General features: G+C 42.8%; 1 protein-coding gene across 1 annotated transcript; it reads left to right on the top strand.

The window, feature by feature from the left end:
- The first annotated feature begins 7339 nt into the window (after nucleotides 1-7339).
- On the top strand, nucleotides 7340-101472 carry LOC141107689 (cytochrome P450 2B4-like). The gene is made up of 7 exons (XM_073598592.1): nucleotides 7340-7570; nucleotides 63271-63433; nucleotides 73575-73727; nucleotides 78569-78729; nucleotides 97646-97822; nucleotides 100881-101022; nucleotides 101291-101472. The coding sequence occupies exons 1-7, from the start codon at nucleotides 7391-7393 to the stop codon at nucleotides 101332-101334; spliced, it is 1020 nt and encodes a 339-aa protein (XP_073454693.1). The 5' UTR covers nucleotides 7340-7390; the 3' UTR covers nucleotides 101335-101472.
- The last annotated feature ends 23850 nt before the right edge of the window (nucleotides 101473-125322 follow it).

The following is a 125322-nucleotide window of genomic DNA, read 5'->3' as shown; positions in this document are numbered from 1 at the left end:
GTGGCACCGATTGATGGCACAGATGGGCACTGATGAGGCGGCACAGATGGGCACTGATCGCACAGATGGGCACTGATGAGGCGGCACAGATGGTCACTGAGGCAGCACAGATGGGCACTGAGGAAGCAGCACAGATGTGCACAGATTTACACTAATGAGGCGGCACAGGTGGGCACAGATATGCACTGATGTGGCACAGGTGAGGTGGCACAGATAGGCACTGATAAGGCAGCACAGATGGGCACTGATAAGGCGGCACAGATGTGCACTGAAGCGACAGATGGGCACTGATTGGTACAGATGGGCACTGATGAGGTGGCACAGATGGGCACTGATGAGATGGCACAGATGGGCACTGATGAGTTGGCACAGATGCGCACTGATTTCACAGATGCGCACTGATTGCACAGACAGGCACTGATGGGCACTGATGGGCACAGATGGGCACTGGTGATGCACTGATGGCACAAGTGGGCACTGATGTGCACAGGTGGGCACAGATGGCACTATATTGGTGTCACTGTGGGCACTGTTGGGCTCTTTTTGGGCACACTTTGCTGTTACTGATAACTACTCACAGAAGCTCTCTCTCCTCACACGCTGTCTCTGTGTGAGGAGAGAGAGCCGGCAATGAGAGATGATCTCAATTGTTTACCTTTTAGATCATCTCTCATTGGAGGCGGCGATCGCGCTGTAAATGGCCGCTGTGATTGGCCGTTTACAGCGATCTGTGATTGGCTGTGTCCAAGGGACACGGCCAACACAGATTTTCCCTGAGGCGCGCTCATGAGAGCGCGCTGGGAACGAGGAAAGGGGACAACGTCACTAGACGTAGTCCCGGTATTTCAGATCTGTGCTGTTGCCATCATTTGGCAATGGCCCGGATCTGAAGCGGTTAAATGAGTTAGCGATAAAGAGATCGTGGAGGGAGGTGAGTTTATTACAGACAGAGCAAGCATTCCTAAGGGCGCAAGAGAAAGGGAGTCTGGTCTTGGGAGGGAGAGATATGGGAACTAGATTGTGTGCATTGCGGCTGCAGCCAGAGGGTGTATGATAATGGGTGTGTTGAGTACAGTTAGATGAAGGAGGCCCAGCGTTTGGGGAAACATCACCAGAAGATAGGAGAAGCAGAAGGGTGAGGGAGGTAATGTGGGAGTGTGATTTATATGAGGGGACATACCCCAGTGGTTTGGAGTATTGGGCGTGTGGATTTAGAATTAGCCAGAGTTGGTGAGTGCAGTAGTATGGAGAGGACAGAAGTGAGGGTGATATATATAAGGTGTGGGGTAGAGAGGAGGGGTGCAGGAGAGATAGTTTAAGGATAGAAGACACAGCTGTCAGAAGGAGTGTTAGACATTGCATTTTGGAAGGGGGGAGAGCTGAAAGTGTAAACAAGGTCACCTGTACTCTATGTTTCAAGGTGTTTTCTTGTGTTTCTTCACTTTGTGCATTCACTGAAGTGTCAGAAGTGCTTCCACTTAGAGAAATACCCCCTCTTTGAGAAAGAACCCCATCTGCAAATGTGCCACCCCTTGGCAAACGTGCCTTTCCCAAGAGATGCTTAGTTATATACTGCTAGCAATAGGGGTAAGGTGCTTCTGATTGCTAATCAGGGAGTTAATAAAACAAAGCTGGCTATGCAGGGAAAAATTCTCACTTCAGAAACAGACTTATAGGTGCATAGCTAATAAAGATAAGGAGGCCATAATTTAAGGAAAGGCATAGGGGGGAAACAAAAACAATAGCAATGTGGACAATCAACAGATGTTTAAGCAAAAGAGCATACCAAAGTTAAGAGACATAGGGGACAGTTTTCAGTAATTCGATTCTAGCTGGTATAGTCAATATATTGCACATAAAAGGTTAAAAAGTATTGCCAGGTTGCCAAATTGGAACAAAGCAATCATATACCCTCATGAAGCAGAGTCAGGGGTGTATCCAGGCTTGGCCTCATGATATGGGAACTAATCCAGGATGTCACCTCTGTGACTGCTAAGGAGCAGAGAGAATACCAGTGTCTGCCAGGGCTCGGACCGCAGATAACCGTGAACCCGGAGGTGACACAGGTGGTGACCCGGATATGAAGTCACAGGCTGGCGGAAACAATCCAAGGGAAAACCGCTGGGAGTGCAAATTGCTGGAGGGTTTGGCAGCAATCAATCACAAGTAGATAGAATGATAAGAAAAGACAGTTGTATTGACTACAAGTTTCGGGGAACGCCCCTTTGTCAGGTCATGCCAGGTGTGACCTTAGAACCTGAGAACCTGTGTAATTACTATGTGTTTGGGTTTAAAGGGATGAGGTGGCAACCCTACATCAGATAGGTCCTCCTTTCCTCCCTTGTCCACAAGACTTCCTGATCAGGTTCCTGGCTAATTAAAAAGGGCTGTGAAGCCTCAGAAGAAGAGACTGTGCTATGAAAACTCTGTGGATGATGAACTGAAAGACTGTATGCTGTGTGAGAAGCACCTTGAGGGTTCACCCATCAGTTGTTGAGGCTGAGCAAAGGCCTACTGCATGGACTCTGAGGTACTTGCAAAATTAAGCAGGAGTTTGCTTTCCTTTTACTGCTAAAGTGAAGTTGTACTTTCTGTTAACTGGTTACATGAAAATAACCATGGGACCAGTAATCCCTCATACTGACTGTATTATATGGTGCCGTTCTCAGACTACAGAGGTCATGCATTAACCTGTGCAGTGCCATTCTGCATGCCTCATGTTTGAACACAAACAGAAACTTCTGACACTGGAATGTGAAGATTTATTCTATTCTGCTATAGATAGTGCATACAGGGCAACAAATGGTAACACGAAGCTTCAGGGCCAATGCACATGCTTCTCTGACCTGATAATGTAACAAGAAAGCTTTGTATTTTCAGGACGCCCTTTGAACCCTTCAGCAATGTTTATGGACGCTTTTTCCAATATCCTCTGTTCCATCTTGTTTGGAGATCGTTATGACTACACAGACAGGAGATTCAAAAAACTTCTTTTTATTGCAGAAGAAATATTCCGACTTACCAGCTCTCCCTGGGGTCAGGTAAATAGTCATTAAATAGTCATTAAAGTGGACCTTTTAGTAAAATAAAACACTTATCTTTTTATCAATAATAGGCAGATATTATTCTCCAGCAAGTGCCTAGGTGTAGACAATGTCACATGTCATGTAACATTACAACTTTGTACAGTATTATACAAAGGAAAAGCTGCACAACAATGATGTCATGCAAAACTTTAATCAGCCAGCACACTTCAGTGCATGCATTGTCCTGTCCCCAGGACCACTCCCCTGACTTGTTTAGTACAATGGGCTTAATCATGATCCTCTATCTTCAGGCCTATGTGTGAAGGAGTGCCTGACTTTAAGCACCTGACTCCAGCATATTGGGGGAATACCTGGAGAGTTAGAGCAGTGCATTGTTGTTTGACACTACAAATTATAAGTTTGTGGCCAGTCCCAAGGTATGAGGCAACAGCAGGGGGTTGATCTATGTGAGACAGTTGTTAACAGAAATGAGAACTGCAAATACCTCAGGAACTATATGATTGTGTCCTACCTGAAAGTTTTTGATTTTTTTTTAAATCTTTTGTAGAGGAGTTTTTGCACACATTTCAGGCTTGAGTGTTTTTTTTTTTGCCAATGGATAGCTAGGTACTAGCCAAGGAAGCGCAAGAAAAATGTGCATTATGCAGTTTTAAGGTGCTCCTATTGAAATCTATTGGGGCTAAAATGCAGAACTCAAACAACATTGTGTATTTTTTAAGCAACTGGCATTAAGCTTCAAGTGACATTATGTTCAGATGTGATTGGACACCATCGAAAATAATGGAAATCCAAGTGTTGAGAATTGAAATTCTTTAAATCACACTTTAAATTGCTCAGATATAAATGGAGCACTGGAACTTATCTGGGTGGTGGAAAACACTAAACTTATGAACTGTATATATTTGATTCTGAAAAGAAACTATAATGCTCAAAAGAAATACAATTCACTATAAGAACTCATGCAACCAGTAACTCTGATGGGGACTGGGTTTAGGCCCCCTGCAATAAACGACCATTGAGCTCCCCACAAATGCACTGTGCACTACTACCAGTTAGCTGCATGAAGTGGGTTGTGGTCCATTAATACATATTTTATGCTCATGCAGGTCCAGACCATTCTCCCAACACTAATGAGCTATATTCCGGGACCTCACCACAAGGCAGTCTCATTTTCAGAAGAAATGGTTGAATTTGTTGCCGAAATCGTGAAATCCTGCCAGCAGACCTTGGATCTCAGCAAGCCAAAACATTTTGTAGACTGCTTCCTGATCAAGATGGAAAAGGTATCAAATATCTACAATGGTCAAATAATCAGGATGTTAAAGATGTTAAAAGAAACCGTGAATCTTGGTATAAAGTGCAGCAAACTACACTCATCCTTGTAGAGAAGTGGTCTCCAAACTGTGGCCCGGGGGATGGATGTGGCCCTTTTCTTGCCTTTATCTGGCCCTCGAGGCACTATTTCACCAATTGACACCAATTAGGGGCACCATTTTTTTCTACTGCACCATCAATGGGGAACTATTTCTCCTTTTAGATCCAATGATGGGACACTGATGCCAGGGCATTTTCTCCACCCACTAGCAACCGTCTGCCCCCCCTAAAGCCCAAAGGACAGTAAATTGACCATTTGCATACAAATTTTGAAACACCTGCTGTAGAGTATTCATGACTTATGTACTCTAAATCTCATACTCCACTAGAATAGCTTGACCTCCACTTTTGAAACATAGCATTCAAGGCACAGTGGCAGTGTCTCCTGATAGCCCCACCAAAAATAAATACTTACTAAATCACCATCCCTCACTTCCTATATAAGCCCTTATTCTGTTGGTTTAATGGAAGAGTGCTTCCAAGTATTGATCTCCCCAGTGGCAAATCCCTACATCTAAACAATGTCACATAGGGGTAGCTGTGACATCCAACTGGGTAAGCTCTGATGTCATCCGACATGGATGCTTTTCCAGGGTAGACTGCTGTAGTGGGGAGGCAATGATGGGGCATGGATGGGTATGTACACCTTGTGAGATGGTGGACTATTAGGAGATACTGTCACTTTGCCCTGAATGGGCAGGTGACAGGGTCTCGTAAAGTTATTTTGCTATCTTCTGGCCTAAAGGGCTCTAAGGGCTGACACGAAAGAGGGTGGTAGCTGTTTGAGAAACTAAAGTCAATTTTAGGAAACTTCTAGTGCTTTTACTGAACTTATACAGAACAGTATTCAAACACTTTTTGCCAAAGGATAGATAATCCCCAGAGTCTATGGTATATAAAACTGTCACTTTTTTAGCCTTTTCATTTGTTGTCAATGGAATAATTCATGGTACCTCAAAATTCTGTTGACTCCTATCTATGTTAGATGGATTAAGCTTTGACCGGTAAATTATTCTCCAATGGTAAAGTGTCACTTTTGTATCCATAGGAGAAGGATGACCCCAATACAGAGTTTACTATGAAAAATCTCCTGTATACAATTCACAACCTATTTCTTGCAGCAACTGAGACTCTGAGCATCAGTCTGCGGCATGCACTGCTTAGCCTCTTAGTGTATCCTGAAATAGAAGGTAAGTAAGTGAAGGAATATAAAAGTTGCAAACACTTCAGACAGCTGTTAAAGGGTCAATCCACTCCAAATTGATATCTCAGCTTTTCACAGATGCTGGACCAGTAAACTGTCTGACCATTTCGTACATCTCTTTTGGGGAGATCGCTGTGCTGAGTTCAAAGGTCTGCAAACCTGCAGACAATGGCTTCATTTTTTTGAAAATGTATGTTATTGAAAACGCAACAGGAGTAGCTGGAACACCTAGACACATGCAGAAATATTCAAAAATTAGATGTGGAGAGATATGGAATTAGGAAAATATTGAACAGGATCTAGAAACAGCACAGCATTGTCATATTTACAGACCATCTAACCTAGAGTTGCCTGAAACTCTAAATGACCCCGTGCTTTGCCCAGCCTGGGAAAAGTAAACTAAACTCAAGAACAAACATTTAATATATTTCAGCTTACCAGTCCTTAGATTTGGTGGATGCCTTGGTTTTATATTTTCAGGCTGAGCACAATTTCTACATATCCTGAGAAAGATCTTGTATCCTTGTCAGGGCTTTTTTCTATCAGAGAATAGGTGCAGGAATTCAACCCCCCCAACAACCTTAGGACATGCTATGCACAGAGTACAGAGTTCTGTAGTTTGCTATGTACAGAGTGTAAGGTTCAAAAACCTGTGTAGACCCGGCGCATCACAGATCTCAGTAAATGACGGAGCAATCATGTCATGACCCCGGTTCCTCCCTCCCCTCTCTGTACCGATCTGTACAGTGCGAGGGGAGAGGGGGAGAGATCGTTTGACGCAGCTCTGTGGGCTTGATCTGTAGTGCCCACATCGCTGCTCAGTGCCCATACTCTGCAATACTCTGCAGTACTCTGCCCATACTCTGCAGTACTCTGCCCAAACTCTGCAGTACTCTGCCAATACTCTGCAGTACTCTGCCAATACTCTGCCAATACTCTGCCAATACTCGCCAATACTCACCAATAATCTGCAGTACTCTGCCAATACTCGCCAATACTCTGCCAATATTCTGCCAATATTCTGCAATAAATTTTAACAGAAACAAAGATTTTTTTTTTTTTTTTACAGAATTTACAGTCTTTTTTCTTTTATAGCACAAAAATAAAAAATCCAGCAGTGATTAAATACCACCAAAAGAAAGCTCTATTTTTGTGAAAAAAAGGACAAACATTTCATATGGGTACAGTGTTTCATGACTGAGTAATTGTCATTCAAAGTGTGAGAACACCGAAAGCTGAAAATTGGTCTGGTTAGGAAAGGGGTTTAAGTGCCCAGTGGTTAAGCACATTGGGGTTGATTTTCTAAAACTGGAGAGTGCAAAATTAGGAGCACCTGTGCATGGTAACAATCAGCTTCTTCCAGTTTGTTCAATTAAGTGGAAGCTGATTGGTTTCTATCCAGAACTACACCAGATTTTGCACTCTCTTGTTTTAGTAAATCAGACCCAAAGTGTTTAAGTCATTTTATTGCAAATTACTGAAGATAACCAGTTAATACTTTCTCTTTCCACTGTACTGTATGTGTTGAAACACACCCTCAGTGTAATAGTGAATGTATGCGTAATTACTTTTTATATACTAAGTTTCTCTTTCATACAGTATAAGAATTAGTTCAACAGAGTTTTTTGTCATCTTGCATTCCAGCACTGTGGGAAGATGTCCAAAATGTTTGCTCCACCTATATTATGAAACCTGCATAAATAGACAAAGCTTACCAAACATTCACAGTATTTTGCACATATAATCAGACACGGACACAGCGGACATGGATTTACCAGCTGATATGACTCTGCTTTTGGCTTTCCTGCTCTCCATTCTCATCTTGCATTTAGGTGTGAGGACATTTTGGAGACGTGGGCACCTTCCACCTGGACCAATACCTCTTCCACTACTGGGGAGTGTTTTAGAGCTCAGAGGAAGTAATATTGTGAACTCTCTGTTGAAAGTAAGTTTCTTCTACACTCTTTTAACAATGGATACAATTGACCTGTACTAAGTAATGTTATTAATGGCATAGGGCATGACTGGTCCACTGTTTGCTTCTCCATAAGATTAATCTAAAATAATCACTTGGACAAAAAAATTATTTTTTGATTGGGTTGATACTTTTATTACTTAGGTATTGGCCACAGCTTGCCAATTGTAAATTAACCATCAAACCAGTAAACATTTATAGCCAACACCAGATCCCCTTTTAAGTGCTGAGTGGCGAATCTCAACTTTCCTTACTTATTAGGAGCCAATTCAGCCCCCAGCCATCCAGGTTAGGCTCAGGGGGCTTACTAAGGGCTTCCTGCTCACCATTCAATGGACTCCATCAGCCACTTGCCACCACAGCCCGCAAAAGGGATAACTGCCAGCTGTGACAATAAAATTGGTTTGCAGCAAACAGAAATTACATAAACCAATAGTAAACATTGCAGCCAGGATTTAACTAAAAGAGTATAGAACATTAACACAACAGACACAATACATAGCCCAAGTCGATTTTTTTATTTTATTTTTTTTCATTATTGATTTTATTTAGTACCCTTTTTTTTTTTTTTTTTTTAAACATAACAACAAAGTACAACAAAAAATGGAGGGAGGGTGGGGACTTGTTCCCTCCTCAGAATTGTACAGACTGAGGGATCATTAATTCACGTGATGCAGAAGTCTCTTCCTTTTTTACTTTTTCCCATCAATAACCTGCCATCAAATTTTTACCACCTCACCAACCACCCCTTAGCCATTGCTTAACCCTTTTTACACTAATGTTCTGTTCCGAAGGAACTGTCTCCAGTCATGTTGTCTACTGTGTTTATAACACAGGCCATTGCTGGGGTTTCCAAACTTTCTAAACAAAGGGCCAGTTTACTTTTAATTAGACTTTTGGGGGGGGGGGGGTACTGTGGCCATCGGGGGTAGAAATTGCCTTGGCATCAGCAGGAATAAACAGTGCATTATGGCATTAGGGGAAGGAATAGTGTCCCATCGTTGATGTCAGTAACAGGAATTATGCTCCATTGTTAGTGTCTTGAATCAGTGGGAGGAAAACTGCCCCAAGAGACAGGTAAGGGCAAGCAAAGGGCCGCAGTTTGGAGACTACAGGTATAGGGCCTTAGTTATTACAGTGTCTGAAAGTGGATCTGTCTCTGTTGCCCCTCAGCAACCAGATTCAAGTAGGCCATTGCATAGTATGAAGTGTTGTTTGTACCTAAGGTCTCTACAATCAATGCCACACAAGATAAGGAGGGAATGAGAATTCCACACTTACATGTTTGTTTTTAGATGCGGTTATCCTTTGAAAGGAAACATTTGCCTAAGACCCCATACACACAGGCCCGGATTTACTCCCTTTGCCGCCCCAAGGCCGGGTCCTTCAATGTCGCCCCCCCCCCCCCCCCCCCATGAGAACACTGAAAATAACTGGCTTTAATTGTACAGATTGAAAATACTCTGTAATGCAGAAAATGCCTTTTAAAGATTAGTAGCAGTAAACTCCCTACAACTTTTTTAGTTCTAACTTTTCTTTTGGCAAACTCATCGATAATATCCTTGTAGGACAAAGTATTTAAAAGTTCTGACTCAATGCAAGTAAAGCTAAACTGTTCGGTCTTTCTTGACCCAATTATGATCGTAAATAGTTCTTTATGCAAATACATTTCATTAATTTTTATGCACCACAGCTCAGTTGCAGTGTATAGAAACAGTATGCATTTTGCACCACACTGCTCAACACACATAGAAAACATTTTTTTTTCTATTGCCCTTGCAGAGACCTGTGTTTTGCTAGTGCAGAAATCACAGACCCCCTTTTACATCAATGTCTTCAGTCCCCCCCCTTCACATCACATCACAGACTTCCTTTTACATCAGTGTCCTCAGTCCCCCCCTTCACATCACAGACCCCCTTTTACATCAGTGTCCTCAGTCCCCCCCCCTTCACATCACATCACAGACCCCCTTTTACATCAGTGTCTTCAGTCCCCTCTTTACATCACATCACAGACCCCCTTTTACATCAGTGTCTTCAGTCCCCCCCTTCACATCACATCACAGACCCCCTTTTACATTAGTGTCTTCAGTCCCCCCTTCACATTACATCACAGACCCCCTTTTACACCAGTGTCCTCAGTCCCCCCCTTCACATCACAGACCCCCTTTTACATCAGTGTCCTCAGTCCCCCCCTTCACATCACAGACCCCCTTTTACATCAGTGTCCTCAGTCCCCTCTTTACATCACATACCCCCTACAGTATGTGTAGCTGCTGACTTTGAATTTTTTAAGGGGCGGGCGCAACTCCGCTTTAAGTTCGCCTCTCTCTGGGTTTAACAATATGCTCAAACGTTCTGAAAGGTGTGCTCAACTTAGGTGCAGAAATTCACTTTGTACTCCACTTTATTTCCATAACTCTCTTTATGTATCAGATGTGGAAACAATAAGGTGAGAGCACATCTAATACCAAAAGAGAGTAATGGAAATAAGGTGGAGTACGAAGTGAACCGCGCCATTACCTGGAGGGACTGGCAATAAGGAAGTTAAAACAGGCAGGGAGGAAATGTGATATCAACTCCTCTCTGCCTGTCGACTGCCCCTGAAAAGTGACCTGAGCATTGATCACTTTTCAGTGGAGTGGCAGTGCCTGCTGTAAGTGGGTACAAGCCTTTTGGGCTCACACTGGTGCGCTGAGGTTTGGCTGCAGTGCTGGTGTACTGGTGGTTTTCCTTAGCTTCAGTCCCATAGACTTCTAATAGGTTGTGCGTTTTGCTGTGTTTTCTGAAAATGCACCAAAGATGTAGCACTTTTTGTGCACTTTCAAAGAATGTGTCTAAAACATGCAACCTAATATAAGTCCATGGGACTGGGGGTAACCTGCAGGAAGACTGTGAATACACCAACACTGCAGCCAAACCAGTGTGAGCCCACTACATAGCACACAGGACCAGGTACTGTACAGGCTGCTATAAGAAAACTTTAGTTGCAGAAGAACGAGGAGGAAGGGGGAGAGAGAGCAGGAAGGGTAAGAAGTAGGAGGGGGGAGAGGCTGGTCTCAGCTCGCTTACTTGGATATCCCAGAAGGTTCAGTCATGGGCTTCATTTTTAGGATGTGGCTTCTGACTGCTCTGTTTTACCTTTCCCACCCACATATCCTCTTCCTAGTTGCAGCACACGGGCTGCCTGGAGTGTGGGCGGGCACAGGGCGAGAACGGCAGGAGGAGGCATTCGTGTGGAGGAGGGAAGGGGCTGTACTGGCTGGGCTCTGTATGCAACGCCGACTGTGAGCCCTATGATAGGTGCAGCCAACATCCATCAGCTGTCACAGAACACTTTGCCGACCCGCAGCATAGAATCCAGCTATGCCTGCCACTCGAGCAGTAGTACCCGGCCAGCTCCCGAAGTTCTGAGCCAGAAGCACAGCGGCCTTTGTGCAGGACATCGGAGCAGCCCGGGGGAAAATTTCCACTCTGTGCCCCGGCCCAGCCCTCCCTGCCGCCCCTACACCACTGCCGCACTGAGGCCTGGCCTCGTACACCACTGCCGCCTGGCCTCGGTGGCATTGTGGGAAATGCGGCCCTGCATACACACTATACAACTTTTGTTGTCACATTTCCTTTAGATTTACCAAAACCATGTAGTGCAAGGGCCTGCCTGAATGCATACAAATTGAAACTCTTAAGGTTTTACCTCATATTATATGGTTTTGGTAAATTTAAAGGAAAAAATCTACAGAAAATTGGATAGTGTGTATCCAGCTTAAAGTGATTGTAAGGGTATTTTTTTTTTTTTAAATAACAAACATATCATACTTACCTCCACTGTGCAGCTCGTTTTGCACAGAGTGGCCCCGAACCTCGTCTTCTGGGGTCCCCCTGCGGCTCCTCCCCACATCAGATAACCCCCTGGGAGAAGCGCTCTCCCAGGGGATTACCTTGTGGTGCACTCCCAAGTCCAGCGTTTGGCGTCCATAGAGACCAAATGCAGGACTTGGCCCCGCTCCCCGCGTCATTGGATTTGATTGACGGCAGCTGCTGCTATCAAAATATCCAATCAAGAGCCGGGTGCCCGTGGAGAGAGAGACAGTGCGTCCCCGCCGACTGAATGAAGGGGTTCAGGTAAGTAAAATGGGGGGGCTAGGAGGCCAGTGACCGTCCAGAACACAGCAGCCAGACTGGTAACTGGAGAAACCCTGGGAATCACCCTGGCCCTGAGGACCCTCCATTGGCTAGCCGTGAAGGACTGGGTTACATTTAAGACCCTCTGCCTCACTCACAAATGTACAGAAGGAAAAGCCCCATAATACCTCTGCGACAAAATAAAGCACTACACCCCAGGTCACCCACTCCAGTCAACTAACCAGAACCTCCTCCACATCCCCAAGACCCGTTATAAATTAAAAGGCAAAAGAAGGTTTCCAGTCCAAGTACCACGGCTATGGAACGCTCTACCCGCGGACATCCGCTCGGAAGAAAACCATCTGGCCTTCAGGAAGAAGCTCAAGACCCATCTCTTCTGAAAACCCAGGCAGACACTGGCGGCAAAAGCGCCTTGAGGCGATTTAGTTTGCATATGTAGCGCTATAAAAATTATTCATTCATTCAATGATTCATTCACCTTAATGCATAGGATGCATGGGGAGGGGGGTGAGTCATACATTCGTCGGCTATGAACGGTGAATGCTGGACTCGGGAGCGCACCCGCAAGTAGTGCTTCTCCTAGGGGGTTAACTGATGTAGGGAGGAGCCGCGAGAGCCGCCGAGGGACCCCAGAAGACAAAGATTGGGGCCACTCAAAATGGGGCCACTCGAAACATGCAAAACGAGTTGCACAGTGGAGGTAAGTATGATATGTTTGTTATTTAAAAAAAAAAAAAACAAACCCTTACAATCACTTTAAATATACTACATCAGCAGTGGCCCCCGCAGGTGATGGACGGGAAGCCGGCAGGCTCACCTTATTAGAGGACGAGGGGTAGGGCTGCTGCTGCTTGCTCCAGCCGAGGGAAGAGGTGAGGCTTCTCCTCCTGACCAAACAGGAAGTGGGTCCTAAGACTCATGGAGCTCCCCAAATGGCACTTTCATTGGATGGGTCGATATGATGTCACTCCCACACATGCGTATGGTATTGCCGAATTTCTACAGTGAGCTGCTATTATCCTGCATATTAAAATAATTAGTTATTTAAAGCTTCTCTAAACCTAAAAACAAACTATTAACATATTTCAGCTTACCATTTCTTAAAGTGTTTGTAAACCTCAGACGTGAAATATGAACAAAGCATATACATCTATAGTGTGTAATTGTTTCAATCCAGAGCACTAAGTGTAATTTCTGTCTGCTGCATTCTTCCTCTGCATGAGTCACTTCTGACAAGTTTTTCTGACACCAAGAGAAAAAAAGGTGACGGGGAGGGAGCTCCAGCACACAACCTGTGTTTGACAGCCTCAGCTCTGTTCCGGTGTGTTGTGTGAAGGGGGGTGTGTCCCTTCCCTCCAATCAGATCCCACTAAGCTCTGCACGGTGTAGCTTCAACTCCCCGCCACTGCTTCTCAGAGTTGAGAGACTCTGTGTAAATTCTGCACTTTGAACAAATGTAGAGGACAGATGGGTGCAGATAAATAGGTATAATTTATGTAGGAGTATTTGTTTCATCTTTGTGTATCATCTAAGTATAGTCACTTCATTGGGTATATGTAAAGATTTACAACCACTTCAAACACTTACGAACGGCACACCGTGTATATACGTTGCTACTTTGATGTTAAATACCGTTGTTATGGGAGCAGATAGTCCCATATTCTGTAGTTCTTATCTTTCACTTACATGTCATAGTAAACCTCAGATTACATGTGTTAATGTTCATAGCTTTAATTCATTGATTAAGTAGGTTGATCGATTCATTCCAGACAATCAAAATGTCGTCTATAGGGATGAGCCGAACACCCCCCTGTTCGGTTCGCACCAGAACATGCGAACAGGAAAAAAGTTCGTTCGAACATGCGAACACCGTTAAAGTCTATGGGACACGAACATGAATAATCAAAAGTGCCAATTTTCAAGGCTTATATGCAAGTTATTGTCATAAAAAGTGTTTGGGGACCTGGGTCCTGCCCCAGGGGACATGGATCAATGCAAAAAAAAGTTTTAAAAACGGCCGTTTTTTCAGGAGCAGTGATTTTAATAATGCTTAAAGTCAAACAATAAAAGTGTAATATCCCTTTAAATTTCGTACCTGGGGGGTGTCTATAGTGTGCCTGTAAAGGGGCGCATGTTTCCTGTGTTTAGAACAGTCTGACAGCAAAATGACATTTTGAAGGAAAAAACTCATTTAAAACTACTCGCGGCTATTGCATTGCCGACAATACACATAGAAGTTCATTGATAAAAACGGCATGGGAATTCCCCAAAGGGGAACCCCGAACCAAAATTAAAAAAAAAAAATGACGTGGGGGTCCCCCTAAATTCCATACCAGGCCCTTCAGGTCTGGTATGGATATTAAGGGGAACCCCGGCCAAAATTTAAAAAAAAAAATGACGTGGGGTTCCCCCTAAATTCCATACCAGACCCTTCAGGTCTGGTATGGATTTTAAGGGGAACCCCGCGCCAAAAAAAAAAAAAAAAAAACGGCGTGGGGTCCCCCCAAAAATCCATAACAGACCCTTATCCGAGCACGCAACCTGGCAGACCGCAGGAAAAGAGGGGGGGACGAGAGTGCGGCCCCCCCTCCCTCCTGAACCATACCAGGCCACATGCCCTCAACATTGGGAGGGTGCTTTGGGGTAGCCCCCCAAAACACCTTGTCCCCATGTTGATGAGGACAAGGGCCTCATCCCCACAACCCTGGCCGGTGGTTGTGGGGGTCTGCGGGCGGGGGGCTTATCGGAATCTGGAAGCCCCCTTTAACAAGGTGGCCCCCCCCCTGTGTGAAATGGTAAGGGGGTACATAAGTACCCCTACCATTTCACGAAAAAAGTGTCAAAAATGTTAAAAATGACAAGAGACAGTTTTTGAAGAGAAGAAAAGAAGAAAAGAAGAAAAGAAGAAGAGAAGAAGAGAAGAGCGGGAGCCTCCCCCCCATGCCATGGGTGCGGAGCGGCCCGAGGAGAAGAAGACAGAAGACGCCGCGGAGGAGATGCTGGACGAGAACGCCGGAGGAAGAACCAGAAGAGCCAGAAGAACCAGAAGAACCAGAAGATGAAGCAAGATAGAAGAAAGAAGAAGCATTTAAATAAAGGAATTGTCAAAAACTGTCTCTTGTCATTTTTAACATTTTTGACACTTTTTTCGTGAAATGGTAGGGGTACTTATGTACCCCCTTACCATTTCACACAGGGGGGGGGGGCCAGGATCTGGGGGTCACCTTGTTAAAGGGGGCTTCCAGATTCCGATAAGCCCCCCGCCCGCAGACCCCCACAACCACCGGCCAGGGTTGTGGGGATGAGGCCCTTGTCCTCATCAACATGGGGACAAGGTGTTTTGGGGGGCTACCCCAAAGCACCCTCCCAATGTTGAGGGCATGTGGCCTGGTACGGTTCAGGAGGGAGGGGGGGCCGCACTCTTGTCCCCCCCTCTTTTCCTGCGGCCTGCCAGGTTGCGTGCTCGGATAAGGGTCTGGTATGGATTTTTGGGGGGACCCCACGCCGTTTTTTTTTTTTTTTTTTTGGCGCGGGGTTCCCCTTAAAATCCATACCAGACCTGAAGGGTCTGGTATGGAATTTAGGGGGAACCCCACGTCATTTTTTTTTTAAATTTTGGCCGGGGTTCCCCTTAATATCCATACCAGACCTGAAGGGCCTGGTATGGAATTTAGGGGGACCCCCACGTCATTTTTTTTTTTTAATTTTGGTTCGGGGTTCCCCTTTGGGGAATTCCCATGCCGTTTTTATCAATGAACTTCTATGTGTATTGTCGGCAATGCAATAGCCGCGGGTAGTTTTAAATGAGTTTTTTCCTTCAAAATGTCATTTTGCTGTCAGACTGTTCTAAACACAGGAAACATGCGCCCCTTTACAGGCACACTATAGACACCCCCCAGGTACGAAATTTAAAGGGATATTACACTTTTATTGATTGACTTTAAGTATTATTAAAATCACTGCTCCTGAAAAAACGGCCGTTTTTAAAACTTTTTTTTGCATTGATCCATGTCCCCTGGGGCAGGACCCAGGTCCCCAAACACTTTTTATGACAATAACTTGCATATTAGCCTTTAAAATTAGCACTTTTGATTTCTCCCATAGACTTTTAAAGGGTGTTCCGCGGCATTCGAATTTGCCACGAACACCCCAAATTGTTCGCTGTTCGGTGAACTTGCGAACAGCCAATGTTCGAGTCGAACATGAGTTTGACTCGAACTCGAAGCTCATCCCTAGTCGTCTATATAGTGATACCATGTCAAAATCTTGTCTGTGAATTGTGTAAGATTATCATCCGACAAGAAGGACTGCACCCACTCCCCCAGGTACAAGTTAGCATAAGATGGGCCGCAGCATGTCCCCATTGCCATACCTTGCATCTGGAGGAAGTGGGTGCCATAAAATGAAAACACATTATGCGTAAGTATATATTCTAGGGAAAGGAGAACAAACTCATTGAAAGCCTGATTATCCCTGTGTGATTGGGATATGGCATGTCCAATAGCCAAGATGCCCAACTGGTGGGGGATGGAGCTATAAAGAGCTTCAACATCTACAGCCACCAGTAGGGCATCTGGCGGCACCACCAGTTCCTCAAGGTTTTGAAGAAGGTGCATAGTGTCTCTAATTTACAAAGGTAAATTAGTAACATATGATCTAATTTGTTCGTCAATGAATTTGCTTAGATTTTCTGTTATCCCACCTTGGTCTTCCTGGGGGATTTGTTTTCATCCCTATGAATTTTGGGTAAACTGTAAAAAGTCGGTATTTTGGGATATGGGGTTCGTATTAAATCTCAGTTTGTTGATAATATTGTTCAAATATGCATTATCAGCCAAGAGGTAAAATTCTTTATTGTATCTCTCAATTGATAATCTAGAGCTAGGTCTGTACCATTCTTTATTGTTAAAGGATTTTTAGACACATAGCTTTATAGTGAAAGTTGGACATGTTAACACTATTCCCTCCCTTGTCTGCTGGCTTTATCATTAACTGATGTTGATTGCTCAGAGTTTGTATAGCCAATCTGTATTGGGCAGACATATTGGGGGTTATTTACAAAAGGCAAATCCACTTTGCACTACAAGTGCAAACTACAAGTACTCTTGAAATTGCACTGAAAGTGCACTTCGAAGTGCAGTTGCTGTAGATCCGAGGGGGACATGCAGAGAAAATAAAAAAACAGCATTTTAGCTTGCACATGATTGGATGATAAAATCAGCAGAGCTTTCCCTTTTAGAAATGGTACCATTTAGAAATGGTACCTTGACTTTCAGTGTGAGTGGTGATATGTGTATTGAGGAGCCGATCGATATCTACTCGATCAATCAGGTCAGTCTCATTCCGTTCGTTGAGTAGACTGATAATATCGTCCAAGGCTTTATCGTTTTTAGTCTTTGTTTCTGTGGATGTCATATCTTTGCTATACGTACTTTTAAGCATGAGTTTTCTAGCAAAGAGTTGTAAATCTTTTATCACTTCGAATTTATCTACATCTGATTCTGGACAAAAGCTTAAACCTTTTAATAAGACTGTTGTTTCCTCACAAAGCACATATGAAGTATACATGCCATATATAATATACAGTTATTGAAGGTGAGGATATGCATATCACCACACTATATATTTTTCTGAATTCCTTAGGCCACATTACTTTGGTGTCTCACCACTGGGACCCCTGTTCTCAGGTTTACCCGCCGCCTTGGGGGACGGCCGAATTTGCATCTCTCCTGTCTGGTACCCTATCTGCTATGGGACCCTGTCTAGGTCCTCTGTTTGTTTCTTGTTTTTATTCATGCTTGAAGTCACAAGATACCAGTGGTATGTGATTTTCATTGATGTTTACTATATTATGGGCTTGAAGTACGGTCTATTGTGATGTTTGATATAATATTACTGTTATTTTCCTTGATAGATATATTGTACGTTTACTGCTCTCTCTGTATAAACCCCCGAAGAAAGGCATTCAAGCCAGAAACATTGGGTACACCAGAGATATCTTAAAGTGGTTGTAAACCCTTACAGACCACTTTTGACTACAGGTAAGCCTATACTAAGGCCTACCTGTAGCTACCATGGATATCCCCTGTATCTGCATGTGCCGACGTCATTGGCACATGCGCACTGAAGCAATGGCACGTACGTGCCGTTTGCTTCAGTGAGTGTGCCGCTGCCGGCGGCCCCGCGCGCGCGTGCCAATGACAGTGCCGGAGCCGCCATACCTGGAAGTAACTCCGGGAAGAAATGTCGCCGGCCAAGGCTGTGTATGGGCACCGCTGCGGGGGCTTCGATCTCATGAGAGTATTACATAATAAGCTAGTATGCTATGCATACCAGCTCATTATGCCTTTGTCTTGCAGGTCTTTTTTTTTCATGTGGGTTTACAACCACTTTGTAAAGTATTGTTACATGTTTCCAGCAATTCATGCAATTTCTCAGATAGAAATAGTTTTTTTTAATATATTGTATTTTGTATTGTAATAAAACTTTATATTTTTGTAGATGGTGGAATTCCTTTTTTCTATTACAAGGGATGTTTACATTCCTTGTAATGAGAATAAAAGTGATCCAATATTTTTTTTTAAAGGGATAGTTTAAAAATAAAAAAATAAAAAAGTAAAATAAATAATAATAAAAAAAAAATGTAAAGTGTCCCTCCGAGCTCGCGCGCAGAAGTGAACGCATACGCAAGTCACGCCCACATATGTAAATGGTGTTCAAACCACTCATGTGAGGTATTGTCGTTAGGGTGAGAGCAATAATTCTAGCACAAGACCTCATCTGTAACTGAAAACTGGTAATCTGTAGACATTTTTAAACGCTGTCAATGGAGATTTTTAAGTGCCAAAGTTTGTCGCCATTCCACGAGTGGGCACAATTTTGAAGCATGACGCTTGTAAGACCGGTGCGCAAATATGGTGTGACAAAGTATTGCAACAATCTTCATTTTATTCTCTAGGGTGTCTGCTAAGAAATATTTTATATATATATATATATATATATATATATATATATATATATATAAAATGTTGGGGGTTCTAAGTAATTTTCTAGTAGCAAAAATAAAAATAAAGATTTTAACGTGTAAACAACAAGTGTCAGAAAAAAGCTTGTTCCTTAACCACTTGCCGACCGCCGCACGACTATATACGTCGGCAGAATGGCACGGGCAGGCAAAAGGACTTACAGGTACGTCCTTGCCTGCCCGCGGGTGGGGGGTCCAATCGGACCCCCCCCCGGTGCCAGCGGCGGTCGGATCGAGGTCAGGGTCGATCGAAGGTGAGGGGGAGGCCACTCATTCGTGGCTCCCCCCTCGCGATCGCTCCTGGCCAATGACGAGCTTCCTCGGCTTCTGTGAATGTAAACAGAAGCGGGGGAAGTGATGTCATCTCTCCTCGAGCCGGTCTTTTTGATCTGGCGCCGAGGAGAGAAGACATCCAAGTAAGTGCACCAACACTACACTAACAGTAGAACACGCAGGCACACTTGTCACCCCCCTGTCACCCCCCAGTCACCCCCTGATCACCCCCCTGTACCCCCACACATACTGACACCAATAGCAGTTTTTTTTTTTTCTGATTATTGCATTGGTGTCAGTTTGTGTCAGTTACAAGTGTTAGGGCAGTTAGGTTAGCCCCCTTTAGGTCTAAGGTAACCCCCCTTAGGTCCAGGGTACCCCCCTAACCCCCCCTAATAAAGTTTTAACCCCGTGATCACCCCCCGTCGCCAGTGTCACTAAGCGATCGTTTTTCTGATCGCTGTATTAGTGACACAGGTGACGCTAGTTAGGGAGGTAAGTATATAGGTTCGCCGTCAGTGTTTTTTATAGCGACAGGGACCCCCATATACTACCTTCTAAAGGTTTTAACCTCTTGATTGCCCCCTAGTTAACCCTTTCACCAGTGATCACCATATAATTGTTACGGGTGACGCTGGTTAGTTGGTTTGTTTTTTGTAGTTTTTTATAGTTTATTATAGTTTATTATAGTTTTAGGGCACCCGCCGTTTATTACCTTATAAAGGTTTAACCCTCTAATTGCCCGGCGGTGATATAAGTTAAGTTTTTAGGGTCAGAAAAGGTCTGCGTCGCCCCAGGCAGCGTCAGGTTAGCGCCAGTACCGCTAACACCCACGCACGCAGCATACACCTCCCTTAGTGCTATAGTATCTGAACGGATCGATATCTGATCCGATCAGATCTATACTCCCCAGAAGTTTAGGGTCCCCCAAAAAAACGCAGTGTTAGCGGGATCAGCCCAGATACCTGCTAGCACCTGCGTTTTGCTCCTCGGCCCAGCCCAGCCCACCCAAGTGCAGTATCGATCGATAACAGTCACAAAACACTAAGCACACATAACTGCAGCGTTCGCAGAGTCAGGCCTGATCCCTGCGATCGCTAATAGTTTTTTGGTAGCGTTTTGAATCAGTCGCTGACAGTCAGGAGCTTTTTTGCCTGTGAGTCTCACTAGTGTACCCCTAAATTTAGAGCCCAAAATGGCAAATCGAAGGTACACTAGTGAAGAGGCCTACACGTTTCTGAGCATGACAGATAGTAAAGAGGAAGTAACTCATCTGTCAAGTTCAGGCTCAGAATACGATCCTGTAGAGGACAGCGGCTCCATGACAGATAGCTCTGACGACGGAGTTGTGGTCCCTGCTAGGGTCAGGCGTACCAGACCCCGAACTTCTTCTTCTGTCCTTGAAGTGCAAGAACCGCAGGTCCCTCGTATGGAGCAGAGCAGTACTAGTGCCGCTATTCCTTCTGGTGAACTGGCAAGCACCAGCGGCCTAGTACACCCTGGTCGTACAACCAGCACTGCAGTATCACGTGGTGACGTGGCCAGTCCCATAAGTGCAGTTCAAGCTGGTGAGGTGGCAAGCACTAGTAGGGTCCCGCTGCCACCAAGAAGACGAACACAGGCCCGTCGTGCCCATAGTGCCCTTCCTGCTGCATTCGCCAATCCGAATTGGGTACCCACCACTTCTGCAGCACCCGTATTGCCCCCATTCACTGGCCAACCCGAAATTCAGGTGGAAACAGTTGATTTTACGCCACTGGATTTTTATTCACTGTTTTTCACCGAAGATCTCTATAGATCTATTGTGGACCAAAGCAATTTATACGCTGGTCAACACATCGCCACTATTCCCCAGTCCTCCCTTGCCAGAGATTGGAGACCAATTACGGTCTCCGAATTTAAGATCTTTCTGGGCCTTTCCCTCAACATGGGCATAACCAAAAAGAGTGAGTTGCGGTCATATTGGTCCACTGACCCAATTCACCATATGCCCGTGTTCTCTGCCTCCATGACCAGGGCACGATATGAGCAGATTTTGCGGTTCATGCACTTCAACGACAATGAACTCTGTCGTCCTCGTGGAGACCCTGAATACGATCGGCTCTACAAAATTCGGCCCCTCGTAAACCACTTCAACCAACGTTTTGCAGACTTGTTTACTCCCCATCAAGTTGTCTGCGTTGATGAGTCCCTGATTAAATTTTCTGGCCGCTTGTCATTCAAACAGTACCTTCCCAGCAAGCGTGCCAGATACGGGGTCAAGATGTATAAGCTCTGTGACAGGGCCACAGGCTATACATGTAGATTTATGGTTTACGAGGGCAAAGATAGTCACGTAGAGCCGACAAACTGCCCTGACTACATAGGAAGCGCTGGCAAGATAGTGTGGGACTTGGTGTCACCCTTATTCGGAAAGGGGTACCACTTGTACGTGGACAATTATTACACGAGCGTGCCACTTTTTAGTCACCTTTTTGATCATCAAATTGGAGCATGTGGCACTGTGCGACCTAATCGCTGGGGCTTTCCTCAGCGGCTTGTAGATTCCCGTCTTAGGCTGGGGGAGAGAGCCTGCTTGCAGTGTAATAACTTGCTCGCTATGAAGTGGAGGGACAATAAGAATGTTTTCGTTCTTACCTCCCTTCATGCAGACACGACGACCCAAATTACTACGGCGACTGGTGTTGTGGAGAAACCCCTCTGTGTCCACGAATATAACCAAAATATGGGAGGGGTGGACCTCAATGACCAGTTGTTGGCGCCGCACCTAATTGCCCGTAAGGCCAGAAGCTGGTACAAAAAAGTGTCTGTATACTTATTTCAATTGGCTTTGCTGAACGCTCATGTGCTATACAGAGCTTCAGGACGGACTGGATCCTTCCTTAAATTCCAGGAAGAGATCGTCAGAGCCCTTCTGTTTCCAGACGGTGCTCCACCTCACCTTCCCCAACCAAATGCAGTAGGCCGGCTGCATGAGAGGCATTTTCCTTATGCCATCCCGAGTACCCCTACCCAACGAGCCCCCCAAAGAAAATGTCGTGTCTGCAGCAAGCGCGGATTTAGGCGTGACACCCGGTATTATTGTCCCTCCTGTCCTGGCAATCCTGGTCTTTGCATTGGTGAATGTTTTGAACGCTACCATACACTAGCTGAGTTTTAGCGTAGGGTACAGCACTGCACAGACTAGGACACACTTTCACAGGGTCTCCCAAGATGCCATCGCATTTTGAGAGACCCAAACCTGGAACCGTTACAGTTTTAAAAGTTACAGTTATAAAAAAAAAAAGTAAAAAAAAAAAAAAAATACACAAAAAAAATATAAAATAAAAAAACCAAAAATAGTTGTCGTTTTATTGTTCTCTCTCTCTCTCTATTTTCTCTCTATTGTTCTGCTCTTTTTTACTGTATTCTATTCTGCAATGTTTTATTGTTATGTTTTATCATGTTTGCTTTTCAGGTATGTAATTTTTTTTATAGTTTAATGTGTTTTAACCATTTTTTTGTTTTCAGGTACGCCATTCAGCTGCAGCGCGGATTTATTTATCTTGACAGCAACAGCGTTTGCTCCCACGATACATAAAGCCGTGACTCCAGCGCTGTCGGAGGTGATTTCACCACCACAGTTACATACTTCAGCATATATGCCGAAGCGTGGGGGCAGCAGTGGGTGGAGGAGCGATTTGCTCCTGCCTTTTGTGGGAGGATGCCCCCATGCTTCGGCATATATATATTTTAGGTAGGCACAGGTTGCGTTAAATGTTTTATTTTTTACTATGTTTTTTTTTTTGTATTTGCTTTGCAGGTATGGTAAGTATTACTGTTATATTGTAATGTTACTTTGTTTTTTGTTAACCATCATTTGCTTAGCAGGTACGCCATTCAGTTGCAGCGCGGATTTATTTATCTTGACAGCAACAGCGTTTGCTCCCACGATACATAAAGCCGTGACTCCAGCGCTGTCGGAGGTGATTTCACCACCACAGTTACATACTTCAGCATATATACCGAAGCGTGGGGGCAGCAGTGGGTGGAGGAGTGATTTGCTCCTGCCTTTTGTGGGAGGATGCCCCCATGCTTCGGCATATATATATTTTAGGTAGGCACAGGTTGCGTTAAATGTTTTATTTTTTACTATGTTTTTTTTTTTGTATTTGCTTTGCAGGTATGGTAAGTATTACTGTTATACTGTAATGTTACTTTGTTTACCATCATTTGCTTAGCAGGTACGCCATTCAGTTGCAGCGCGGATTTATTTATCTTGACAGCAACAGCGTTTGCTCCCACGATACATAAAGCCGTGACTCCAGCGCTGTCGGAGGTGATTTCACCACCACAGTTACATACTTCAGCATATATGCCGAAGCGTGGGGGCAGCAGTGGGTGGAGGAGCGATTTGCTCCTGCCTTTTGTGGGAGGATGCCTCCATGCTTCGGCATATATAAAACGGTGCATGTATGCCCATCATTAGAAGTGGGTGGATGAAGGGAGGTATTCTAATGGTGGGCATACCCACCGATCAAGATCTTTTTTTCGTTCAGCCCACAGGCTGCATGAAAAAAAAGTTTACAATGTATGCCCAACAAGGACCAGCAATGTACTGGTATGTTGCTGGACTTTGAGTGGTTATACCAGAATGATGCCTGCAGGTTTAGGTATCATCTTGGTATCATTCTTTTCAGCCAGCGGTCGGCTTTCATGTAAAAGCAATCCTAGCGGCTAATTAGCCTCTAGACTGCTTTTACAAGCAGTGGGAGGGAATGCCCCCCCCACCGTCTTCCATGTTTTTCTCTGGCTCTCCTGTCCCAACAGGGAACCTGAGAATGCAGCCGGTGATTCAGCCAGCTGACCATAGAGCTGATCAGAGACCAGAATGGCTCCAAACATCTCTCTGACCTAAGAAACCGGAAGCTACGAGCATTTCATGACTTAGATTTCGCCGGATGTAAACAGCGCCATTGGGAAATTGGGAAAGCATTTTATCACACCGATCTTGGTGTGGTCAGATGCTTTGAGGGCAGAGGAGAGATCTAGGGTCTAATAGACCCCAATTTTTTCAAAAAAGAGTACCTGTCACTACCTATTTCTATCATAGGGGATATTTACATTCCCTGAGATAACAATAAAAATGATTAAAAAAAAAAAAAATGAAAGGAACAGTTTAAAAATAAGATAAAAAAGCAAAAAAATAATAAGGAAAAAAAAAAAAAAAAAAAAAAAGCACCCCCTGCCCCCCCCCCCCCCTGCTCTCGCACAAAGGCGAACGTAAGTGTCGGTCTGGCGTCAAATGTAAACAGCAATTGCACCATGAATGTGAGGTATCACCACGAAGGTCAGATCGAGGGCAGTAATTTTAGCAGTAGACCTCCTCTGTAAATCTAAAGTGGTAACCTGTAAAGGCTTTTAAAGACTTTTAAAAATGTATTTATTTTGTCGCCACTGCACATTTGTGCACAATTTTAAAGCATGTCATGTTTGGTATCCATGTACTCGGCCTAAGATCATCTTTTTTATTTCATCAAACATTTGGGCAATATAGTGTGTTTTAGTGCATTAAAATGTTAAAAAGTGTGTTTTTTCCCCAAAAAAAATCGTTTCAAAAATCGCTGCGCAAATACTGTGTGAAAAAAAAAAATGAAACACCCACCATTTTAATCTGTAGGGCATTTGCTTTAAAAAAATATATAATGTTTGGGGGTTCAAAGTAATTTTCTTGCAAAAAAAATAATTTTTTCATGTAAACAAAAAGTGTCAGAAAGGGCTTTGTCTTCAAGTGGTTAGAAGAGTGGGTGATGTGTGACATAAGCTTCTAAATGTTGTTCATAAAATGCCAGGACAGTTCAAACCCCCCCCAAATGACCCCATTTTGGAAAGTAGACACCCCAAGCTATTTGCTGAGAGGCATGTCGAGTCCATGGAATATTTTATATTGTGACACAAGTTGCGGGAAAAAGACAAATTTTGTTTTTTTTTTTTTGCACAAAGTTGTCACTAAATGATATATTGCTCAAACATGCCATGGGAATATGTGAAATTACACCCCAAAATACATTCTATTGCTTCTCCTGAATACGGGGATACCCCATGTGTGAGACTTTTTGGGAGCCTAGCCGCGTACTGGACCCCGAAAACCAAGCACCGCCTTCAGGCTTTCTAAGGGCGTAAATTTTTGATTTCACTCTTCACTGCCTATCACAGTTTCGGAGGCCATGGAATGCCCAGATGGCACAACCCCCCCCCAAATGACCCCATTTTGGAAAATAGACACCCAAAGCTATTTGCTGAGAGGTATAGTGAGTATTTTGCAGACCTCACTTTTTGTCACAAACTTTTGAAAATTGAAAAAAGAAAAAAAAAATATGTTTTTCTTGTCTTTCTTCATTTTCAAAAACAAATGAGAGCTGCAAAATACTCGCCATGCCTCTCAGCAAATAGCTTGGGGTGTCTACTTTCCAAAATGGGGTCATTTTGGGGGGTTTTGTGCTATCTTGGCATTTTATGGCCTTCGAAACTGTGATGGGTAGTGAGAAGTGAAATCAAAAATTAACGCCCTTAGAAATCCTGAAGGCGGTGATTGGATTTCGGGGCCCCGTATGAAGCTAGGCTCCCAAAAAGTGCCACTCATGTGGTATCCCCATACTCAGGAGAAGCAGCAGAATGTATTTTGGGGTGTAATTCCACATATGCCCATGGCCTGTGTGAGCAATATATCATTTAGTGAAAATTGTCACTTTCCCGCAACTTTTGTCAAAATATAAAATATTCCATGGACTCAACATGCCTCTCAGCAAATAGCTTGAGGTGTCTACTTTCCAAAATGGGGTCATTTGGGGGGGTTTTGTGCCATCTTGGCATTTTATGGCCTTCAAAACTGTGATAGGTAGTGAGGAGTGAAATCAAAAATTTATGCCCTTAGAAATCCTGAAGGCGGTGCTTGGTTTTCGGGGGCCCGTACGCGGCTAGGCTCCCAAAAAGTCCCACACGTGTGGTATCCCCGTACTCGGGAGAAGCAGCAGAATATATTTTGGGGTGTAATTCCACATATGCCCATGGCATGTTTGAGCAATATATCATTTAGTGACAACTTTGTGCAAAAAACAAAAAAAAATTGTCACTTTCCCGCAACTTGTGTCAAAATATAAAATATTCCATGGACTCAACATGCCTCTCAGCAAATAGCTTGGGGTGTCTACTTTCCAAAATGGGGTCATTTGGGGGGGTTTTGTGCCATCTTGGCATTTTATGGCCTTCAAAACTGTGATAGGTACTGAGGAGTGAAATCAAAAATTTATGCCCTTGGAAATCCTGAAGGCGGTGCTTGGTTTTCGGGGCCCCATACGCGGCTAGGCTCCCAAAAAGTCCCACACATGTGGTATCCCCGTACTCAGGAGTAGCAGTAGAATGTATTTTGGGGTGTAATTCCACATATGCCCATGGCATGTTTGAGCAATATATCATTTAGTGACAACTTTGTGCAAAAAAAAAAAAAATTGTCACTTTCCCGCAACTTGTGTCAAAAAATAAAATATTCCATGGACTCAACATGCCTCTCAGCAAATAGCTTGGGGTGTCTACTTTCCAAAATGGGGTCATTTGGGGGGGTTTTGTGCCATCTTGGCATTTTATGGCCTTCAAAACTGTGATAGGTAGTGAGGAGTGAAATCAAAAATTTATGCCCTTAGAAATCCTGAAGGCGGTGCTTGGTTTTCGGGGCCCCGTACGCGGCTAGGCTCCCAAAAAGTCCCACACATGTGGTATCCCCATACTCAGGAGAAGCAGCTAAATGTATTTTGGGGTGCAATTCCATATATGCCCATGGCCTGTGTGAGCAATATATCATTTAGTGACAACTTTGTGCAAAAAAAAAAAAAAATTGTCACATTCCCGCAACTTGTGTCAAAAAATAAACTATTCCATGGACTCAACATGCCTCTCAGCAAATAGCTTGGGGTGTCTACTTTCCAAAATGGGGTCATTTGGGGGGGTTTTGTGCCATCTTGGCATTTTATGGCCTTCAAAACTGTGATAGGTAGTGAGGAGTGAAATCAAAAATTTATGCCTTTTGAAATCCTGAAGGCGGTGCTTGGTTTTCGGGGCCCCGTACGCGGCTAGGCTCCCAAAAAGTCCCACACATGTGGTATCCCCATACTCAGGAGAAGCAGCTGAATGTATTTTGGGATGCAATTCCACATATGCCCATGGCTTGTGTGAGCAATATATCATTTAGTGACAACTTTTTGTAATTTTTTTTTTTTTTATTTATTTTTTATTTTTTTGTCATTATTCAATCACTTGGGACAAAAAAAATAAATATTCAATGAGTTCAACATGCCTCTCAGCAATTTCCTTGGGGTGTCTACTTTCCAAAATGGGGTCATTTGGGGGGGTTTTGTACTGCCCTGCCATTTTAGCACCTCATGAAATGACATAGGCAGTCATAAACTAAAAGCTGTGTAAATTCCAGAAAATGTACCCTAGTTTGTAGACGCTATAACTTTTGCGCAAACCAATAAATATACGCTTATTGACATTTTTTTTACCAAAGACATGTGGCCGAATACATTTTGGCCTAAATGTATGACTAAAATTGAGTTTATTGGATTTTTTTTATAACAAAAAGTAGAAAATATCATTTTTTTTCAAAATTTTCGGTCTTTTTCTGTTTATAGCGCAAAAAATAAAAACAGCAGAGGTGATCAAATACCATCAAAAGAAAGCTCTATTTGTAGGAAGAAAAGGATGCAAATTTCGTTTGGTTACAGCATTGCATGACCGCGCAATTAGCAGTTAAAGCGACGCAGTGCCAAATTGTAAAAAGTGCTCTGGTCAGGAAGGGGGTAAATCCTTCCGGGGCTGAAGTGGTTAAAATAGGATGACCAGATGTCCCAGTTTCCGGGGACAGTCCTTGGACTGAGGACACTGTCCCTGGACCAAGTCTGTCCCCAGATTGGATCTGAACAGGGGCCCGGGAAATTTCAAAGACAGTCAGTGCAGAATTTAAAAAAATTCTGAATTACAAACCCACCCTCTGCCACTCCTACTAGCTTAGGGGGCGTATTTTTTCCATTATCTGTACCCCTTTCTGATGATCATGTGCTGGTCCACTCAACTCCACTCCCCACCGAGTAGTAGCTGGGGCTCGTGGATTGAGACTTGAGAGGCTGTGAGGCGGGTGGAGGCGGCATCAGGCAGAAAGAGGCAGCTGATCTCCGCTGACAGTGTCCAGCAGCAGGAACAGTGAGGAAGCGGATCCAATCGTGGGGCTGTCAGTGCCTTCAAGGCTTCAACACAGGTGTGCTTTTGGCGTGTCTGTGAATAGACTACATTGCACTGTGTCTGTCCCTCTGGCATAATGCATGGTATTATAACTCACAGGCAGCAAGCACTCTAGCATGGCTCTGGCTGGCAGTGCACTGTCACAGTGTGTCACATAACTGGCTGCTGGGTGCTGATTTTGTTAACTTATTGGTCATAAGTATCAGAACCCAACAACCATGTTATGTGACACACTGTGACAGAGCCAGCCAGAGCCATGATAGAGTGCCTAATGCCTGTGTGTTATCATAATTGTTGTGTTACACTATGATTCATTATTGCTCTATGTCTTTAAGCTCTGTTCCCTCTGTCTATCTGAACTCTCTCCCCCACCATAGTTCTGTATATTCCCCTCCTCTTCCTGTTTCTGATTCATTTGCTCAGTATACAACCATGTTGTAACATCTTTCCATGTGTCTTACAACACCAACGATATATCCATCATATATATCATATACATATATATATATCATTAAACGGAACATTCTAAAGGATTAATCGTCTGTCTCTCCATACAGTGAGTTTATTCATTGAGTTAAGCTGTCTGAATTAATGCAAGGGATAAATAGAACACCAGGTTGTGTAAGCCCTATATGAAGTTGGAGATAAAGTTTATGACCTTGTAGTTGAGTCAGAACAGTAGAAAAACAGAGTTTCACAGCCTAATTACAAGATTACTGCATGACAGTACTGCTACAGACAAGATTTACTGCCCTCATTGCAAGAAAGAACAAGAGAGCAGCAGTGCCAGCCTGATAACCTGAATCCAGGCTGCATGGTATCATATTACAGCACACAGATCCTGCCTGTTTATCACACACCTTTTATCTGCCTGTGTCAGCATGAGTTACCCTGACTCTGAATGTGAACACACAGGTACCCTAGCACAAGATCCTGAGCCAACTGAGTTACCTAAACGCTCAGTCAAACCAACTTGGAAAGTAATGGAGAATTATGAAGCTTTAAGAACTGAATTGTCAAATAGCTTGAAATTAGTATGGGAGAAGATTGTTTCTGAATCTAATACAGTGTCTGTTGAACGTGAACTACTAACACTAGAGGGCACCATTAAACAACAAAAGGCGGAAAGAAATGGGACTTTGTATGAGGCAAGTCACTGAATGGATACCTTATTCAAATCATTTATAAAATTATTTATTAATAACAAATCACGTTATAGAGAGTGTCAATCTGTAATACAGGACACAATATAATACATTTGTATGAATATGTAATTTGTAATATGTAATATGTAGTTATACAGAGTAGGATAAAACATAATGAGCATTATTGAGCATTTTCAGAGATTGTTCTCCAATTAAAGGATATCCTATACTTATAGATATCACTGATTTAATTTCAAAGCATTTTACTCTTGATGATTGGCATGAGCCATGAAACATGCATCGAGTTACATCAAACTGATGCTTAGACAATTTTGGCTCACCATTAGGGATGAGCTTCGAGTTCGAGTCGAACTCATGTTCGACTCGAACATTGGCTGTTCGCAAGTTCACCGAACAGCGAACAATTTGGGGTGTTCGCGGCAAATTCGAATGCCGCAGAACACCCTTTAAAAGTCTATGGGAGAAATCAAAAGGGCTAATTTTAAAGGCTAATATGCAAGTTATTGTCATAAAAAGTGTTTGGGGACCTGGGTCCTGCCCCAGGGGACATGGATCAATGCAAAAAAAAGTTTTAAAAACGGCCGTTTTTTCAGGAGCAGTGATTTTAATAATGCTTAAAGTCAATCAATAAAAGTATAATATCCCTTTAAATTTGGTACCTGGGGGGTGTCTATAGTGTGCCTGTAAAGGGGCGCATGTTTCCTGTGTTTAGAACAGTCTGACAGCAAAATGACATTTTGAAGGAAAAAACTCATTTAAAACTACTCGCGGCTATTGCATTGCCGACAATACACATAGAAGTTCATTGATAAAAACGGCATGGGAATTCCCCAAAGGGGAACCCCGAACCAAAATTTAAAAAAAAAATGACGTGGGGGTCCCCCTAAATTCCATACCAGGCCCTTCAGGTCTGGTATGGATATTAAGGGGAACCCCGGCCAAAATTTTAAAAAAAAAATGACGTGGGGTTCCCCCTAAATTCCATACCAGACCCTTCAGGTCTGGTATGGATTTTAAGGGGAACCCCGCGCCAAAAAAAAAAAAAAAAAAAACAGCGTGGGGTCCCCCCAAAAATCCATACCAGACCCTTATCCGAGCACGCAACCTGGCAGGCCGCAGGAAAAGAGGGGGGGACGAGAGTGCGGCCCCCCTCCCTCCTGAACCGTACCAGGCCACATGCCCTCAACATTGGGAGGGTGCTTTGGGGTAGCCCCCCAAAACACCTTGTCCCCATGTTGATGAGGACAAGGGCCTCATCCCCACAACCCTGGCCGGTGGTTGTGGGGGTCTGCGGGCGGAGGGCTTATCGGAATCTGGAAGCCCCCTTTAACAAGGTGACCCCCAGATCCCGGCCCCCCCCCTGTGTGAAATGGTAAGGGGGTACATAAGTACCCCTACCATTTCACGAAAAAAGTGTCAAAAATGTTAAAAATGACAAGAGACAGTTTTTGACAATTCCTTTATTTAAATGCTTCTTCTTTCTTCTATCTTCCTTCATCTTCCTTCATCTTCTGGTTCTTCTGGCTCTTCTGGTTCTTCCTCCGGCGTTCTCGTCCAGCATCTCCTCCGCGGCGTCTTCTATCTTCTTCTCTTTGGGCCGCTCCGCACCCATGGCATGGGGGGGAGGCTCCCGCTCTTCTCTTCTTCTTTTCTTCTCTTCTTCTCTTCTTCTTTTCTTCTTTTCTTCTCCGGGCCGCTCCGCAATCCATGCTGGCATGGAGGGAGGCTCCCGCTGTGTGACGGCGCTCCTCGTCTGACAGTTCTTAAATAACGGGGGGGGCGGGGCCACCCGGTGACCCCGCCCCCCTCTGACGCACGGTGACTTGACGGGACTTCCCTGTGACGTCACGGGGAATGCCACAGGGAAGTCCCGTCAAGTCACCGTTATTTAAGAACTGTCAGACGAGGAGCGCCGTCACACAGCGGGAGCCTCCCTCCATGCCAGCATGGATTGCGGAGCGGCCCGGAGAAGAAAATGAAGAAGAGAAGAAGAGAAGAAAAGAAGAAGAGAAGAGCGGGAGCCTCCCCCCCATGCCATGGGTGCGGAGCGGCCCAAGGAGAAGAAGACAGAAGACGCCGCGGAGGAGATGCTGGACGAGAACGCCGGAGGAAGAACCAGAAGAGCCAGAAGAACCAGAAGAACCAGAAGATGAAGGAAGATAGAAGAAAGAAGAAGCATTTAAATAAAGGAATTGTCAAAAACTGTCTCTTGTCATTTTTAACATTTTTGACACTTTCTTCGTGAAATGGTAGGGGTACTTATGTACCCCCTTACCATTTCACACAGGGGGGGGGCCGGGATCTGGGGGTCACCTTGTTAAAGGGGGCTTCCAGATTCCGATAAGCCCCCCGCCCGCAGACCCCCACAACCACCGGCCAGGGTTGTGGGGATGAGGCCCTTGTCCTCATCAACATGGGGACAAGGTGTTTTGGGGGGCTACCCCAAAGCACCCTCCCAATGTTGAGGGCATGTGGCCTGGTACGGTTCAGGAGGGAGGGGGGGCCGCACTCTCGTCCCCCCCTCTTTTCCTGCGGCCTGCCAGGTTGCGTGCTCGGATAAGGGTCTGGTATGGATTTTTGGGGGGACCCCACGCCGTTTTTTTTTTTTTTTTGGCGCGGGGTTCCCCTTAAAATCCATACCAGACCTGAAGGGTCTGGTATGGAATTTAGGGGGAACCCCACGTCATTTTTTTTTTTTAATTTTGGCCGGGGTTCCCCTTAATATCCATACCAGACCTGAAGGGCCTGGTATGGAATTTAGGAGGACTCCCACGTCATTTTTTTTTTAAAATTTTGGTTGGGGGTTCCCCTTTGGGGAATTCCCATGCCGTTTTTATCAATGAACTTCTATGTGTATTGTCGGCAATGCAATAGCCGCGAGTAGTTTTAAATGAGTTTTTTCCTTCAAAATGTCATTTTGCTGTCAGACTGTTCTAAACACAGGAAACATGCGCCCCTTTACAGGCATACTATAGACACCCCCCAGGTACGAAATTTAAAGGGATATTACACTTTTATTGTTTGACTTTAAGCATTATTAAAATCACTGCTCCTGAAAAAACGGCCGTTTTTAAAACTTTTTTTTGCATTGATCCATGTCCCCTGGGGCAGGACCCAGGTCCCCAAACACTTTTTATGACAATAACTTTCATATAAGCCTTTAAAATTAGCACTTTTGATTATTCATGTTCGCGTCCCATAGACTTTAACGGTGTTCGCATGTTCGAACGAACTTTTTTCCTGTTCGCATGTTCTGGTGCGAACCGAACAGGGGGGTGTTCGGCTCATCCCTACTCACCATGAACAATCGATTATGTTCATTGAACTTTTATGAATGGATGAGTGTCCTTTTGTAACTATAATGCCTATTATGTTTTATCCTACTCTGTATAACTATTACATATTCATGCAAATGTATTATATTATATTGTGTCCTGTATTACAGATTGACACTCTCTATAACGTGATTTGTTGTTAATAAATTATTTTATAAATAATTTGAATTAGGTATCCATTCAGTGATTTGCCTCATACAAAGTCCCATTTCTTTCCGCCTTTTGTTGTATACATATCAGGGATGGAGGCTTGTCACTGTTACAACTAGGTTGTGTTAGGTCACATTCATTTTATAGCACCATTAAACAACTTTCTGCCTCATATGAGCTCTATCAGTTTACCAGTGACAAGTTCATCAACTGCTTCAGATCTGCGCTATAGCCGAATGATGGCTACAGTGCGAATCTACATTGCCGGGTGCACGTCTATTGACGTCCTCCCCTTTCCTCACTCCCTCCGTGCTCTCGTGAGCGCGCATCGGGGACAATCTGTGTTGCCCGTGTCCCTTGGACACAGCCAATCACAGATCGCTGTTAATTGGCAATTACAGTGACCATTTACTGCGCGATCAGCATGGCCAGTGAGAGATGATCTCAAATGTAAACATATGAGATCATCTCTCATTGCCGGCTCTCCATCCTCACACAGAGACCATGTGTGAGGAGGGAGAGCTTCTGTGCTGAATCGTGAGTGATTCCTGATCATTTTACAGTAACAAAACAGTAAAGAAAAAAAAAACATACAGTGCCCAATCAGTACCAAAGTGCCAATAATCATCAGTGCCATCTATAACTAGTGCCCATCTGTGACCATCAGTGCCCATCTGTGCCATCAGTGCCGTCTGTGCCGCCTCATCAGTGGACATCTGTGCAATCAGTGCACATCTGTGCCACCTCATCAGTGGCCACCTGTGCCACCTCATCAGTGCCCATCTGTACCAATCAGTGCCCATCTGTGCCACCTCATCAGCGCCCATCTGTGCCAATCAGTGCCCACCTGTGCTGCCTCATCAGTGCACATCTGTGCAATCAGTGCCCATCTGTGCCACCTCAACGGTGCCCATCTGTGCCACCTCATCAGTGCATATCTGTGCCCATCTGTGCCGCCTCATTAGTGCACATCTGTGCAATCAATCAGTGCCCATCTGTCCCGCCTCATTGGTTCCCATCTGTGCCAACTCATCAGTGCCCATCTGTGCCAACTCATCAGTGCATATGTGTGCCACTTCATCAGTGCCCATCTATGCCGCCTCATTAGTGCACATCTGTTCAATCAATCAGTGCCCATCTGTGCTGCCTCATCAATGCCCATTGGTGTTGCCTCATTAGTGCACATCTGTGCAATCAGTGCACATCTGTGCTGCTTCATCAGTGCCCATCTGTGCCGCCTCATCAGTGCCCATGTGTGCCAACTCATCAGTGCATATCTGTGCCCATCTGTGCCACCTCATTAGTGCACATCTGTGCAATCAATCAGTGCACATCTGTGCTGCCTCATCAGTGCACATCTGTGCCACCTCATCAGTGCACATCTGTTCGATCAGTGCCCATCTGTGCCGCCTCATCAGTGCACATCTGTGCTCTTCAGTGCTGCCTCATCAGTGCCCATCAGTGCAGGCTTAGCACACATCTGTGCCACCTCATCAGTGCGGGCTTATTAGCACACATCTGTGCAGGCACATCAGTGTCACCTCATCAGTGCCCATCAGTGTAGGCTTAGCACACACCTGTGCAGTCTCATCACCACCAGCAACCATGTCCAAAAGATGCTTTTCCTCCGAGGAGTCATACCAAATGCTTTCCATGGCCGACGAGAGCAACGAGGAGCTCTCTTTTTCGGATTCCCTTTCAAATTTGGATTCTGAGTGTGACGTAAATTATGAGCCAGTCCTCAGTAGTGGAACACTGACAGACTCAGAGGAGGAAGATATTCTGCCCGCCAAACAAAGGCATTCTGGTGAGGAGGCAGTGGCATCCACCAGCACTGCAGTGGCATCCACCAGCACCGCAGTGCCATCCACCAGCACTGCAGTACCTCGGCAAGAAAGGCCAAGTACCAGTGGGGTGTCACCTCAGCCCTAAAGGGTTAGGACCCATGCCAGCCTTCCCTATGTCCTTCAGTACCCCTTGTGGCTTCCTCCTAATTCAGGAGAAGCTAACGTTCCCCCTTTCACTGCCCAGCCAGGAGTCCAGGTGGACACAGAGAATTTTTCCCCAATCAATTTTTAAAATTTAATTTTTACGGAGGACATGTTAGCGTCAATTGTGGCCCAGTGCAACCTGTATGCACAACAATTTATTTTGAATAATCCAACATCCTATTATGCCTGTCCCTTTGAGTGGAGAGACCTAACAGTGGAGGAGTTAAAGTTTTTTTGGGCCTCACATTTTGTATGAGACTCACCAAAAAAAATGAATTGCGTTCCTATTGGTCAACCCACCCCATCCACCACATGCCGAACTTCTTTGCGGTAATGCCCAGAACCAGATATCTCATGATCATGAGGTTCCTACCTTTCAGTGATAATACCCAGTGCCCTCCCCGAAATGACCCAAATTGTGACAGGCTTAACAAAATTCGGCCAATACTAAATTATTTTTCAGAAATATTCCCCCAGTTGTTTACCCCTGACCAACACATATGTGTGGATGAGTCCCTTGTTAAATTTAGCGTCAGGCTTAAAATTAAGCAATTTATCCTCAGCAAAAGGGCCCGCTATGGGGTGAAGGTGTACAAATTATGTGACCGAGCCACAGGGTACACATATGCCTTCATTGTGTATGAAGAGACGGGCACCCAGCTGCAGCCCCCTGATTGCCCGGACTACTTGGGATCAAGTGAGAAAGTTGTTTGGGACCTCATATACCCCCTACTCGACAAAGGATACCACTTGTATGTAGACAACTTCTACACAAGTCTGCCCCTGTTCCACAACCTTCACCGGAAGGAGACACCAACATGTGGCATGGTAAGAAAGAACCGGAAGGGCTTTTCTCAAAAACTTGTCAATATGAAGTTGAGAAGAGGAGAGACGGTAAGTCTGCAAAACAAGGAGATTCTGGCAGTGAAGTGGAGGGACAGAAGGGATGTCTACATGTTGTCTTCGATCCACAATAACACCTACGTGGAAATCCCCAGAAGGAATGGCCCCATCTAAAAAAACCAACATGCATCCATGAATACAATTTGTTTATGGAGGGAGTCGACTTCAATGACCAAATGCTCAAACCATACCTTGCCACAAGACGGTATAAAAAAGTAGCAATTTATTTTTTCAATTGCCCATATACAACTCCTATATCATTTACCGCAACTCCACCCAAAACCCCCAACCCTTCCCTGGCTACCAGGAGAAAATTTACACTGTCCTTATATTACCAAACGGCCCACCAGAAAACATCAGATCAGATGTTCTTAGTCGACTCTCCGAACGCCACTTTCCTGATAAAATCCTTCCCAAAGCAACAGGCCAAAGACGTCAAAAAAGATGTAAGGTGTGTACCAGTAGAGTCAGAAGAGACACATCTTATTATTTTCCCCATTGTCCTTCCCAACCAGGCCTCTGCATAGGTGACTGTTTTCGCCTTTACCATACTTCAGTAAATTATTCGTGAAGTATGGTAAACATAAGCCTCAGTTCCTGCCATTTACCCTCACACCCCTTATGCCACTGCCTGCTCTGTAACTGACCCTGGCTTGTTATTCAACCATGCTTCTGCCTGCCGATTCTGTACATACCTCTGCCTGATCTGGAACTGACCCTGGACTGTTAATTCGACCATGTTTCTGCCTACCAATTCTGTACATACCTCGGCCTGATCTGGAACTGACCCTGGACTGTTATTCCTCCATGCTTCTGCCTAACGATTCTGTACATACCTTTGCCTGATCTGGAACTGACCTTGGACTGTTTGACCATGTTATTTGCATGCCTCTTGGACTGATCTTGTACCCTGCAACTGGACTAGTGGGATTCAACACAAGGGTCTCACATATGTGAGGGGCTCCAGAATAGTTTTTCTGGATGAAGAAAACCATTTTTTTGTTTTCTCATTCCTAGATTAGGGTCTGCCTCTGCCTGTCGCATTGACCACAGCACATGGACCATGTTCCTGTGTACTACCAGGACCAATATTTTTGGCACTGCTGACACTATCATCAGTGCCCATCAGTGCAGGCTTAGCACACATCTGTGCCACCTCATCAGTGCGGGCTTATTAGCACACATCTGTGCAGGCACATCAGTGCCACCTCATCAGTGCCCATCAGTGCAGGCTTAGCACACACCTGTGCAGTCTCATCACCACCAGCAACCATGTCCAAAAGATGCTTTTCCTCCGAGGAGTCATACCAAATGCTTTCCATGGCCGACGAGAGCAACGAGGAGCTCTCTTTTTCGGATTCCCTTTCAAATTTGGATTCTGAGTGTGACGTAAATTATGAGCCAGTCCTCAGTAGTGGAACACTGACAGACTCAGAGGAGGAAGATATTCTGCCCGCCAAACAAAGGCATTCTGGTGAGGAGGCAGTGGTATCCACCAGCACTGCAGTGGCATCCACCAGCACCGCAGTGCCATCCACCAGCACTGCAGTACCTTGGCAAGAAAGGCCAAGTACCAGTGGGGTGTTACCTCAGCCCTAAAGGGTTAGGACCCATGCCAGCCTTCCCTATGTCCTTCAGAACCCCTTGTGGCTTCCTCCTAATTCAGGAGAAGCTAAGTTTGACCATGTTATTTGCATGCCTCTTGGACTGATCTTGTACCCTGCAACTGGACTAGTGGGATTCAACACAAGGGTCTCACATATGTGAGGGGCTCCAGAATAGTTTTTCTGGATGAAGAAAACCATTTTTTTGTTTTCTCATTCCTAGATTAGGGTCTGCCTCTGCCTGTCGCATTGACCACAGCACATGGACCATGTTCCTGTGTACTACCAGGACCAATATTTTTGGCACTGCTGACACTATCATCAGTGCCCATCAGTGCAGGCTTAGCACACATCTGTGCCACCTCATCAGTGCGGGCTTATTAGCATACATCTGTGCAGGCACATCAGTGCCACCTCATCAGTGCCCATCAGTGCAGGCTTAGCACACACCTGTGCAGTCTCATCACTACCAGCAACCATGTCCAAAAGATGCTTTTACTCCGAGGAGTCATACCAAATGCATTCCATGGCCGACGAGAGCAACGAGTAGCTCTCTTTTTCGGATTCCCTTTCAAATTTGGATTCTGAGTGTGACGTAAATTATGAGCCAGTCCTCAGTAGTGGACAGACTCAGAGGAGGAAGATATTCTGCCCGCCAAACAAAGGCGTTCTGGTGAGGAGGCAGTGGCATCCACCAGCACTGCAGTGGCATCCACCAGCACCGCAGTGCCATCCACCAGCACTGCAGTACCTCGGCAAGAAAGGCCAAGTACCAGTGGGGTGTTACCTCAGCCCTAAAGGGTTAGGACCCATGCCAGCCTTCCCTATGTCCTTCAGAACCCCTTGTGGCTTCCTCCTAATTCAGGAGAAGCAAAGTTTGACCATGTTATTTGCATGCCTCTTGGACTGATCTTGTACCCTGCAACTGGACTAGTGGGATTCAACACAAGGGTCTCACATATGTGAGGGGCTCCAGAATAGTTTTTCTGGATGAAGAAAACCATTTTTTTGTTTTTTGTGGAGACTCAGAGGCTTCAAAGAGGACCAATACCAATACCAGGACCAATATTTTTGGCACTGCTGACACTATCTCTGCCTGCACTGACCCTGGACTGTATATGGACAGTATCCCTGCCTGATGCCTGGACAATTGTGTTTCCTGTTGCTGACCAAGTCCCTGCCTGCTGCCTGGACCAGTGCTATCCTCCTGTGGACAAATGCACTACTAAAACCACAGGTAATCTTTTGTTTACCCTTTGCTCAGCATAATGTATTTTGGGGTGTAATTCTTGGTATGTGCATGCTATGTGTCCCTGGAACACCTGACGGTGTTCCTTGCATGTTGGATCTCTGTATGTGGCCAAGCTGTGTAAAAGTCTCACACATTTGGTATCGCCAGACTCAGAAGGAGTGGCAGAATGTATTTTGGGGTGTAATTTTTGCTATGTAAATGCTATGTGTTTGAAAATATCTTATAAATGGACAACTTTGTGTAAAAAAAAAAAAATGCGTTTTCATTTTTATTCCACATTTTTCAAAAACTTCTGGAAAAAAATGAACCGTTCAAAAGACGTATCATGCCTCATAGATTATACGTTGGGGTGTTAGCTTTCCAAAATGGGGTCATTTTGTAGGTGTTTCCATTGTCCTGGTGCTCCAGGGCCTTCAAAAGTGTGATGGGTTGTCATCAAATGAGATGTGCAATGTATGCTCATAGAACGCCTGGAGGTGCTACTTTAATATTGGGCATCTGTATGTGGCCAGGCTGTGTAAAAGTCTCACACATGTGGTATCGTTATAATCAAGAGGAGTAGCAGAATGTGGGCTGTCATTGCAAGAATGCATGTGCTGTGTGAGAGAAATAACTTGTTTTGAAAATGTTGTTTTAAAAAAATAAATAAATAAAAAAACTCTTAATTTTCCCAAGAATTGTGGGAAAAAAGTACAACTTCAAAAAACTCACCATGCCTCTTACTAAATACCTTGGAATGTCTACTTTCCAAAAAGGGGTAATTTGGGGGGTATTTGTACTTTCCTTGCTTGTTAGGGTCTCAAGAAATTAGCTAGGTCTTCAGTACATCAGGTGTGATCAGGTGTGATCAATTTTCAATGATTTGCACCATAGCTTGTAAACTCTGTAACTTTCACAGAGACCAAATAATATACACTAATTTGGGTTATTTTTACTAAAGATAAGTAGCAGTATACATTTTGGCCCAAATTTATGAAGAAAAATTACTTATTTGCAAAATTGTACAATAGAAACTAAAAAAAGTGTTTTTTTTTTTTTTAAATGTTCTCTCTTTTTTCACTTATATTGCAAAAAATAAAAAACCCAGCGGCGATTAAATACCACCAAAAGAAAGCTCTGTTTGTGAGAAAAAAATGATAAAAATTTGGTTTGGGTACAGTGTAACATGACTGAGTAATTGTCATTTAAAGTGTGAGAGCACTGAAAGCTGAAAATTGGTCTGGGAAGGAAGGTTGTATAAATGCCCTGTATTGAAGTAGTTAATATACTTTTCCCATCATCATTAACCTCAGGACTGAATTTTGAAAGAAGCTGGTATAAAAAAATATGTACTGTAAACCATTAATTGCAGGACAGGGCTTAGTGCTGCAGCTTGTTTTGCCACCACGCCTCCATACAGCTGGTAATGATAATGCGAGATTTCTCAGCTCCAACCCTCCTCCATGCCCTTCTCTGCTGAATTGCCTTATGAACCACCAGTATCTCCTAAGCATTCAAGGGGCTATTCAGTGAGTCAGGCTAAACAATGCCATGCAGTGCTTCAGCTGGTCTGTCTAGGGTACAGGAGCCACACCGGAGCAGAGATTCTTTCAGCTCTGCAGGAGCAGGGCCAGAGGTGGTTCACGTCACACCAGTTGGAGCCAGCGATGGTGGATTGCGATAATGGCACAAACCTCCTGTCTGACCTTAGACAGAGACAGTTGACACGTGCCATACCATGTCCTCAATTTGGTGGTGCAGCATTTCTTAAGCAGGTACCCAGGGTTGGAAGATTTACTAAAGCAGGCCAGAAGAGTCTGTAGCCATTTCAGGCAGTCAGGCTAGTGCTCGGTTGGCTGAAATTCAGTGGGCATTCCACCTGCCTGTAAACTGCCTGATTTGTGACATGCCTACCAGGTGGAACTCAACTTTGGAAATGCTGCAGTGGCTGCACATGCAGCAGAGGGCCGTCAACAAGTACCTGTATGAGTATGGCACAATGGCAGGCTCAGGCTGTCTCAGCTTTTATCCCTACGCCAATGGCTGCTGATAAAGGATGCATGCACTGTACTGTCACCATTTGTGGAGGCGACAAGGATGGTGAGCTGTGACAATGCATGCATCAGTGACACAAGCCCTGTTGTATTCTTGCTGGAGCAGACTCTGCATGGCATTATGGACAGGGCATTCGAGGCAGAGCAGCGGGAGGAAGAGGAGTACTTCCTTTCCTCTCAAGGCACGCTTTATGCAGACACCATTCTTGGGATACCACAGAACACATAATAGGAGGAGGAGGATTAAGGCAGTTTTGGCAGCATTGAAGCAGAGGAAGACATACATCCGTCCCCAGAACCCTTGGGAGTAGTACGTGGCTGGGAGGAGGCAGTTCCAGATACTGTCATCCTAACTGACCCGAGGACTCTGCTTCTCATGCCTCCAAAAACTTGCATGGGCTCCCTCAATCAAAGCCTGCGAAAGGACCCGAGAATTTGTGGCGTCAAGGAGAAGGCTCACTATTGGTTGGCAACCCTCCTAGGCCACCGTTACAAGGGGAAAGTCTCAGAACTCATCCCATCCTCAAAGAGGGAGCAGAGGATGAAATATCTTAAGGACACCTTAAAGAGAAGTTTATGTAATGCCTTTCCAGACTCTGCTAAGTTACAGTTTCATGGAAAGGCTAGTTTTGAGGCTTCTGTTGGTCAAGAGAGGAGCTGTGGAGAAGGGGGCCGTCTCAGTGATGCAATTCAACATTTCTTTATTCCTTGTCAGCTTCCACATCCCATTGGCAGTGTCTGCATGATTTGGTGGGAGATCATCTAGGGGCAAAAACAGACATGGAAAGCTTTCCAGTTGATCCACTGGGATATTCGGTCATGAGAACAGACCACTGGCCAGAACTTGCCCCGTATGCAATTGAGCTGCTGGGCTGCCATGCATCCATCTTGCTTTCCAAACAGATATTCAATGCTTCTGGAGATTTTGTGACAGATAAAAGAGTGCGTCTGCCCACAGACTCCGTTGCCATTTTTTAAAATAAATAATTCCTGGATTAGCAGCGGCTATCAAGCCCCTGATGCTGATGTTGCCGATTTAAGTGTTTTTGGGATGTGGAATCTGTTCAAGACTGTCTAGGCTGCCTAGCTTTGCGGGTGTTGAGTTTATTGTGAAGAAACTTTTGGTATAGTTTTCATGGGCACAATTAACACCCAAGGACCAATTTTTCTGCACCTATTACTTCTATCCAAATGAAAAATAGAAGTACCTTGTGCTGTGGAATAGCTAAATGAGCTAGTTCTAGAAACATTATATATACAGTGGGGCAAAAAGTATTTAGTCAGCCCAACCACCAATTGTGCAAGTTCTCCCACTTAAAAAGATGAGAGAGGCCTGTAATTGTCATCATAGATATACCTCAACTATGAGAGACAAAATGTGGAAACAAATCCAGACAATCACATTGTCTGATTTGGAAAGAATTTATTTGCAAATTAAGTATTTTGTCAATATCAAAAGTTCATCTCAATACGTTGTTATATATCCTTTATTGGCAATGACAGAAGTCAAACGTTTTCTGTAAGTCTTCACAAGGTTGTCACACACTGTTGATGGCATGTTGGTCCATTACTCCATGCAGATCTCCTCTAGAGCAGTGATGTTTTGGGGCTTTTGCTGGGCAACACGGACTTTCAACTCCCTCCAAAGGTTTTCTATGGGGTTGAGATCTGGAGACTGGCTAGGCCACTCCAGGACCTTGAAATGTTTCTCACGAAGCCACTCCTTCGTTGCCTGGGCAGTGTGTTTGGGATCATTGTTATGCTGAAAGACCCAGCCACGTTTCATCTTCAATGCCATTGCTGATGGGAGGAGGTTTGCACTCAAAATCTCACGATACATGGCTCCATTCATTCTTTCATGTACACGGATCAGCCGTCCTGTTCCCTTTGCAGAGAAACAGCCCCAAAGCATGATGTTGCCACCCCCATGCTTCACAGTAGGTATGGTGTTCTTTGGTTGCAACTCAGCATTCTCTCTCCTCCAAACACGACGAGTTGTGTTTCTACCAAACAGTTCTACTTTGGTTTCATCTGACCACATGACATTCTCCCAATCCTCTTCTGGATCATCCAAATGCTCTCTAGCAAACCTCAGACGGACCCAGACATGTACTGACTTAAGCAGGGGGACACATCTGGCACTACAGGATCTGAGTCCCTGGCGGCGTAGTGTGTTACTGATGGTAGCCTTTATTACGTTGGTCCCAGCTCTCTGCAGGTCATTCACTAGGTCCCCCCGTGTGGTTCTGGGATTTTTGCTCACCATTCTTGTGATCATTTTGACCCCACGGGGTGAGATCTTGCGTTGAGCCCCAGATCGAGGGAGATTATCAGTGGTCTTGTATGTCTTCCATTTTCTAATTATTGCTCCCACAGTTGATTTCTTCACACCAAGCTGCTTGCCTATTGCAGATTCAGTCTTCCCAGCCTGGTGCAGATCTACAATTTTGTTTCTGGTGTCCTTCGGCAGCTCTTTGGTCTTCACCATAGTGGAGTTTGGAGTGTGACTGTTTGAGGTTGTGGACAGGTGTCTTTTATATTGATAACAAGTTCAAACAGGTGCCATTAATACAGGTAATGAGTAGAGGACAGAGGAGCCTTTTAAAGAAGATACAGGTCTGTGAGAACCAGAAATCTTGCTTGTTTGTAGGTGACCAAATACTTATTTTCCACCATAATTTGCAAATAAATTCTTTCAAAAATCAGACAATGTGATTGTCTGGATTTGTTTCCATGTTTTGTCTCTCATAGTTGAGGTATACTTATGATGACAATTACAGGCCTCTCTCATCTTTTTAAGTGGGAGAACTTGCACAATTGGTGGCTGACTAAATAATATTTTACCCCAATGTATAATCTACTCCCCTCAAAGTGCAAAAGTGTTGGTCTTGTCTGATTTGGGGTGTATAATAATAGGGGGCACTGTAAATTATACTAAATTTTGTGCATATATAAATAAAGTGCACGATGCTTAACTAAATAGTAATTAATGATTAATTAATAATCCAGTGCTGAAATAAGAGTGATTTTAAATATTTTATCAAAACCAATATTTCATCAAAAAGCAAAAGTCTAACTTCAATCTTTACACCATCACCAATGGCAAAACTTCATGAGGAAACACCCCGGTCGATGTCAGTGAAATTCTTACTCACCAGACCACCATGCCCTCTTTAACTAAAAAGATGGTCAGATGGGGCTTTTTTAATGTGGATCTGTGATCTTGCTGGTATATCAGTGCAGATGTGGCTGGAATCTTACAAGCAAGTGACACAATGAAGATGAAGGAACGCCATCAGGGAGCAAGGAACAGAGTCCCCGCTGGGCAGGGTGATTGTTTGTTTTTCCACCTGTGAAGCTGCGTGGCATGAAGTTTTGCCATTGGTGATGGTGTAAAGATTGAAGTTGCATCACAAAAGATTTATGGACTTTTGTTTTTTTATGAAATATTTGTTCTTTTTTAATGAAATATTGGTTTTGATAAAATATTTAAAATCACTGTTATTTCACCACTGGTTTATTAATTAATCATTAATTACTATTTAGTTAAGCACCATGCACTCTATTTGTATATGCACAAAATTTTGTATAATTTATTAAGTTCACAGTGCCCCCTATTATTATACACCCCTCTTTCTATCCAAAATGTGCGAAACAGACACCAGAATTTATCTAAAAAATCTTTAATCTTGTTCTGATTGCACTAAACTGTGGCCTGATCATACAGACTGGCTCCCCAATCCTGTTGTTATAAAATAAAGAAAGCTTGCAGGGAAAATGCCATTTTTTTTTGGCCTTCATAAATGTCATTTTTGCTTCAGCAGGTTCGATACATACACAGATGCACCACTTGACAGGTAGACATAGGGGAATCCAGGCACTATATTTAACCACTTCAGCCCCGGAAGGATTTACCCCCTTCCTGGCCAGAGCACTTTTTGCGATTGGGCATTGCGTCGCTTTAACTGTCAACTGCGCGGTCGTGCGACATTGTACCCAAACAAAATTGCCGTCCTTTTTTTCTCACAGATAGAGCTTTCTTTTGGTGGTATTTGATCGCCTCTGCGGTTTTTATTTTTTGCGCTATAAACAAAAAAAGAGCGACAATTTTGAAAAAAAGCAATATTTTTTACTTTTTGCTGTAATAAATATCCCCCAAAAATATATAGCCTCAGTTTAGGCTGATATGTATTCTTCTACATATTTTTGGTAAAAAAAAAATAAAAAATCACAATAAGGGTATATTGATTGGTTTGCGCAAAATTTATAGCGTCTACAAAATAGGGGATAGATTTATAGCATTTTTATTATTATTTTTTTTTTTATTAGTAATGGTGGCGATCTGTGATTTTTATCTGGACTGCGACATTATGGCGGACAGATCGGACACTTCTGACACTATTTTGGGGCCATTGTCATTTATATAGCGATCAGTGCTATAAAAATGCATTGATTACTGTGTAAATGACACTGGCAGTGAAGTTAACCACTAGGGGATGGTGAATGGGTTAAGTGTGTACTAGGGAGTGATTCTAACTGTGGGGGGGGAGGGGCTACACCTCACATGACATCGATCACTGCTCTCGATGACTAGGGGATGGTGAAGGGGTTAAGTGTGTCCTAGGGAGTGATTCTAACTGTGGGGGCGGGGCTACACCTCACATGACATCGATCACTGCTCTCGATGACAGAGAGCAGTGATCTCTGTCCTGTCACTAGTGACAAAAGCATCTCCATGTTCTACCTCTGCGTGACACGATCACGGGCAGATATTGAGGCAAGCGGTTAAAGGAATTTTTATTATTTCACTTTAAGCATCAGAAAATCACTGTTTATTTAAAAATGTTGATTACAAACTTTTTTTTTCATTGCTACATGTCTCCCAGGGCAGTACCTGTACCCCCATACCCTTTGTATGCCCAATAACTTGCATCTAAGCCCTCAAAATGGCCGAGGGCAGTGGTTCTCAACCTGGGGGTCGGGACCCCCTCGGGGGTCGAATGACAATTTGCCAGGGGTCACGAATCCTGGGCTGTTCCTGAAGCTCTCGCTGCTGCCCCAGCCTTTTTGCGGCCGCCCAGCTGGGCTGTTCCTGGAGCCCGCGGCCGCCCATTTAGCCTCCTCACAGTCGCCCATTCAGTTCATGGCATGGCTGGGGAACAGAGACTAGAGGTCAGCTGATTGGTGAGGAATGTGAAGTGGGAGGGGCTGGAGGAGACCCTATCTCCTGATTCCCTATCTCCTGATTTTGGCATAGGTGTCACTGCTACGAGACACCACAAAGTCGGAGACACAGTGAGTAACACTACCTGTGATTAGAGTTGCCATTAAAAGTCCCCACTACAGTTCTCAGATCAGCAGATGACCTTGATCAAGAGCACCTAAGTTGGCTGATCAGAACTTCCCCCAGCACTGCCACTGATCCCAACTCCCGCTAGGGATGAGCTTCGCGTTCGAATTGAACCCATGCTCGACTCGAATCGGCTGTTCGATCGTTCGCCGAATTGCGAACGTTATGGGCCGTTCGTGCCAAATTCATGTGGCGCATCACGGCCCATAATTCACTGCGGCATCGCAGTGCATTGCTGGCTGATGATTGGCCAAGCATGCACTATGACCCGCATGCTTGGCCAATGACAGCGCCGTCAGTAGAGAGAGCTGTAATTGGCCAAAGCCAGGGTGGCTCTGGCCAATTATGGCTCAGGGGGTTTAGAACACGCCCCACACTATATAAGGCCGCCTGCACGACGGCCCTGTGTAGTGTGTTCCAGCATGCTTAGATAGACAGAGAGACAGTGTCATTTCATTTGAGTTAGCTAGATTAGGCAAGACAGTCAGTGAGTTAGCTGCACTTACAGTGTATTATGTGTATATATATATGCATCCCAGGTGTTGTGTATATATACATATACACTGTATTCAGTTTAGCTAGATCCGTTCCTGTTATCTTCCTACTGACAGGCAGGCTTGTCTTGTTACAGTATTTACAGCTACCTGAAGAAAATTGCTGGTGTTCTTTTGATCCTATTAGTACCACAGTCAGGCAGCTAGACTATTTAGAGTTAGTGTAGTGCGTCCTCCTCACAGTGTTCAGTTAAAGCTACAAGTTAGTTTAGTGTGACCTCTGCACAGTGTTCAGCTAAAGCTACAAGTTAGGGTAGTGCGTCCTCCTCACAGTGTTCAGCTAAAGCTACAAGTTGGTGTAGTGCGTCCTCCTCACAGTGTTCAGCTAAAACTACAAGTTAGTGTAGTGCGACCTCTGCACAGTGTTCAGCTAAAGCTACAAGTTGGTGTAGTGCGTCCTCCTCACAGTGTTCATCTAAAACTACAAGTTAGTGTAGTGTGACCTCTGCACAGTGTTCAGCTAAATCTACCTGTAGAAGGTTGGTGGTGTTTTCCTGATCCTATCACTACTGCAGGCAGCTAAATAAGCTACAAGTTAGTTTTTTGTGAGCTCTGCACAGTGTTCACCTAAAGCTGCCTGCCGAAGGTTGGTGGTGTTTTCCTGATCCTATCACTACCGCAGGCAGCTAAATAAGCTACAAGTTAGTTTTTTGCGAGCTCTGCACAGTGTTGAGCTAAAGCTACCTGTAGAAGGTTGGTGGTGTTCTCATACTACAGGCAGGCAGTTGATTTTGTTAGCTGCAGTATCAGAGTATATATATACTATATCTATCTATCTATCTATCTATCTATCTATCTATCTATCTATCTATCTATCTATCTATCTATCTATCTATCTATCTATCTATCTATCTATCTATCTATCTATCTATCTATCTATCTATATCTCTATATCCCAGCTTAGTGCAGCTACAGGCCATTAGTATGTCTGGAAGGCCAACAAGGAGAGGCAGACAGTCACAAGCCAATAAAAGAGGGCAAGCAGGCTCTGTGTCTAGAGGCAACAGTGCTGGTCTTGGAGATGGTGCATCCTCATCAACACGTGACCGTGGGACACGCTTGGCCTTTTTTTCGGCAGCTGGCCGTGTTGAGCCGCAACATGCGGAAGACTTGGTCGAGTGGATGACCAAGCCGTCCTCATCCTCCTCATCCTCTCTCACCCATGCTCAGGATACTTTGTCTGGCAAAGCAGCTGCCAACGCGGCCTCTTCCTTTGGCTCAATGGTATCAGTGACTCCTTTCCTAGCCCCACCATGTTCTCCTGAGGAGTCCCTCGAACTGTTTGACCACAGTGTTGGGTACATGCTCCAGGAGGATGCCCAGCATTTAGAAGGCTCTGATGATGATACTGAGCTAGATGAAGGCAGTAACGCGAGCACGGACAGAGGGGGTGCCCAAGAAGGACAGCAATCTGGCAGTCATGCTCCCCCTGCTGCAGCATACTGCCAGGTTTGCTCCAGTGATGAGGAGGGAGGGGATGATGAGGTCACTGACTCAACGTGGGTGCCTGATAGGAGAGAGGAGGAGGAGGCACATCACCAACCAGGCAGGATGCCCTCCAGGGGCCAGCCTAAGGGCAGCACACTGACTGCATCACACCCCAAAGCTCCACATGTGCAGGGCGCTGCTGTCTCTGTGCGTTATTCCAAAAGTTCTTTGGTGTGGGCCTTTTTTGAGACGAGTGCATCAGATCGCACTGCTGCTATTTGCAACATATGTCTCAAGCGTATCTGGCGTGGCCAAAACATCTCCCGCTTGGGCACCACATGCTTGACCAGACATATGTTGACCTGCCATGCAGTTCGTTGGCAAGCGTATGTAAAAGACCCACACCAAGAACAAAGAGGACCTCTCCTTGGTCCTCATCAGCTGAGATCTCCAACCCCACTATACCTTCAGTCCTCTCTGAGACCTGCACTGAGAGGAATGAAGGTGTAGAATTAGGTGTGTCACAGCCAAGTACTTGTGGGCAATCTGCTTTCGTTACACCGACGTCAGATTGTACCAGGCAAATTTCCCTGCCCCAGCTGCTGCACCGCCGAAAGAAGTTCGCTCCCAGCCATCCACATGCCCAGCGGTTGAATGCTAGCTTGGCAAAATTGCTAGCACTTCAACTGCTGCCTCAGTGGCAGGTACCCAAACGCCACTTTTTCTCACGGAAGGCGATTCCGGCTCTCTACCGGCATGTGGAAGGCAATATCTTGGCCTCGCTGGACAGGGCGGTCAGCAGTAAGGTGCATATTACCGTTGACTCATGGTCCAGCAGGGATGGACAGGGACGTTACCTAAGTTTCACCGCGCATTGGGTGACTCTGCTGGCAGCTGGGAAGGATGCAGGACAAGGTGCAGTAGTGTTGGAGGTTGTTCCGCCACCAAGCCTCCAAAATGCCACTACTAATGATTGTGACACACCTCTCTCCTCCACCCCCTCCTCTTCTTCTTCCTCCATGGCCTCTTCCTGTGCTTTGTCCTCTGAACCAGCGGTGCTCTGTAGCCATTCAAGGGGCTACGCAAGTATGCAGGCCAAAAGATGCCATGCGCCGCTTGAGCTGGTGTGTTTGGGGGACAGGAGCCACACTGGGGCAATGGTTCTGTTAGCTCTGCAGGGGCAGGTTCAGAGGTGGTTGACGCCACACCAACTTAAGGCAGGAATGGTGGTTTGCGACAATGGCACCAACCTCCTTTCTGCCTTCCGACAGGGACAAATAACCCATGTGCCCTGTATGGCTCACGTCCTTAACTTGGTGGTGCAGCGGTTCTTGGGCAGGTACCCGGGCTTACAGGATGTCCTGAGGCAGGCCAGGAAAATCTGTGTGCATTTCCACCATCATATAATGCCAGTGCTTGGCTGGCAGACCTCCAAAAGGAGTTTAACCTGCCCAAGAACCGCCTAATCTGTGACATGCCCACCAGGTGGAACTCAACGTTGGCCATGCTGCAGCGGCTGCACACGCAGCAGAGGGCCATCAATGAGTACCTGTGTGACTATGGCACCATGACAGGGTCAGGGGAGCTTGTTTTTTTTTCCCCACGCCAGTGGGCCATGATCAGGGATGCATGCACTGTCCTGTCACCATTTGAGGAGGCCACGAGGATGGTGAGCAGTGACAGTGCATGCATCAGTGACACTGTCCCCCTTGTCCACCTGTTGGAGCACACGCTGCGTGGAATAATGGACAGGGCACTTGAGGCAGAACAGAGGCAGGAAGAGGAGGTGTCAGTATGGAGGTGGAGCCTGGCACTCAGCATCAGCAGCAGTCTTTAAGGGATCAGTCCCAAGAAACACATGGACTTGTACGTGGCTGGGAGGAGGTGGCTGCGGACCATGTCGTACTTAGTGACCCAGAGGAATCCGGACCGAATGCCTCAGCAAACCTACGCTGCATGGCCTCCCTGATCCTGCAAAGCCTCGTATTCGTGGTATCAAGGAGAAGGACCAGTACTGGCTGGCAACCCTCCTTGATCCACATTATAAGGGTAAGGTTGCGGAGCTTATCTTGCCATCACAGAGGGAGCAGAGGATGAAAAATCTTCGGGAGGCCTTGCAGAAAGGTCTGTGCAACGTGTTCCCAGAGACTGGGAGGTTACAAACTCCTGTTTCTGGACAACGAGTTGCTGAGGCTTCAGTCAGTCAAAGAAGGAGCGGTGGAAAAGGTGGCCGTCTGACCGATGCATTCAGACAATTTTTTGGTCCGCAGCCCCAAGGTATGATCGGTTCCAGCAACCATCGCCAGCGTCTGTTTTACATGGTGCAGGTATACCTAGGGGCAAGATCTGACCTGGACACCTTTCCCACCGAAAATCCTCTGGGTTACTGGGTCTTGAGGATAGATCACTGGCCAGAGCTTGCACAGTATGCAATTGAGCTACTGGCCTGTCCTGCATCCAGCGTTCTTTTGGAATGCACATTCAGTGCTGCTGGAGGCTTTGTAACTGATCACAGGGTGCGTCTGTCCACCGACTCGGTCGATCGACTGACTTTCATAAAAATGAATCAGTCTTGGATCACCACCAGCTACCAAGCACCTGATGCTGATGTAACCGAATATTTTTTCTTTAAATCTCAGATCCCTTCAAAGACTGCCTATGCTGATGCTGAGTGACTATCCTGAGTAATTATCCTCTTCCTCCTCAATGATCACGCTGATAGCTTGTAAGAACATTTTTGGTTCTGGGCGCTACCACCAGTGCCTAAGGCCCAATTTTTCAGCCCCTGTTTAACAGGGGCGTGTAATTACAATTTTTGATGCAATACTTTGCAGTAGGGCTCGTTTCTGCGTTCCATAGTTACATAGTTACATAGTAGTCAGGTTGAAAAAAGACACAAGTCCATCCAGTTCAACCTAAAAAAAAAAAAAAAAAAATATCGTACAATCCAATATACCCAATACTATACCCACAGTTGATCCAGAGGAAGGCAAAAAACCCCAGCAGAGCATGCTCCAATTTGCTACAGCAGGAGAAAAAATCCCTTCCTGATCCCCCAAGAGGCAATCGGATTTTCCCTGGATCAACTTTACCTATAAATGTCAGTACCCAGTTATATTATGTACATTTAGGAAAGTATCCAGGCCTTTCTTGAAGCAATCTACTGAGCTGGCCAGAACCACCTCTGGAGGGAGTCTATTCCACATTTTCACAGCTCTTACTGTGAAGAAACCTTTCCGTATTTGGAGATGAAATCTCTTTTCCTCCAGTCGTAAAGAGTGCCCCCTTGTCCTCTGTGTTGACCGTAAAGTGAATAACTCAACACCAAGTTCACTATATGGACCCCTTATATATTTGAACATGTTGATCATATCCCCCCTTATTCTCCTCTTCTCAAGAGTGAACAAATTCAACTAGTTCCAACTAGAGTATCTGTGAGGGGTTGCAGTGTTGTGGCACCAGCACCAGTGCCCAAGGCCAAATTTTTCAGCCCTGTTCACAGGGGCATGTAATTACAATTCTTGATCTAATATTTCACAGCAGGGCCCGTTTCTGCGCCCACCAAGAGCGAGTGAGGACTTACAGTGTTGTGGCACTAGCACCACCACCACCAAAGGCCCAATTTTTCTGCCCCTGTTCAACAGGGACATGTAATTACAATTCTTGATCTAATATTTCACAGCAGGGCCCTGTGAGGGCTTACAGTGTTGTGGCAACAGCAACACCTAAGGCAACAATTTCTGATGAGTATATAGGGCAGGCCCCTACTTTCAAACATCCAACTTACAAACGACTCCTACTTGCAAACGGAAGGAGACAACAGGAAGTGAGATGAAATCTACCCCTAGGAAGGGAAATTCTCTCCTGTAAGAGTTAATATGGGAAAAACGTTTCTCCTTTCCACTGATGCTTTATCACCAATCCTTGTTTCACAAAAAACCCCAAATTTTCAAAAAACCTTTGTCATTGGGACAAAAAGTGAAGTGAAATGTTCTGAAGAGGAGCACAGACAGCAAAACAAATGTTTGAAATGATAACCCTTCCCTATGTTTTCCAAAAAGCTTAAAATAGATTTTTTGGCTGGAGCTAAACACGTTAAAAATGTACCAGTTCAAAATTACAAACAGATTCTACTTAACAACAAACCTACAGTACCATTCTTGTTTGCACCGCCTGTATACTGCTGTTTAGAGTATATAGGGCCTGGTGGCCCCACGCCTTTCCTTTTTTTAATTTAGGTGCGGGGTTCCCCTTAATATCCATACAAGACCCAAAGGGCCTGGTAATGGACTGGGGGGTACCCATGCTGTTTGTCTCACTGATTTTCATCCATATTGCCAGGACCCGACATTACATTAAAGCCGCAAGCAGTTTTAAATGACTTTTTTCCTTTAAAAATTACATTTTGTGCAGTGACTGTTCTAAGCACGGGAAACACGCGTCACTTTACAGGCATACTATAGACACCCCCCAGGTACGATATTTAAAGGAATATTTCACTTTTTTTTTTAAACTTTAAGCATCATTAAAATCACTGCTCCCGAAAAAACGGCCGTTTTTAAAAGTTTTTTTTGCATTGATACATGTCCCCTGGGGCAGGACCCAGGTCCCCAAACCCTTTTTAGGACAATACCATGCAAATTAGCCTTTAAAATGAGCACTTCTGATTTCGAACGTTAGACGTCAATGGGGTTCTAACGTTCGTGTGAATTTTCGGTCCGTTCGCAGGTTCTGGTGCAAACCGATCCGCGGGGTGTTCGGCTCATCCCTACTCCCCGCCAGCACTGCCACTCATACCATTAAACCCCACCCCTCCCAACCCCCACCAAGGAGTAAGAGAAGGAATAAAAATAGAGAATACATGGAGGGGAGAGGAAAAGAGGGGGAGGAACAAAGAAAAAGGGAGAGGAAAGTATAAGAGAAAGAACAAGAAAGATGGCTAGAGAGAGGGATGGGGAAAAAAGCAAGGAAGTAGGATAGAGAGAGATAAAAGGAGAACAAAGAGAAAGAGTGGTACATCCTAAAATACCATAAGGAGTTTTAATACTGTACGAGTGGAAGGGACTCGGGGAGCACTAAATGTCCGTGGGTTAGGGGTGCAAATTACTTGTCTTGCCTTGGGTGCTGACAACCTACGCTACGAAAATACTTTTACTGTTAGGGGTCCCCACAACTTAGGAAATTTTATCAAGGGGTCACGGCACTAGAAGGTTAAGAACCACTGTCCTAGGGGGATATCTGATGTGGGGAGGAGCCGCGACGAGGTCGGGGCCACTCTGTGCAAAACTAGCTCCAGAGTGGAGGTAAATATAACATGTTTGTTATTAAAAAAAACAAAAAACAAACCTTTACAATCACTTTAACTGTCTGATTTTACTCCCTAGAAGAAACAATCAGATCAATGTTCACAATACAGAGTTCTGTGTTTTTGTAAGTCTGCGATGTAAAGGTACGTCATCTGGCCTGGAGCAGTCACCTGCTCACAGTGCAACTACTGTGGGTGGGTAGCAAGCAGTTAATGTATTTGTTGTGGCATGTAACAGTTATCACTTTTGTAATTTATTAAAGTATTTTCTATACTGTAGTTTGACATTGTTTACTTTTTACTTAAGAGATTTCTGTACTGCCTCAATCTCCTGAAACACCTCCTCTCAGCACTGCTATTGTTTAGAAGGCAGGCTGTTTTTTCTTTGTTTTGTTTTTACACTATGATTGCTTATAACAGTGATGATCAGTGTTATAAGCAATCATTTTTATGAATGGCATCTATTCATTTACAGTTATCCAGTGAGTACTATTGTGAGAGTTGTGATTGGTCACAGCCAGTGGCGTAACTAGAACCTTCAGGGCCCCGATGCAAGAAACCATGAAGGGCCTCCCTAAACCCCCAGACAGGGCCCTTTTCTCCGAGCCCAGTGGCGGAACAACAGGGCCCGGTCATAAGTGGGTGGCTGCATATAAAGGAACCGATTTCTCCATTTCCCCCCGCTTCTCCTCCTCTCCCTTCTGCAGGCATTCAGCGGCTGCAGGAGGAAAATGGAGAGATCAGTTCTTCTATGTCGGTGTTTCTCAATCTTCTATGTCGGTGTTTCAGTCAGGGCACCCTTGAAGTATACCCCTAGGTGAATGGGGCTGCACAGCAACCACTTAACAACTGTGTGCATTGCATGCAGTTGCAGCATAGTGATGATGCATTTAAGGGTTTGAAACAGGCGGGTAACATATTTCCTCTTTACCAGTTGTGAAATGCCTCTGAAAAGCGATCTGAGCATGGATCGCTTTTCAGAGGAACGACATTTTTTTTCTTTGCTGGTACTATGAACAAGCAAGAAAAAAATCAGTCCTGATTGTACACATATAGGGGGTCAGGATAAAAAGCGCATACATGCATGTAAACACACATGTACGCACACACATACATACATACATACATATATATAAACACACACACATAATACGCACAGATACAGTGCCTTGCAAAAGTATTCACCCCCTTGGCAATTTTCATGTTTTGTTGCTGGAATTAACATGATTGTTTGACGATTTGCATCATTTAATTTACAGAACATGCCCACAATTTTGAAGATATGTAGAAAGGCCAGTATGGTGGCCTGAATTTATGGGAGGAGCCCGGGGGTATTTAACCAGCCTGCTCGCCTATGGTTCTTGTCGGTTTCCTGTGCGCGATACTACATCACTAGGCCGACTATTCGAAACTCAGCGTCCGAGAGTTCTCGTGTTCATGAGTTCCCGTATTCATAAAGTTCCCGTGTTCGAGATGTTCGAGATCCTCGTTACCAATTCACAGTTTTCGTACAACGTGTCTGGCTCGGCTGTCGCAGGTAGGATTTCGGCTGACGTTTTTTCATTTCACGCATTATTAGATCATATCACTAAACCGTGATATCAAACTTACGAACCACTCGTAAAACTCCACACGTTACCGTAACGCATACCACTCGTACCGTCGTTATATTAGTCATTTCGTTGTTTTGTAACCCACTTCGACGCAGGCACCACTTCGTTCAGGCATATCTAAACTGTTTACCATGCTTCACAAGACAAGTCATTGTCACTCAAAATTTCTGTACACCGACCCGTGTCATTTAAAAGCTAATTCATTTCACAAACATTTCAAAACATTTCAAAACATTTCAAAACATTTCAAAGCATTTTGAATCATTTCATTCATTTCAGTCACGTATCGCGCTCCGATTCGAATCCAGTCGCATCCAAGATGCACCGATTCGCTCCGGTGTGCCCCAGTTGCTTACAGCCTCATTTCAGTACATGCTCTAGAGTCAGATTCAATGTCAGTCCCAGGTTATGGCTCACCAATTCGTGTCTCTGTCATGACCTATCATTTCACTGTCATGCATCATGTTCCGATACGAATCCAGTCGTAAAAAATGCACCAGTTTGTCTTGGCGTGCTCCAGGTATTTTTAGCCACATTTCGGTACATGCTCCAGAGTCTGATTCATAGTCAGTTGCAACAGAGGCATGATCGATTCATGTCTCTGTCATGGAAATCAAAACCATTTCACTGTCACGTACCGAGCTCCGATTCGAATCCAGTTGCATCCGTGATGCACCGATTCATTCCGGTGTGCCCCAGTCGTATTGGTCTCATTTCAGTACATGCTCCAGAGTCCGGATCGTGGTTAGTCGCAGATGCAGTGCGACCGATCCGCATCTCTGTCATGGGAATCAATTACTATTCATTTCCACTCCTGCATATCGTGCCCCGTTTCGAATCCAGTCGCATGCGAGATGCACCGATTCGTTCCAGTGTGCCCCAATTGTTACGGCCTTATCCAGTACTTGCATCAGAGCTCAGTTCATTCTCAGTCGCGATCGCGGCACAATCGATTCGCGCCTCTGTCAGGGCAAACATTTCATTCATTTCATTGTTACGTATTGCGCTCCAATTCAAATCCAGTCGCATCCGTGATGCACGATTCGTTCCGGTGTGCACCAATGTTTTCTGTTGCCTTATTTCAATACATGCTCCAGAGTCCGGTTCGCTGTCAATCGCAGCTGCGGCATGACCAAGTCAGGCCTCTGTCATGGCAAGATGTTTTATTCATTTCAAGATCAAGGCAAACATTTCATTATCGACACACCGCACTCGTGAGGCATCGATTCATCCCGGTAGGCCATAACGGTGTTGGCCTCGTTTCATGCCATGCCCCACAGTTCGATTCGTAGCTTGTCGCAGTCGAGGCATACCGATTCATGCCACCATCAAGGCATACACATTTCACTCATTTATCTTGTGCCATGCACCTGTCGTTAGGTCACCAGGCCGGCAGCCTGGTGACCTAACGGTCCCTCTGTCACCTTCTCCGGTCTCAGAGAGCGGCAGTGTGCAGTCCCTCAGGGGATGGATCATCCCCAAATTGACGGCAGAAGTAGGGTGCAGAGGTGTGCCCTTTCCCTCTACAGCTAGGAAGGGTGAGCTCTTCAAGCTCCTCTTCCCTCCACCAGCCGCAGCAGGGCCCAGCACCCAGCAGGTGTCCCTCCAGTCAATATCTTCTGCCATCTCACAACTTCACACCATGGTCTCATATTTGTCTACCTCAGTCACGGATGTACAAACCAGAGTGGCACTGCTATTCCTGACCCTACCACAATCCAGGTTTTGACATCCCTTCCTGCAGGTACCACAGGGTGGAGCTCCATTGTCTACCCGTCCCATTGGTTTCCAGCCAGCATGAGGAAGGACATCCTGGATGGCAATGACATCAACCTTGCCTCTCTCCTCATTTCCCTCCATGATCTGGCGGAAAACAAAGCCTACACCTGGGGTGATGTGTCAGTGGTCCTTAAGACCAAAGACCCCAGGCTCAACCGGAAATTGTCAGAGAATTCACATTGGCCTTTGGCATGCTGAGGGATGTCCTATGTTCAGCCTCTCCCAGCAGGAGGGAAGAGCTGGACTTATACCTCCATACTGTAGTAGACTTGGGCTACAAGTATGGAGGATTTTCCTTTTATGATTATCACCGTTCCTACTCTACCAAGGCAGCAGCTAGGCTCACACAATTCCAGGCAACCACGAATTGGAGCCTTATGGACACAGATCTGTTCTGTCGCCACTTTGCCGGCTTGCATTAACCACTGTGCGCCATTTGCCAGTCCTCCACCCACACCGCCACTTGGTGCGCCAATGTGACAATCAGACGCCCCTTCGAATTTCCCTCTACCTCCGGTGCAGTTCAAGGCCAGTCGGCCCCTGTACAGACACCTCAGGTGGACAAGTTCGGATGCCCAGTCCGAACCGTGGGAGGAGCAGCTATCTGCAACAATTACAACTACGGATCCTGCAACTTCAGCCAGTGCAGCCTGCTCCACATCTGCACCCTTATGCCAGAGGGCGCATCCAAGGAGCTTGTGCGAGGTCAAGCAACAAAAGAGGGTATGACTAAGCCGAGTTAATGTCCTATGGCTAGAGCTCTACCTCACCTTACACCCCACTCCCTTCCTGGCCACCTACCTTATCCAGGTATTCACAGCAGGGTTTCACACCGGCCTCATTTCCCTGCCCCACACCACCTACAAATGCAGGAATCTCCGCTCAGCTGCCACTGATGAGCAGGCCATAGACCAACTCTTACAGACTGAGACTTCGTCATAGGCCCCTTCACTCAGCCCCCTTTCAATACTTGGAGAGTCAGCCCTACTGGGCTTGTCAAGGGCAAGTTCTCTAATAAACTACGTCTGGCGTACGGCCTGTCTGCGCCTCATTCTTCCCACATTCCCCGTCTCAATTCCCTAATCCCCTCCGAAGAGTTCTCCCTAAAGTACGCCTCCGCGGATATGGCAATTCAAGCGATCATCAAAGCAGACACAGGCGCCTGGCTCTCCAAAGCCGACATCTCGGACGCTTTCAAGCTCCTGCCTATCCACTGATCCCTTTGGTGCTGGCCTGGCATTAAGTGGAAGGAGGCATACTACTTTGCCATCAAATTGACTTTTGGTTCGAAGAGTAGCCCCTGGCTCTTTGACACATTTGCGCAGTCCCTCACCTGGATACTGTTGCACAAAGCTCAATGTCAAGAGGTCATCCATTACCTGGACGACTTCTTGCTAATCGAACCGCCCAGCATGTCCCCAGGAGACCTCGACAAACTGAGAATTCGGAAATCTCAATGTTCCCATCGCCGAACATAAAGTCGACAGTCCAGCACACACCATTACCTTTCTAAGTGTCAACTTAGACACCTGCTCCATGCAGGCCAGCCTTCCCCTTGACAAAATGACCCGCATCAGGGTGGTCCTCCGAGACTTCACCCACACTAGGGGGTGTACCAAGAAGCAGCTGCAATCTCTGTTAGGAATGCTTAATTTTGCCATGCGGATCATTCCACAGGGTCGCTCCTTCGTGTCATGTCTGCTGGTATTCCTTTCACAAACACAGGACCCTGATCAGATTCTCAACCTGGATACCGCAGCAGTAGCACACCTATCTATGTGGGAGGAATTACTTTCCACCTGGAATGGTATATCCCTATTTATACCTACTATCTCGCTCCTATCACCCCAGGTAGTGACAGATGCTGCAGCCTCCACAGGCTTCGCAGAAATTTTTGGCCAACATTGGCTTTCAGGACCCTAGCCTTCACAGATACTTAAAATACCTGGCTTCACCCGAACATCCTCCCTCTTCGAGCTCTATTTGATAGTGGCAGCCGCACAGCTCTGGGGTCATTGTTGGACAGGACTAACTGTGGCCTTCACTACCGACAATCAGGCCACGGCAGATAATATTAACAAAGGCATGTCCAAGTCCCTCTCGGTCACGTCCTTCCTGCGCAGGCTGGTACAACTGTCTTTACAACATCAGTTTAACATTCAGTGCCCATTTGTTCCGGGCAAGTGCAACCTTGCAGCAGACGCACTGTCACGCTTTAACTACACTTCCTTTTTCAAACAGGTGCCCGGAGCCGATCCAGTTTCAGCCCCTATCCCTCTTTGGTATCAGCTGACCTTGGATTAGTACAACAACTACATGGAGCAACCCAGCTCATCAACTACTCACTGTCCCACAACACGCTCAAAGCCTACCAGACAGCTTGGAGTGCGTTCAACAAATTCCTGGCTCACTGCTCCGAGGAAACAACAGACGTCAAGCACATACTGGCCTTTATTTCATATTGCCATACTCAGTTGGCCTTATCCCGTAACTCTATTTGGCTATACCTAGCCAGCATCCAACATTTCTTGACTCTACAAGGCCCCCCGCAAAATCTTCCTTGTTCACATCCCATGCAATCTGGGCCATCCTACGCAGCACCCAGAAACACCAACCAGTGGTCAGTGCCAAACGTTTACCAGGTGCCATCTTCAGGGGTATGTCGACCATCCTGACTACTTCTCCATTTGGTCTTCTCCCCAGCGTGGTCCTACAAGCGGCCATATACTTGGCCTACTACGGGTTCTTGCAACCTGGCGAGTTCAACTGTAGCAACCCTGCAGGCCAAGTGCTACGTAGACGTCACTTGGTCCGCTACCAAGACCACTTCGTCCTTCACTTTGCGGTTTCTAAAACCCAGCAGGCAGGCTCTGGGGTAGACATCCACCTTTACAAAACTAATAATAGCCGGTGTCCAGTTACCGTATTCAATCATCTTCTGTCACTCCAGCCTGAACAGCCGGATTCCAGTCCCCTTCTACCGTTTCCAGTCAAACCCTTAAGTGCCTGTCAGTTTGTGAAAGACATATGGACTCTTCTCCGTAACCTTCGCCTTAACCCCAGTCAGTACTCCGGCCACTCCTTCCGCATTGGAGCGGCCTCGGCGGCATCCCACCACGGGGTCCCAGACCACGTCATTAAGAGACTAGGCAGGTGGAAGTCGGCCTGCTTCGCCCGTTACATCCCCATCCCCAAAGTGTAGATGGCACAAGCATTTACCAAACTAGCTCAATAAACAACTGAAAACTAATAAAATATTATACCCCTACCTGAATGTTTTTGTCCCCTTATTTTGGTATACCGTCCATCAGATCAAGGCACACTTTCAGGTCAATTTCATGTGGTAAGTCTTATGTTAACTCTAAATGTTATCCATATCCGTATTGGCCATAGGGCTTCAACCATAAGTAGAAAGGCCAGTATGGTGGCCTGAATTTATGGGAGGAGCCCAGGGGGTATTTAACCAGCCCGCTCGCCTATGGTCCTTGTCGGTTTCCTGTGCGCGATATCTACCCTCCCATTCCCTTTTCAGGGCATTTCTCAAATATTCATTTCTCTTCAACAGAATATTCATTTCTAATCTAGGGTATGCCCCCTTATTTTGGTATACCGTCCATCAGACCAAGGCACACTTTCAGGTCAATTTCATGTGGTAAGTCTTATGTTAACGCTAAATGTTATCCATATCCGTATAGGCCATAGGGCTTCAACCATAAATATATATATATATATATTTTTTTTTTGTTGTGAAGCAAACAACAAATAGGACAAAATAACAGAAAAAGTCAATGTGCATAATTATTCACCCCCTAAAGTCAATACTTTGTCTAGCCAACTTTTGCGGCTATCACAGCTCCAAGTCGCTTTGGATAAGTCTCTATGAACTTGCCACATCTTACCACTGGGATTTTTGCTCCATTCCTCCTTGCAAAACTGCTCCAGCCCCTTCAAGTTTAATGGTTTGCGCTTGTGAACAGCAATCTTTAAGTCTGACCACAGATTTTCTATTGGATTGAGGTCTGGGCTTTGACTAGGCCATTCCAACACATTTAGATCTTTCCCCTTAAACCACTCAAGTGTTGTTGTAGCAGAGTGTTTGGGGTCATTTTCCTGCTGGAAGGTGAACCTCCATCCTAGCCTCAAATCACACAGAGTGGCCAGGTTTTGCTCAAGAATATCCCTGTATTTAGCACCATCCATCTTTCCCTCAACTCTGACCAGTTCCCCAGTCCCGACTGCTGAAAAACATCTCCACAGCATGATGCTGCCACCACCATGTTTCACTGTGGGGATGGTGTTCTTTGGGTGATGTGTTGGGTTTGCGCCAGACATAGCATTCTCTTTGATGGCCAAAATGTTCAACTTTAGTCTCATAAGACCAGCGCACCTTCTCCATACATTTTTGGGAGTCTCCCACATGCCCCTTTTTTTTTTTTTTTTGCTCAATGGCTTTCTTCTGGCCACTCTGCCATAAAGCCCAACTCTATGGAGCGTCTACAGCTTGTTGTCCTATGTACAGATACTCCAGTCTCTGCTGTGTAACTCTGCAGCTCCTCCAGGGTTACCTTAGGTCTCTGTGCTGCCTCTCTGATTAATGCCCTCCTTGCCTGGTCAGTGAGTTTTGGTGTGCGGCCGTCTCTTGACAGGTTTGCTGTTTGATGGTGCTCCTAGGGATCATGAAAGATTTTGATATTTTTTTATAACCTAACCCTGACTTGTACTTCTCAACAACATTGTCCCTTGCTTGGTTGGAGAGTTCCTTGATCTTCATGACAGTGTTTGGCTAGTGGTGCCTCTTGCTTAGGTGTTGCAGCCTCTGGGGCCTTTCAAAAAGGTGTGTTTATGTAATGACAGATCATGTGACACTTAGATTGAACACAGGTGGACATCATTTCACGAATTATGTGACTTCTGAAGGTAATTGGTTGCACCAGAGCTTTTTATTGGCTTCATAACAAAGGGGGTGAATACATACGCACATGCCAATTATCATTTTTTTATTTCTGAAAAATAGTTTTATGTATAAATTTTTCTAATTTTACTTCACCAACTTAGACTATTGTGTTCTGATCCATCACATATAATTCAGATTGAAAAAAAAAAAAAAAACATTGGACTAAAGGCTGTAATGTAACAAAATAGGTAAAAAGCCAAGGGGGTGAATACTTTTGCAAGGCACTGTATACTGTATACACATACACATATATAAACACACACACATATATAAATGCACATATGTGTGTACATATAAACACATGCAAACACACATAAAGTACATACATGCATATACACATACACACATACATATAAACACACATACATACAGATAGCCTTTTAAAAAACGACAGTCCTTTACCTTATCTCTTCCTGCCGGGTACTGCACTGTATGGGGGAGACAGAGCACAGCACACATTGCTTTCACTTTAGGTCTAATCAGTGTGATGAGCTCCTCACACAGTGCTGATTACAGTCCGGCTGAGGATCGGGGAGCTCAAGCTCAGCCACCCTTACTGCTCCTGGTCATGTGATCGCTGTGCTTGGTCACAGTGGTCACATGGTATCAGGATTGGGCTGGTACACAATTCTGTCATCTCCTATGTTCGGTGGACACAGCCGGTGTCAGATTGAACGGATGCTAGGGCATGTGAGAGATGCATGACTTTGAGGACATCATATGACATCCACCCAAAACTAGAAAGCTCCATTCCCGGCTGTCTTTTGTCTATAGGCCAGGGGCGAGAAGTGATTAAGGTACCCCCAAAGGAAAAAATCCAGCATTGTTAAATCAATCCAGTGTCTCATGTTTACCTTTTACTGTCCTCCACCATCTCTGCACAAAAGTTGGGAATTGCCACACCTCAGTTTGCGCACCAATCATGTACTGGCAGCCTGCTTGACTCCATTGCTAACTTGCATGGGAATGTGCCGCACACACAGCAGAAGGCGAAATGAAAGTACTAAAGGACACAGACGACCGTGCCATATAGCAATGAAATTGTGGTTGCTGTGATTGGTAATAGCAATCATATGGTACAGAGCCAATTAGGAGGTGAAAATGAGTGTCAGGAGTGGGAGGACGTAAGGGTATGTCCTTCTGAATCCAGGAAACCACTGGCCAGGCCATTTATATGCAGTGGTAGGACTAAATCTATTAAGCTATAACAGGGGTTTCCAAACTTCCTAAACAAAAGGCCAGTTTACTGTACTTCAGAATTTGGGGGGGTGGGGGGCTAGACTCTGGCCAGTGGGAGTAAACTGTGCCCATCTTTGATACTAGGAGGAAGAATAATGCACCATTTTTGGTGTCAGTGGGAGAAAAATATGCACCATTGTTGGTGTCAGTGGGAAGAACAGAGTCTCGTATCAGTGGGAGAAATAGTGCCCCAAGAGTTATATAAAGGCAAGCAAAGGAGTTGCAAGCAGTAGCAGTTTGAAAACCACTGATCTATAACATTAATATCATTTTATTTTTAATGAATTCTATTTTCACATAGATGAGGGAGAAATACGGGGACGTGTTTACCATCTATCTGGGGTTTCGTCCAGTCGTCGTGGTTAATAGATATGATGCGGTCAAAGAAGTCTATGTGGACAGAGCTGATGATTTCTTAGCCAGAGGAGATATAGCAGCAAGTGACACTTCATACCATAACTATGGTGAGCAAACTGTACATAAAATGGCAAAAAAGAATGCTGTGTTCTTGCTTTCTGTGTCCCAACTGGGGAGATTCATTCTCATATTTGTCTCGGGGACCATGGTACAGAAGGAGAGGGGAAATTGTCTTGCTGTTAGTCTATTTTTTTAGTGAGTATCTTCCTTCCTTTTTTTTTTATTCTTGTATTAAAATCCCTACCTGCCTGTACTCCTCGTCTCTAGTACATTTCAGTCAATAATCATTATACCAGAGTCCAAGTATAATGCTAGGGTTAAATAATGTATGCAATTTTTTTTTTTATTTGGCGAGGTTCTTGCACTGCCACACCTTCCCATATGATCTAGAAGAAAGTTTCTATCCTTTTTCTGCTTTCTTCTCCTCTTCAAACACTAGCCGGCATTACATTGCACAGAAGACCATCCCTGCTATTTGCCAGCATGTGGAATGCTCTGAGGCAGAGGAGAAATGCAAGTGGGGGGAAGAATGAGGTTCTGACTGTGAGAAGGGTTGGGGGTGCAGGCATAGAGGAGGAGGGTTAAAGTGCTCTTGGTGAGGAAGTGCCGGAGGCCTGGGGTGCTGACCATTGAGGAGTGATGAGGAGTGTTGGGGCACTGACCGTTAGGAGTATGGAATTTGTTGCAGATTTCTGCCAGATCCATGCATCGGATCAAGAGAGCAGCTGCTAAAACAACATTACATAGCAGCAAACAGATATTTGAAGCTGCTGGTGCCTCTGGAGTCCCACGGACATCAAGGTGTAGAGTCCTCCAGAGTCTTGCAACTGTGCATAAACCTTTCATTCGGCCACCACTGACCAATGCTCACAAGCAGAAACAGCTGCATTGGGCAGAAAAATACATGAAGACTAATTTTGAAACAGTCCTGTTCTCTGATGAGTGCCGTGCAACCCTGGATGGTCCAGATGGATGGAGTAGTGGATGATTGGTGGACGGCCACCCTGTTCCAACAAGGCTGCGACGTCAGCAAGGCGGTGGTGGAGTCATGTTTTGGGCCGGAATCATGGAAAGAGAGCTGGTCGGCCCCTTTAGGGTCCCCGAAGGTTTAAAGATGACCTCTGCAAAGTATGTGGAGTTCCTGACTGACCACTTCCTTCCCTGGTACAGAAGGAAGAACTATGCTTTCCGTAATAAAATCATCTTCATGCATGACAATGCACCATCTCATGCTGCAAAGAATACTTCTGCATCAATGGCTGCTATGGGGATAAAAGGAGAGAAAGTCATGGTGTGGCCTCCATCCTCCCCTGACCTCAATCCTATTGAGAACCTTTGGAGCATCCTCAAGAAAAAGATCTATGAGGTTGGGAGGCAGTTTACATCCAAACAGCAGCTCTGGGAGGCTATTCTGACATCTTGCAAACAAATTCAAGCAGAAACTGTCCAAAAACTCACAAGTTCAATGGATGCAAGACTTGTGAAGCTGCTATCAAATAAGGGGTCCTATGTTAAAATGTAACGTGACCTGTTAAAATGTTTAAAAAGTTAAAATGTTGTTCAAAGTTTGATTGAACTAGCTTTTGATTTCAGTAAATATGCTGCAAACACAACAAATGACAATTTTCAGTTCTTTTCAACTTATAAAGTGTTTTGAAACTTACTGTGCGTAATAATTTGGAACAGTGCATTGTAAGTTTTTTATTTTGAAAAAAAAACTGTTATCATTAGAAGGTTTGTTCAATAAAATTTGAATTGTACTCTTAATAGTTGATAACATGAGAATTATGCTGACTGTTGTTTACATCAATTATTTAGGTAAATGAGAAAATATAATTGCCATAATAATTTGGAACAGGGTGTACAGTAATCAGTGGCTATTTTTAGCTCTGATCGCTGTATATATGTCAATGGTCCCAAAAAAGTGTCAAAAGTGTCTGATTTGTCCGCCGCAATATCGCAGTCCCAATAAAAATCGCTGATCACCGCCATTACTAGTAAAAAAAATAAAATAATAAAAATGCCTAAAATCTATCCCCTATTTTGTAGACGCTATAACTTTTGCGCAAACCAATCAATATACGCTTTTTGCGATTTTTTTTTTTTTTTTTACCAAAAATATGTAGAAAAATACATATCAGTCTAAACTGAGGAAAAAATGTGTTGTTTTCTTTTTTTAAATTGGGATATTTATTATAGCAAAAAGTTAAAAATATTGTGTTTTTTGCTCTTCTTTTGTTTATAACACAAAAAATAAAAACCACAGAGGTGATCAAATACCACTAAAGGAAAGCTCTACTTGTGGGAAAAAAAGGGAGTAAATTTTGTATGGGTACAGCGTCGCATGACTACGCAATTGTCAGTTAAAGTGACGCAGTGTCCTATTGCAAAAAATGGCCTGGTCGGGAAAGGGGTAAATTCTTCTGGGGCTGAAGTGGTTAATCAGCCTCAGAACCAGTGAAATTAATATCTGTTTGGGTTTAAAAGGGATGAGGTGGGAACCCTTGTGCAGACCTGCACCTCTATTCTCCTTTGCATCAGAAGGAAGGACCCCCGCCGTGTCACCATCCAATAGTGGGAGAAAAAAGGTTGAGGGAGTATAAACTCTCTTAAAAAACAGATGGATTTTGTGGGCACAACACGAGGCGGTATTAGTAAAAATATCTCTTTGTTACAAAATGTTAAAGCCACATATAGATAACAGAAAACACAACACCCTCTGCTAGTCAAAGGTCAACAGATACCCAATAACATTTATGGAGGCATGCAACCTTTCAAAGGGTAAATAAAAAATCCATAAGTATCTTTCCGAAAAGCGAACGTATGAAAATCTGACATAACTAATAACTCTTACTAACTATTAAATTGTAGGTATTGGCATTTCCTTTCAAATTTGGCTGTTAGTGAACGTAACGCATTAATAATAATAATAAATAATAGTAACAATAAAAACTTATTATTATTATTTATTATTATTAATTTGTTACATTCTATTCATTTAGATATGGCATTCGTTATTTTGGATAATTCATAATTTTGCATAAAATTTGTATTTGTTACATTCACTAACAGCCAAAATTGACAGGAAATTCTAATACCAATAATTTAATAGTTAGTTATTATTAGTTAGTTAGTTATTTCGGATTTTTGAATTTTCAGATTTTTAAATTTTTGGATTTTCGTTCTTATTTTTGGATTTTCGAATTTCCAAATTTCCGAATTTTCAGATTCGAAATTCAAATTTTTCCGAAGTTACAAATAAATAACTATAACAAACACATTTTTCAACAGTGCATATGTCTACCATCCATCACATTTGCAGGTTGATAAAGGGCACCTTTGTGTACTCAAATTGTTGGTTCTGCTTATTTTTATTTTTTGCTTGCCAGGAAGCCCTGCATTAAATTCCCGTTGGAGACCTGGCTTTTAATTACAAGCTGATTTTATAGATCAGCGCAGCAGATTACCTTACTTTGCTGTGTAGTAAAGATTATAATAATGGATTTTCTGGGTTTATCATATATATAATGTACATTGCCACCCATATGTAGGAAGGCCAGTATGGTGGCCTGAATTTATGGGAGGAGCCCGGGGGGGTACTTAAGCAGCCCGCTCACCTGTGGTGCTTGTCGGTTTCCTGTGCGCGATATACGTCACTAGGCCGACTATTCGGTATACCAGCGTCCGCAAGTTCTTGCCTCGCAAAATTTCGTATTCGATACCGTTCTCAAAACTTTCGAAGTCCGCATTTTTCGTTCGTAGTTTGTACCACGCGGCTGGCTTGGCTGTCGCAGGTAAGGTCCCGTCGGACTTTTCGTTTTCATATCAGGTCACTAAACGGTAATTTCAAAATTTTTCGTTTCACTCGCTTTTCATAAACTGCAATGTATATCGCATTTTTCGTATCATGTCATGTCACTAAACCGTACTTTCAATTTCGTTACTCGCACTTCACTATTGTAATGTATATCGCTCGTACTTTCGATATGTTACCATTTCGACAGCACCGCGCCGCAGACGTCGCTTCATTTCTAGCATGTCGGTGTTTAAATATATGCATCAGTAAACAGCCATAGCAAGTCGCAATTTGCAAGTTATCGGATCAAGTCAGTTCGATACCAATCATTTCTCATTTCTGAAACATTCTAGAACTCATTTCTAACATTTCAAATCATTTCAAAACATTTCTCATTTCAGTCACCTACCGCGCTCCGATTCGAATCCAGTCGCATCAAAAAGATGCACCGATTCGTCTCGGCGTGCCCCAGGATTGGCCTCATTTCTATACATGCTCCAGAGTTACGTTTTCAGTCATTCATACCTCTGTCATGGTTATCATTTCATTTCCACCTATCACGTTCCGACATGAATCCAGTCGCATGGCAATGCACCGATTCGTCTCGGCGTGCCCCAGGACTGGCCTCATTTCTATACATGCTCCAGAGTTACGTTTTCAGTCATTCATACCTCTGTCATGGTTATCATTTCATTTCCACCTATCACGTTCCGACATGAATCCAGTCGCATGGCAATGCACCGATTCGTCTCGGCGTGCCCCAGGACTGGCCTCATTTCTATACATGCTCCAGAGTTACGTTTATCAGTAATTCCTACCTTCTGTCATGGTTATCATTTCATTTCCACCTATCACGTTCCGACATGAATCCAGTCGCATGGCAATGCACCGATTCGTCTCGGCGTGCCCCAGGATTGGCCTCATTTCTATACATGCTCCAGAGTTACGTTTTCAGTCATTCATACCTCTGTCATGGTTATCATTTCATTTCCACCTATCACGTTCCGACATGAATCCAGTCGCATGGCAATGCACCGATTCGTCTCGGCGTGCCCCAGGACTGGCCTCATTTCTATACATGCTCCAGAGTTACGTTTATCAGGAATTCGTACCTTCTGTCATGGTTATCATTTCATTTCCACGTATCACGTTCACACATGAATCCAGTCGCATGGAAATGCACCGATTCATTATGGCGTACCCCAGGGCTCGGCCTCATTTCTGATACATGCTTCAAAGTCCGGATCATAGCTAATCGCAGACATCGGGAGATGGATCCATGTCTCTGCCATGCAGCTTACTACCATTTCACTCCCACAACGCATCACCGTTCCGGAACCAGTCGCATCTGACATGCACCGATTCTTTACGGAATGCCTTGCTGGTTCCAAACAGCATTTCATACCTATACCAGAGCTCGGTTGGTTGCCAGTCGCAAACACGGCACAACCAATTCAAGCCTCGGTCTAATAATCATTTCTCTCATTTCATTTCATACGGTGCTCCGATTCGAATCCAGATGCATCAAACAGGCACCAGATCGTCCCGGGTGCACCAATGTTTTCACTTGCCTCATTTCAATACATGCTCCAGAGCCCGGTTCTCGGTCGAATCAAGGATGACGACCAGGCCGGACCTCTGTCATGGAGTCCATTCATAATCAAGGCAAACATTTCGAATCGTTTCATTGTCATACAAATCGTTGCTTCAAAAAATCAGTTAGCAATCCCTTCACGAATTGTCACCTTTTCGTTTTTCTCAGGTCAGTCAAAGTTCAGTAGGTCCACCCTGCACCAGGTTGGACGATATCCCCCCAGGTAAAAAAAAAAAAAAAAAAAAAAAGGGGAATGGGAGAATAAGTCGGGTAAGTATGTTTCAGCGGATCAAAGAAAAAACTTGAAATTCATCTCACCCCTAATAGGTTACAGTCAACCAGGAAATAAAAGCTCAAGAGAATCCTCACCAGAGCAACCATGTCTCAGACCGGCAGCGAAGACCTCACGGCCCCTCTGTCACCTTCTCCGGTCTCAGAAAGCGGCAGCGTGCAATCCCTTAGGGGATGGACTATCCCCAAACTGATGGCAGAGCTCAGACGCAGAGGTGTCCCCTTCCCCGCCACAGCAAGGAAAGGCGAGCTTTTCAAACTCCTCTTTCCCCCACCAGCAGCAGGACCCAGTATCCAACAGGCATCCCTTCAGTCGATATCATCGGCCATTTCACAATTACACACGATGGTGTCATCTCTATCCACCTCAGTGGCAGACATCCAAACCAGGGTTGCACTTCTGGAGGCCCGACCGGCCACGGCTGTCCCCGACCCAACGGCAACTCAAAGCTTGACACCTCTTCCTGCAGGTACCTCAGGCTCGAGCCACATTGTCTACCCCTCCCACCTGGTCCCAACCAGTATCAGGAAGGACATCTTGGACGGCAAGGACGTCAACCTGGCCTCTCTCCTCATTTCCGTGCATGATTTGGCAGAAAATAAAGCCTACTCCTGGGGTGACATATCAGTGGTCCTTAAAGCCAAAGACCCCAGATTGAACCGCAAGCTAACAGTCTCAGAGTTTACCCTGGCCTTTGGCATGCTCAGAGATGTCCTGTGCTCAGCCACCCCTAGCAGGCGGGAAGAGCTGGACTTGTATCTCCATACTGTGGTAGACTTGGGCCACAAGTACGGAGGTTTTGCCTTTTACGACTACCATCGTTCCTTTTCAGCCAAGGCCGCGGCCAGACTCATACAGTTCCAGATCACGACAGATTGGAGTCTCATGGATACAGAGCTCTTCTGCCGCCACTTTGCCGGCTTACGCTCACCTCTGTGTGCGATTTGCCAGTCTTCCACCCACACTGCCACCTGGTGCGCCAATACGGCAACCAGACGGCCTTTCGAGTTTCCCTCTACCTCAGGTTCAGTACAGGGTCAGCCGATCCCTGAACCAACGCCTCAGGTGGACAAACTCGGACGCCCAGTCCGAACCGTGGGAGGGGCAGCCATCTGTAATAACTTTAATCAGGGGTCCTGCAACTTCAGCCAGTGCCGTCTACTTCACCTCTGCACCTTATGTCATAGAGCACACCCTAGGATTTTGTGTGAAGTCAAGCAACACAAGAAGGCGTGACTAAGCCGGATCAACCTCTTATGGTTAGGATGGTATCTCACTTCACATCCCACCCCTTCCCTGGCCACCTTCCTTATCCAAGGCTTCACAGCAGGCTTTCACACCGGCCTCATTTCACTACCCCACACTACCCACGAATGTGCCAATCTTCGTTCGGCAGCCATTGACGAACAAGCCATAGATCAGCTCTTACAGGCAGAGGTGGATCGAGGTTACGTGATAGGCCCTTTCAGTTGCCCCCCTTTCAACACATGGAGAGTCAGCCCTATTGGGCTTGTCAAGGGCAAGTTTTCAAATAAATTGCGTTTGGTGTACGACTTGTCTGCGCCTCATTCTTCCCACATACCCAGTCTCAATTCCCTGATCCCCTCCGAGGAGTTTTCCCTAAAATATTCTTCCGTGGACATGGCAATACAAGCGATCATCAAAGCAGGCACAGGCGCCTGGCTCTCCAAAGCCGACATCTCGGATGCCTTCAAGCTCCTGCCCATCCACCCATCCCTTTGGTGCTGGCATGGCATCAAGTGGAAGGAAGCATATTATTTTGCTACAAAGCTCACCTTCGGTTCGAAGAGTAGCCCGTGGCTCTTCGACACGTTCGCCCAGTCCCTCGGTTGGATACTATTACACAAGGGTCAATGCCATGAAGTCATCCATTATCTAGATGACTTCCTACTGATAGAACCACCCAGCAAGCCCCCAGGAGATCTCGACAAACTTAGGGTAATTTTTGGAAACCTCAATGTTCCTATTGCCGAGCACAAAGTCGATGGCCCAGCAAATAGCATCACTTTTCTCGGGGTCAGCTTGGATACCTGCGCAATGCAAGCCAGTCTCCCCCTCGACAAACTATCACGCATTAGGGCAGTCCTTCACGAGTTTACACACACCAAGGACTGTACCAAAAAACAGTTGCAGTCCCTCCTGGGTATGCTCAACTTCGCTATGCGAATTATTCCACAAGGCCGCACATTTGTATCACGCCTACTCAGATTTCTGTCGGAAACTCAAGACCCTGATCAGATTCTGAATTTAGACTCCGCAGCCATAGCGGACCTGTCCATGTGGGAGGAATTCTTGTCCGCCTGGAATGGCATATCTCTATTCATACCTATAGTTTCGGTCCATTCACCCCAGGTGGTAACGGACGCCGCAGCCTCCACAGGTTTCGCGGCAATTTTTGGCCATCATTGGTTTTCAGGACCCTGGCCTCAACAGATACTATTGATACCCGGCTTTTCCCAAACATCTGCCCTCTTTGAGCTTTACCCCATAGTGGCAGCCGCACAACTCTGGGGCCACCACTGGACAGGACAAACTGTAGTCTTTAGCACCGACAACCAGGCCACGGCAGACATCATCAACAAAGGCAGGTCCAAGTCCCTAGCAGTCATGTCCTTCCTGCGCAGGTTGGTACAACTGTCTTTACAACATCAGTTCAATATACACTGTGCATTTATTCCCGGCAGATACAACTCAGCAGCTGACGCACTGTCACGTTTCAATTATTCCTCCTTTTTCAATCAGGTTCCCGATGCCGATCCAATGTCGGCCCCTATCCCTGTCTGGTCACAACTGACCCTGGACTAGATCAACATTTACACGGAGCTACACAACTCATAAATCATTCCCTCTCCTACAACACACTTAAAGCCTACCAGACAGCTTGGAAGGCCTTCAACAAATTCCTCACGTCCTGCAGTAAAGGACCAACAGATATCAAGCAGGTACTGGCCTTCACTGCACACTGCCACACGCAGTTGGCCTTATCCTATAATACCATCCGGCTATACCTAGCCGGCATTCAACATTTTATGGCGCTTGAAGACCCCACGAAATCTTCACTATTCTCATCTCACGCTATACGAGCCGTTTTAAGGGGAATCCAGAAACAACAACCAGTCATCAGCACTAAGCGCTTGCCCATTACGGGACCCATCTTTAGGGACATGTCAACTATTCTGGCTACCTCGCCATTCGGTCTGCTCCGCAGCACGGTCTTACAAGCAGCGATATATCTAGCGTACTATGGGTTCATGCGCCCTGGCGAATTCACCTCTAACAAACCCACAGACCGAGTATTACGCAGACGACACTTACTTAGATACCAAGACCACTTCATCCTGCACCTCGAGGTCTCTAAAACCCAGCAAACGGGCTCAGGAGCGAACATTCACCTCTACAAAACCGACAACAGCTGGTGTCCAGTCGCCGTACTCAACCGGCTCCTGTCACTCCTGCCTGAACAACCAGACAGCAGTCCCCTTCTACCGTTCCCAGTTAAACCCTTAAACGCCTCTCAGTTTGTGGAACACATAAGAATACTTCTCCGCAATCTTCATCTTAACCCTAGTCAGTATTCCGGACACTCGTTTCGCATCGGAGCAGCCTCCGCGGCATCCCGCCACGGGGTGCCAGATCACATCATCAAAAGACTGGGCAGGTGGAAGTCAGCCTGCTTCGCCCGGTATATCCCCAACCCACAAACAGAGATGGCACAGGCATTCTCCAAATTGGCTCAATAAATAATTGAAAATCAATAAAATCATAACCCTACCTGAATGTTTTTGCCCCCTTATTTTGGCATACCGGCCATTAGACCAAGGCACACTTTCAGGTCCATTTCATATGCTAAGTCCACACTTTCAGGTCCATTTCCGATGGTAAGTCCTATCTTTACTGTAAGTGGTATTCATGTACATACCGGACATAGGGCTCCAACCATAAGTAGGAAGGCCAGTATGGTGGCCTGAATTTATGGGAGGAGCCCGGGGGGGTACTTAAGCAGCCCGCTCACCTGTGGTGCTTGTCGGTTTCCTGTGCGCGATACCCACCCTCCCATCCCCATTTCACAGCATTTCTCAAACTATTCATTTCATTCATTTCTCTTACAGAATAACCATTTCTTAAACCAGGGTATGCCCCCTTATTTTGGCATACCGGCCATTAGACCAAGGCACACTTTCAGGTCCATTTCATATGCTAAGTCCACACTTTCAGGTCCATTTCCGATGGTAAGTCCTATCTTTACTGTAAGTGGTATTCATGTACATACCGGACATAGGGCTCCAACCATAAATGTTTTTTAAATGAGGTTGTGACATGCCGAGCACTCAAATTTTAATGTGTGTGTTTTTTTTTTTCTTTAATCACTAGTGAATGGAGTAGTGAATACCATAGTACATTTCTACAGATAATGTTGTTTATCTTTTTACTTATACATGATGTATAAATATGTATGTAATGTGTTGTGCTTATTTCCTGGATTAGGAATTGCCTTTACTAGTGACTTGAACAGGTGGAAAGAGCTTCGTCGATTTTCTCTGTCAACAATGCGAACTTTTGGCATGGGAAAGAAGAACATAGAACACTATATTATTGAGGAGGCTCACTGCCTGGTGACTGAATTAAAAAAGACCAAAGGTAAGTGGGGAAAAAACTAAAGTATATCTTAAAAGTGGTAGTAAACTAATTTTTGTTATTTTTACCTACAGGTAAGCTTACAATAAAGCTTTCCTCTAAGTAAAATGAATATCTCTTAAATGTGAACCGTTTAGGAGATATTCTAGCGAGCAGCAGAATACGCTGGTGACGTCACCAGCACATGCGCTTTAAAGGAACGGCATACCTGTGCCCTTCCTTTAGAGCTCCGGCACACATGCATAGGAGTGACGTCATCGCAGCACGGCCAATCTAACGGTCGGAGTCCCCGAACCTGGAAGGAAGACTGGGTAAAGATGGAAGCCTCTGCAGCGGTGCGCCCCTGGAGTGCTTCATTTTATGGTAAGGCTTTCATAATGTGTTAGTATGAGATGCATTCTAGCACATTATGATATTGCCTTGCAGGTGGAAAGTTTTTTTTTTTTTCTTACAGACATTACTACCGCTTTTAGTAAAAGTTTTAAACAAAGTGGTGAGGGTTTGTAACCTCAGTCATAGATGGTTGTCATAGCAGTCCCCACTGGGGAAAGTCTCCCTCCCCATTGCCATTGACAACCAACATGTTGTCACCAAAACAGGACAAGAAGGGAAATCCTTCAGTAGGTGTTCTGGTGACAACTGACAAAGTATGAATATCTTTAACCTTTTCTTTATTTCCTGTTGTATTCATGGGAGAGAAAGTGAAAGAAGATCTTCCCTGTGGGAGACAGAAGGCGCAACAAATCCTGATAGGGTTTTAAACATTCCAAAATCTGTATAAAATTATATATATTTTGAAGATGTGCCAATTTTTAGGAAATACTCCAAAAAGGTGTTGAATGTACTTCTTATGCCGCGTACACATGACCGGTTTAACTGTCGTAATAAACTCCGACGGTTTCTCCGACGGAATTCTATTCTAGAGGTCTTGCCTACACACGGTCAACCCAAAATCCGACCAAAGTCTGACTGTCCAGAATGTGGTGACGTACAACACTTACGACGGGACTAGAAAAAGGAAGTTCAATAGCCAGTAGCCAATAGCTTCTGTCTCGTACTTGCTCCAGAGCATGCGTCTTTTTTGGTCCGTCGGACCACCATACAGACGATCGGTTTTCCCGATAGGAATTGGGTCCGTCGGAAAGTTTTAGAACATGTTCCATTTCTAGGTCCGTCAGATTTCGAAAAAAAAAAAAGTCTGATGAGGCCTACACACGATCGATATATATACGATGAAAAGCTTCCGTCTGACTTTTTCTGTCGGCATTCCGCTCGTGTGTATGCGGCATTAGGGACCAGGAAAATCTTACTCCTGAAAAGACAAAAAATTTATTTCGGGAGAAACCGTTCCAATATGGTAAATCCCAGTTTGTGATATTGATCATCTTAATATTTCTGACCAACCCTTAGGTGTTGGAGAGTGTGGGTCAGAACATCAATAGTACAATTTGCATATCTATGCATCAGGGTTCTGAGGACACAGGTTTTTAATTCACATATTTTTGTCTTCTTGGTTAAACTAATAGACCTACTGTATGGTGTGTGTGTGTTTTGTTTGTTTTGTTTTTTCAACCTCAATATGTAACTATCTAGTTTTGGGTTTCTTAGGTCAAACCCATTTTCGAAAAACAAACATTTGGCCATGAGAGCAAACGATAGTGCCATCATGTAATGACCGATAAATCGTTCAATGGACATAAAATAATCAGTTTTTTGTTTGTTTTTTCACATATACTTAGTACAAACAGTTTGAACGGGAAGCACATTAACCTTTCAATTTATCGTTCGTTGAGCAGAAAGTCCTTTGTTTTTTAAGCTCATAAACGTCCCAACCAATTACTGATTTGTGCCCATTAACTGTCCGAAAAACAAACAAACTGTCTAAATGACCAAATTTCGGCTAATTTTTTGTATAGTGTATGGCCAGCATAATTGTGAGTAGACACTTGCACCTCCTGACATTAGTTTTAGATGCTTCTGAGATACTGTATTCACAATTAAATCACAGGTGCAGTTGGCCTCCTTTTGACCTGCATTTTACCTGTTTTCACTCAGGTTTTGCTGTTTAAGGCCGGGTTCACACTGGTACAACAAACTCTTCAACATTGAGAGCTAATGTCGCAAGACTTGTGAAAATAAACGTTTCCCTATGAGAGCCATCTTAACTGGTCCAACACAAGTCGGTCCAACTTTGAAAATGGTCCCTGCACTACTTTGGTCCAACTTTGATCCTACTTCAGCCCATTAAAGTCAGATCAAAGTCGTATTGCCGTCTTAACTGATCCAACTTTGGCATGCAACTTGTGCTCAGATGATCTTGAAGGGGAACTCCACGCCAAATGTAAAAATAAACGGTGTGGGGTCCCCCCCAAAATCCATACCATACCCTTATCTGAGCACGCAGCCCGGCAGGTCAGGAAAGGGGGTGGGGACAGATGAGAGATTGCCCCCCCACCTGAACCATACAATGCCGCATGCCCCCAACATGGGGGGGGCGGGTGCTTAGGGGCAGGGAGGGGGCCCTGCCCATTGATTGTCGGGGTCTGCAGGCAGGGGGCTTATCAGAATCTGGAAGCCCCCAGATTCCGGCCCCCACCCTTATGTGAATGAGTATGGGGTACATACCCCTACCCATTTACCTAAATAAAACTCAGTACACAAGCTTTTAAAGTAATTTATTAAAACAGCTCCAGCGTCTCTTCTGATTTCTTCTCCCCTCTTCGGCTCTTCTCCCTCCTCCGCTGATGTCTTCTGCCTCTGTCAGTTCTTCTCCACTCTCTGCTGATGTCTTCTAGCCTGCTCCCGTTCTTCTGTCTCTGCCCACTGTCTTCTTGCTCTTTATCCAGGTCTTGTCCGCTGTCTTCTCCCTCTGTTCTTCTTCCGATGTTGACTCAATGCTCTCCCCCCCTGCTCTAATGCTGGGTGCGGTGCCACTACATATATTGGCATGGGGCAGGGTCAAAGGGTGATGTCATCCCGAGGCCCCGCCCCTTATGATGTCACCGCCCGGGGGCATGATGGGGCGGTGACATCCTAAGGGGTAGAGCCTTAGGATGACGTCACCCGATGACCCCGTCCCATGCCAATATAAGTAGTGGCACACCGCGCACCCAGCATTAGAGCGGGGGAGAGCATTGAGTCAACATCGGAAGAAGAACAGAGGGAGAATACATCGGACAAGACCTGGCAAAAGAGCGAGAAGACAGCGGACAAGACGCGGCAGAGGCAGAAGAACCCGGAGAGGGCTAGAAGACATCAGCATAGAGCAGAGAAGAACCGGAGAGGGAAGAAGAAATCGGAAGCGATGTCGGAGCTGCCTTAATAAATTACCCGTGTACTGTGTTTTATTTTTGACACTTTTTTTAGTTGAATGGGTAGGGGTACAATGTACCCGATACTCATTCACATAGGGTAGGGGCCGGGATCTGGAAGCCCCCTTGTTAAAGGGGGCTTTCAGATTCCGATAAGCCCCCACCCGCAGAGACCCTGACAACCAACGGCCAGGGTTGTTGGGAAGAGACCCTTGTCCTCATCAACATGGGGTAACAAGGTGCTTTGGGGTGGGAGGCACATGGCCCCCCACCCCAAAGCACACACCCTCCCATGTTGAGGGAATGCGGCCTGGTATGGTTCAGGGGGGGCGTTTGCTCTTCCCCACCCCCTTTCCTGACCTGCCAGACTGCCTGCTCGGATAAGGGTCTGGTATGGATTTTGGGGGTGACTCCACGCTGTTTTTTCGGCGTGAGGGTTCCCTTTAAAATCCATACCAGACTGAAAGGCCTGGTATGCTCTTGGAGGGGGAACCCATGCCGTTTTTTTTTTTTTATTTGGCGTGGAGTCCCCCCTAAAGATTCATACCAGACACAAAGTGCCTGCATTGTGTGGATCAAAGTTGGACCCCTGTTCATTGAAGTCGGACGGATGTCAGACTTCAAGTCGCAAGGCAAAGTCGGATCCACAGTCTTATGACTGTCGTGTTGTACCAGTGTGAACCCGGCCTAATAGACTTTTATTGAAATGCAAAACCTGCTTAAAGCTAACAAAAGCCCATTGACACAGACCCTTAAAGTGACAATGGGTTTACTTTAAAGTGGATGTAAACCCAATGTCATCCTTTCTAAACTACTGCCATAGGGGTTATCTATAAGGATATAAATGCCTTCTGCATGTATCTTTACCTGTCAAATGTCTCCCCTCTGTCTGTTATGAGAACCGAAAAACTGCAGATTCTCGTTGGATGGGTCTGTTGTCTGGAGCTCGGTGGGTGGAGTCGTGATGTCAGTAGACTCCCCGCCCACCTCTACACTCCCCTTGTCAATATGCATTTTCTCCTGTGTATTTCTTACACTGAACTTCTGCTATGATCTCTAAAATCCAGTGAAATGACAGGAAAGTAATCACATGACTTCAGCATGTCAAATCATGCTGAGGTGTGGAACAACCAATCCTTGCAGAGCTGCTGAAGAAAGGAGTGGGGGTGAGAATTAAAAAATAATGCATGTCTTAGGCTAGTGCACGAGATATGTAAATCACCTGTCACTCACAGCAAGGGGGAGGATTTGACAAAGTTTTTCTCTGTTTGTCAAGTTTTATCTCGCTGAACAATAAAAGAGAATTGCTCAGAGCTGGATTAACTCTTTGTGGCAAGACTGGGCTCAAATGATAGGAAATCTTATACTCTACATTATGACATAAAAAAAAAAGTTTTGGGGTTTACATCCACTTTAAGTTCTACATTTTTCCCTTTAAATCCTTTCCAACACAATATGATGTGTTGTAGCTTGTTGTACGTTATGTTGTATTTTGCTTACTTGAGTCATGTTTCTTTATCTCCCATATTCTAGAAACATTTTTTGATCCAAAACTGTTCTTCTACAAAGTTTCTGGCAATATAGTCTTTTCGATCATGTTTGGGCATCGACATCATTATGAGGATACTGAGCTTCTTGATGTTATAAACACTATGGCTGAAACCTTCCATATCATCAGTTCACGCTGGGGGCAGGTAAGAGTCATGACAAGCATATTAGGATTCTGCTCATAAACCGTGATAACCTTTTTTTTTCAGATGCAATGTGTATAATTTGATTAAAATACCCCTCTGCAGACACCTAACTGGTACCTAATTGGTACCAGGAAGTCATGCTTCCCCACAAATGTTCCTGGGCAAAGAACCAGTGGCTGTTTTTGTAGTAGGGAAGACTTAGACCAGTGTTTCTCAACCTTTTTGCCTTCGGGGAACCCTTGGCAAAAAGTTTGAGATCTCTGGGAACCCCTGGAAAAAAAAATTCAGATCTAAAGCTCATGGATCATTGGATCTGATCAGCAAGCTGTAGATATAACAGAAATAAAGAAACAGTATCAAATAATAGAATAGATATTGTAAAAACACTTACCTCCTTAATGTGAAACTTGGGCTTGCTTTTTTCTGCACAGATGCTCAAATCTGGGTCAAACTTGAGATAAGCACACACGTATTTCTTCTTCAACTGAAAGTAAACGATTTCAATCCTTGCTCTTGATGCTTGTTAAACAGGAAAAAGCTTGCTCACACATGTAGGAAGTAGAAAACTGCAGCAAAACATTCAATGCATTTCTGTAAATGGTAGGATACTCTTCTTTGACTGAAATCCAAAATTTGTCCAAGGATACATCATCAAACCTCATCCTGAGGGTACAATCAGACAGCAAATCGCAAATTTCTTCCTGTTCTTTTAAATCCAAGTTCTCTGACTGAACAGAAGACTCAGAGAATGGGTTCCTCACTCAATCATATATTTGTGTTGAAAGAGAAGGAAAATAATATTCCATTTTGCTCTGCAATACATCCAGGTGGCTTTCAATTACATTTGAAACTTGCTGGTATCCTTCCTCACTTCCAAGGCCAAGCAACAGAGGAAACATCTCCAGATTTCCTTTCACAACATGGCTTTTCCAAAGATTCAATTTTCTTTTGAATTCAAGTATCTTGTCACTTGAAGTCAGGATATTTTCTCCAGAACCTTGCATAGACTTGTTCAGCAGGTTCATATGATTAAAAATGTCAGCTAAGTATGCCAGTTTCTGCAGCCACTCTTCATCTTCAAAGCACTCAGCAAAATCTGACCTACAAATTTCTTGAAGGTACTTCTTTAGTTCTTCTTTCAGCTCAAACACTCTGTGGAGAACTCGTCCTCTGCTAAGCCACCTAATTTCTGTATGTACCCTGTTTCCCCGAAAATAAGACCTAGCGTGATTGTCGGTGATGGCTGCAATATAAGCCCTACCCCCCAAATAAGCCCTAGTTAAAGTCCTTGTAGGTCTTACTTTGAGGGTAGGGCTTATTTTTGGGGAAACAGGGTAGGGCTTATTTGGGGGGTAGGGCTTATATTGCAGCCATCACCGACAATCACACTAGGTCTTATTTTCGGGGAAACAGGGTAGCAGGAGATTTATATGGTTCTTCTTCATGCTTTCACAAAGTTTTTGAAACATTCTTTACTTAACTGGTCATTGTTTAATAAAGTTCACCATTTTTGTCACATCATCCAGAACACTTTTCAGCTCAACTCCAAGAGTTTTGGACATGAGCACTTCTCTATAAATAAAGCAGTGTGTTGTCACAACATTAGGATTTTCTTTTTTTACAAGTGAGGAAAAGCCTTTCATGGAGCCAACCATTGATGGGGCACAATCAGTACAGATTCCAACACAACCATTTCATGACAGTCCTTGGGATTCCAGATAGGCAGACAAAACATTAAATATATCTTGACCCTTGGTTGTTTCAGGTAGCTCTTTGCAGCAGAAAAAGTTTTCTTGCATTTCACCACCATTTTCAAATCGTACAAATTTTACAAGTTGGCATGCATTGGTGATATCAGTGGACTCATCAACCTGGATAGTGAAGCTGTTTTTTTTTTAAGAATATCACACAAGACCTCTTCAACATCTTGTGACATGTCATCAATACTCCGACTTATTGTACTGTCTGAAAGTGGAACCTTTTCAATTTCCTTTATTGCAGCTGCTCCTAGCATTTGATTTACAATCATTTTACATGCTGGCATTATTATATTGTCACCAACTGTGTGACTTTTTCTTTTCTGGGCAATAATTTCTTCCACCAAATAGCTTGCTTCCTGTGCTTTTTTACTAATGGAGACTTTTTTAACAAAAGCTGCACTTTGCTTGCTTTGAGATTCCAATAGCCTTTTGAAATAATCGGCACCTTTAGATGCCAAATGGCCATGGTTTTTAGTAAAGTGTCTTTTCAGTTTTGCTGGAGCCATTGCTGTATTTGTAAGTTGTTTGCCACAGATAAAGCACAATGGAATGGGACAATGTGGATCACCTGTCCATGAAAAACCCATAGTTAGGTAACTTTCACTGTAAAGGCGGACTTTTTTGGGGTCAAGCACTGTGCTGCTGGTGCACGCAAAGGACTCATAATGTTGTAATTCTTCCTCACTAGCCTTATCAGAATTTTCTGTAGTAGAGGATGAAGCTGTACTATCCTCTTGTACCTCACTCCTTCTCAACATTACTGCACCTGTCTCTGCAAGGCACAAAGAAAAAACTTTTTTTCTGTGAGCACAGGCACAATACTATTCTGGAGGTTACCAGGGCACAATGTAATGTGGAGGTCATCAGGGCACACAGAACATTTTCTGTATGCTCCGTTGACAGCAGAACACTGGTATCATGTATGTATGTATACATTTTTTCTGCATAGAAATCACACAGTGTAACATAGTACTTACAAGAGTGGTTGCTGTTCCGTCAACTGTGTGCTCTTCTGCTTTGGAAGTACCGCTTCCTGTAGGTAGGTTTCAGCCCAGTTCTGAAGCTGCAGTGTCGTCACCAGATTTGTAGAACAATCAGCCCTGCAGAAAGTGGTAAATTGGTCATGTTAGTAAAAGGACAGAGGGAAGACCCCAGGGGGTCACTATCATGCAGAAGAAGTATGTCTTTCCCAAAGAGGACAGCAGTACTTACAAGAGTTCTTGCTGTTCTGTCCACCACGTGCACTCCTGCTTTGGAACTACAGTACTGCTTCCTGTTGGTAGGCTTCAGCCAAAACTTCTTCAAACCGAAGGGCCTGCAAATTTAAGTCCTGAAGCTGCAGTTTCGTCCCCAGCTTTGTAACATAATCTGCTCAACAGAAAGTGATACATTGGTAGATTTTCCTGAAAAAGGACAGAAGGCAGAGTAGAGCCAGGAGATCACCAGGGCACAGGACAATGTGGGGGTCACCGGGGCACAGTACAAGGAGTTGCTTTCATCCACATGCAGAGCAGCGCAGGTAAGCTGCTGCAATATGCCTTATATCTCCAATATGCAATATGCCTTATGATCCCACAGAGTAGCGAAGAGAGCGGGAGCACGTGGCTGGATCAGGAGATGACATCCTGTCAGTGCTGAATGCAGAAAGGGGGATCAAAGAGCAGGGGCATGTGGCTGGAGGAGACTAATTGTAAAAAGGAGTTGAGATCATAGCATAGCTTTATGACATGTTATAATAAAACTATTATGAACTCACCTCCTGCTATATTCAGTCTGATCCAGCTGTGTGCTCCCCCTCTCTGCATCACCACTTCCATACACAGGATGTCATCCATGGCTTCAGTGACATGTTCCATCTCTCTGCTTAACCCCTCCCAGTCTGTCCATCACATCAGAGGTCCCCTAATCACATCAGAGCCCCCCCTTTACATCAGAGGCCCCCACCAGTGTCAGATCCCCCCCATCACATTACAATCCTTCCTTCACATTAAAATCCCCCCTATATACATGTGAACCCATCAGAGTTGCTCCTTTACACGAATCCCCTCATCACATCAGAGCTTCCACATTACATCAGAGGTCTCCCCGTCACATCAGACCCCCCCCATCATATCAAAGTCCCCCCTTTTATACAAGAGTTTTCTATCACGTCAGAGTCACCCCTATACATCAAAGGCCCCCTTTACATGAGTCTCCTCATCACAGCGGAGCGTCCCCATCACAGCAGAGGTCCCCCATGTCAGAGGTCTCCCCATTACATCAGAGGCCCCCTAATGTCAGATTTCCCCATCACATTACAGTCCCTCATTCACATCAAATTCCCCCCCTATACACAGGAACCTTCCATCACATCAAAGTCACCCCTATACATCAGAGGCCCCCTTTACATGAGTCTCCCCATCACAGCAGAGGTCCCCCATGTCAGAGGTCTCCCCATCACAACAGAATCCCCCTTTACATCAGAGGCCCCCCATTACATCAAAGTCCCCCTATACACAAGAACCTTTCATCACATCAAAGTCACCCCTATACTTAGGAGGCCCCTTTTACACAAGTCCACCATATTACATTGAAGCCTCTCCATTGCATCAGAGGCCCCCCATCACATAGAGCCCAATCCTAAACCCCCCAGTCGTACATACCCCCCCCTCGAAGAGCTGTTTGAGTAGGAGAGAGAGACATAGCAGCACGCTGTGTGAAATGTTCCATTGCATCATGGATTGTGTACTTGCTGGTATGGAGACCGATTTCTTATGAGTTTCGGGACGCCATGGGTTCCAATTACAGAGGATTCCTAAGATTCCAATTACAGAGGATTCCTAAGATTCCATCCTGGTTGTCCGTTGATAACATAAGCCTGTTTGACTCATAGAACGTATGTTCTTTTGAGTTCAAACCATCCGGTAAGCTTACATCTGCCTTGGCGGTGGCTTTACTGCACTGGTGTGTTCAGTTTTCACCCATTATGTTGGATGTCAATGCGGTGATTAGGATCTTCAATTTCTTTAATATACACTGTGGACTTTAAATATTTGCACGGACTCATTTATTTAATTTGTTATATATATTTTTCATTAATATACATGGCACTTATCACACGTGGTATTTTTTGTGATTTTTTTTTTTATATTGCGCTACCCATCATGGTTTGTAGATTTATATAATTTGATTCACAGGGATTTTGTGATTCTGATAATGGTTGGGTTATGTTAACCAACTCAAACACTTTAGCGCTACACTTATACACTCTTGAGGACATGGTAAGGGAGCCTGCATACACAGACCACCCTCTCCAACTGTCAGAAATGACACAGATAGCGGCAGATATAAAAAAATACCTTCTCCCCTGCTATCACTGACTTAAAAGCTGATCATGTAGCCCTGTCTGACCATATATCTCATACAGAGAGAGCATATGTCAAAAGGGATAGAGCAGTGGAGCATTTCGAGACGGCGGTCTCATCCCACACCACTCATTTAATTCTGATTAACAGGCATTTGGAGGACCTTAATAACAGAGGAAGGAGGCAGAACATCAGGGTTAGGGGGATCCCTGAAACAATGGAGCCATCCCAGATTAAGCAAGCTCTCCAGGTTGAACTTCTCGATCACTCTAAACGAATTAAATAAATTAAATAAAGATATGTGGCGCTATTCCATCAATCAGTAACAACAATAGAAATGTAAGATGTAATGGGCAGAACAAACCCCACCTTCTACAATAAATGTCCGGAGAAAGTACCCAATAGCTTGACAATAAATGTCACCATACACGAGTGGATAAAAAATATGGAGATACAGTTCTGAAGTATGGGACAAATAAAAAATATATATAAACAATTTGAGTGCTTGATGAAATATACCGGTCTCCCCTCATCAAGTGAAAAAAATTTTTTTTTTCTTCCAGTGTGAATCTGTGAATATAGAAAGCTGACTTCTCAAATAGAATACTCGCAACCAAAAATCATACATAAGTGATAAATCAATACCTCACAAATAATCACTGGAGATAAAAATAAATATTAATGATGACAAATTAAGTAAAGTGGCTCTTAAATGTGAGCTTGCGTATAAAAATATTTAAGTGACAAATAGTGCAAAAAAAAAAAAAAAAAAAAAATGTATATGTTCAGCAAAAAATGTGCAATATATAATAAATACCCAGATGAAAATTCCAATCATACCATAAAATAATAAATAAGTAATTAAGATGAGTAGAAAATTGATTATAATAGGACAGCTAATCCCACCACAGAGATGCTGTCCCAAACGGTGACAATTAGTGCAATGTAGTCCATACAAAAAGTGCAGTAGTGATGGGTGTTTTCCACAGCAAAGTCTTTAAACACAGTGCAAAAAGAATGTGCAGTGACTGGTAATTTTTCTTCTATGCACGTTCTAGTGCATCTCCCAGGTGTTTCCCCCAGCCTCTCACCTCCAGCAGCGGCCCCCAATGGGCCAAGTAGAGCGGGTGGATAATAACTAGGAGAGGATGTGTTTCCTGCAGCGTGTCTTTAAACATCAAATGAGTCTGTCTCTCATCCCACAGCTTCCAGCGCTCTCAGCGGTCCCAGCGGTTAATCAAGAACAAAGGAGAGGTCTCATGGTGCAGTATTAAAAACACATTTATTTGGAAAAAACGTAGTAACTTACATTAAAATATGCAGCAAACAGTAGATGTAAGCAAAGCTTCCGGGTTCGGCCGTCCCCGAGAAGCGTCGGCACCTGACTCCTCCTACCCACTCTAAACGAATGACACTGATCTAGCACCAGCATTTTTGCCTACTAATGTAATCCAATGTTAATTTATGAGCAGTAATATAATTTAGTATGTGGCACCATCTAGTGGAGGTTTGTAGAAGGGTTTGCCAAGATAGCTCGCCCACTTACTGAGCTATTGAAGAACCAGGAAGAAGTTGGTATGGACTCAGATAAGCCTGGAAACCCAAAAGAGGGGCCCAGAAAGAAGAAAGAGTCCATCCAGGACCAGTGGGCTCCACAATGCGAAGAAACCTTCCGACAGCTGAAGTGGAGCCTTACCACTGCCCCGGTCTTAGCTTATGCAGACCCTGCCAAACCTTACGAACTGCATGTAGATGCCAGCTGAGATGGGCTGGGCGGAGTGCTTTAGACATGTGCATTACGTTTCGAATCGAAATTCAGACAAATTTTTCATTATGCGGAAATTCGGATGCATCCGATTTCCAAATTAGAAAAGTAATGAACATCTTCCGGAATTGGAATTTGGTACAGAATGAATTTGAATTTGAATAGAAAAGATTAGAATAGAATATATTATATTTTTTTCTATTCTGTTCTATTGTTTTTCTATGCTATTCTCATTTTCTATTCTATTCTAATCTTTTCTATTGGAATTCGGTTTCATTCTATATGAAATTCGAATTTCGCAAAATGGTTATATATAGTTTACTTTTTCAAATTTGGTCAAATTTTTTCGAATGCGGTAGAATTTTTTTGAATTTGGTAGTTTTTTCGAATGCAGTTGAATTTTTTCGAATTCGAATACGAAACTAAACGAATCCCGAAAACGAATGTAACTAATGCAACTAATTTAACTAAACAAATTTAGTCAAATAACGAATCGAAATGAAACAAAACTAAACAATTTTTTTCATCCTGCACATGTCTAGAATGCTTTACCAAGAACATGACGAGCATTTAAGGCCCATTGCCTATGTGAGCTGAAGTCTAGTCTCTGCTGAGAGGAACTACCGTACTCACAAACTTGAATTTCTGGCTTTGAAGTGGGCTGTGGTGGACAAGCTGAAAGACTATCTGTATGGTGCGGAGTTTGTGGTCAAGACGGACAATAACCCCCTTACATACTTGCTCACCACTGCGAAGCTGGATGCCACTGGCCACAGGTGGTTGGCTGCCCTCTCGGCATTTACCTTCAGCCTGAAGTACAGACCAGGGGTTGGTAACCGAGATGCGGATGCACTATCAAGAAGACCTCACTGTTCTCAGGGTCACCCAGAAGAGTGGACCCAACTTACCACAGAAGGAGTAAGAGCTCTTTGTGAAGGGGCAGAACAGCAAGGAAAAGACGGAGCCAGAGCTGAAGAAGTCGGAAAAGTCTAGAACTACTCCCTATCACCCACAAGGAGACCCTCAACCCGAGAGGTTTAACAAAACTCTCCTCAACATGCTGGGGACCTTAACCTCTGGACAAAAACTACATTGGAGCAAGCACATCACTGCTTTGGTACATGTTTACAATAGCACCAAGACTGATGCTACAGGATATTCACCTTACCGGTTGATATTTGGGCGAGAGGCCAGACTACCGGTAGAATTAGCCTTTGGAACTTCCTTGGACCACACCTCAGAGACCTCTCATCGATAGATAGCCTATGAGAAGGCCCAAGCCACATCAAACGCCAGAGGAAGTAGGAACAAAAATAACTTTGACTTAAAAGTACGGATTCAGGACCTACAACCTGGTGACCGAATCCTACAAAGAAATCTGGGCATCCCAGGCAAACACAAGTTGGCTGACCACTGGAGGTCGCAGCTAAATGTATGCAGACAACTTCCAGGGCTCCCAGTGTATGAGATCAGACAGGAAGGGAGCACGGGACCAGTAAAAACCTGGAACTGAAACCACCTGTTACCCCTTACAGAGGCAGTCAGGATGACCTTGAAGGAAGCATTACCGTCTACATCCACTGCTGTGCATAGACCAGTAACTAGGTCTCAGCCTGGACCCTCAGTCACTGAAAATGGTGAGGAAGAAGAAATGGAAACAAGCTGGCTGTGGCCATCTGAAGTGTCAAAAGCTAAAGCAGACTTTTCATTTCACACAGGAAGAGAGGATAATGGGACCCTTCAACCAGAGGCCCCTGAGTTTGTGCCTCAACACAGGTCAATGGAAGACTTATGCCCCGTACACACGGTCGGATTTTCCGACGGAAAATGTGTGATAGGACCTTATTGTCGGAAATTCCGACCGTGTGTAGGCTCCATCACACATTTTCCATCGGATTTTCCGACACACAAAGTTTGGGAGCAGGCTATAAAATTTTCCGACAACAAAATCCGTTGGCGGAATTTCCAATTGTGTGTACACAAATCCGACGCACAAAGTGCCACGCATGCTCAGAATAAATAAAGAGATGAAAGCTATTGGCTACTGCCCCATTTATAGTCCCGACGTACGTGTTTTACGTCACCGCGTTCAGAATGATCGGATTTTCCGACAACTTTGTGTGACCGTGTGTATTCAAGACAAGTTTGAGCCAACATCCGTCGGAAAAAATCCTAGGATTTTGTTGTCGGAATGTCCGATCAATGTCCGACAATGTGTACGAGGCATTAGAGTAGTCTCAAGCTCTCCAGTTGGAAACAGAATCAGAGGGCCTTAATGCTGATGTCAGATCTGGAATACAAGAGGTAAAAGTGGATGTACCAGAGAATGAAGGAGTTGAAGAAAGCGTCAGTCTGCCTGAGACGCCAAAAACTCAGAGGAGAAAAAGAGTAATTCACCCACCAAAAAGACTGGTTTATGACACCTTGGGTGAATGCTCTGAAGGAACTCATTTTACTGCCAGAAGAAAATTCTGGGAAGCCTAGTCCTTCTACTGCTGATTCAGAAAAATTCATCCCCATTTCAACCCTTGACACATATGTACCAGACACCATGGTGTCAGCTGTGAGTGCACAAAACAGCTCCCCATCACATGAAAATTGGTGGGAGGCTCCTCTGTCGGTATTATCGCCTAGAGGCAAAAATGTATAATAGAAATAAGATTCTAAATATCTTTGGGGACCAAAGACTCAAAGCAGGGGGAGTATGTATTGCCAGCATTTTTGCCTGCTAATGTAATACAATGTTAATTTATGAGCAGTATTATAATTTAGTATGTGGCACCATCTAGTGGCCAAATTGTGGAATGGACTTTTTATTTTCCTATTTCAAGAACGTGAGAAAGTGTTACAGGAAGTGACTGTTTGTTTACATTCTACAATGATCTACCTACCCAGAATGCTGGGTGACCTACTCATGAACACTTAGCACTGAAATGCATCCTGGGTAGACTATAAAAAGGCCCCACGCAGCCATCTTAGGTCTCTTCTGGATGCGTGGCCTGCCTACAAGGACCTGTAAGGAGGTTCCCAGAGAGCGCAGCCTACACCTGCGGCGGAGCGGCGCGACCAGCGACTCTGCCTTGTACCAGTGAGCCGGAAAGACGGTGTGACACAACCAGAAAGGATCCAAAAAGACACCTGTCGAAGCCATCTGAGGGTCCCGGTTCATCTGGCAGAGTGGAGCGGTATAACGGCGCCGGCTGGCAAGAAGCAAGACCAAGTGCACCGGAGCAGAGCTGATTTGTTCTCCAGGCTTGGTTGGGTGAGAGGGCTGCCGCCCATAGTTCCTTATCGCAAAACTGCCCCGTTGAAGATCCCTTAGTGTCGAAACCGGTCGGGCTAGCATTTCTTGTATCCCACATTGCTTTTATTTTATACCCATTTCATGATCACTTTTATTACATTGGTACTTACCATTCGACCTTTTATTATTAATAAACCTAATTGGTTTTGACCTGCACCATTGGAGTCCTTCTCCTTCCTTCTGCTTCCATATAATTATTTCCTGGAGCCTTCACGCAACAACTTTGGAGACGGCTATCTGGCTGGGGAGTACTTGGAGTCTTCACGGATCAGGAGCTGAGGATATCACCTGGAACCGGTTCCCATTTACCTCTTGAGTTTTGTTGTTATTGACTACAGACAAGCTTCACACCATTTTTTTACGATTGGGACTACCTTCACCTGAGGGATATACAATTCGACACTTTTGTGGACATTTTTTCTTACACATTCACTGGGTCATATCCAGTCTAGCCAATATATATTGCTTTGGTTTTATTAGATTTGTTATTTAGTTTTCATTCTGTGATTTATTTACACTTTCTAGTAGCGCTACACTGTCACTATATTATCTACAGTGGTGGGGCAGATGAGCAGATGGGTGAAGTGTTGGGACAGATGAGAAGGTGATTCAGTAGTGAGACAGAAGAGCACGGGGATACGGTGGTGGAGCAGATGTGCTGGGAGGTACAGTGGTGGGGCAGATGAGAAAAGGGGTACATTGATGGGGCAGATGAGCAGGGGGGTTACAGTGTTGGGATAGAAGAGCAAGGGGGTACAGTGGTGGGAAAGATGTGCAGGAGATACAGTGGTGGGAGGGATGAGAAGGGGGTCCCGCAGTGGGACAGAAAAGAAGGGGATACAGTGATGGGAGAGATGAGCAGGGGGGGTTCAGTGTTGGGGCGGAGGGGAAAGGAGGTACATTGGTGGGACAGATGAGTAGGGGGTTAAAATGGTGGGGCAGAAGAGCAGGGGGAACAGAGGTGGGACAGATGTGCAGGAGGTTCAGTCTCGTGGGGCAGATGAGAAAGGGGGTTACAGTGGTGGGACATATGAGCAGATACATTCAGTGTTAGGACAAATGAGAAGATGGTTCAGTGGTGGAGCAGATGTGCATTGAGGTACAGTGGTGGGGCAAATAATAAAGGGGGAACATTGGTGGGGCAGATGAGCAGGGGGTACAGTGGTGGGACAGAAGAGTAGGGTGGTACAGTGGTGGGACAGCTGAGCAGGGGGGTACAGAGGTGGGGCTGATGTGCAGGGTAGTACAGTGGTGGGGCAGATGTGCAAGGGGTTACAGTGGTGGGGAAGATGAGAAAGGGGGTACATTGGTGGGGCAGATGAGCAGGGTGGTATAGTGGTGGGGCAGATGTACCAGGGGTTACAGTGGTGGGGCAGATGAGCAGGGGGGTTACAGTGGTGAAGCAGATGAGCAGGGGGGTTACAGTGGTGGGGCAGATGAGCAGTGGGGTTACAGTGGTGGGGTAGATGAGCAGTGGGGTAGATGAGCAGGGGGGTACCATGGTGAGATAGATTACCGGGGAGTACAGTGGTGAGGCGGATGTGCAGGGGGGTACAGTGGTGGGGGAGATGTACAGTGGTGGGGCAGATGTGCAGGGGGTACAGTGGTGTAACAGATTTGCAGGGGTGACAGTGATCTGAGGTGCGGAGTTGCAGTAATTGGGGCTGAACTGAGGCGTGAGAGTGCAGGATGTTAATTTCTTTTTTTACATCAAAGTTTATTGTGAAAGAAATAACAAAAGATGCATCCGTGGAGTCGCAGCTCCACATGGTATTATACAGTGTTAGATTGACATCAGAAACATCATTGTACATCAGTTACATTGCAGGAATTGGTATCAATTGTTTAAACTTGTACAACTGTAAAACTTAATAAAGCATATATCAATGAATAACATTCATGAATTCTGTGTTGTTACTCATAGAAAAAGAATAGTTGGAAAGGGAAAAAAGAAAAGAAAGAGGGGGAAGGGTATTAAGTAGTAAACCTTCAGTTTAAATTAATTGGAATCACTGTTCCTCACTAGACTGTTTTTTAATATTTAGCTTATCATATGAAAGTTATCTCTCACCAGGACCTAGTTCATGACATCCACATATGCCTGTGAGTATTTGTATATAAGCCAAGGTGACCAAGTTTTGTGAAATCTTTCCACATTTTCTCCTGCTTGTGCGATAGTCTCTTCCATCTCGTAAAACTCCGTTACCTTATTTAGCCACTCCTGTATGGATGGAATTTTTGTAGATTTCCAGTACAGTGGGATGACCGCTTTGGCCGCATTTAAAAGATGTTTGGTAAGTGAGTGTTTGTACCTCTTAATGGGAAATTCCGTGACATGCAGAAGACATGCTGCTGCGTCTAACTTTAATTTTGTTTCTGTTATTAAGTAAATCATCTCTTTAACCTTTGTCCAAAAAGTGTTCAATATTGGGCACTGCCACCAAATGTGGAGCAATGTTCCTTTATCAGCATTGCAACGCCAGCAGGTATCCGAGTGCTCTGGAAACCAGGAGTGTAGTTTTACTGGTGTGGCATACCATTGAGTGAGTAATTTGTATGCTGTTTCCTGAGTTTTTGTACTCAGGGAGCATTTATGAGCGAAAACACATGCTTTTGACCATTGTGAAGTCGTCATTGGAATGCCTAGTGCCCTTGACCAGCTCTCTCTGAGATCCCTCTCCCCCTTGTCCTCCCCATTTTGGATCCAGCGGTATGCTAGTGATGTTACTTTGGAGATGGGTTCCTCTTTTTGACATATTGACTCTAATTCTGTTAGTGGTCTGTTGAAATTTTGTTTTTTTTGTGTTTTATTAAGGAAGCTGCGGCATTGGAAATAAGTCCAAAGCCGTAGGTCATGTAGTTTGTTTGTATGTTTTAGATCTGTGAAGTTCCTGAACTCTTGATTGTGAAAACATTGATAAGCTAATAGGGGATTATTTGTGTCGTTCACTTGGAGTGATCGGTTCCCCATTCCTGGTGGGAAGTTGGGATTATTTTGTAGTGGGGTGAGCGGACTGAGAAGTGACGAGAAGTTGGCGAGTTTCGTTAGTTTGTGAAAGATTGTTAAGGTAGTACCTACTAAGGGATGCATCCTCATCTCCGCTGGGAGACTACTCCACTGAATCCATGGTGAGTATTTAATTGGTGTTTGGCTCAATTTTTCCTCAATTTCTACCCAATCTTTAAACATAGAGTGGCAGTGCCAATCTATTATCCTAGTTATGTGAGAGGCCATATAGTACGCACGGAAGTCTGGGAGTCCCATTCCCCCTTTATCTTTGGGCTTGGTGAGTCTAGAAAAACGTACTCTCGGTTTCTTGTGAGCCCAAATAAATTTTGTTTGGGTTGTATGAAGCACTTTAAAAAAGTTTTGGGGAATTTTTATCGGCAAATTTCTAAATAGATACAATACTCTTGGTAAGATGACCATTTTACATATAGCTGCCCGGCCGAACCAGGATAGACTTTTTGAGTGCCAGTTTTGTAAGTCTAAACAAATTGTTTTCAGTAAGGGAGTGAAATTATATTCAAAAATTTGAGATAATTTAGGGGTCAGCCATATTCCTAGATATTTAAGCGCTGTGTTTACCCATTTAAAGGGACAATTTGATTGGATAAGATCTAATTTATTTGTGGGAATCGAAACATTTAAAATTTCTGATTTGGTATAATTAATTTTAAGGTTTGAGAGATATCCAAAGATAGAGAATTCTTTCATTAAGGAGGGGAGTGAAATATGGGGGTTCGTTATGAAGAACAACAAGTCATCCGCGTATGCCGCCACCTTGTATTCTTTTCTCCCCACCTCAAAGCCCTGTATTGCCCTTTCTGCTACAATCCGTCTGATAAACGGCTCTAAGGTTAGGATAAACAACAGGGGCGAGAGAGGGCATCCCTGTCTCGTCCCGTTTTTGATTTCAACTGTGTTTGAAAGGGAGCCATTGATCTTCAGCTGCGCAGAAGGGTTTTTGTAGAGCGTAGAGATCCAAGACATCATGTTGTTTCCCAAGCCAATGAACCTACATGTTTCTAGCATGAAATCCCAGGCCACGCGGTCAAAGGCCTTCTCCGCGTCCGTGGACAGGAGAAGGCCTTCGAATCTCCTCATCCCCGCAGCATGCATCGGATTGAGCGTTTTGATTACATTATCTCTGGTTTCTCTTCCTGGCATGAAGCCTGCTTGCTCGCTTCCTATCAGTTTGTGTAGTAAAGGTTTCAATCTGTTTGCTATTATTTTTGACATCAATTTCACGTCAAGATTCAGCAGCGAAATTGGCCTGTAGCTTGCGCATTCTGTTAGGTCCTTGTTTGGCTTGGGAAGAATTGTAATATGTGCCTTGAGGAAATCCACCGGGATCTCCCTGGGCTTAGACATGTAGTTCAGGGCCTTTAGTAATGGTCCCAGAAGAGTTTCCTGGAATGTTTTGTAATAAATTGCTGTAAAGCCGTCCGGTCCCAGACTTTTCCCTGTCTTTAGGTGTTTGATCACTTGTTGTAGTTCATAAGTTTCTATGGGATTCTCTAATTGGGTAATGTCTTCAATTGACAATGAGGGAAGTTTAGAGTCTATCAGATATTGACGTATGGCGTGTAGTCTTGTTCCTTGAATTGAGCTAGGTTTTTGTGGATTGGGTAAGTTATACAAGGATGTGTAATAATTATGAAAATGGTGTGCAATTTTTTCGGTAGTAATATCTAGTTTCCCTTCTTTTGTTCGTATGCCTGAGATATTTTGTTGTGTTTTCGCGTTTTTTATGACTCTTGCTAGTAGGCTACCCGTTTTGTTTCCCTGTTCGTAGTAGATTTTTTTCTAAAAAAAAGGAATCGTTTAGCTTTTGTGTCAAAGATCTGTTGGAGTGTTTTTCTATATTTTAGAAGTTCAGTTGCCGTATGTTCTGTCAGGGATTGTTTATGTAGGGATTCTAGGGTGCGAATCTTCTCTGTCAGGGATTTAATTTCTTTTTCCCTTTCTTTTTTGCGGTAGGTGCCCATTTTAATGAGTTCTCCTCTAATTGTGCATTTATGTGCTTCCCATAATGAAAGGGGGTTGATTTCTGGTGTGGAGTTAGTTTTGAAGTAGTCCGATAGTGATGTCGCTATTTGAGGGAGTGTAGTTGGATCTGTTAACAGTGCTGAGTTTAATCTCCATGTGTTTGTTTTGGGTCGGGGTTCCGTGAACTTCAACAGCATTGAGATTGGGGCATGATCTGAGAAGGTCTGTATCCCTATTTTAGCTCCAGTGACTAAATCTAGGTCTCTTTGTGATATAAAGATATAATCTATTCTTGAGTATCTGCAATGAGGAATGGAGTAGAAGGTATAATCTTTTCCCTCGGGATTGAGGAATCTCCACGAGTCTATTAATTGGAGCGAATTTAGTAATGTTTTGATTTGTTTGAGGATTTTGTATGTGATATAGGTTTTGCCTGTGGACGCATCACTGAGAGGATTCAATGGGACATTAAAGTCTCCACCCAAAATGATACATCCCGAGCCAAAATCTTTGAGTTGTCCAACAATTTTACGGCAGAAGGTGAGGTGTGCCGTATTAGGGAAATAAACATTTGCTAATGTAATAGGTTTGCCGCAGCAGTTCCCTTTCAGGAATATGAATCTTCCTTCTGGATCTATGAGTTTGTCGGTTAATTCAAAGGAAGCGTCCCTACTAATGAGTATGGACACTCCCTTGGATTTTGCTAAGTCATTCGTTGCATGGTATGCTTGTGTAAAGAATGAGTTTGTCATTTTGGGGATTTGTTGAGTTTTGAAGTGTGTTTCCTGTAAAAACACAAAACGTGGTTTACCTTTTTTGAGTTCCTTTAAGAGGGTCCTGCGCTTTTCAGGAATGTTCAGGCCCTTCGTGTTGTGAGAGATTACTGTAGGCTCATGTCCTAGGGATGAGTACGCCATCTTGAGGACTCAGAGAGAGCTGCCAAGGCAATAACTGAAGAGAAAACTGAAGTTACCAATGAGTTATACTTTACCCCTTAAAGGATATAGGAAGATGGAATGGAGAAAAGAAAACAGGAATCAGTACCCTGAAAGTAAGAGCACTTAAAAAGTAAGAGTGAGATAATGTAATCTCCTTGGAAACCCAGTGGGGCCAAGGTAATATGTTAGTGTCTCCTGACAGGAGAATCCTCTCCTGCCGAGGGCACTTTGTTGGGACGTGATTGGCAGCCGCCTAATCACTTTGGTTATTCCAACCAGTCAAATTAGATTTAACTGAAATAATACAAAAAGCAAATAGATGTAACACTCAAATAGTGAGCAATAACCGGCAGCAGCCGTAGTAAACATATTGTAAGCATTAATGGTCAACAATGCACCTTGTTAACTACAGTTAAGGAGCATAAGGCTTCCCCTGATCACTTTGACCCAGATGACTTTATAGATAAATAGAGATGTCGATGAGATTTCGATCATTTCTCTGTTCTTGCAGAGAGATTTCATGGCCCCCCTTCAGGCAGGGGTATCATCTTATCATTTTCCCTTTGAGGAAGGATTTGGGTTAAATCTAAAATTTGCATTTTTATTTTGCTTTAATTTTTTTTTTTTTTTTTTTTTTTTTTTTTTTTATATTAATTTTAAAGATATTTCTTTCATCGACATCTCTACAATTAATGCTTGCTGTAGTGAGATATTGATAATTGTGCTTCAAAAACTGCATATACCCATTAGTATTAGCTATGCCAGTACGTTTGCCTTGCAACCATATTTTATCTGTAGCAATGGCCTAGGCCATCATGGGGGGTAAAAGCAACAGTCCCCATAAACTTAAATTCCTACTCAAACTGCTGAGCTGTATGAACTGGTACTTAGTGTATTGTTGATTCTTGGTGTGAAGTTCCTTTCTGCCAAAGAAATCGAACCAGCCAAGGTGTTTCATAATGTGGATGTCAGCAAGTATTATTTTTGGGGTCAGCGTTCAAAGTGTCATTTCAGGAAGGATGCTCGTCTTCTTCTATGTGTTATGTGGTTTTCTGTAGGCATTTTCAGGCTTCTTCAGAGCCCCTTGAAGTGTGAGGTCTGTTATTTGGGGTCCCCGCCTGTGAACCTCCAGAGCGTGCTGATTTCATCTTCTTAGAGATGCGTTTTTCCGGCGATGAGAAGGGGGATCTTTCAAGTGGGGGTAGCATGAATTCCTGATACCACTCTGGCAATTCTACCTGTTCCAGATGTAACGCTTGGCAAAATTCTGGTAGATCCTCTGGTGATCGCAGGATGTGCTGTTTTCCATTTTGGTTCACTAAGAGTGCGAATGGGAATCGCCATGAGTAACGGAGATCCTTTTCTCTCAGCTTGTCTAGTAATGGTCTGAGAGCTCTGCGGTTCTTCAAAGTGATCTGAGACAGATCATGAAATAGCATGATGGTTTCACCATTAAAGACTATCTGATCATTCCTGCGAGCTTTCCTCATGATGTCTTCTTTTAAAGCAAAGTTCTGTAAACAGCATATGATGTCCCTTGGTGGCATGTTGTCAGGACCTCTTGCTCTGAGTGCTCTGTGAGCCCTTACAAATTCAATGTCCGTCTCCTCTGGTCTTTCTAGCAAGCTGTTAAAAACCCTCTGCAAAGCTGGGGCTATTTGATCAGTCTCCACGGTCTCTGGGATCCCCCGCACCCTAATATTGTTCCTTCTGCCTCTGTTATCCAAATCTTCGAGGTGTTTGTTAATCTCTATGAGTTGTTGGGACTGTGTCTGTGTAACTTTGTCCAGGCGGTGTAAGGCCTTATCCCTGCATCTGCCTGCGTGCTCTGCCGTGGCCATCTTGTCTGTGAGGATCAGCATGCTGGATTTTAGATCCGTTATCGCCGCCGAAAAGGTGGCTTTTATGTCAGCTGCAAAGCCTGACATGCCTGCATATGTCAGAGGGAGGTCGGAGTGGGGTGTAATCCTACCGTTCTCCTCAGCCGCTGATTGAGAGTCCTCACTGAAGTCGTCCTCCATTACATGCGGCGGCGCCATCTTGGCTCCTAACAGGCCTTCTCGTGCAGGCGGGGGATTCCGGAACAGGTCTTCAATGTTCCTTCCTTGGTAAGCTGCCGATGTGCGGCGTGATCTTGTGCGGGGTGTCCCTGCGCTCCTCTTGCTCATTATCGAGTGCTTTGGGTGCAAGGTGACGGGTTAGGGCTGCCTGGATGCCGGAGCTCTTGTTTCAAGCGTCCATCGCTGTTGCGCGCCAAGCCACGCCCCCCAGGATGTTAATTTCTCACTACGAAAGTAGTTTACAGCATTTACTTTATAAAAAATCCTTTTCATGATTGAGATTGTGAAGTTGACATTTTTTTGTTATAAAATCAGCACGCTCAATTTCTTTGAAAACATTTTTCGACACACTGTGCTCAAAAGCTTGCCTACCCCTGGTTTATAGTCATCAATGCTTTTGGATGATTAATTGTTGCACTGTTATTTATATACATTTACTAAGAGTTTTGCTAGTTTGTTGCTAGTTGTGCTGCACTATACATATGATTTATAATAGCATAATGTGCTAGTATGCATCACTCCGGTATTCCAGGCCTTCAGAGCGCATACACTGGTGAAGTCATCGGCAGCATCCAAGATGAATATCTCCTTAACGATGCAGGTTTAGCGGATATTAATTTTACCTACAGGTAATCCTTATTATAGGCTTACCTGTAGGTAAAAATCACAAAGTGGACTTTACTACCACTTTAAACATGCATGTTACTCATTATTTGTTACTTATCATGGGATATCCAATGTACTTTCTTCAGGTGTTTGAAATGCTCCCCAGAATCATGATGTTTGTCCCAGGGAAGCACCAACAAATTTTATCCAACATGCAGAAGCTCCTGCAGTACGTGAAGAAGAAAGTGGAGAAGAACAAAGAGACGCTGGATCCATTGCACCCCAGAGATTATGTGGATTCTTTCCTCATTAAAATGGAGAAGGTGAATTCTAAAATCAGCGTAAAAATATCAATAAAATGATAGTCACACTTAAGTCTTGACATGTTTGGTATCTATTTACACCAGTGGTTCTCAACCCTGTCCTTAAGTACCCCCAACAGGTTTTGGGTTATTTCTCTTAGATAAAACAGCTGTCCAAAATACCAAGCCATTGACTCTGATTTAAAGCACCTGCGCAATATAAAGAAAAAGCTGCAAACATGGCCTGTTGCTGGTAGTGGACAGGACAGGGTTGAGAACCACTGATTTCCACGATGCAGCCTCATCTTCTTTTTTTTCCCCAAAAAAATCTGGGTAACATTGCCTTTGTGTGCACTAAAATTAAGGTTTGTGTGTTAACTGAACATATGTATTTGATAAATGTTTATCATTTTGTTTTCCAGGGTCCCTGTTTATAGAAAAGTATATAATGTTTAGGGGTTTAAACTAATCTTTAGGGCTAAATTGTGCATTTTAATCCAAATGCAAAAGGTGGCTCTGACAGTAAAAGAGCTAATGTGCACCTGTAGCCATTGTTTATGAGAGCGATCAGATGTTGTCTGTTGCCTATTGTAGAGTTTTCTCTTCACTTCTTGTGCCAAATATACAACAGGAATAAGGAAATGGTTTAAAAGTGAGAGGAAATCCCCACTTCATGCAAAATAGAAAGATTTTTTTCCCTCTGCTCCAGTTCTGACAGCAACTATAACATTTTGGATTTCCTTTTCACCTGTAGAACAACAAGGAGCTGCAAGGGAGCGCTGGAGAGGTGTGTATCAAGTCTGACATGCGCTCCGACCTTAAAAGCACAATTCGCATGACATGTCAAAATCAATGGTTCCCTATAAAAGCCGTCTTAACTGATCCGACTTGTGGCATGCGGCTTGTGCTCTGAGATCCAATGTATGCAATGTTGGCAATGTAAAATCCTCTAAAAAAAAAAAAAAAACAGCGTGGGATCCCCCAAATCCATACCAGGACCTTCGGCCTGGTATGGATTTTGTGGGTAAACCTTACGTAAAAAAAAAATAAATAAATAAAATGATGTGGGGTCCCCCCAAAATTCCAGACCCTTATACGAGCCTTCAGGTCAAGAATATTAGAGGCTCTGCCCCACCACCCCAAAGCACCTTTTTTCCATATTGATGGGGACAAGGGACTCTTCCCACCAACCCTGGCTTTGGGTTTGGGGGTCTGCGGGCAGGGGGGCTTATCGGAATCTGGAAGCCACCTTTAAAACAGGGAGCCTTCGGATCCTGGCCTCCCCACTATGTGAATGAGTATGGGGTACATTTTACCCCTACCCATGTCAAAAAAAAAGCAGTGTAGTGTTACAAAAAACAAGAGATGGTTTTTGACAAGTCCTTTATTAAAAATGAAAAATGTCCCCCGTTGTAGCTTCAATAATCAACTATATTGTCTTCTTTCTCCGCTTCCTCCACTGATGTTCTCTTCCGCCGCCGCCACCCTGCTGAAAATAAAATTTGGTGTGAGGTTTCATCCATACCAGAGCCAAAGGTTTTGTTTTGATTGGTCAAATTCCAAGTCACAATCATTTCAAAGTCTGACAAAAATCGGATCCTGTTCTTTGAAGTCGCATGAAAGTCAGACCTGGAGTCACAGGGCGAAGTCGGATCTTAAGTCGTGCGACTTTCATATCGGATCATTGTGAACATTGCCTCAGGGGATCAGATGCTCTTTGCAGAGACACTCATTAAATTTCTCATTAGTTCATCCACACCTGATATTTTAGTTTCTAGTAGATGCTATTGAGCCTATTATATCTGATCAAACAGATCTCCAAAGCTGCTAAAGGGGTTTGTTTGGGACTTTAAATGAGGCACCTGGCAGGTACCTCCATTGCTAATATCTATAAATACAAAGGAGAGTTTGGGACTTTAGATGAGGAACATAAAAGAGACTACAAAAATGGTAAACATCATGACATATTTATTCAGCATGTACACGTCTCGTGGTATAACATATTGTACATACAAACGTGAAAGACTGTTTCATATACATACCAATGATGCAATATAATTCATCTATATACAGGGATAATTTCAATATAAAATATTGAGACCCAATACTGCTTCATACCACGAGTTGATCAAAAAGGACAAAGATTGCATGGTAAGATCTAGAGGAGAATATAAAAAAAAATGTATACACTGTGTCTTGAAAACAAATATGCATCTAGAATTGCTCAACGTGTTTTGTGGATTTATTCCACTTCCACAGGAGCGAATACATAAAATGTGTCTGCTAAAGATATATAGAGAGACCAGTATAGACCATTATTGGGTCCTATTAAAAGGAACAACACAGGGGGATAAGATTGAGATGAGAATCCAATCCCTCTAGGACTACACTGTGTGTTCCCGGTTCTCTCATGGGTCCTCACCACCACAGCTCCTGGGACAGACACCCTTGACTGGCCCTCAGCCTTCCGTACCGTATGGTTGGACCTTAGCCAATATATACGTAAGTATCATATGGATAGATTTTTTCCATTCTTATCCATCTGTGCTGTTCCTTTTTTTAATAGGACCCAATAATGGACTATACTGGTCTCCCTATATATCTTTTGCAGACACATTCTCTCCTGAGGAAGTGGAATAAATCCACTAAACACATCAAGCAATTCCAAATGCATAAGTTTTCAAGACACGGTGTATACATTTTTTTAATATTCTACTCTACATCTTAAGATGCAATCTTTGTCCTTTATGGTTATCTCATAGTATGAAGCAGTATTGGCTCTCAATATATTATATTTGCAGTATTGGCTCTCAATATATTATATTGCAATATCCCTGTATAAAGATGAATTAAAATGCATCATTGGTATGTTTATAAAACATTTTTTTACGTTTGTATGTACAATGTGTTATACCGCAAGAAATGAGTACATGCTGAATAAATATGTCATGATGTTTACCATTTTTGTAGTCGCTTTCATGTGTCTCATCTAAAGTCCCAGACCCTCCTTTGTATTTATGGATCTCCAAAGCTATAAATACAAACTATCAATTGATATATATTTTTGGATTCCCTCTAGGAGAAGAATGACCCTAACACTGAATATAACTTCAAAAACCTGGTGAACAGCACTCTGCAGATCTTCTTTGCTGGCGTGGAGACCACAGGTTCAACACTGACCTACAGTCTCCTTATTTTTATGAAAAACCCAGATGTCCTCGGTGCATATTTAAACCATTATTGAGTCATCTTCACACTTTAGTACCATATTAGGTCAATGTCAAAAAACTGATATGGCCATGTGGGCATATTAATCAAATTAGTGATTTCACAAGCATCACAGCCTCTCTCACCTGATAATAGTATTTTTCGCAAATGGTCAAGGATGGAGACAAAAGTCCACACATTACACAAAAAAATTATACTAGGGACAGTGTGTGTGTGTATTCCTGAAAATTAAGCATGTGCATTTTCAAATATCTTTATTAGGCAAGGTCTGTGAGGAAATTGATTGCATCATTGGCCGAGACTGAAGCCCCAAAATGCAAGACAGGAATCAGATGCCATTCACAGATGCTGTGATCCACGAAATGCAGCGATTCATTGACCTAATTCCAATGGGTTTGCCTCGGAAAACTACAAGGGATATTGCGTTTAGAGGGTACTATATACCCAAGGTAAAGGTCCTTTAATAAAATAGTAATTTCCTTATTTTCTTTTCAACAAAAAATTGTGCTCTATTGATGCTTGGTGCTCTAGCTGCTCTAGGGTCTTCTGTGGTATCTTGAATGTAGCTTTTATAGAAGTGTTAGAATATTATTCCAAATTCATAATTCGGCACTTATAGGTGTTATATTATATTCATGGCAAGCTTGCAAAACATATTTGGTTTTATGATTAATCATGATAAATAGAGTATGTGTGAATGACCTTGATCAATAGATTTGACATGATTCTTCTTCTAAAGCTGAGCATTGCTGGATTTTTCTGGTGTAGCCAATTTGAGTATGACATTTAAGGTATCTTGGTGTAGAATGTCATGAGAAGACGAAAATAGACACGTGTCCACATAGCTAAAGGAATATACATTGTGGATTATATCCTGTTAAGTTAAGTTAGTTTGTAGTTCCAGTCATATTAATAAGTACTAGTATATAGTTACTTAATGTAAAGTTGATAATATATGTTCATATTATATAGATGTTTGGTTATACGACATTACATGATCAGCATATTACTTCAAGTATGGAGTGTTACATGTGGGCTTGTCAATCGTATGCCATATATGACTATGAGTGCATACTGAAGCTAGCAGAAATGAATATGTGCCATACAAGGTTCTAAGTTGGTGTGAGGTTATGACGTTCACACGTTCACATGTAACATATAAAGCCAATGCTTCCATATTGAAGGACACACACAGACACACAGACAGACACACACACAGACACACAGTCATTAGGATAGATGATACTGACATGTACACAAGATACTTTGATAAGTTGGGACAGCTGTCAATTCTGCCAGAAGACTAAGAACGTCATTTCCTGTTTCTTCTTGAACTACACACAAAACAGCATGGAGACAGGAGGGCAGCAGCCATGAAGCACACATGCTTTCATAAGCTAATACAGCTTTATAACTTTTTATTCTATTTCATATATTTTTACCCACACTGAACTGAACTATTGTACTTTTTACATTGTATTTATGATGCCAACTGTGTGACAATAAACTCACACTTTGTTTTAAGTCAGTTTGGCTATCAATGCTATTTCATCCGGAAGCGCCTCTGAGATACAAGAATATTAGATATTAATAATATTCTTCATTTTGGCGAGCCAGCCAGTTTCGTCATTTCTCAATTTTTACGGAAATCTCAATCCTTGCTGAGGGGGGAGAGATTAGCGCAGTTTTGCGAATTTTCAAGTCTCGAGAAAAAAGACGGTTCAGAACCTATCAACCAAGAGGCGTTTGTGTTGCATCAGATGTGGACAACAGTCCAGCAACAGACGGCTGAAGACGAGAAATTCTTCTAAATACGGTGAGTAAAAGTTATGGAATTTATTGATGAAATAGTGAGAGAAAGCAAACTAGAGTTTAAAGATGTGTCTTTATATCCAAATGACAGTCACTTGTGGAGATATATGTACAATGAATGCTTAAATGCCAATACACAGATTGATAAATCCAGGTTCACTGTACATAAATTACGTAAAAAGATAGCTAATATCTTAAGCTTAGTGAGAATATTTAACAAAATGATTATTAATGTTGATTTACCTGCTAAAAATGTGTGTACACTAAAGCAGACAGAAACTAACAATGTACAGAACACAGGAATACATGAAAATGTGTCCCAAGATTCTCTTAATTGTCCAAACTGTGAGATTTTTTGTAATTATATAGAAAATCTTGAGGAACAAATTGACTCCAAAACAAATCTTTTGGAAAAACTACAGAATGACAGTAGATTGACACAGATTGCTGTAATAACTACAGATGACAAAAAGACTGAATCTAAATGTAAGCAACAATCCTCTTATATTCCGGAAAGTTCGGATATGGAGAATGTTGATGCTACTGATGAAAAAGAAATGAAACATAAAAACTTATTATGTAGAACTGCAAAACTAAAGTTACAAATACATGACCAATTAATGAAAGTTTTAAAAGACATCCCAGCATATGATTTAAAGGCGGATGCTTTTTATAACGCAGACATATTTGAGTCCTACACTGATCGGTACAACCTTAAAGACGAACAGCGTAATCATATATTTTATCTTTGGTTACCTGCACATTATGCTAGACGACTAACAAAGTCACCTATTATTGCTGACGATGGAGAGGAGATACATAGTGACGATTCAGACAGATTGCTACAACGGGTGAAGATGTTCCATCAATTGAAACACTTGACTCTTTACAAGCTTCAGTTAATGAAGACCCATTTGCCTTCAAAATTAAATTCTCAAAAGCGTATAAAATGATATTTGGAGTAGATGATGACAATGACCCAGGTTTAAAAACAGCTTTCATAAAAAAATTTAAATACCTTGACCCAACTTCAGTAGCCATAGCGCAGGAACGTCAAAATTTAAATGATGTAGTAAGCTTCATTGATAAAATTAGGAGACAATTGAATCAAAGCAATCTCACATACGAGATAGCTATAATTCAATGTGACAAAAATAGTCAGGCTGCGGACATGTCAGAAACGACAGGTCTTAGTAGGAATGACAAGGACAGCTGCAGACAAGTGAGGCAAGGAGACCCTATCACGTGTCTTTACTGTCATAGATCTGGTCATATGAGAAAACATTGCTGTAAATTTAAGAGAGACTCACAAATAAAAACTAAAGATATGGAGAATGAAAAATCAGCTTTTGTACAACCTGTTTTTTCATGTCAAGATAACATTTTGACTGAATTGCCTTATGCCACAGAAGTCAAACAGATCAGTAATTTGACTGTTAACAGCAGTTCAGACAACACTGTCACTGAAAGAGAGGGTTTATTGCCATTGCCAAAAATAGAATCGCATCAGGATTCAATTTCTCTGCCATTACAATATGTAGCACCAATTATTTTGGACGAGAATGGTAGGCCATATATACAATGTTTGCTGAATGGTAAAAACATTAATTGTCTCATTGACAGTGGATCTGAGATTAGCCTTACCAAAGAAAACATACCTGTGAAACCAAATTCTCCTATGTGTAATATAGTGGGTTTTAATAATACAGGTAATTCCACTGCTAGACAGGTATCTAATGTAACATTTGAAGTACCTGGATTAGTGAAAACTAACATTAACATTTGGGTATGTCCCAAAGCAGAGAATATACTCGGCATTGATGTAATCAATGAACAAAAATGGGTGATCGATTTGGCTAATAAAAGTATTTGGAAAGATCCATCTAGGCCCAAATCAGTGCTTATTGATCCCTCTGTATACAGTAAAGTTGGTTCCAATTCCAATATGTCTACAGAACAAAAGTGGCCTGATGTTGATTGTAATTGTGCTTTAAAGGAAGTGGTACAACGTTTTCCAAGTTTGTGGTCAAAGTTCAAAAATGACATTGGAACTTTGAAAAATACTGAATTGAATATTGAGGGAAAAGATCCAGAACCCCTTAATCAGTATGAGTTACCACTAGAATCAATTGATCCACTTTCTGCCATTATTCAAGAGTTTGTACAACTTGGAATTGTAAAGAAAGCTAAATCAGTGGTAAATAACTGTATTTGGCCTATCAAAAATACTGATAATTCATATTCTTTATCAGTTGACTTAAGGACTTTGAATAAACATATCACAAATAACCCAGTTCTTCCTGATAAATCTAACTTAAAGTTAAATTTGAATGCTGAGGACAAAGTGTTCTCTGTATTAAAAATTATGAATAGCCATTTTTCCCTTTCTTTAGCGAATAGCAGCCAGTACAAATTCGCATTCACATTCAGAAAAGAGACCTATACGTTCACTCGATTAATACCTGGCCTAGGTATTGGTGATGGTATAGTTCATGAAACTATAGCAAAAATACTTTCAAAATTTTCTAGGCCAGACTGCATTTGTCAGCATGTGGATACGATTCTGCTGAGTACTCAGAATATTGATGAACATATTGCTCTTTTGTCTGAGTTGTTTATGATGTTACAAGCTGAAGGTTTAAAATTAAACACGACAAAAGTTCAGCTGATGAAAAGTCAAGTGAAATACCTTCACATGCAAATTAGTCAAGGAAAAAGACAATTGTTGCAAGAAACAGTTAGAGATATCACTGCAATCCCAACTCCAACAACTCATAAGGCATTGCGTCAATTTTTACATAAAATAAATCATTGCAAAGAGTTTGTACACTGTTTCGCAGAAAAAGTTAATCCACTATATAATCTTTTGAGAAATAAAGGTAATATAGTAGACCAATGGGGTCCAAATGAGAAAAATGCTTTTGAAATGTTGAAAAAAGATTTGCAGAATGCTCCAGCATTAAGTACAATAGAGGTTTGTTCTGAAGCATCTTTTGTTTTGAAAACTCATGTATCTGAGAATGCCATCGCAGTAACGTTGTCTCAATTACAAGAAGGTAAGGAGGAAATAATTGCCTATTTCTACAGAGTTTTATCATTTTTGGAAAAAACTTTTGAGTCAGGTGTAAAGCAACTGCTAAGTGTTTACTATGCAATTAAAGCTACAGAGAGCATAGTAAAATCAAACAAAATCATTGTACAGACACCTGACTGCTCACTAAAAGGTATTTTTGAGGAAGATAGTTTTAAAGAATGTCGTAAAACATATCCTCTATGGTTCAGAGCTTTATCATCCAAACACATTCAGATAGATGTAAAAGGAAGACATCTTCAGGAATGTACACCAGCACATGTTTATACAGCTGTATCTGAGGAGTCTTTATCTCAGGTTTCCAGCATAAGAACAGAGAAGGACATAGAGCCAGTATTTCTTATTACAGAACAGTCTAACACTAGAATAAGAGCTTCAACACAGAATACAGTTACGCACATTTCTAATCTTTTAGAGATGAGAACAAAGGCATAGTCCATTGTCATCTCTGGGTGGTACAAAACTTTTCTTTTGTTTGTGAAAACAGAGATTTGTATCATGACCAAAGGAGGTGTTGCGTCCTGTCATACCTAAACTTCACAGTACATATGATTTATAGTTTAGGCCATCTTAGACAGGATAAGGACAGTACATTGTCATACAGAAGTTCTCTTTGAAGGAAAAAATAAGATAGTGTTATTTTACATATAGTTTAACAAATTCACAAAGTTATTGTCTCATAATGTTTTAACATTTGTTGGAAAAAAGTTACAAGAATTTAATGAAAATATTTTATGCCTGATTAATGATACTGCATTTCGTTTACAGAAATGGCATCTAAAATCACATAAATATGGAAGAGAACAAACTCATATGAAGAGCAAAAAGAGAATATCAGGAAAATTCAAAGTTAAAGAAGGAATCCTCTAGGGAAGAATATTGGACAAAAAAATGTATACTTCAGATTTATGACTGTTTTATCTTATTCAACAAGGTTTTTCTAACCTAACAGAACTTGAAGAATAAACTTTAAAGACATTTCATGAAGAAAAAATTAATCAGAAGAAACTTTATCTACTATAGATAAACAATTTGGGACTCAAACATTTGTCCACATATACATTTTTTGATAATCCGATTATGCTGATATTAATGTTCATATTAAGTTAGGATTATCATTATTATTTTTATTTATTTTTCATTGTTCATATATTGAATATTTTTAGGTAACAACTGCACACTCATTCTAGTTTATAGAACATCTTTTGTTCATAACTTAAGAAACATATCACTCTTAATAGAACTATGGAATGTTATGACAAGTTTTAGAGTGTAAAGTATATTTCCAAAGAGCTAAAATATTATTTGAGCACAAATATGGAAATATATTATTGCATAATTTATTTTAATAATAATAATTGTTATTATTATTAATATTAGTAATTATAGATATGAGTCATCATTATGTTATACATTTTTAAATTCTATATAATTATTTTAAGATTTTGAATAGATAGATCTAGGAGGAGTTAAAGTAAAAAGAAAAGTGATTAGAAAGGAGAGTTATTTCTAGCTGTTTCAGTTCTGAGGAATATTGTGTTCAATCATTTGATACAAGGATGTGTAAATGTGACACGAATGATGTTTTGAATGTATTAGAATATTTTGATATGATTAATCATAATTCAGGGGGGATTGTTAGAATATTATTCCAAATTCATAATTCGGCACTTATAGGTGTTATATTATATTCATGGCAAGCTTGCAAAACATATTTGGTTTTATGATTAATCATGATAAATAGAGTATGTGTGAATGACCTTGATCAATAGATTTGACATGATTCTTCTTCTAAAGCTGAGCATTGCTGGATTTTTCTGGTGTAGCCAATTTGAGTATGACATTTAAGGTATCTTGGTGTAGAATGTCATGAGAAGACGAAAATAGACACGTGTCCACATAGCTAAAGGAATATACATTGTGGATTATATCCTGTTAAGTTAAGTTAGTTTGTAGTTCCAGTCATATTAATAAGTACTAGTATATAGTTACTTAATGTAAAGTTGATAATATGTGTTCATATTATATAGATGTTTGGTTATACGACATTACATGATCAGCATATTACTTCAAGTATGGAGTGTTACATGTGGGCTTGTCAATCGTATGCCATATATGACTATGAGTGCATACTGAAGCTAGCAGAAATGAATATGTGCCATACAAGGTTCTAAGTTGGTGTGAGGTTATGACGTTCACACGTTCACATGTAACATATAAAGCCAATGCTTCCATATTGAAGGACACACACAGACACACAGACAGACACACACACAGACACACAGTCATTAGGATAGATGATACTGACATGTACACAAGATACTTTGATAAGTTGGGACAGCTGTCAATTCTGCCAGAAGACTAAGAACGTCATTTCCTGTTTCTTCTTGAACTACACACAAAACAGCATGGAGACAGGAGGGCAGCAGCCATGAAGCACACATGCTTTCATAAGCTAATACAGCTTTATAACTTTTTATTCTATTTCATATATTTTTACCCACACTGAACTGAACTATTGTACTTTTTACATTGTATTTATGATGCCAACTGTGTGACAATAAACTCACACTTTGTTTTAAGTCAGTTTGGCTATCAATGCTATTTCATCCGGAAGCGCCTCTGAGATACAAGAATATTAGATATTAATAATATTCTTCATTTTGGCGAGCCAGCCAGTTTCGTCATTTCTCAATTTTTACGGAAATCTCGATCCTTGCTGAGGGGGGAGAGATTAGCGCAGTTTTGCGAATTTTCAAGTCTCGAGAAAAAAGACGGTTCAGAACCTATCAACCAAGAGGCGTTTGTGTTGCATCAGATGTGGACAACAGTCCAGCAACAGACGGCTGAAGACGAGAAATTCTTCTAAATACGGTGAGTAAAAGTTATGGAATTTATTGATGAAATAGTGAGAGAAAGCAAACTAGAGTTTAAAGATGTGTCTTTATATCCAAATGACAGTCACTTGTGGAGATATATGTACAATGAATGCTTAAATGCCAATACACAGATTGATAAATCCAGGTTCACTGTACATAAATTACGTAAAAAGATAGCTAATATCTTAAGCTTAGTGAGAATATTTAACAAAATGATTATTAATGTTGATTTACCTGCTAAAAATGTGTGTACACTAAAGCAGACAGAAACTAACAATGTACAGAACACAGGAATACATGAAAATGTGTCCCAAGATTCTCTTAATTGTCCAAACTGTGAGATTTTTTGTAATTATATAGAAAATCTTGAGGAACAAATTGACTCCAAAACAAATCTTTTGGAAAAACTACAGAATGACAGTAGATTGACACAGATTGCTGTAATAACTACAGATGACAAAAAGACTGAATCTAAATGTAAGCAACAATCCTCTTATATTCCGGAAAGTTCGGATATGGAGAATGTTGATGCTACTGATGAAAAAGAAATGAAACATAAAAACTTATTATGTAGAACTGCAAAACTAAAGTTACAAATACATGACCAATTAATGAAAGTTTTAAAAGACATCCCAGCATATGATTTAAAGGCGGATGCTTTTTATAACGCAGACATATTTGAGTCCTACACTGATCGGTACAACCTTAAAGACGAACAGCGTAATCATATATTTTATCTTTGGTTACCTGCACATTATGCTAGACGACTAACAAAGTCACCTATTATTGCTGACGATGGAGAGGAGATACATAGTGACGATTCAGACAGATTGCTACAACGGGTGAAGATGTTCCATCAATTGAAACACTTGACTCTTTACAAGCTTCAGTTAATGAAGACCCATTTGCCTTCAAAATTAAATTCTCAAAAGCGTATAAAATGATATTTGGAGTAGATGATGACAATGACCCAGGTTTAAAAACAGCTTTCATAAAAAAATTTAAATACCTTGACCCAACTTCAGTAGCCATAGCGCAGGAACGTCAAAATTTAAATGATGTAGTAAGCTTCATTGATAAAATTAGGAGACAATTGAATCAAAGCAATCTCACACACGAGATAGCTATAATTCAATGTGACAAAAATAGTCAGGCTGCGGACATGTCAGAAACGACAGGTCTTAGTAGGAATGACAAGGACAGCTGCAGACAAGTGAGGCAAGGAGACCCTATCACGTGTCTTTACTGTCATAGATCTGGTCATATGAGAAAACATTGCTGTAAATTTAAGAGAGACTCACAAATAAAAACTAAAGATATGGAGAATGAAAAATCAGCTTTTGTACAACCTGTTTTTTCATGTCAAGATAACATTTTGACTGAATTGCCTTATGCCACAGAAGTCAAACAGATCAGTAATTTGACTGTTAACAGCAGTTCAGACAACACTGTCACTGAAAGAGAGGGTTTATTGCCATTGCCAAAAATAGAATCGCATCAGGATTCAATTTCTCTGCCATTACAATATGTAGCACCAATTATTTTGGACGAGAATGGTAGGCCATATATACAATGTTTGCTGAATGGTAAAAACATTAATTGTCTCATTGACAGTGGATCTGAGATTAGCCTTACCAAAGAAAACATACCTGTGAAACCAAATTCTCCTATGTGTAATATAGTGGGTTTTAATAATACAGGTAATTCCACTGCTAGACAGGTATCTAATGTAACATTTGAAGTACCTGGATTAGTGAAAACTAACATTAACATTTGGGTATGTCCCAAAGCAGAGAATATACTCGGCATTGATGTAATCAATGAACAAAAATGGGTGATCGATTTGGCTAATAAAAGTATTTGGAAAGATCCATCTAGGCCCAAATCAGTGCTTATTGATCCCTCTGTATACAGTAAAGTTGGTTCCAATTCCAATATGTCTACAGAACAAAAGTGGCCTGATGTTGATTGTAATTGTGCTTTAAAGGAAGTGGTACAACGTTTTCCAAGTTTGTGGTCAAAGTTCAAAAATGACATTGGAACTTTGAAAAATACTGAATTGAATATTGAGGGAAAAGATCCAGAACCCCTTAATCAGTATGAGTTACCACTAGAATCAATTGATCCACTTTCTGCCATTATTCAAGAGTTTGTACAACTTGGAATTGTAAAGAAAGCTAAATCAGTGGTAAATAACTGTATTTGGCCTATCAAAAATACTGATAATTCATATTCTTTATCAGTTGACTTAAGGACTTTGAATAAACATATCACAAATAACCCAGTTCTTCCTGATAAATCTAACTTAAAGTTAAATTTGAATGCTGAGGACAAAGTGTTCTCTGTATTAAAAATTATGAATAGCCATTTTTCCCTTTCTTTAGCGAATAGCAGCCAGTACAAATTCGCATTCACATTCAGAAAAGAGACCTATACGTTCACTCGATTAATACCTGGCCTAGGTATTGGTGATGGTATAGTTCATGAAACTATAGCAAAAATACTTTCAAAATTTTCTAGGCCAGACTGCATTTGTCAGCATGTGGATACGATTCTGCTGAGTACTCAGAATATTGATGAACATATTGCTCTTTTGTCTGAGTTGTTTATGATGTTACAAGCTGAAGGTTTAAAATTAAACACGACAAAAGTTCAGCTGATGAAAAGTCAAGTGAAATACCTTCACATGCAAATTAGTCAAGGAAAAAGACAATTGTTGCAAGAAACAGTTAGAGATATCACTGCAATCCCAACTCCAACAACTCATAAGGCATTGCGTCAATTTTTACATAAAATAAATCATTGCAAAGAGTTTGTACACTGTTTCGCAGAAAAAGTTAATCCACTATATAATCTTTTGAGAAATAAAGGTAATATAGTAGACCAATGGGGTCCAAATGAGAAAAATGCTTTTGAAATGTTGAAAAAAGATTTGCAGAATGCTCCAGCATTAAGTACAATAGAGGTTTGTTCTGAAGCATCTTTTGTTTTGAAAACTCATGTATCTGAGAATGCCATCGCAGTAACGTTGTCTCAATTACAAGAAGGTAAGGAGGAAATAATTGCCTATTTCTACAGAGTTTTATCATTTTTGGAAAAAACTTTTGAGTCAGGTGTAAAGCAACTGCTAAGTGTTTACTATGCAATTAAAGCTACAGAGAGCATAGTAAAATCAAACAAAATCATTGTACAGACACCTGACTGCTCACTAAAAGGTATTTTTGAGGAAGATAGTTTTAAAGAATGTCGTAAAACATATCCTCTATGGTTCAGAGCTTTATCATCCAAACACATTCAGATAGATGTAAAAGGAAGACATCTTCAGGAATGTACACCAGCACATGTTTATACAGCTGTATCTGAGGAGTCTTTATCTCAGGTTTCCAGCATAAGAACAGAGAAGGACATAGAGCCAGTATTTCTTATTACAGAACAGTCTAACACTAGAATAAGAGCTTCAACACAGAATACAGTTACGCACATTTCTAATCTTTTAGAGATGAGAACAAAGGCATAGTCCATTGTCATCTCTGGGTGGTACAAAACTTTTCTTTTGTTTGTGAAAACAGAGATTTGTATCATGACCAAAGGAGGTGTTGCGTCCTGTCATACCTAAACTTCACAGTACATATGATTTATAGTTTAGGCCATCTTAGACAGGATAAGGACAGTACATTGTCATACAGAAGTTCTCTTTGAAGGAAAAAATAAGATAGTGTTATTTTACATATAGTTTAACAAATTCACAAAGTTATTGTCTCATAATGTTTTAACATTTGTTGGAAAAAAGTTACAAGAATTTAATGAAAATATTTTATGCCTGATTAATGATACTGCATTTCGTTTACAGAAATGGCATCTAAAATCACATAAATATGGAAGAGAACAAACTCATATGAAGAGCAAAAAGAGAATATCAGGAAAATTCAAAGTTAAAGAAGGAATCCTCTAGGGAAGAATATTGGACAAAAAAATGTATACTTCAGATTTATGACTGTTTTATCTTATTCAACAAGGTTTTTCTAACCTAACAGAACTTGAAGAATAAACTTTAAAGACATTTCATGAAGAAAAAATTAATCAGAAGAAACTTTATCTACTATAGATAAACAATTTGGGACTCAAACATTTGTCCACATATACATTTTTTGATAATCCGATTATGCTGATATTAATGTTCATATTAAGTTAGGATTATCATTATTATTTTTATTTATTTTTCATTGTTCATATATTGAATATTTTTAGGTAACAACTGCACACTCATTCTAGTTTATAGAACATCTTTTGTTCATAACTTAAGAAACATATCACTCTTAATAGAACTATGGAATGTTATGACAAGTTTTAGAGTGTAAAGTATATTTCCAAAGAGCTAAAATATTATTTGAGCACAAATATGGAAATATATTATTGCATAATTTATTTTAATAATAATAATTGTTATTATTATTAATATTAGTAATTATAGATATGAGTCATCATTATGTTATACATTTTTAAATTCTATATAATTATTTTAAGATTTTGAATAGATAGATCTAGGAGGAGTTAAAGTAAAAAGAAAAGTGATTAGAAAGGAGAGTTATTTCTAGCTGTTTCAGTTCTGAGGAATATTGTGTTCAATCATTTGATACAAGGATGTGTAAATGTGACATGAATGATGTTTTGAATGTATTAGAATATTTTGATATGATTAATCATAATTCAGGGGGGATTGTTAGAATATTATTCCAAATTCATAATTCGGCACTTATAGGTGTTATATTATATTCATGGCAAGCTTGCAAAACATATTTGGTTTTATGATTAATCATGATAAATAGAGTATGTGTGAATGACCTTGATCAATAGATTTGACATGATTCTTCTTCTAAAGCTGAGCATTGCTTGATTTTTCTGGTGTAGCCAATTTGAGTATGACATTTAAGGTATCTTGGTGTAGAATGTCATGAGAAGACGAAAATAGACACGTGTCCACATAGCTAAAGGAATATACATTGTGGATTATATCCTGTTAAGTTAAGTTAGTTTGTAGTTCCAGTCATATTAATAAGTACTAGTATATAGTTACTTAATGTAAAGTTGATAATATGTGTTCATATTATATAGATGTTTGGTTATACGACATTACATGATCAGCATATTACTTCAAGTATGGAGTGTTACATGTGGGCTTGTCAATCGTATGCCATATATGACTATGAGTGCATACTGAAGCTAGCAGAAATGAATATGTGCCATACAAGGTTCTAAGTTGGTGTGAGGTTATGACGTTCACACGTTCACATGTAACATATAAAGCCAATGCTTCCATATTGAAGGACACACACAGACACACAGACAGACACACACACAGACACACAGTCATTAGGATAGATGATACTGACATGTACACAAGATACTTTGATAAGTTGGGACAGCTGTCAATTCTGCCAGAAGACTAAGAACGTCATTTCCTGTTTCTTCTTGAACTACACACAAAACAGCATGGAGACAGGAGGGCAGCAGCCATGAAGCACACATGCTTTCATAAGCTAATACAGCTTTATAACTTTTTATTCTATTTCATATATTTTTACCCACACTGAACTGAACTATTGTACTTTTTACATTGTATTTATGATGCCAACTGTGTGACAATAAACTCACACTTTGTTTTAAGTCAGTTTGGCTATCAATGCTATTTCATCCGGAAGCGCCTCTGAGATACAAGAATATTAGATATTAATAATATTCTTCAAGAAGCTAACTTTAAAGTTCTATCAAGATTTTATCTGTTGCCTGTTAGACCTGCTAAAATGTATCCAGGGTCATCCCCATTGTGATTTAGGGGCTGTGAACTTCCGGGATCTATGATCCACATCAGGTGGGAGTCTCCCAGACATTTTTGGAATAAAGTATTGAATGTTATCTTTAAAGTCACTGGTGTATAGGTTTCTAGACTTCCTCAATTTACGTTATTTATTGACTCCATCTGGAGGGCCTCAAAACATTCTCAGTCTTTTTTTTTTTATATAGTAGAAAAAAATATTTTTTACTTTTTGCTATAACTAATATCCCAATTTTTTAAAAAACAAAAACAAATGTTCTGCTCAATTTAGGCTGATTTGTATTCTTCTACATATTTTTGGTAAAAAAAAAAAATCGCAACAAGCCTATATTGATTGGTTTTTACAAAAGCTATAGCGTCTACAAAATAGGGGATAGATTTATGGCATTTTTATAAAAAAAAATTTGTACTAGTAATGGCGGCAATCTGCGATTTTTATCAGGACTGCGACATTGCGGGGGACAAATTGGAAACTTTTGACACTACTTTGGGACCATTGACATTTATACAACGATTAGTGTTTTAAATAGCCACTGATTACTATATAAATGTCATTGGCAGGGAAGGGGTTAACACTAGAGGCAATAAAGGGGTTAACTGTGTTATATGTATATGTAATACTGACATATAATCACACACATAGGTTGGACTTGATGGACTTGTGTCTTTTTTTGACCTCACCTACTATGTAACTATGTAACTTATTCACTCACTTGTTATCTCTCCCCTTGACTATTATAATTCTCTCTTCATTGGCTTACCTCTTCGCAGGCTATCCCCTCTTCAGTCTATCATGAATGCTGCTGCCAGACTCATACCCCTTACCACAAGAGAAGAGGGGGGGTTCAGTATCAGCAAAATAGTATTGGTCCAATGTCTCTGACACCGTTAGGTGTTCTGCCCTCTAAACCAAGCATAAATGAGAAACTGTAGAGAATAGAGGGGCTGCACCAGAAGGGAAGCTCCCAACATAGGCAGCCAAGTGGTTATTTAGGCAGACACTAGACTTGCTGGATAGTAATAAACTTGTGTTTATTAGAAAAATATAACAATTAAAAAGAGGTGAAAGAACTCTTCATAGTGCACAATGTATCAAAGAAATCCCCTTCACCATGAATTAAAAACAGTGTCACAGTACACATGTCTGGATCAAATAGGCTGTAGGAGCTGAAGATGTGAGTGCATGGCCTCTAAGGGAAAGTGAAACAAAAAGTGAAAGTGAAAAAATGCGTGGGGGTCCCTCCAAATTCCTTACCAGGCCCTTCAGTTCTGGTATGGATTATAAGGGGAACCCCGCACCAAAATTAAAAAAAAATGGTGTGGGGGCCCCCCTCAAAATCCATACCAGGCCCTTATCTGAGCACGCAACCTGGCAGGCCGCAGGAGGAGACTGGGGATGGAAGAGCCCCCCCTCCTGAACCTTACCAGGCCACATGCCCTCAATATGGGGAGGGTGCTTTGGGGTAGCCCCCCAAAGCACCTTGTCCCCATGTTGATGGGGACAAGGGCCTCATCCCTACAACCCTTGCCTGGTGGTTGTGGGGGTCAGCGGGCGGGGGGCTTATCGGAATCTGGAAGCCCCCTTTAACACAGGGAACCCAAAATCCCTGCCCCCCCCTCTGTGAAATGGTAACGGGGTACAATGGTACCCCTACCATTTCACAAAAAAAGTGTCAAAATGGTAAAAATGACAAGACAGGGCTTGGGACAAGTCCTTTATTAAAAAATAAAAAAATGGGGGGAGATGGGCGGAGCCTAGCGGAGCAGACATGCATTGTTAGAGCTCCGCACCGCTGAGGAGAGAAGAGAAGGACAAAGCGGAGCCTGCAGGCTCAAAAGGTATCCATTTGAACCTTTTTGCCCCAGGGAACAAACTGTGAAAGTTTGGGCAGGAAATATGGTACTGGGAGGAAACCGTGGCAGAAATAAAAATCACCTCACAAAGAGCTCACAGGCACTCACTGCAACTAAAGCAGCTCCAGTCACCTCACAATATACAGCATCAGGGCGCTCTCACAGACAGAAAATGTCACAGCAAGACTCTCCATTTGAGTCAGATACAGAACAAATCCTCTCACAAACTTCTTTACAAGCCTCCTCAGCATCCCCAGTAATATTATTACAATTTGAAAAGATGCTTCATAAGGCTTTAAAACAAACCTCAGACCAAATAACAAAAAGCCTAACCAAAGAAATAAGAGAGCTGGGAAACCGCACCTCAGCCTTAGAAATAAAAATGGATGAAATTGAAATTACAAACCTAGAAAATATAACAGAATTGGAACAATTAAAAGAAGAGAATTTAATACTTCAAACTAAGCTTGAAGATTACGAAAATAGAGCCAGACGTTCAAACTTGCGCATAAGGGGAATACCTGAAACTGTGACAGACCTGCAATCTACTATTACTGCTCTATTACAAGAACTAAAGCCAGATATCCCTATTGAACGTTTAGAACTGGACAGAGTACACAGAGCCCTCACAGCCAAAAAGAAAGATGGACCCCCACGTGATATAATCACAAAATTTCATTATTACAGAACGAAAGAACAAATACTAATTGCCGCAAGAGAGAAAAAGGAACTTAATTTTCAAGGACACAATTATCAAATTTTTGCTGACCTATCCCAACTTACTATTACTAAAAGACGATTCATGAAACCCCAACTAATGGAACTGCAACGCCACAACATTATGTATCAATGGGGCTTCCCCTTTTCAGTCAGATTTAACTACCAAGGTACAATTTACAGAAGCAGATCAGCAGATGAACTACAACAAACCCTTTTAAAATTAAATCTGACAGAACCCACAAGCAGCAACACTCCCACACGCAGAAGAATGGCATCATCTTCACCTTCAGGCAGCACCCAGAAAATTTCAGAACAAAATGGGAATCATCATTCTCACAAAAGAGGCCGTTATGCCACATCATCCATGGACCAAGAAGATTCAATGGACTGACATCCTAATTCCTGATATCTCTTCATTTATTATACTAAGAGATGGTTCTCTATAAAAAACCTGTATTTATAACTGAATGTAACTGCATTCTGATAGTCACACACTGTGTGGGATCATGTTACATTCCAGTTATATTTCTTATTACTTCTGATTCATATAGCCTTAGAATATATAAGTGAAATAAGGAAATTCTTGTTCAGTTATATATTATCAGGTAATAACAATAGATTTATTACTTTTTAGGACAAATATGTTCAATAATCCAGAAGTAATGGAAGCTTTTTCTTTCTTTTCTTAAAACAAATATATTATTACCTAACTAGTTCCTAGAATTATGTTTTTGTTTATTCTAATCTGAAGCAATACAACCTCAATTTTATGAGTTAACATATCTAAACAGTTACATATGAATAAAATATGTAATTGTTTACTCTAAAAGGGTTAAAATCCCAAAATAATTCAAACTATCTTCATCAATACCAAAGTTATTAACAGTACCTTTCTAACTGAATTATTTAGCCTAGGGCAAGACTAACCAAATACAACCACCCTGGAATAAATAATTTCAACAAAAACTATATTCTGCACTCCAATTAATGAAACATCATTTTGATGTCTTTTGACATAGCACTTCTCTCCTGTAAGCGGAAGATCCGTGTACCCCCATTAGCCCTCCTCATTCTCCCAACCATATTATGTGGGAGTGTGACGAAGGCACTTATTCCCCTGAGAGAGATATTTATTCTCTTTCACGGGTAAATTGTGATTACTTGCAAAAAATAATTTATACAATGTATCATCTAATCTCATATGTTTTTTGTTTACTCTTTACTCCAGAATTCACTGGTTTCTTTTCTATCTTTTCATCTCTTCAGTCCACACAGGTTGATCTGCGCAGTCAGCTCTGCATAACAAAAAGTAAGTCAAAACTATTTGATCTGTTGCCATGGCACCACTGAATATACTTTCCCTGAATGTTGAGGGAATAAATGTCCCTCAAAAAAGGACCAAAGCCTTCCGTACTTTCCATAACAAGAAGGCTCACATAGTATGCCTCCAAGAAACACACTTCACCAAAGATTCTACTCCAAGATATATTTCTCCTTTTTATCAACAAATTTACACGGCTTCTGCCTGTACCAAGCAAAGGGGAACTCTAATTGCATTTCACCGATCCACACCATTCACCTTATCATCAGAAATTAAAGACCCAGAAGGTAGATACCTGATACTCATGGGTTATATAATGGATACAGCAATCACGGTGATTTCCTACTACGCTCCTAACAAACAACCTACACCATTCCTCTCACATATATTACAAGTGATTAATACACACAAAATAGGAACAGTGATAATGTGTGGGGATTCGAACCAGGTCCTCCTCCCATTTCTAGATAAATCACCTTTTACACCATCCAAAATAACCTCTAGATTACCTTTTTCTCAACTTCTTTCCAAATACAATCTGGTAGATTCGTGGAGAGAAAGTAACCCAACAAAAAAGAAATTCACTTATTTCTCGCACCCTCATCAAACCTTCACCAGAATAGACCATATTTTTCTAACAATAGGAATGATACCAGAAATTATTGCATCAGATATAATTCCGATTCCGTGGTCTGACCATAATGCAGTATACACTACTATAGCCTCAGCCATACCAAAAGCGCATGACCCAACGTGGTACTTACCGGACATAATGTTCAAACACCCACTACATCAGATGGCCATTGAACAAGCTTTAAAGGAATACATATCAATTAATAAAACAGACATCTCCCCAATAACACTGTGGGAAGCTCATAAGCCTGTCTTGCGTGGTACAATACAAAGACAAATGGCACTATTTAAACGGGAACGCAAAAATCTAGCAAAAAAACTAGAACTCAATTTTAATGCAGCCTACATATCATTCCAAGATAATCCATCTCAGAGTACAAAATCTCATCTGGAAAAATCTAGATTGGAATACGATCTATTTCTCACTGAGTCAGTTGATAAATCCCTCAAACGCTCCAAACACAATTTCTACATGAATACAAACAAACCAGGTACATATTTGGCTCGGGCATTAAATTCAACTAACAAATCTTTCAAACCAATACGTTTGAAATTATCAAAAAATGTTTATACTTGTAATCCAGTTAAAATAGTCCATAAATTTCACTCACATCTCGCAACTTTATACAAGACAAACAATGAATTTAATCCTACAGAGGCTGAATCCTTCTTCTCAAAAATAACCTTACCTGAGTTATCTCAGAATCAAAAAAGCAGTTTGGATGAGCCTATAACTATAGATGAAGTTGCTAACGCCATAAAAGACCTAAAACTTAACAAAAGACCAGGCCCAGACGGCTACTCGGCTTTATACTATAAAACATTCTCAGAAATACTCGCTCCCATTCTCACTGAAACTTTTAACAAACTTCTAGATGGACATTCTTTTCGTCAAGAAACACTAATGGCAATTGTTTGTATGATCCCAAAACCCCTTTCTGATGATACTTCCTGTGTGAATTATCGGCCTATCTCTCTATCAAACCTTGATATTAAATTATTAGCAAAAATAATAGCAAAACGCCTCAATAGCATTATAGGAAAATTAATACATAGAGATCAAGTAGGCTTCATGCCAAATAGACAGGCAGGCGATAATATACGCAGGGCAGTGTTATTGGCACATATTGCTAAAAAACGGAAAATCCCTTTATGTTTTCTATCTCTCGATATTAAGAGGGCATTTGACACAATATATGCAATATTCATTACAAAAATGGGTTTTTGGACCCCACTTTTTAACATGGATCAAAGCATTATATAATAAACCCAAAGCCTATAAAAAATATGCCGGATACAAATCTGATGCCTTTAATATCGAAAGAGGTACCCGACAGGGTTGCCCATTATCTCCCTTATTTTTTGCCCTTATACTTGAACCCATGGCCCAATACATCAGAACAAACCAAACTATAACTGGCATTGAAGTAGGAGGTATTACACACAAATTATGTATATTTGCAGACGATATATTACTTTTTCTATCATCACCACAGGTCTCTGGTCCTAACTTAATACCAGCTCTTGATGGATTTGCAGCCCTATCCGGACTTATGATTAATCCTAAGAAATGCCTAGTGCTTAATATTTCACTCACAAACATGGAATTGATCCTGGCTAGGGCTGCACTCCCATTCACATGGGCAGAAAAATCAATCCCATATCTTGGAATTCATTTTACAGCATCTCATTCTGACTTATTCTCAACCAATTATCCTCCTGTATTAAGACAGATCACAAATCTAATAAAACAATGGTCGCAACTTCCTTTATCCTGGATAGGGAAGATTAATGCAATCAAAATGACTATTCTACCCAAATTGCTTTATCTATTCAGAGTCCTCCCTATTCCAATTCCTTCCTATTTTTTGAGAATAGTACAAAAAAGAGCAACTTCGTTTATATGGGGCTCTTCTAAACCACGTATACCTATACACACACTACATCTTCCCAAAAATAAAGGAGGCCTGGGATACCCTAATTTTACTAACTACTACAGAGCAGCACATTTGGCCAGTCTGTCCAAATACCATGCAAAACAGGAAATCCCATTATGGGTATTTATAGAGGCTTCAGAAAATGACCCTCTATTAATATCAAACTTATTATGGCTTGATCCTAAAGACCGCTTAAAATTCATAATCCCATAACTAAACACTTCTTATCTCTCTGGGATAAACTAAAAACCAAATATCAGTTACAATCTCCACACAATCCTCTCCTTTCTTTTATCAGAAATCCGGCCTTTTATCCGGCATGGATCTACCCAAATTCTTTTAAAGCTTGGACATCAGGCATTCAGACACTAAATGACTTCATAGCATCTAAATCATTCCTTTCATTCCCATCGCTTAGAGAAAAATATGATCTACCAAACTCTGAGATATTTAGATATCTCCAAATCAAAAATTTCTATACACCATTCCTAAAGGGGGATACACCATTATCCCAATTATCCATTTTTGAATCAATCTGTACAAAAGATCCATTTGCTAAAGGCACAATTTCATCACTTTATAATCAATTATATGGAGTAGCAAATCTTAATAGACCCTCTTACGTTCAGAGGTGGGAGGAGGACCTGGGACGAACTTTAGAAGACACGGACTGGTCTAACATATGGCTCACATCTAAGTCATCTTCACCCAACATCTTAGCACTGGAGACAAATTATAAAGTCCTAACTCGCTGGTACCTTGTACCCGCTAGAGTGGCAAAATATTCACCTAATACCTCAGCTCTTTGTTTTCGAGGATGCTCAGAAATAGGCACACATTTACACATATGGTGGACGTGCCCAGTAATCCAAACCTTCTGGAAGGAAGTCTTCATGATTGCATCTAAAATATTTAAAAAAATAATACAACCAGATCCATATATAACTTTACTTAATCTAAAACCGGAATGGTTAACACTCTCTCAATTCAAACTTATGATCCAACTAATAACGGCTGCAAAACAAACAGTGGCCAAGACATGGAAATCTCCTACATTGGTTCTAGCAGAAACAATTCACAGAATGAATAATACAATGTCCCATGCTAAGATGGTAGCCATCGATCAAAATCAAATTCCAAAATTTGAAAAACTTTGGCATCCTTGGATAAAACAACAGTTCCTGTCAAACTTCAATGACTCTGTCCTGTTGCCATGGTAACAGATTAAATGACTTACAGAGACACCCATTCTAAGGCTTCAAAGAGAACTAAAAAGAATAATAAACTGACGAGCGGGACAACCTTGTGGACCATACCTCTGCCTTTCTACCCTTTTTCTTCTTTCTCTTTCCTTTTCTCCACCTTACGATTAAAGCTCATTATCAGAATTTATTTGACCTATATACACTCTACCTGTAAACAATATGTATAGTAGGTATAAATCATTTAAATACCTACAAAAGTAACTAAGGAAATGATATATATCTTTAATTTAGGTTTACGTGAACCCAATGTTTAATATTTGAAATTTCATGATATTTACCTATATAAACCCTACTGTAAAACAATGAGCTTACTTTATAGATCCTTGTAAACTTACTTTATGTATCTTTATAATATTGTATACTCAATAAACTTCTTTTGACAAGGAAAAAATAAAAAAATAAAAATGTCCCATGAAGTCTTCTTTTTCTCTTGGCTATTGGCTTCTCCTCTTCCCTATGGCTTCCCTGTAGTGTCAGAGGGGGGCGGGGCCACACGGTGACGTTCAGTTATAAAAGAACTGCCACCTGCGAGGAAGTGTCATACGGCAGTTGCTTTCCAAGGAGGTGGGTCGGTGCGGCTTTTTTTTTTTCTTTCTTTTTCGGTCCGTCGGCAGAGCAAGAGAAGAAGACTTTGTGGGACATTTTTATTTTTTTATTTTTTTAATAAAGGACTTGTCTCAAGCCGTGTCTTGTCATTTTTTACCATTTTGACACTATTTTGTGGAATGGTAGAGGTACATTTGTACCCCGTTACCTTTTCACATGGAGGGGCAGGATCTGGGGGTCCCCTTGTTAAAGGGGGCTTCCAGATTTTGATAAGCCCCCCACCTGCAGACCCCCACAACCACCAGGCAAGGGTTGTGGGGATGAGGCCCATGTCCCCATCAACATGGGAACAGGGTGCTTTGGGGGGCTACCCCAAAGCACCCTCCCCATGTTGAGGGCATGTGGCCTGGTACGGTCCAGGAGGGGGGGCGCTCTCTCACCCCCCCTCTTTTCCTGCAGCCTGCCAGGTTGCATGCTCAGATAAGGGTCTGGTATGGATTTTTGGGGGGACCCCAACGCCATTTTTTTTTAAACTTTGGCGCGGGGTTTTACTTTAAGCATTATTAACCACTTGCCGACCGCCGCACGCTGATGTACGTTCAAAGTTTGGCAGCAGATATCGTTGTTATGGCAGCAGCTAGCTGCCATAACCCCAGTATCCCCGTTTTCGTGCAGTGGTCGGCTTTCAGATAAAAGTGGTCTCTGTGGCAGATTCGCCGCGAGATCATTTTTATCGGTGGCGGGAATGGGGCCCCCCTCTTGCCGCGATCCGGTGCCCTCCACCGCTTACCGGAGCCGTCGGTAGCGGTGGAGGCGATCGCGTCTGTCTCCCTGCTGTGCCTGGAGACGAGTGAGGCTAAGATGGCGCCCACTCGTCTCCATGACACTGCTGGGCAAAAAGCGACATCAAAACGTCACTTACGCCCATGCGTCTTAAAGGCACATTTTTTTTAATGTCATTTTTTTAACCACTTGACATCCGCGATATAGCCGAATGACAGCCAGAGCGCGGACCTGATTTCCCGGCAGGCCATCATATGACGGCCTCCCCTGTGCACGCGCCCTACAGGGCGCGCGCCGAGCGCGCTGTGATCACCGAGTCACTGAGACTCGGGTGATCACCGATCCAAGTAAGGGGCCCGTCACGGCCCCTTACCATGTGATCAGCTGTCAGCCAGTGACAGCTGATCACATGATGTAAACAAAAGATCGGTATTCAGCTTTTTTTTCTACTCATGCTGACAGCGATTACCGGCTCGGATGCGAGGGACATCGGTCCTGAAGTGGAAGAGGCACATCTGCCTCATCTGTGCCCACATAACAGTGCCCACAGTGCCACCTAAGAACGCCCACAGTGCCACCTATCAGTGCCCACAAGTGCCACCTATCAGTGCCCACAAGTGCCACCTATCAATGCCCACAAGTGCCACCTATCAAAGCTGGATTAAAGGTTGAATATCTTCAAATAACACATAGCCCTGATCCACTAGGGGATGAGCTGATTGGATCATTTCCAGCAGCTGGTCACTGGTCCAATCTTTTAAAGTCTGACGACAATATTCACCATCCTCTGCCGCCAGCAGAGATTAATACACAATTTCATTAAAATCCATCTTAAGCCAATCAAACCAGGGTGGTTCCTCAGTGCAGCCACTTCTGGTCAGAGATCCCTTGGTATACTGTCATAAACCAGGTGTGACCAGACTGTGTGGATTGCAAAGAGGAAACCAAAACACATGTAAGTGAATATAAATGTTTATTAAGATTAGTGATATATAAATACACAAACACCTCCAATACCAAATAGTGACAATAAACCATACAGTGACCCACAAATAACAAATAACTATACACAGTAGATGGGGAATACCATAATCAAGAATGTAAGCCAGGCCAGGGTCATACACAGAGGATGAGCAAATGAATAAGGACAGTTCCAGAATCACAAACGTAAGCCAAGTCAGGGTCATACACAGGGAATCAGCAGATGGGGAAAGGTGAATGGGAATTGGGGCACAAGGCTAGGATGGAAGGGAACTGGAACACAGGAGGGACAGGATCAGAATAGGCTCAGGATGGGGATCAGATACAGGATCAGGATCGGGTACAGGTTCAGGTCACAGGCTAGCATGTCAGGGCACAAGGACGGGACCAGGGCGATGAGAGCAATCATCTGCCGGGTATTTTTATGAATGCCTGTAATTAGCCTCAAGTGACATCTGAACGCAGGAGGTGCTGTCTGCTCCACAGTGCCGGGAAACACCCGCTGGCAGTACTACAGCCCAAGGATCCAACAGTGCCAGCAACAGGTGAATCCCTAGACTACAGATCCTGAGTGTTGGACCCGCTGGTGGACACTGGTACTGCGATCCAAGAGACCGACAGCGCCAGCAACTAGAGAA

Source organism: Aquarana catesbeiana, linkage group LG09 (genome assembly GCF_042186555.1).
Source record: "Aquarana catesbeiana isolate 2022-GZ linkage group LG09, ASM4218655v1, whole genome shotgun sequence".
In the NCBI taxonomy this organism is placed as follows: domain Eukaryota; kingdom Metazoa; phylum Chordata; class Amphibia; order Anura; family Ranidae; genus Aquarana; species Aquarana catesbeiana.
This window is presented reverse-complemented; position numbering and strand designations above follow the sequence as displayed.

Coding starts and splice junctions, on each gene's coding strand:
- LOC141107689 (XM_073598592.1), top strand. CDS start 7,391: ATGGATTTACCAGCTGATATGACTCTGCTTTTGGCTTTCCTGCTCTCC. Junction 7,571..63,270: donor TTGTGAACTCTCTGTTGAAA/GTAAGTTTCTTC, acceptor ATTTTCACATAG/ATGAGGGAGAAATACGGGGA. Junction 78,730..97,645: donor TCAGTTCACGCTGGGGGCAG/GTAAGAGTCATG, acceptor TACTTTCTTCAG/GTGTTTGAAATGCTCCCCAG.